Source organism: Pogona vitticeps, chromosome 6 (genome assembly GCF_051106095.1).
Source record: "Pogona vitticeps strain Pit_001003342236 chromosome 6, PviZW2.1, whole genome shotgun sequence".
Taxonomy (NCBI): Eukaryota; Metazoa; Chordata; class Lepidosauria; order Squamata; family Agamidae; genus Pogona; species Pogona vitticeps.
In genome coordinates this window covers 33,122,644-33,266,822 of record NC_135788.1, presented here as the reverse complement: position 1 = coordinate 33,266,822, position 144,179 = coordinate 33,122,644, and the positions used below count along the sequence as shown (strand labels likewise).

Sequence of the window (144,179 nt, the reverse complement as noted above, 5' to 3'; positions counted from 1 at the left end):
ATACAGATGGGTTACAGAGTTCAGATAGGGCAATGGTTACATCATGCCATTATTATTGGCCTAAGGAAAGGTTCTATGCAAGCTCTCTGGCATCTATGAGAAAGAAGAAGAACGGTGGGCAGTCATGCCCCTCAGAAGCAGCTGTGATGTCATCCAGGAGCGTTTGCCCTCTACTGTAGATTAAGCCAACATCTTAGCAATCGTGGGAATGCCACCCCCACATACAAGGAAGCTGAAAGCTCTACTGAAGAATATGTCAAAAATAGGAACAGTGTTAAGCAGATTATTTAGCAGGCAACATTCTTACTTTAAGAACTACTGCCTCATAATACAGTTCCTCTGAAATACTTCCAGTATAATGGTTGTTGTGGGTTTTTCGGGCTCTTTGGCTGTGTTTTGAAAGTTGTTCTTCCTGACGTTTTCCCAGTCTCTGTGGCCAGCATCTTCAGAGGACTGGGGTAGGAACTCTGCCCATGCTCTGTTGCTGTTTGTTGGATAGTTGAGTAATTCTGGTACTGAACATGAAATACTCAACTATTCAACAAACAGCAACAGAGCACGGACAGAGTACCTACTCCAGTCATCTGAAGATGCCGGCCACAGAGACTGGTGAAACGTCAGGAAGAACAACCTTCACAACACGTCCAAAGAGCCCGAAAAACCCACAACAACCATTAGATCCTGGCTGTGAAAGCCTTCACAAATATTTCCAGCATAGTTTGTCTGATGAAATGCCTTTCCTATGATAGCATTACTGCAAAACAAGTCTGTGAATTGCAGCTTTATAAAATGTTCAGCTTTCTTTTTCAACCATTTCAGAAATTAAAGCAGACGCTGATAAATAGTATAACTCCCTGACCTACTGAATTGACAGTGTTTGTGGTTAAAACCACAAAATTAATTGTTTTCTATAGGCCATGCTAAAAATGCATGCCACTGGTGGAGAGACAGTCTGCAAACAGAACTTTATTGGAATGTAATGAAGTTATATTCTTCTCACCCAGTTCCTTTGGGAGTATATAACCTGGAATCATATAACTGAGGAAGGCAGGATGGCAGAAGGCATTTCTTAAGTTCTACAATTTTTCATCTCTATCATATAGGAGGACTGACTAGAAGCAAAATTTAGGCTATCTGGGATAAAAGCGGGGGTATCCTCAGACTCCGACTCTGATCCATCCCAGATAGCTTGGCCAGTGATTAGGTAGTCCAAGAAGATCTGGAAGGGCAAAAGAAATTTGACATTAGACCCAAAGGGATCTACTGTGTCATTAAGTGCAGAAAGACACCTGACCATATTGAACAGGGGTGAGCAGAAGGTGGATGATGATCTACTGAGACAGCTTAGGGTGATTTACAGTAGATCACAAAAAAGGTGATGGCTATTTAATAAGGATCCTCTCTCATTTTACATTATTCTCCTAAAATGAAGAAAATAAAAAGTGGATTTCTCAGTGGAAGATACTGAGCGCCAGTCTGGTCAGTGGAGGTGAGTGATACCAGTTTTGGGATTGTTTGTGAATCCACTTGAGAATAGAACTCATCACCTTGGATAGTGACTGTAAAGTACAGGCAAAAAAACCCAAAACAGATTCACAACACTTCTGAAATTGTAGTTACCAGCCACCACTGATTCTGGTACTGAACATGAAAGGGTTCAGTGGTCCTTCATTCCACGTGTATGATTTTCTTCTGTAACTCACCATACCCTGTTATTTTGCACACAGCTGTGACTAGCAGATCTTAGAGTTCAAGCAGAAGTCTGGCCACCCTGGATTTCAAGGATGTTAAGCTATGAGAGTTTCTACCTTGGCAGTCCTTTCAGCTTTCAGACTAGGCAAGATGGTTCAAAGCAGAACTACTCAGAGTCTTGGGGGGAAAAGAAGGCCAGTGTTTGCCAATAGTTTAATCAATCTGATTTATTGACACAGGCTGGAGATTTACATATATTTGCTGTAGCATTTTCTGCAAGATGCTTCAGCATCCCTGAAATGGGTGCAAAAACAGAATACGATAGATTAAGCTGAAACACTATTGGGATTTTTACAAATGCATATATGCATCTTCAGACGTGACTTCTTGTTTTGTTGCTTGCAAGTGAGTGCTTTTGAATTCTTTTCTTTCCTCCCTTAATCCACATTACCCCATATCTTGGAAAAGTTACTTTTTGAACTACAGCTCTTAGAATTCCTTTGCCAACACAGCCAGTGATTGGCTGGGGATTTGGAGAGCTGTAATCCTAATAATAACTTTTCCCAAGGCCTGTTTTAATCCCCTTTGAAACCATTGGACTAATTGAGCTAAGTAATTGAAATCAATTGAACCAAGTTAAGTGTTAAGCGTCTCCTTGACCACGCCATAAAATAAGAAGTAACAGTGTAAATGTGCAATGAAGCATTTATTCTCCACTCTGCTGAATGGAGCATAGTTGCAGGTATGTGCACATAGGATCACCCCAAGAAAAACAGATCAGATCAAAAGATCATGTTCGCTCCACCAACTTTACAGCTCTAACCTGTGATATTCACAAGGTGATGCTTAACATTGTTGCAGGTTTTGGTGGCAGAAGCTAACAGGAGCTGTACAACCCTCATGCTAATTAATTGCACAAAGCTCATGGGATGATTTTCACTCCAGGGGAGAAGACTCACAAAAAGCTTACATGTTTAATTAACAATGGCAGTGAAGGCTTCCCCTCCCCCCTATCCTGTCCTGTCCTTTTGGGGGTTGGGGTGGATATAAGAAGGATTTCATGCTCCTGCAGTGCAAAGGAGAACAAAATATGAAGTGTGTTCCCCAACAGGATAATGTAGGATGGAAACCAGCTTCCCCCTTTTTAAATCGGTTTGGTGGCAGGTCGTTCTTCTGAAAGAATTTTTTTTTTAAGTTCATCTGAAAAGGAACATTTTCTGCTAAAGAGAAGTAGAATTATGTTTATATAATCTTATTTATTTATTTATTTATTGCATTTGTACCCCGCCCATCTAGTCAACTGACTACTCTGGGCGGCTAGGTAATCCAAGGTAAACACATCAAGAGCTTTTTCTTATTATGCCCAGAATGTTCTAAGCACTGCCAAAAGATTAGGCAGCCCCTGGTTTCAGATTCAGTTTAACATGTTCAATGCAAAAGAGGGGGAAAACATGATCCAAAAGGGGAAAGGAACAGGAGAAACATGGTTGGGTAAAATTCTTCACAGCTTATTCAGTGGGGCCAGATTGCTTTCTCTCTTATCAAACTCTTATCAGAATTGGAAAGCATCCTTTGCTGTGTTCCAGGAGCAAAGTTTCCAGCATTACTTTTTAAAAAGGAATGTATTACTCCTTATGCATTGTTTTTAAATAGTAACTCATTGCTGTTCCTTATTATTATGTTTCAGTTACTTTTAAATTATTGTTTTATAACATTATTATTATTGGTGTATCTGTTTTCACTTATGTCTTGCCTTTCTTCCAATACAAGGAGACAAGGTGAGTTATGAAATGGTGGCTAATACAATTAAAAACATAAAATATGGTGCCCAAACTCCTCAGTGACCCCCAAAAGCAGCATTTTGGAAGAATGAGTAAATGTTACTTACAGCGCTGAAAATGTCAAGCTATTAGCAATCATTTAAAACTGTCATCAATTGTCACAGTCCTGTAATTAGTCCCCACTTGAGTGGACCCATTGGAATCAATGGGATTTGGGAAACATTAGATCTATCAGTCCAGTTGGTTCAGTGGGGCTATTTCAATTGCACAGAGAGTTGTGGAAGAAGCGCACAAACACACACAACACAGAAGTGAAACACTGACCCAGAAATCTTGGAAATTGCCAAGTGTTCCTGCCCGAGCAAAAGGGAAACGGTGCTGTTTACATGCAAAGATGTATGGTGGTTTGTCCAATGTGGAGCAAATCTCCTTGTTGACCTTGTTAGGTGGGGGAGGAAAAGCAATGTTCTCTCAGCTACTTCATCCCAGCAGTGACTGAATGGAATGGACAGCTGTAGTCTCCCAGATATTGGGCCACATGACTGAATGGAATGACAGATGCAGACCCTCCCTTACAAAGCAGGCAGAAACTCCCCTCTGTCACACAAAGAAGACTGACGGCCCCCACGCCTCATTTTATTTCTATGAAAAGCCAGCTGCTTCTTTAAGTGTTGCAAAGAGCTGAGCAGTGTTGGGAAGGAGACTAATGCATCCATTGGGGAATTACCTACTCGCAGGAAACTTCACTGGAAGGACTAGTGCTGCTTTTGGGGGAGCAAGATTTTGTAGTGATCCACTCAACCACCCTTACCTGAAAGGATGTCTTAAAAGGTACACTGCTTCAGTAGGACAAAGCTATCTGACAAGTGGCTACAGGGCTATGCAAGAAGTATATAAAATAATAATGTGCAGTCAAGTCAGTTCTGACTTATAGTGACCTTTTCAGAGTATTCTAAGTAGAGTACTCAGAAGTGGTTTCCCTTTCCCTTCTTTTGCAGATGCTTTAAGATGGGGCAGCTTGCCCACAGCTACACAGGCTGGCTCTTCTCCCAGAGGGCAGAGTGGGGAACTGAACTCCCAACCTCTGGTTCCACAACCTAACTCACTGAGCTATTCCATGTATATAGCACAGAACACATTAGATTTCTGAATGCAGGTGTCTGGTTGATTTATAGAGATGCAAACTGGCTAATTAGCCTCTGTTGCCACTAGGCTACACAACACACCCAGAATCTCTCCTCTGAATCCATGGTAAGTGGCTGGAAGAGAGTTTTCAACTTTTTGCTCAAAAGTGGGCATCCCTAAAGGATTTTATTTAAAATCATTCCTGGGATTTTAAATAAAATTCATTACTGTTCCTTGGATGTTTTAAAATACATTCTTAAAATCCAATCCAAGGACATGCTGAAGCCCTATATCAACCAAATGAACCAACAGGTCTGCCAGCATAACCTCCAAACATTGTACTATAATAACATGGCAATGTCATGGTAGAGACCCAGTGTGACGTAGTGGATTGAGTGTCAGGCTTGGGTTCAAATTCCTGCTTGCTGATGGGAATCCACTGGGGGAATGACTGTGGTAAACCACTCCTTGAACATTTTGCATACTTCAGAAAAACTATTCAGGTTGCTATAAGTCAGAAGAAACATGATGGGACCTAACAACAAAAGTGTCCTTAGGCCAGAATCAAAGGTAAATACAGCCTTGAAAGGTTCATGAATAGGATATGGGGAACCCAGCTTTTAAAAATGCTGAATGGGCACAAGCCTTTTGTTTCTGATCATGGGGCATTCTTGGCAAAGACACTGGAGTGGCATTGCCACTTCCTACTCCAGGTGGATTGCATTTAGTCGGAACTCTCCACTATGTCCTGTCCGTCTTGGGTGTCCCTGCACGGCATAGCCCATAGCTTTTCTGAGTTACTCAAGCCCCTTCACCACGACAAGGCAGCAATCCATGAAGGGGAGGAAAGCGATGACAAATCTTGACAGCATCTTAAAAAGCAGAGACATCACCTTGCCAACAAAAGTCCGAATAGTCAAAGCTATGGGTTTCCCTGTCATGATGTATGGAAGTGAGAGCTGGACCATAAAGAAAGCAGACCGCCGAAGAATTGATGCCTTTGAATTGTGGTGCTGGAGGAGACTCTTGAGAATCCCCTGGACTGCAAGGAGAACGAACCTATCAATTCTAAAGAAAATCAACCCTGAGTGCTCACTGGAAGGACAGATCCTGAAGCTGAGGCTCCAGTACTTTGGCCATCTAATGAGAAGAAAAGACTCCCTGGAAAAGATCCTGATGTTGGGAAAGTGTGATGGCAAGAGGAGAAGGGGACGACCGAGGATGAGATGGCTGGACAGTGTCTGCGAAGCAACCAACACGAATTTGACACAACTCCGGGAGGCAGTAGAAGATAGGAGGGCCTGGCGTGCTCTGGTCCATGGGGTCACGAAGAGTCGGACACGACTAAACGACTGAACGACGACAACAACGACGAATGGGCACAAACTCACTGCAGCACTTGTATGATGGACAGCTCAGAACACTCCTGTCAGTCAAGTCAGAGCTTGGAAGTGGGAGCCTATGACATGACAGGAGGGGTGGAACCAAGAAAATAAAAGGAGAAAGACAAGACCATTAAAGGCAGTTTTAGACAGTTAGGGCTCTGGTTGTGTTAGAGAGAAGAGAAATAGGGAGATAGAGAAAGAGATTGAAAGAGATAGGAATAGGACCAGTCTTGGAAAGTTTACGTGGTTTAGAATTGAAAGACTTAAAAGTGATACAGTATTAATAAAAGAAACTGTTTAAGTATAGTAACATCCTGATTATAGAAAACTTAACTAAGCAAAGATCTTTCAAATCAAAAGAACATATATTGAATGAATAAAATAAGACCATCTTTGTATGATTTATTTATTTATTTATTTATTTATTTATTTATTTATTTATTTATTTATTTATTTATTTATTTATTTATTTATTTATTTATTCTGTTTATACCCCGCCTATCTGGTTATTTCAACCACTCTAGGCGGCTTACAACATGAAGTTTACCACACAAATATAAAAATTTATAACACATTTACACAATTTAGCAAGATGGAAAGCATATAATATAAGTCAAATTAAAAAATTAAAAAAAAAGAAATAAGGGGGAAGAAAATCGGGAATTAACTGGGGGAGAAGGCCTGATCAAACTGTTATCCTATAAATAAACTTTGTTAATGGTGACAGCTGTGATTCCTTATTACAATTTGGTAGAGGAAAATCCTCTGATGGCAGCATAGGGTGAAATCTATCAGTAGCACCCAGAGGCAAATCTGGGAGTTAAGAAAAACAAACGGAGGAGCTGGAGGGTTGTACGACTTGCTACAATATTAAGGTTGTAGGAATAGAGATGCTGGTTTGTTATGTTCTTAACACCATCTTTTGTCTTATTTTCAAACATCAGAGAAGACTTCTGTATTCAGGAGTACAGAACCCTCACACAAGATGGAGGTACTGAAAGACAGAAGGAAAGTCAGAGGTCTGCAGAGGGGAGGAAAGGAAAAAAAAATAAAACCCCTGACGCCCCCTCCATGGAGTGACAAGCTTCCCAAACAGCTTCATAAGGCACAACAACACAGAAGGTTGAGATAGTAGGAGCTTTGAAAAAACAAACATACACCACCAGGGAGGGAGAATGGAACAGAGCACCTGGAAAAGACCAAGATGGCATGTATAGATATAAAAGGGATGTAGACAGGACTGTCACATTGTCTGGAGGTTCCCCATCTCATTATCCTAGTTCAGACTAAACAGCTCTTTTTAAATGCACCCAGTGATAAACCTGAGAGCTGCCCATACCAGAAATCAGTGGCGATATCTAAGCTCCGTATGCATGCCATCCGTCCTTTCATTAACACAAATTATTTTTTCTTAAGGGCCTGCTTGTGCAAATCCCAAAGTAAACGCAGTCAGTTATCTATGTTGCAGGGGTTGTGGCCGGGAGAGAGTGGCTTGTAGCAGCCCTCCAAGCCAAAGCTGTCACTGAAGCTGGTTTGCATTTCCAATCCAAAATCTCCCCATGCTGCTGCTTTTCCAGTAAACATCAGGCTACTACATACGCCAACAACTTGCTCCTAGGCAAGATCATGCAGTTAAAAATATGGTAAAGAAATAGGTAGACAGGACATACTACTTACAAGTCATTGTAAGAAACCCTAATAACCATTATGGAACCACTTAAATTTAGGGGTGGTTGTATTAAAGACAGGACAGGACTGTTGGATGTTAAATAGATATGCAGAAGAGGGAGTTTCACCCCATTTAGCTTTTGCATGAGAAGCTCCATCTACTGAAATCTGCTCCATCTGGACAACTATTGAAGTACAGAAGCCCTGTCTTCATCTTTTTGCAATACCTCTACTTCCATCCTTATTTCACATTATCAAATTTAATTCCGTGCAGGAGGGGACAGGAGTGGTCTTTATTTTCAAGCCACAAGACAGGGGTCAGTGCTCTACCTGGCTGAAAGGCCCCCAATATTTAAGTCATAGGTTCCTCCAATACAATAGTAGGCCGTGGAATGGGGATTATCTTGTGGCAAGGAAATTAAATCAAGTCCAAACACTCCCTAGAAACAACAATGATTAAACTGAGACTATCATCCTTTGAGCACATCATGAGCCGACAAGGCTCATGGCAAAAGACAATAACACAGGAAAGTTGAATGTGACAGGAGAAGAGGAAGACTGGATAGGCAATGGATTGACTCAATAAAGGGAACCACAGTCTTGAGTTTTTAAAAGCTGCTCAGAGTTATTAAGAATAGGACCTTTCTTGAGTCAGTCATGCATCATAACACCATAAGTTGGGTGTGATCTGATGGCACCTAGCAACAAAAGACAAGCATAGTTGGGATGACAGTTGATAAGGAGGCAAGATGAGTTTGACTTAAAGTCATAAGGGCTAGTTCTCACAGACAGCTTATATAGCCTGTGTCTGCAGTTCAGCCTGCAGGAAGGTTCTCTTAATTCAAAGCTCTTGTCTACAACAAACAATAAATTCTACACAGAGAAAAGTAGAGTGGCAGCCAAACTTTCTCCCTAATATGCTAGCAATCTACATATGCAAGTTTTTCTAAAAATCCCATCATGACACCCTTTATCTTCCTTTGGAAGTAATACAATCCAGAAATGTCTACTGACTGCTCCACTGTTTGTTCTGATAGGGGTTTATGAGAGTTATCTCTGTATCAGTTCAAGTCACTGTCAGTGCATTGCAGCTTTATATATTTTTTAGGGAAAAGCATAAGATGCAGTTAGACAATACATCCTAAAGCAAGTTGTGTTGAAATCTCTTAGTTCTTTCAGTTAAATAGCCTATAATGTTGCTGTTTAGTCATTAAGTCATGTCCGATTCTTCACAACCCGATGGACCAGAGCACGCCAGGCCCTCCTGTCTTCCACTGCCTCCCGGAGTTGGGTCAAATTCATGTTGGTAGCTTCAGTGACACTATCCATCCATCTCGGCCTCTATCGTCCCATCCTCCTCTTTTAATTTCGTGGCTGCTGTCACCATCTGCAGTGATCACGGAGCCCAAGAAAGTAAAGTCTGTCACTGCCTCCATATCTATTCCTTCTATTTGTCAGGAGGTGATGGGGCCAGTGGCCATGATCTTAGTTTTTTTGATGTTGAGCTTCAGGCCGTTTTTGCACTCTCCTCTTTCACCCTCATTAAGAGGTTCTTTAATTCCTCCTCACTTTCTGCCATCAGAATGGTATCATCTGCATATCGGAGGTTGTTGATATTTCTTCCGGCAGTCTTAAATCCAGCTTGGTATTCATCCAGTCCAGCCTTTCACATGATGTATTTTGCATATAAGTTAAATAAACAGGGGGACAATATACAGCCTTGTTGTACTCCTTTCCCAATTTTGAACCAATCAGTTGTTCCATATCCAGTTCTAACCGTTGCTTCCTGTCCCACATATAGATTCCTCAGGAGACAGATAAGGTGGTCAGGCACTCCCATTTCTTTAAGAACTTGTCATAGTTTGTTGTGGTCCAGACAGTCAAAGGCTTTTGGCTAATCAATGAAGCAGAAGTAGATGTTTTTCTGGAACTCTCTGGCTTTCTCCATAATCTAGCACATGTTAGCAATTTGGTCTCTAGTTCCTCTGCCCTTTCGAAATCCAGCTTGTACTTCTGGGAGTTCTTGGTCCACATACTGCTGAAGCTTGCCTAGTAGGATTTTGAGCATAACCTTGCTAGCGTGTGAAATGAGTGCAATTGTTTGGTAGTTGGAGCATTCTTTGGCACTGCCCTTCTTTGGGATTGGGATGTAGACTGATCTTTTCCAATCCTCTGGCCACTGCTGAGTTTTCCAAACTTGCTGGCATATTGAGTGTAGCACCTTAACAGCATCATCTTTTAAGGTTTTAAATAGTTCCACTGGAATGCCATCACCTCCACTGGCCTTGTTGTTAGCCATGCTTTCAAAGACCCACTTGACTTCACTCTCCAGGATGTCTGGCTCAAGGTCAGCAATCACACTCTCTGGGTTGTCCAGGACATCCAGATCTTTCTGGTATAATTCCTTTGTGTATTCTTGCCATCTCTTCTTGATGTCTTCTGCTTCTGTTAGGTTCCTACCATTTTTATTTATGTATTTTTATTTATTATTGGGTTTTTATCCCGCCCTTCCAGACAGAGGTCTACTCAGGGCACCTAACAATATATTGTGCATAAACAAATTTAAATCTACAATAATACTATAATCAAGATGGGAATAAACAGCAAAACCAAGAAAATTAAAAGTCAAGTATTGGCAGGAGAGAAGGCTTGCCTAAAGAGCCAAGTTTTTAATTGGCTCTTGAAAACATCCGGCAAGGGTGCCAGGCAAATCTCTGGCAGCAAGCTGTTCCAGAGGGGCCACCACCGAGAAGGCCTGGTTTCTTGTTCTTTCTTTCTGGGCCTCTCTCAGCATCAGGCCCCTCAGACATCTTTCCTGGCTATGGCAACTGACTGGAGTAGATCTAGATGGGAGAAGGTGTTCTGTGCCTTTTCCCACCTGTCCTTTATCATGTCCATCTTTGCACCAGATGTTCCTTTAAGATCTCCAATTTTCTTGAACAGATCTCTGGTTTTTCCCCTTTCTATTCTTTTCCTCTATTTCTTTGCACTGTTCATTTAAGAAGGCCCTCTTGTCTCTCCTTGCTATTCTTTGGAAGTCTGCATTCAATTTTCTGTAACTTTCCCTATCTTCCTTGCATTTGTTTCCCTTCTCTTCTCTGCTATTTGTAAGGCCTCATTGGACAGCCACTTTGCTTTCTTGCATTTCCTTTTCTTTGGGATGGTTTTTCTTGCTGCCTCCTGTACAGTGTTACGAGCCTCCATCCATAGTTCTTCAGACACTCTGTCCACCAAATCTAAAAATGTGTTTTTCACTTTCACTGTGTATTCATAAAGGATTTGGTTTAGATTATATATATTTTAAGGGAAAAGCATAAGATGCAGTTAGACAATACATCCTAAAGCAAATTGTGTTGAAATCTCTTAATTCTTTAAATTAAATAGCCTATAATAGATGGGTTGAATCTTTACAGCCAGCTGCTGAAATTAAATCAGCTGATACCAGCAACATAATTATCATCCATTTATGTTTATGGTAGAGATCTGCTTTCTTTAAAGTATAGAGAGACAGATAGGTATTATAGTCTTTTCCTCTTTTTTATTCTTTCCCACACAGAGTATTTCTGAGTAGCAGGTGATTTTTCCTTTAATATGTTTTCTAGCTGAACTATTTTTTGTTGCTTTATTAAATGTTAAATTCTGCAGACTAACACAGTGGCAAATAGCTGGACCTTTGTATGAGCAAACAGCTTTTTAAATGTCATATCTTATTTTCCATTTGCCCCAGAATCTACTGTACTCCTGATGTGTAGCCACACTGGCGACAGTGCTAAGAATGGTAGTCTACTTTATGTGAAGGGTGCCCGTGTGGCACAGGGGGGTTATATGAAAGACCCAATGTCATATTAGGGTATGTACAGTATTGTGGTATGACTATCAGACATGGCAAAACATATGAATCCCTTAGATACAAGTTTATACAATGGTGATGGTGGAGAACAATTTTGTTCATTCATTACAGGGATAGTTAGATTTTGAAACCTAGGTCAAACTTTGTAAATAGTAATCCATAATTAGACATGATGCAATTAGTGCTGTCTAAGTGAAACCTTCCGATCTTAGCAAAAGAGAGATGGCAGCCCACTTGTAAATAGATCCAATGACCTAAATCCAAATCAGAGTTCCAGTTAGGGTTACACCCACTGACCATTACTGCCAAACATCCTATCTTAAAGTAGACCCACTGACTCAACAGGATTTTATATGTATTTACTTACCATTCCACAACTGTTTTAGTGCAACTACTCTTGCTTATGACAAGCAAGAGGATACTAGCCATTGAGCATTGAATCTACACTTGTGTACATGCCATAGATTCAGTGGTCTACTCTGGCTGAGAGGTGCAATTGGATGTAAAGTCCCTGCTCACTACTCAAAAGGTTTTTCAGCAAGATTCTGCATGACGGAGGAAAGGCTTCCAGATTGCTGCTGCTGCTGCTGCTGCTTCTTCTTCTTCTTCTTCTTCTTCTTCTTCTTCTTCTTCTTCTTCTTCTTCTTCTTCTTCTTCTTCTTCTTTTGGGTTGGGCTTGATAGAAAGGGATTAGCCAAGGGGCCTTTGAAGTCTACAGGAGTCTTTTCTTCGGCTGCGCTGGACCTTGAGTGAAGCTCATAAAGCCAAAGCAATTTCACACCTAAAAGGCGACCAATAGCCGCCCATATTTAAGAATTTGTTTCACTCTAGGCATTTCCTGAAGTCAGGAGGCACTTGGGAACGGTGACCTTAAAGGAGAGGGGAGAGTGACAAAAAGTTAACAGCGACGGCTAAGGAAGCAGCACTAACGCTTCTTCTTTAGAAGGCCCTCCCCTCCACCATCCTTTTAACAGGGATAAGAATGTGCAGCGTTATTCCGGGTGGGTGGAGGGAGAGGCAGCACTCTCCCCACTCTGTAATCGCGGAACTCAGGGGGACTTCCTCTTGAGTAGACACGCTTAGGAATTGCTCCGCAAGGCTACCGTCCTGCATAGGCTTCGGAGTAAATCCAGTTAGACGCTATGAGGTTTACACCCTCACAGTGGCATGATCGGGTTTAGATTATTTTGGAAACATTAATTAGAAAAAGTATTTTATATTGCGTGTTTTTAAAGCACGGAGAGAAAAGGAGGCTTTCTCTCTTGTTTTTTTTCCTTTTCCTTCCTTCCTTCCTTCCTTCCTTCCTTCTTTGGTAATACAAACTAAAGTCCATATTTTGCTCTGATACTGCTCGAGCCATCGGTTGTGTTGCCTCGGGATCATAAAACGAAATTCCTTGGAAATACTGAAGTCCCAGTCCTTTTCATGGCACGTCGGTCTGCTTTCCATGTACGAAACGTTTGGAGAGGAGGCCAAAGTGTAAGAACGATGGTATCTAAACCTAGCGAAATACAAATGCTAAATCCAACCCCCCCTCCCCCCGTGCCTCATTTGAAAGCATTTGTCTCTGTGTGGGGGAAATAGAAGAACTTGGGGGGGGGGGAATCCTTTTGTAGACTACAGAGACCCTAATCCAGTATTAGCATGGTCACAGGCTGGGAGATTCTAGGAACAATAATTCAAAAGTAACTTTCAGAACGCATTTGTGGCACGAATTTTTGAAAGGATTTGGTGTGTAGAGTAGTGTGTATTCTTCATTAAAGCGGCGTTATATAAATTTAATAATAAATAACCAGCCCTTCTTCCAAGGTTCTTCTCTCTATGTATTTTAATTTGCTTCTCCTCTATTCTAGCCCGACACATTTCGCCCAGCTTTACTCAACCCCCTTGACGTGACGGAATGTCATTCCCACGGTCCCTGACAGCAATGGATGCTGGCTGGCTGGGTTGATGGGAGTTGTAGTCTCTGACCACGACCCTGCCCTGGTTCCTCGAGCGCGGCGGCTTACGGGCTGAATGGGCCAGGAGAAAAACTTTTGTGGCCGTCCGCTCGAAAGGAAGTCCTATATACATCAGTCGGGCTTCCTCTCAAAACAGGCTGCCTTGGATCGCAGCCTCATGACATTGGGCCCAAAGGGAGGAACGCACCATCTTAAGCCGTATCCCTCGATGCAACTCTGGTGGGGCTCTGATTAGTTTAGCCTCTTTCCTTGCGTCCCGAAAACGCCTCCTGAATTCCAGATCCAGTACACTAAATAATGCGTTTAGCCACACGCAGTTCCTGCACACAAAGGAACAAGATCAGGGCGAGAGCTCTCTCTCTCTCTCTCTCTCTCTCTCTGTGTGTGTGTGTGTGTGTAAATGAGGCAACCAATTTGCATCACAATAAATCCATCTCTTTGTCACATCCGGATTGCGCTGGGGCCCTTAATCCTGCCCCTGAAGCCATCCAGAGCCGCGCATTTGAAAAATGCAAACAAATCTGTAGTTGCACCGAGCGGTGGTGGATAACTCTTTCCGAGATGCTGCTGCTTTTACACCTGCAAGGCAAGACTCTGGGTCTCCTCGGCTGATGGAAGGCCCTAAAAGGCCCTCAAGCTAGTGCACGACTTCAGTCCTGAGATTCTTCCTGCTTTCCTCCCGGCTAACCTCCACTAATTTCAGGGCCGCTCATTTCCATATGAACAGGCGGGGATGGATCTCCTGGCGACAGTGGCTAATTTCTTTTCTTTCCTTTTTCTGCGGGGCAGCGGCTCAAACCAGCCTAGAAACCAAATCGTCTGGCCCACCAGTTTCCCCTCCCATGTCCGGGGATCCGCGCTGATAAACGAAAAATGTCTCTTCCCCCCCGCCCGCCCTCGCAAGCTCAGTATCTCAGCGCATCCTTCGTTAGTAAAACAGGAGCTTGGAAATGTTACGTTGGTGATTTACATAATCCTCACGGTAGCTCTTGCAAGCGTACGGAAGGATCGGACACTTGGAATTTTAAAACGATTTTAGCCCCCAGGCTTAATGGAGACTAAAAGCCGAGGGGGGGATCCTGCCACTGCCCCCATATGTACAGTGGGGGAGGGTAGCTACATCAGGGACGGAAGAGGTGCTTTGTCAGGACCAAAGGTAGATCGGCTCAGTGCCTCCTGTCCTAGCCCTGTGCTAGGTTACAGGGTCGGGACAATAGCCCTGAATCTGTCCCCGTGTCTGAGCCGGCATGTCCGGCTCCGAGGGCCTGGCGATGAGATTCCGCCAGAAAGCGGCCTTATTTCCTCCTTGGATCGTGCCCCTTCTCCTCCAGAACCGCAGGACATGTAGGACTATGAAAGGCTATCACGGTGAAGCCCACGGTCTTCTTCCCGCTATTGCTTCTCCTACTACTGTACTACTTTCCCCACACCCGTCCTGTACTGCTACTGCTACACCGCCACGATCATCATCTCACATTAGCTACAGCCGGTGGACCGTGTGCAGCAAATCGAAGCTAACGGGTTTGTAAGGCGCCACACGACTCTCGGTTGGCCTCGCGGCAGCACAGGCTTGCGGGCATTAACACCGCTACCCTTCAGACAACCATCATCATCATCATCATCATCATCATCATCATCATCATCATCATCATCATCATCATCATCTTGCCACTGGCACACAGTTTCCGGGCGTCCGCTTGAAGGGCGGGCAGCGGCAGCCGCGGGGGGAGGCGGAGATGAACTTTGGCACGAGGTCCGCCCGGGTCCCCAGCCCCGCGGCGAGCCACGGGTGGCGCCCGCGGCCTGATTGGGAGGGCGGGCTCGTCCCTTCCCCTTGGCCGAGCCGTTCCAGAGGCGCGCGCGCCCGCGTCCTTGCCAGAGGCGACGGCGCTGCCCCGGCCCGGAAAGTTCCCCCGCGCTGAACTGGGCGGGCCGAGCGGGGCCGAGAAGCCGCGGGAGGGGGCGGCCGTTCTCGGGACACACACACACACACACCCCGCTTCGCCCCGCACGCCGCCCGGCTTGCAACACCCCCTCCCCAAACCCCTCTCGGCCTCCGGCACCTACTGAGGGAGCGGGAGAAGCAAGCGGGGAGCTGCCCGACGCCTGCGCGCGCGCCACTTCGCACCACTGAGGCGGGGGAGGGGGTTTGCCGTCAATGGCCTCTCCTCCCCTCGCCTTCCTTCCCGCCGGGGAGCTGACAATTCCCGCCTCCTCCAGGTCTGCTCGGCCAGGCGCGAGGGCGCGGTCCACGCCAAGGGGGCGGAGGGGGGCGGGCAGGGGAGGAGCCGTGGGGAGCCTTCGGGGAGGGCGGAGGGCGCCCAGGGAGGGGCGGGGGCGGAGATCTCCTTTGCCTTTCTTCTTCCTCCCCGCCCCCCCCCCCCCCGTTTAAGTGCGCGTCCTTCGGCAGTGGCCGTGTGCGGGCTCTGTGGGAAAGTGATTGACTGTCTGGGAGGCTCTTCCTGGAGGAAGGCGATGGGGGGGGGGGAAGCCTGTGAAAAGGAGGCGGGGGGGTGCTTCTCCGAACGCTTGGTACCTCTGCCGGAGGGCAGGGGATGTTGAGAGTTTTATATGAAAATGTATTAAATATTAATGTTGTATAGTTAAATGTAAAATGGCTGATTTTTACCTGAGTCACTGATTGTATTCAGGCGTGGGTATCAAGGATTAAGACTTAATGTTGTACAGCTGTGTACATGATGAAACTTTGTGTAACCGAAAATGAAGTAATGTATTTTCTGATTGGTCACAGAACTGTACATAAGTCATGTGTAAAATGAACGTCTTTATCTGCTGTAAGTCAGATCACTTTTTCCTGTGCCGTGTGTGTTGCTTCATGTCATGTTATGCTGCCAGAGGAATGTCTATTCTCTATGTATATATGTAAATAGACTAAGTTGTTGGTGTTACTCTCTCAGTGTCATAAGTATCTCTGCTAACCAATATCTCCTTACTCTGCTGATGTTATGAGAATACACGTTATAATCAAAATTCTCAACAGTCCAGTCGTCGAGGGCGGAGAACTGTAGGCAACAGGCGCAATGAGCAGCCCTGGGTGTGATTCTCGTCCTCCGCCTCCTTTGGCCCCACATTTATTTTCACTTTGGATTCAACGCTTGGAAATGGTTTGCTTAGGGCTGGTGCACTTCAGGTTTGAAGCCAGCCACAGCAAAAGTGCAAGGGTAGGAAATGGATTACTGTCACTCCTATCAATGGCTTGTCTATATCACATACACCACAGTACAACTTCCTCACAGTAGTTCCTCAAGAAGATTTACTATGCATTTGGTTCGGAGTGAAGACCAACTCCCATGCTGAACCAGGCCCACCTTGGCAACCAATCCAGCTCTCTGGACTATGACTATGATACATTTCTTTGGTACTTTCCCAGATTTTGTAGAGTTCTCTTCCACCATTCAGTTACTGTCGGTATGAACTTTTCTTTAGAAAAGTGGGAAGTAGTATGAAAAGGGGAACACCCAATGTGTGGTAGATTGGCTCTGAAGAACCACAGTTTTTGGTTTGCAAGACCGGAGAAGAGCTCAGCAGCAAACCTCATAGTGATTCCCGACAATAACAGCTTGGACATTGTTTTATAGTATTCTTCCAAGTGCTCAAGGCCTGAATCAAAATCTTAGTACCAGCTGGAGTAGATACACTGAATTAATGGAACTTCTATAAGTGTGCCTCTTATGAGTCCTTGATGATGATGATTACATAAGTATTGACATCCTGAGTTCCCACTGATTGAGGGGCATTGCTCCAGCAGGGACAAACCATTGGACATGACTGGAAGGGTTTTACCAATTACAAAGTATAAATATATAGTAAAATAGTCTTTTCTAACTATCCTGTAAAGATACAGCTGTAGATAAGCACTTGGAAGTAAAGCCCCATTGAACTGCATGTAGCTGTTTGGGTCCGCACATACAGGGTGCTTTTTCAGACTTTCATCAACAAAAATGCAGCATAGGAATGCAGTGCCACCTTATTATGCCTTCCCACAAACCTGAATGAGTAGGACAGAGAAATTAAAAGATAACTGGTCCAGGTTAGCAGTTTTACTTACTGTAAATCGTGCTGAAATTCTTCTGCACACCTATTTCTCACTACAGGACTTCTGGGTTTGGCCTATTTAGGTTTTGTGGCCATAAACCTCTTCCATTTGAAGGCATTTTCTGGTCTACTAAAATGTCGTAAAATTATTATTTAATAATTTGATTTATTTATTTAAATAAGAAAGTAAAGGTTTGTAAGCAAGTTCCTAGAAAAGTAAAACTAAGCAAGTGAAGTACCCTGTCGAGCAACCTTGAGCCTCTTAACAGGATTGCCAGGTTATCAGAGGGAATCTTATGAGGGCCGCCTCATCTAAAAGGATCTGTCCCATTGATCTTTAAAAGGCTAGTCCTTTGCACTGATTGGAGATATACATGGCACAGAGTCTGCTGGCTTGCTTCAAGGATCTTTGTCTTTACTCATTCATAGATTAGTCTCCTTTGAAAACATTCCAAGGTTTAGCATTCAATTTTCCTTCTGTCCTCTAAGGGCTGCAGGTATTATTATTATTATTATTATTATTATTATTATTATTATTATTATTATTATTATTATTATTATTATTATTATTATTATTATTATTATTATTATTATTATTATTAGTAGTAGTAGTAGTAGTAGTAGTAGTAGTAGTAGTAGTAGTAGTAGTAGTAGTAGTATTGTTAGTATTAGTATTAGTATTATTATTAGTAGTAGTAGTATTGTTAGTATTGTTAGTTTTATTATTATTAGTAGTAGTAGCAGCAGCAGCAGCAGCAGTAGTAGTGTTGTGTTGTGTTTGTTTGTTTGTTTAACTTATATGCTGCCCACACTACCCAAAGGTCTCTGGGCAGCTTAGAACAATTTAAATGCAATGAAAAGATAAAACAATTAAAATACAATTAAAAATACATTGTTCTAAAAATTGCCACCAGGACCCACAGTTGATATGATTTCAATTAAAATCCTTCTGGAACAGGAAGGTTTTGACCTTACACCAAAACATCATCAATGTCATCAATGTCTGTGCCATATGAATTTTACTCGAAATTCTGGGGCAGCTGCCAAAAAGGCCCTTTTTCTACAAGCCATCCCTCTTACCTCCTTGAGGGAAGGCTCTTTCAGGAGGGCACCCTGGCTAGATCTTAATTGCTGGGTAGGTTCAAATGAAAGGAGGCGGTCCTTCAGGTATCCAGGGCACAAGCCATTCAGGTTTTTATAGGTCAAAACAAGCACTTTGATTTGGGCCTGGGCAGTGACTGGTAACCAATGTAATTTGAACAGAATCAGCTTTATGTGTTCCCTAGTGGCCCCAGCACTCACCAGCCATGCAACTCGATTCTGAACCAGTTGCAATTTGCCAGACCGTCTTCAAAGGCAGCCCCATGTACAGCGCATTGCAGTAATCTATACGGGATGTTACTAGTGCATGTGTAACTGCCATGAGACTCTGCTTGTCCAGCTAGGGCCATAGCTGGTATAATTTCCGCAGCTGAAGGAAGGCGCCTCTGGCCACTGAGCCCACCTGGGCTTCCAGTGTTAGATCGGGGTTCAGGAGCACCCCCAGGCTGTGGACCCTGTCCCTTGGGGGGAGTGCAACCCCATTCAGGGCAGGGAAATGGCCCTCTAACCTGTCCTGCAAAGCACCCACTAACAGCACTTCCATCTTGTCTGGACTGAGTTTCAATTTATTAACCCTCACCCAGTCCATTATCAGGTCCAGACACGAGTTCAGTTTAGAGACTACTTCACCTGGATTGGTGTCAAACAAGAGGTAGAGCTGAGTGTCATCAGCATATTGCTGACTCCTCAGCCCAAACCCCCTGATGACCTCTCCCAGGGTTCCATGTAGACAGAACCACTGGGAGGACAGTATTGAGCCCTGGGGGACAGTATCGAACCCTGAGGAAACCCATGACATAAACGCCATGGGACAGAGCAACTGTCCCCCAGCATCACCTTCTGGACATGGTCAGTCAGGAAGGAGTGGAACCACCATAAAGCAGTGCCCCCAACTCCCAACCCAGCTAGCCTATCCCGAAGGACACCATGGTCGATGGTGTCGAAAACTGCTGAGAGGTCCAGGAGTATCAACAGGGTCATGTATACTTAATTGGGAGAAAGAAAACCCAACTTAACCCAGCGGGCTTTACCATAAGCCTCAGCACGGCAAAGTCTTGGTTGGATTAAGTTGTATTACATGCCAAAGCAAAACATAATTCTGAAACAGCCCATTGAGCTCCATCACAGTTTCCAGTGAAATAATTTAACAGTGGGAATTTTAAGAAAATAGTGCCTTGGAGAATGTGCAGAATGCATTTGTCTCACTATAGTATAGCTGCACATCTGGAATAGAGGAGGATCATTTTCATGTCAGTGGTGTGATGCAGGATTTTATGGCTTTGCTTCTCTCTTCAGCTCTTGAGTAAGAGTAAAAATCAGTTCATTCAACAGCAAGAGCAGCCTAATTGGCATGGGTGGTTTGTTGCCCAGAATCAGACAGCTGCTGTATTTGAATTCCTCAAGGCAAAGGATTAGGTTTTGCTAATGGGCATCCATGATTCCTGCTTTTGGGAGTTGGATTTGCAAGAACCCCCTAAAGAATGTGAGGACTGTAGATGCATTTGGGTATCCCCTGAACTGTGACAGCACCCTGTTGGCCGATCCTTTCACCCCAGAAGCACCAGTGGTTTATTTCCCACAAGCAGGAAGGAAAGAAGGCAAAAAGGAGAAGAAAAAGACTGGAAGATCTGCTGAAAGGAGGTCAATCTTAAACAAACACCTCAATAAATATTAAGCTGTGAATTGTCCCAGTAGTGATCATTTGAGGATGGCAAAATCTGTGACCCCAAAGCACATTTTTTTTAAGTGAGTGGGGCACAGGCTTCGAGTGTGAGAGTCTGTGGTGTAGGGAGGCAGGGGGGCTCATTTTGCCCAGGTCTATCTTTATACATTAGAAAATTTAGCTGTGAACCAGTTAAATCTACAAACTACATAAGCTAGCTGCTGGGGTTTATATCGGTAGAGGGATGTGGTGGCACTGTGGGTTAAGCCTCTGTGCTGCAAGGTCAGAAGACCAGCCGTTGTAAGATCAAATCCATGAGACAGAGTGAGCACTCGTCACTTATCCCAGCTCCTGCCAACCTAGCAGTTCAAAAGCATGCAAATGCAATTAGATAAATAGGTACCACCTTGTCTAATCGCCCTGGCCGCATGACCATGGAAACTGTCTTTGGACAAATGCTGGCTCTATGGCTTGGAAACTGGGATGAGCACCGCGCCCTAGAGTAGGACACAACTAGACTAAATGTCAAGGGGAGCCTTTACCTTTACCTAATAGTAAAACTAATAACCTCACAATTGTAAGGTACAGATTGCAGTGGCTCTCCAGCCAAGAAATACTTGAGGATCTCCAAGATACTGGTTTGCAATGTAGCTCAGCTTCAGTTTTTTTAGATGGTATCACAGAAACAATAAAGCAAGTCTGCAACTAGTTGAAGCTAGAGTGAGCGGCTCCTTTGCCTGGAGCAAGTCTGACACTCTCCATGAAGTTTACTTCCGTTGGCCCATACATGAGGACAGCTCCTTTGGAGGATTGCCCTACTGCACAAATGCTGAGAAAATGAGGAACTACTGGACTCTCTCGTTTTCTGTCTCTGAGAAGCACAGCTGTATAAGCACTTGATGGACTGAACCTAAACTTTGTTTAATTTAGCATCCCCTTTCTAATGGGCACCTCCAGAAGTTAGGAACCCAGCTACTGGCATCTGGCAGTAGACTGCTGTAGGGTATGGAAGTTCTATCCTACCTGGTATCTTTCCTGAATCCTAAGAGGTCAAGTTCTCTTATAACACTATCTTAGTTGGGGCTCATCAAAATGTCAAATTCCTAAATATGACCCTACTGTGTGTAGCAGTGTTCTTTCTTTTCCCCCCTTATGAGTTAAGTGACCCTTCATTGGGTGACCCAGAATTCGAGTGCTATAGATGAGGAATGGGACGTCTCGGCTTCTCTGCATCCTTTGCTACTGCCTTGAATGCCTTCTTGAAAGAATAAACCTCTACTAAATTCTACTCAGTCTCGAAGCTTTCCTTTAAATAGTGATGGTTATCAACTGAATAGTGAAGATTGCAAAATGAGTTCACCAGTGACTAATCCTAAAATTAATCCAAGCAGTTGCATTCTGGGCCAGGTTGTTGTAAATTTTCTGGGTACTAACCAAATGGCTGCAGCTGGCAGGATTGTTTCTTTGGCTGGGCAGGGCAAGAATTGGACAAATGGGCAGGGCAGGCCGGGGTGGTGGTCCCTCTTTTCCTCTGGCTTGCTATGTGTGGGCTGCTGGCTTTTGAGGTGAATGGACACATCCAATGAAAAGAGCCAGTGAACTTTTAAACAAGATAATAGGCTGGATCCTGCTATGTAAATCTGCATTTGATGGAAAAGGCCACTTTCTCTCGTGCAAGCTTAGAGGTACCCATTGAAGGAGGAGGGAGTCAATGGGAGCTTGCCTTGACAGACAAGGGAGAAGGATTAGAGGCCCCATGGCCATTCAGAAGTTACATTTCCTACCCACAATGGGGTGGGCAGAGAGGCCTAGGCAAGGGCCTTGCCTCTCGATGGAATAACTTTTTAACTTTCTTTTCTGGAGGTGTCCTCACCCCCACCTCCCATGCCATATTAGTGCAGTTTAAGAGTGTGCCTTTTCCAGCTGCATTTGTATCTATGTATTTTGAACAAGTTTAATAAATGATTCCTTTTTTTTAATTAAAAAAAATGCAACACTGCCATGTGAGAAGGAAGAAGAAAATAAGATGACCAGATCTTTTGATTGGGATGAGAAATAATTCCAGGAAAGACTTAACTGGATGGTTTTGTTGATGCTGTTTTGTTCCTTTGTGGAAAAAGCAGGACCTTTGGGAAAGACTGACCATTATATTGGGGCGGGGTGAATAAAGAATATTTTTCCTTTATTTTGATCTATATTTGTTCCTCCTTCCAAAGTTTTTCCTCAGTTATAGGATCTCATAACTTAAACCAATACCTGGTCAGTCCAGTTGTGGCCAGATTCAGTTTTACTCTAGAGAGGGGCAATTTAAATCAATGGGGCTTAAATTGAGTCTCACTGATTTCAGTACCTCTACTTCAGGTACAGGAGTCCCAGTATGATTTATACCTGGACCCAGTTCAGAGAAATACAGGTGATGCAAACTGTGGAGTAAAAGTTGGTTCCATGTTAACTGTCAGGCTTCTGTTTGTCTGTGAAGACACCAACTCACTACATTCATGTAAAGGTTTGTCAGAAAACATTCCTGTATAACAGGAACTCTTGTATAGTGATTCCTAAATATTGGGCTGAATCAACAACAGAGCTGATGAAATACTGTAAGTGGTATGGCTGTTACTTATAGCTCTATGCTCTAAATACAGTATATTGTCTAAATTAGTTCAGGAGGATGGCTATATCTGGATACAGCCCACTGCAGTGCTTCCAGTCAATTGACCATTGGATCTTCAAGAGCACTGGGACAGGTCTCACCTGGGTGTGATAAGTGCTGGGCGGCATTGCTCCTGAAGGACAACGAACATTTTCTTTTCATCTGATATAGTTCAAGGAAGAAGCTGAACATGACTAAGGCAAAGGAGCTTTGAGCACCTCTAAGGAGGAAGAGATGCCAGCGTCTGAGAGAGACAGACTTCTTAGGATGTGCTAGGTAGCTGGAAATCTCTAAAGGAGTTCTGTCCTGATGTCAAACTGCCAGGCTGGAATTTGGCATGTCCTGGTTGCTTGGCTGAATGTGAACTGAATTAAAGGCATGCTCTTCTGCAAGGGATTTAATTTTGGAGAGGTTTTCTCGTGGCGCAGGCTCGCTTGTCATTAAGACCAGTCTCAAGTGGATTTAGTGGGAAGTAGATTATTCTTATTTCTGTGGGACTTACTCCCCAAGAATTGCTCCAGGAACTGCTGCCTTTATGGCTTTGCAGGACTGTTCGGGAGATCTTATGCAATTGTGCGTTTGAGTCCGATTCCCAGTTTTAATATGCAATAATGCTTAAGGGCCATTTAGCTGATGTACAAGTCAATGAGCTAAAATAAGACCAGCTGGATAAAATCCCTTTGCCATAACAGGTTGGTTGAATCCAGTTGGTTGCCACCCGGAGATTTCTCTACTGAAAGGATCGTTATTCACAATTCTTAGTTGGATAGGAACGTGAGGTTTTTAAAGTTACCCAGTTCAGACAAAGAGAATTGTGTCTGGCTGCAGAAGTTTCCTACCTCTCCCGCCAGCAGAGACTAGACCCAAAATGAGTAAGTGAGGAAAGGTATACACACCTACAAACGCAAAACTGGCCAGGACCCTTGCTTACACAATGACTACGGACCAATTCCATTAACCTCAACGGAGTTACTCCGGATTACTCAAATGGCACCGAAAAGGTTCACTTTGATTTACTTCTAATCTCATTGGCATATAGACGTTTAATCCCCGAATCTCAGAGGGACACATGCCGTGGTCTTTAATGGAGCAAAACGCCCCTTGTGCTTCAATCCCATTCACTACCAGTTCCGCTCCATTAGGGCCTGCAGAATTTGGCCTAAAATGACCGCGGTAATTTTATTTCCTGGATCTACAAAGCCGTTTCTAATGAACTGATAAGTCAGAATCGTTAAGCATTTGCTCCTTTTGGACAGCGCCTGTGCCAGGAGCAGAAAGCTGGAGCATTACCGAAACTAGAGAACAGCAGCCGTTGGACGCACAGTTGAGCAATTTGTAGCTAAATTCATCCCCCTCCCGTTTTTTTTTTTTTTATTTTTTTGTGGAGGCGGGGAGGGGAAGAGGTGTCAGCCTTTGTTGGCACGAAAAGGTGAAAGCTTCGCAGTTACACAGAAGTCTCTTTTTTTTTGCCCGATAGTCGCATTTGTACAGCATGCAGATTCTACCTAAATCTAAATCGAGGGGGGGGGGACACCTTTTTCGAAAGCTTCAGCATCTCGACACTGCTAGGTTAACTGAGAAGCAATGCCCACTGAGTTGAGGAGGAGTTTTCTAAGGGAAAAAAAGGTTCCTCTGATTTTGTTGGTTTGTTTTTGGTTTTGTTTTTGTTTTGTTAATTGGGGGGGGGGGAGGAAGAGCCGTGATCATTGTGTCTCACGGAAGAAGGGTTTTTTTTTACCATCCAGTGAAAAATCCACTCCGGAGTGATAGTGAACTTGAACTTTAAGCAGCGAAGGGGAAAAACTTTTGCTGGGGCCGTTTGAAAATAAGCGACGGGCTTCCTTCAAGCGTAGCTTTTCGGGACAGAAGGAGGGAGGACAAAAAGGGGTTATTCGTTTTTATGTTTATTAAGCGTGTTCGAATTGCCACCTATTGGAAGACCCTGATGTGTTGAATTCATGCTCGCTTAAAAAGAGCTAGTAATCGCCGAAATCTTAACAATGGCTCGACGAGGGGGTTCCTGGGGTACCGCATTTCAGGGGCGGTCCTTTTGTCCTAGAAGAAGATATCATATTCCGGCTGATCGGCCCTAGCTTTGGCAGACTACAGTATCTCAAAAACCAACCACCCAGAGGCGAGAACCCAGCAAAAGCGGTACACCGTCTGTCCGCTTCCAAGAGACCGATCCACCCAGCCTCGCCGGCAGCGGTCTTGCAAGGTGGCCCGCCTTGTAGCACCGCTTCCAGGACCAGAGACTTTAGCGGGCCCTTGCTATAAAATCGGACATTGGTTCTCGCCTGGGGAATGGAATTAGGGGAACACGCTCCGATGTCAACCCAAAGCGAAGTCCATTCTGCTCTGCCCAAGGACTCTTGGGTTTATGTTTAGCTGATTGGTTGTATTTGGTTAAAACAAACAAATAAACAAAACCAAGACCCCCGCAAGTTGGCGGTGTGTTTTTTTTTTGGGGGGGGGGAATGTAAATATCCTGATTTAATTTGGTTAGGTGTGGTACATCCAGACCGGATGACCAATGGAGCAGCGAAGGAAATGAGACTTTCCTCCCCCTCCTTCCAGAAAGGCAATTTGATCGTTAAAGACGACCTAACAAGGAAAGCAGTTCTATAATGCATCACTAAAGCAGCCGAAAGAAAGGTCCCAGGATAATCCGGGGGGGGGGATGAAATGGGGAGGGGACCCTCGGGGGGGGGAAGGAACAGTGCCGCTCATGTGTCCCTGGCCCCGAAGAGAAACATACTGGCACTATGGAGCAATCGCAGTTCTGAAATTTGAGGTCTGGGCTTTTAAAAAAAAACCTCGGTGCTCAACAGATGAGAGAGAGAGAGAGAGAGAGAAGCGGCCAGGAAACGACTCCAACTCTTTCGAAAAGTGCCAAATGAGACATAAAGCCGCATTGTAAAAATCATCTGGAAAACAGGTTTTCCTATTGAAGTCGCTCGGTGTTAATTACTGTGATCTGGAAGCCTCTGAATCTAAACGCCTGGAAGCCGACTCCCCCCTCCACCGTCACCCCCACCCCCGCCGCGCTCCGCTTCATCGCCCGTTCCCCTTTTCCCGGTGTAAATGGAGAGCGGGAGCGTCCGGATTCTTCGCGGTACATGCCTAGACACCGATACGTGCCCGCGCCTGGAAAGGATGGAGGGTTAGTCCCTTCTAAAGCAACGCTAGGTCTCGCTTTCCATGCGCCTTACAAAATTATTCGCATTATTTATGCTACATTGAGCGATCTAATTTCTTCGTGATAGTCAGCTAATTGCTCTGGCAGGTAATTAGAAGAGATTTTACAGCGCAAAGAGGGCTCCCTCTCTTTTTTATTTATTATTTTTTTTCTTCTTTTTTTGCAGTGCCCCTCAGATTATTAAATTGCTCTGTAAATTATACCATATTTGTAAAGGGAAGAAACTGGGAGTGAGGAGGGGGGGATGAGGATGATGGCGGTGGTCGTTATGTGTTGTGTGTGGGGAGAGATCTTTTGAATAACTTTTTTTTTTCCTGATGCCATTCGAGCTCTCTTTTGCTCTCTCTTTTTGTTTTTTTAATGGAGTTTTTTTTTTCTGGTTTAGCTTTTCCTGGCCTCGAATTATTCTAAAACACGCGATCTGAAGCCCATTTTGTTTGTGCTCAGTGGTCCAGAATAACTTGCCCATAATGGGCCAGGTTTGAAGCAAGCCTCCTAAGCGATGACAATCTCCACTAAGCATGTGGGGAAAGAATGGTTTAAATGGGGACATCTGTTCAGCGTTGCTCATCTCCCTCTTCAAGCCAGGTCAGGCTAAGAGAATAACCCGATGGCCACTTTCTCCCCTCTCAAACACACACACACAAACACACGCACACATACACACGCACGCACGCACCCAGAGAGTTCACCAAAAATGGCTCCGAGGGTGGGCCGGGGTATAAAATAAGAAAGCCGACCCCGAAGGCAAAATAGGGGGCCATTATATCATATGAGAAAGAGGGGGGCATGTTAAAAGAGAGAGAAAGAGAGATCCGCTTCGGAGCTCTAAGAAAGAAAAACAGTAGAACTGCGCTGAGATTCTAGCTTTCAGATCGGGACGTCTTTATTTGAGGATCCTGGGACTTGATCTCCGAGATTTATGTGCAAGTTGTCACTTTTGTGAGAGGGGCGTCCCAGCGGCGTCCCCCCTCCCTCCCCGGAAATGTTTCACACTCCTTCCTTTATGTAATCCTACGAAGCGTGACTCCGACGATTGGCTGGCGATTTGTCTGGAAAGGTGTTTTCTGAGCAAAATGAGATGGCGGCCCTGCCCTGCGTGGGGTGGTCACTCCGACGTGGAAACCCGAGGTCATGCCGCAGGTGTCTCCCTACTTTAACTGTATATTTCCACACCACCACTCCAGATCCCCTCTCTCTTTCACTTGCCGTAAAAGGATTCCTTCTTTCAAGGAAACACATGGGTGTTTAAGAGAACATCCCGCCTCTGCGCGCCATCACCGCCGCTCAGCTTCCCCCGTCTCCCCTTGTAGATTATTTGTAATTAAACACGATTTTCCCAAGTCACATTTATCTTCAAGAAGGTCCGATTGCAACTGTCAACCCTCTGGAGGAGACGGCGGGTAATCTGGAAGCTTGACCTCCTCCACCATCAGGGGAGAGCAAGCGAGAAGGCAAGGAAGCCCGGCGTTGAAAAGGAAATCAATAATGCTGAAGAGATGGATTTAGTAGTTTTTAACGCTCCCGTGAGAAAGTGAGATATAAGAGAAGCGCGCTGGTTTGGGAGGGGGACGGGGCCTCGCCTCGCAAACAGATCCGTTTTGCTACGAGGAGGGGGGGGCTTTTAAAGACTCCCGTGAATTGCGCCAGGAGCCGGAGGTCTGTCTCGCCTTGCACAACTATCTTGCCCACGTGTGCGCGCGAGAGGGTAGGACGGCGCGATCGCTTCTTTTCGATGCCATTTCACGTGGGTTCCCTTCTAGGATCACCTCCTCAGCAAACAGGAATAAACACACAGATAAACACGGAAAGGCGCGGCGTGTGGAAACAGGTGAGAATCCCCGGTGGGTTCAGCTCACCCATTCACCGGCAGTGGGGAAACCCAAACCGTTCACCTCATTTCCAAGGCGTCCCTGCAAAGCGCAGACCCAATTACAAGAGGAGGGGGGGGAAGTACAAGCAGATTTTAAAAGGCCATCGCCTCCTCCGTGAGTGACCCTCTTGTCCCCAGGCCCGCCCCGCCACATTCACCACTTGTCTTCCTTCAAGAGGTCAGACAACCGATCCGTCTGAAATTAAATCCATACCAAGGGTTGGGAGTCCCGCCACAGATCTCGAAATGGAACAGAAGCTTTGAAGGAGGGGGGCCCCAAAATCAACACGATTTGGGCAGGGAAGAGGGTCGATGCCGCGTGTGCAGATAAGTAAAGACATCTATTGAATGCGTGATCTGTGAGATCACTCATTCACATGTTAAATCGGAAGCGAGTGGAGGGCGCATCCATGTGTGTTCATACACTTCATTACACACTTTTCTTTTGCCCTGTGATACTGACTTTTAGACTACATTTGCAATCAGGGCTGCCCCCAATTAAGCAAAAGCTTGCTAAGCCCATTGACAACTGTAGAAAAAGGCCAGAGTCTACAGGAAGTGTTAAATAGGAGAAGATAATTAAGCGAGAGCTATTCGATCCGAGAGCTATTCCCGCCAACCTAGCGGTTCGAAAGCATGCAAATGCAAGTAGATAAATAGGGACCACCTCGGTGGGAAGGTAACAGCGTTCCGTGTCTAAGTCGCACTGGCCATGTGACCACGGAAGATTGTCTTAGGACAAAACGCTGGCTCTATGGCTTGGAAACGGGGAGGAGCACCGCTGGACAAAAATTGTCAAGGGGAACGTTTACCTTTACCTATTCGATCCGGCGTGGGGGGGGGGACAAACCCTCGTTTGGGGTCCCATTGATTCAGTGAGAGAGTTGTTAAACCCAGCGCCTAACAATTTCCGGTGGAAATTCATCGGTTGGGACATCGAGATGCTTTTATTGATAACTGACAAGTCTTAACAACAGGATCTGAAAGTGGAGAACAGACTTCCCCCGCCATCTCTCCTTGTAACCTACCAGCCATTGCTTTTCGGAATGCTTGGGATACTGTAGATACCCTTCATCTGACCAACTCCTTAGACACATTTTCCAGGTGAGAGAAAATGCCTTGTTTACACACAATTAAAATGGGGGGGGGGGCGAGGAAGGGGGAGACCATGGATTTTGTATATATCCGGCCGTGGGTTGTATATATATTTTTAATAACTCCTCATTTGCTCCACAGCTGGGTTGTTATGACGAACATGGACCCTAAACTCCAAAGACTAACCCCCCCCCAACCCACCATGTGTATTTAAAACCAGTCCCTTAGGAAGGACCACTGAGGCATGCTCGTGTGTAGGACAGCATATAACTCAGTAGGACTCCTTAAAGTAATTGGAGGTGGGGGTGTCTCAAGGCACACCCCAGCAGCGATCCGCTTAAAAAACAACCGGTTTCATTTCTCACCATCTTACCCACTCTCCCCCCCCCGCGTGTTGCTCATCCCAGATATGCCCAATGTGTTCACACGCTCAACTCGAGAGGTGAGCTTCCGCAACCACTCGAAAACAGGCTAGCCGGGGGGGGGGGTTGTTTGTCGGATTTATCCGTTTTGCTTCCGTTTTCCTCGAGCCTCTCCAGGGACATCTAAAAGAAGTGGGATGGGTGCCCGAGAGGGTTAGGCCGAAGAAGACTCGCTCGTGGTGCGGGGGGGGGGGGCACAAGCGTTTGGTTGCTTGTTGTTAGGGTTTCCAGGTAAATCCTTATAGGTATGGGGATAAGGCTGCAGCTTCCTGCATTGCTGACAAGGTAAGATCCTGCCTTCCCTGCTCAAGGTATATGCAGAAATAAGTCTTTCTGGGAGTGTGGCTCTCCGGCACACACACACACGCTCGGCCGTTTATGGCTGGGATCCAGGAAAGATCGGAGGCGAATCAGCAACCCAAGTTTGAGCAGCAGCGCATTTGACCATCCTGAGACGCGCCGCCGCCCTCTTTCCCCTTCCGAGATCCCCCACCCTGGAGCACAGCCGACAGGCTGCTTCCGTCCAGCTTGTTTATTTCCTGCTCAGCGAGGGCCCTGCTAGGGAACCATTGTTTTAGAAAGCTTTCTTTCTTTCTTTCTTTCTTTCTTTCTTTCTTTCTTTCTTTCTTTCTTTCTTTCTTTCTTTCTTTCTTTCTTTCTTTCTTTCTTTCTTTCTTTCTCTCTCTCTCTCTCTCTCTCTCTCTCTCTTTCTTTCTTTCTTTCTTTCTTTCTTTCTTTCTTTCTTTCTTTCTTTCTTTCTTTCTTTCGCTCTCCTTCCTCCCTCCCCAACCTCACCCCCCCCCGGGCTTTGCCCCTCGGCTCCCGCTCCCGCGGTGGGATGCCTAATGCTCTCCCCCCCCCCCCACCGCCGTCACCAAGCTCTTTAACTTGGCAGACTTGGGCAAGTTGTTCCCAGGATGTAAATTAGGTCCCCAAAGCTGTTGTCCAAATCGAAGAAACAGAGAAATTAATCTGGGAGACTATCCATCATAGAGTGTAATAAAGGGAGCGACATGGATGAGACAGATGATATGATTAAGGAGCTGTGGTCGTTTTAATTAACTTTTTGCTGTCCTGTAATGATCAAACTGGTCAACAGACCCGGTCAATAAGCATGTTAATATCAAACAAATAAAACCAGGGATGATTAAAAACCTCCTGGTTTATTAAATTTGAAATTCAAATGAAATTTATGCTGCAGATGCATACAGCATGCTAATAGAGCGCCACTTTATCGAGAGTGCTGCTGGATGCTACAGGTTTGCAAGGAATCTAGGGACATCTCTGGAGCCCCGGGCATTTAACTAAATATACTGGGGCGGGAGGCAGCTAGGCTTGCTGGAGGGGGCGAAGTTTTAATTAATTTCACAGAGGAAAACATCCTTCCTTGGTTTTCTTCTGTTCCTGCCTGACACCTGGCTTTCTCCCCCACTGATGGAAGAGCTCTTTCTGAAAAGCAGGGGTTCAGCGGCTACTAGACGATTAAAAAACAAAAACAAAAAAACCCAAACACACACACACGCAGGATCGCGCCCAGGGCGCTGTTTACACGCGAGGAGAAGCTTCTGGGTTAAGGACAGCAAAGGGACTCAAGCACGAGATTCCCTATGTTCGGAATCACCCTTTCCCTTTAGAACTTTTCGACGCTTCCAGAAAAAGAATCGGCACAGAGCGATTTTCATTGTGCTTTCTTTTCTTCCAATACTCCCTCCGGTGGGTGTTTGCAATGGTTTTACAGGAACCTTTCCCCACTTCCAGTAAATAAAAAAAAATGCCAATCTCGATATAGGTCAGTTTGCAGTTCTGGACTGGTTTAAAACTGGGGAAAGAAAGAAAGAATATTGGTGGGGGGTGGGGGGGGAGGAGAGCAGAGATTGTTGGAATAATTTCAAAATCGGTAAAATTTGTTTAATACCGGTCAGTGCACAAATGAAGACAAATCTGATCCAAGGAGGAAAGGGAGCCTTGTGTAATGTAATGAGTACATGTCTACTTAGAAGTAAATCATATTGGGCTCAGTGACGCTTACTCCCAGATAAATGCTAAAAGGCTGACGCTTTTATCTTGCTGGTCTTCCTTAAGGAACTTTATTGCTGTAATTCATGCTGCTGGTGTCTGCAAACCTACACAGAGACGGCACCCTAAGCTACTACTTTATACTAAAACCGCTTGTTAAGGTCTTTTTGTTAGCGGGGAAAGCTATGGGCTCTTTCTTCCTGGATCCGAAAGTCTGCGCGATACGTCTTAATAGTTGAGAGAGTTCTGATGGAAGGACAAAAGCAACAGATAAAGCTAATCACCACGCTTTCATACGTGAGGGGCTGTTCCCTTGAAACAATAATAATAAAAAAGCGCTCCCTTTTACACGAACTCCCACCCCTTCGAGGGGTGGGTGTCAAGGATAGTATTGATTCAGTTTAAATCCGAAATTTAAACAAGTGTGCATTAGGTCTTTAAAATGAATATCATTATGGAAGGAGACCACAAAGCAATGAAGTTAATTCTTTTTTATTTGTTAAACGGAGTCCCCTCCTTCGCCCACCCCTTCCTCCTTCTGGGCTGGCCTGTCACGCCTTCTCAACAGGCTAAAATCATTCAGAGCAGCTCGTGGAGAGAAACACGACATTTATGGTAACCATCAGCCTTCAGAGAAAGAATGCAGTTCATTAATTTACTTCACTCCTTAACTTCAAAGTATGATAATGCACGCTACCCCTTAATCAATAGATATGATGTACAGTCAATAACCGCATGGTATTAAAAGCCCCCCCCCCCACACGCTTCTTCTTTTTTTCAAAGACACGCCCATGCCGAATTTGCTATATAAGACTTAACACCACAGTTTGCAACCTCGGCCACGAAAATTCCGCCTGCCTTTAATTTTCAGCCGGAGTTTTGCAAGTCCCGACCAAACATATTGTGGTCAGTTAAAACAACCCCAACGTCTCTTTACACCTATTTGCGTCGACCTTTTCCATATTAAAAATAACACTGGAGCAGAGTCACTTTCAAGGCACATTTTCTCGCAAATAGCAGAGGTAGTGTGCAACGCCGCTCTCTTTTCCGCTTAAATCAAGAAGCAGTTCTATTTCACGCCGCTCGGTTTTTAAGCGGCACCTTCCGGGCACAACAGAACTGCGCGCCACGCTGGGGACTCCCAACTCCTCGGCTCCTCTGAGTCCAGCTTTGCAGCAAAGAAAGAGACGGGCCCCCAAAGCCAAATGAAGGCACTCACGCGGAAAGAATACAAAAATATATTAAATTGTTTTAAAAAGTCGTAAGAGATCGGGGTGGATTCCCCCCCCCCTTTTTTAAATTTTGTCACGCTCTTTTGGAAAACAGAAGTGCTTGAGGATCCACACTGCGGCTGTTTGCCTATCGCCGTATTCTTTTCACATAACCACATAACCGGGGAGGGTGGGTCCCTCCCGGGTGGGTCCCTCCCGGGTGGGTCCCTCCCTGTCCAAAAACGGGGTTTTCCAAATCACTCCATCGGCTTATCCAGAGAATGAGGAAGGGGATTTTTTTTTAAGGAAAGGGTCTCCAGCAATCCAGCTAGAAACTAAATGCACAACTCCTGGGACACAGGCACACGCGAGCGCCCTGTCAGATTTATGTACATATTTTCCTAAGGCGAAAAGGGGTGGGTGGGTGAGGGTGGCGCAGCTCCTCGGGAGAGAAATATGCTCTCCTAAGTAATGAACGGAGTGGCGTCCAGAAAACAGGGAATGTACATGGAGCGGAGCATTTAAAAGAAAAGCAAAAGAAAGAAGAGGCGAGGCGAGGGTGCGCTTGAGAAAGAGTCTGTGCATTTGCCCACTCTCCCTTGCCTGTGCCATGCCAGCTTGCGGTTTGCAATCTCCCTCTTTCTTTTCCTTCCCCCCCCTCCCCGCCCCGCCCGCCCCCCCCCCCCCGCCGCCGCCTCCGCCGCCGCCTCAGTCTCTCTCCCCGGGTGCGCGGAGTGCGCGACTCTCTTTGCGGAGCCCAGCTTGCGCGGCGGCGGCGGCTGCAGCATCGGCGGCGGCAGGCGCTCGGCGGCGGCAGGCGGCGGCGGCGACGATGACCTCACGCAGCCACGTCTCGGAGCGGCCGACGGAGCCGGAGATTGGCTGGCGCGGGCTCAGCGGCACTTCAAAGCCTGCGAGGGAGCTACAATTGTGCCGGAATGGGCGGAACTGATCATTGTATTGCACACCTCTAAAAAAAAAGCCACTGCCTCTGATTTATCAATATAAAAAAGATCCTCTGAGAGGAGGGCACTTTTGTGGGATGGCAACTTCACTTCTAGGGGTGAGTCTGAGGGTTGTTTTTTTTTAACCTCCCCCCCCTCCTGCTCGGGGCTGTTTTAATTGGGTCCATTTTATTGGCGATTGCAGAAGGGTTCGAGCAGCCCCTCTCTCTTGACCGGGGGGCTATCAGTCTCCTCCATTGAGGGTGGGTGTGTGGGGTTTTTGTTTTGTTTTGTTTTGTTTTGCGTTTTTTAAAGTCCAAGGGAGTGCGAGAGAATAGAAAGGGGAAAAGGGGGAGGGGGAAGAGAGCACTCACTTTTGTGTGTACGTGTGTGTGTGTGTGTGTGTGTCTCAGTGTGGAGGGAAAGGTTTTAAGGGCACTAGCCCTTAACAACCTCCAGAGCTAGGGCTGAGCTATGTTCACGTCTCCGGAGAACTGACCTCTCCGTTATCTGATCAAAGGGAGAGAAAAAACAGCTCGATCTTTTCTTTTCTGGAGTTTTTTTTTTAATTGCCACAGCTTGTTGTGGTTGATCCCCCCTCCCTTTTTAACGTTTCTCCCAGGCCGTCATTTCTTACAGGTATGTTGGATATGGCTCTCTCTCTCTCTCTCTCTGTTTTCTAAATGTGTAAATCAGAAGGGTTTTTCTTGGGGTGAGGGGCTGGGGAGGGAGAAAGACACCACCCCGTTTCTTTAAAAAAGAGAAAAGTTTCCGACCTTTTCATGTCCGCATCGGGATTGTGTTGTCTGTGCTGGCTACGTGCAAAAACTCTGTTCATAAATTGCCGGCGGGGCGGTTGGGAGAGGAAGAGAAGAAAATCTAGTGGGCCGCGGATCGGGGCTCAGTTGAAACCAAAAACATGCTACCCCCACCCTTGCCCGGATCCCCAAGCCTGTAGATCGGGCAGTATTTCTGGACTTGAGAGCGAGTCTCTGGACGCCTCGCCCTTGCGGCTCACGTTGGCCGGAAAGAGAACCGGAGAGCTGGTTGAAGTGGAAGCGAAGCGTCTCTCGGGGGCCGCGGCGGCAGGGCTTTGAGTAGGATAAGCCGGTGGCTAAATGCCTTTCAAGGAGCCGAGAGAGGAGGCGTAAAGGGGCCCGGCAGGGGGTGAGGGATTTAATTCCTGGAAGCCCCCCTTCAGCGGGGCGAGGGCGAGGCACCAGCCGGGGCGAAGTGCGAGGGGCGCCGGTGGGATTTGGCGGGGGAGTTCTTGCCACTTCTGACGTGCGCCTTCCCGGCCTTTTCTCCCCTCTCGCTCGCAGGAAGAACCGCGTTTAGGCTCCACTCCCTTGGCCATGCTCGCCGCCACCTGCAACAAGATCGGCAGCCCCAGCCCGTCGCCCTCGGCCCTGTCGGACAGCGCCTCGTCCTTCGGCAAGGGCTTCCACCCGTGGAAACGCTCCTCCTCGGCGTCGGGCGCTTGCAGCGTGGTGGGCTCCGGCTTGACCGGCGTCGGAGTCTCCGCTTCGGCGCGCAACGGCTCCTCGGCTCACGCGGCGGCGGCGGCGGCAGCGGCGGCGGCGGCGGCCGCCCTGGTCTCGGACTCCTTCAGCTGCGGCGGCTCGCCGGGCTCCAGCGCCTTCTCGCTCACGTCGAGTGGCGCGGCCGCCGCGGCCGCCGCCGCCGGCTCGCCCTTCGCCAACGACTACTCGGTCTTCCAAGCGCCGGGGCCGTCGGCGGCGGGCGGTGGCGGAGGAGGCGGCGGCGGAGGTGGAGGCGGGGGCGGGGGCGGCGGCGGGGCGCAGGAGGCCCACCAGCCGGTCTTCCTCTCCAAGGTGCACACGTCGGTGGACGGCCTGCAGGGCATCTACCCGCGCGTGGGCATGGCGCACCCCTACGAGTCGTGGTTCAAGCCCTCGCACCCGAGCGACGCGGGCGCCTCCAGCTGGTGGGACGTGGGCGCCGGCTGGCTCGACGTGCAGAACCCCAACGGGGTCCACCCGGCCGCCGCTGCCGCCGCCGCCGCCGCCAGCGGGCTGCCGGCGGGCTCTTTGCACTCGCCGCTGGGCGCCTACAACTCGGATTACTCGGGCCTGGCGGGCCACTCGGCCTTCACCAGCGGGGCCGCCTCCTCGCACCTGCTCGGCCCCGCCGGGCAGCACCTCATGGACGGATTTAAGCCCGTGCTGCCGGCCTCCTACCCGGACGCGGCCCCCTCGCCCTTGACGGCCGGCGCCGGCGGCTCCATGCTGGGCGGCGGGCCCCCGGCGCCGCTCGGCGGCTCCCCGCGCTCCTCCTCGGCCCGCCGCTACTCGGGCCGGGCCACCTGCGACTGCCCCAACTGCCAGGAGGCCGAGCGCCTGGGCCCGGCGGGGGCCAGCCTGCGCCGCAAGGGCCTCCACAGCTGCCACATCCCCGGCTGCGGGAAGGTCTACGGGAAGACGTCGCACCTGAAGGCGCACCTGCGCTGGCACACGGGCGAGCGGCCCTTCGTCTGCAACTGGCTCTTCTGCGGCAAGCGCTTCACCCGCTCCGACGAGCTGCAGCGCCACCTGCGCACGCACACCGGCGAGAAGCGCTTCGCCTGCCCCGTCTGCAACAAGCGCTTCATGCGCAGCGACCACCTCAGCAAGCACGTCAAGACTCACAGCGGCGGCGGCGGCGGGCCGGGCGGCGGCGGGGGCGCCGGGGGCGGCGGCTCGGGCGGCTCGGGCGCCGGGGGCGGCAAGAAGGGCAGCGACACCGACAGCGAGCACAGCGCGCCCGGCAGCCCGCCTTGCCATTCCCCGGAGCTGCTCCCGCCCCCCGACGCCGGGCACCGGAATGGCCTGGAGTGAAAGACCCGAGGGACGCTACCGAGCCGGCCAGTCGAGGCGAGGCAGGGAGGGCGGACTCCTCCCTGGTTCCCCTGGTTCCTTTCCCCCTGCCCTTAATTATTATGATGAACATTATTATTATTATTATCATTATCATTATTATTATTTCCCCTTCCCTTTCTTCGCCTCTTCTCGGTCTCCTTAAATTTGAAACCTCCCGGCCGTCTGGACAGCTTGGGCGCATAAAGGGGATCTGGACATGTAAGTAAAAAATAAGCGCCTGGATCCCGCTTCCGGACTGCCTCTGTTGGGCTCCTGCCGCGCTTCTGGCGGCTGCTGTCTTGGGTCGCCCGCGAGCTCGCTTGGTGGCCACGCAGGCGAGGAGGAAGAGGAGGAGGAGGACCTCGGGCCGAGCTCCGCTTCCCCAAGGAGCCGCTCTCCGGAGTGAACCCCACTGACTTCCAGGCTAGAGAGGGATAAGTTTGGGGGCTCTCCAGCCTCTGGGAAGGACGCGGGCTTCTGGGGAGGGAGAGAATCCAGATTTGGACAAATTACAGAGGGAAGCGGCGAAAGAATTAGACCCTCTGATGGGAGGCGGGAGGGGGGGGACAGGGAGCGCCCAAGATGTCTTACTGAAAGCACTTTTATTTGAATAAGATGTTATGGGAAGTTGTTTTGGGTTTCTGAGGAGTACTCCACTTTATTAAATGCCCGTCCACCTGTGCATTGAAACTACAGTTCTTTACCCTCTTGAATGGGGGGCCTCGAAGTTGGTGGGATGATTACCTTGGCGTAACAGGGTGAAGCCTCAAATGTGTGCATGGAAGCGTGTGTCCAAGAGGGATCGCCAGAGGCCCAACGTTGGCTGACCGCTTTGTGCCAGAGTCAATTCCGACATGGCAAAGTCTCTTTTCGAAATATAAAAACGGCATCTCCAAGTCAACTTTGCTTAGGAGAGCGCCCGGAAGCAATTTAGGCTGTGAGCCTACCTATGGAGGTGGGCATGCAAAAGGAATAAATTAATTTACTACCAGGTAAATGAATGCTTAGAATATAAGTTCCCCTTGAAACCTGTAAGAGGTACAGCCAAATAAACATTCCTAAATATAAGCAGAGCAGCACCCAAATTTTCAGTATATACTCTGAAGTAAGTGGATCTTCTATTTTTAGGGTTTCAGGGGTCCCCACCCCCAAAAGTCAATCTCATACCTGTGTAAGGCTGCATTTTTACACGTTTTAAGATGCAAACGTCACTGAGCAGAGTGCAACTTACTTCTGAGTAAATCAGGAATAGCACTGCCTAGTGAGTTTGTTTTTTTTTTTTTAAATAAAAGCTGCAGACCTGTGCTTGCTTACCAGGGAGTAAAGCCACACTGAATCTTCAAGTAAGCATGTATAAAGTTGGGCTGCGCCCAGGCTGGAAATCCTACTAGTTTAAGTGAGTTATGGATGGGGTTATAAATCCAAGTTCTCTGCCTTAATTGATGCACCCTAAATCATGCTAAAACTTTAGTCTTAACCTGCTTCTTGGACACAGTCTTAATTATTTCTAGCAAGCCCTCCCCTCCTCCCCTTCAAGTTTACATTTCTTTTGGAAAACCTCTCAGCAAGATCCAGCCAAACTTCAAATCCCCTTGATTTCAATCAGGATGTTAAATGTAGGCTTAATTGAAATCTCATTGAGCTTTCACGCTTCTCTTTCAGCATATTGGACTCAAGTCTTTCATTCTGGCTGTTACAGTGTCCATAATTCTAAGTGTATTCAACTTCAGATCTGCTCTAGAGATTTTTTGCATTCATTTAGTCAGATAATCGAGCTTTCAGTTCCTTCATATTATTAAAGTTTCTCTTCTCCTCAAAAAGTGTATCCGTGTCGCAGCTCACTTTCAGAATTCCATAGAATATGTAGAATTCTATTCTATTCTACATATTCATGCGGTACTTGGGAGGCCCCTAGTATTAAAAAAAATATTTCTAGCATTACCTTTTTGATTGGAAGAGTTGAAGAAATCCCCTTGTTTTCAGTGAGGCTGTAGTTTTGAATGCCAAAAAGAAAAGTAAAATGGGGGAGGGAACAGAGACAAATATTTGTAAAATACTTTGAAACCTAATGGTTTATACAACGGAAAACGTTGTAAAATAGCTAACAAATATAATTCCACCAGTGTATTGGTGTGAGATGCAGTTGTCCAGGAGACGATTTTGTATAGTATTTTTCTTGTATATTACTTCCAGTAAATATTTGAAAATATATTAAAGTACACTTGAGCTTTTTTTTTCCTTCATTTTTTTTCTTTTTCTTTTGGGTCACAAGGAATATTAAATCGTTATTGCTGCAGTCCTAATTAACTGCATTTAAAAAAACTTGTTCCTAGCAGTGTACATCAAATTGCACATCAGGATATAGGGTTTTTTTTTTTGCTTGAATATTAATTTAGATAGGCATAAGATTGTAATTAAGCAAACAATAATTGATAAATGTTGGGTGACATTTAATTTAATGGAGCATGTACTTATTTGCATTTGCTGGCAGTTCAGGTATAGTTTAAGTGAGAGTTCTCCTATATTTCAAAGGAGTGGGTTGACCTAAACCCATGTATTAAATAAAATGTCCAAGTGAAACTGACTAATGATGGCCTGTGTGTATTTCCTGAAAATTAAAAAATGGTGAATGTTATTAAAACATCATGATTCTACATTGAAGAGTTTGCAAGTTCTGCAAACAAATAGACTCATTGTAATGTTGAAATAAGTTTGGATATTTCACATTGAAATGGAAAAAAGCCTTTTGCTGAAACACTTTAAATTTGCATTTTAAATGCATGACATGTAATTGATTTTTATCTGTAAGATTTTAAATGGAATTAATAAATGCCAGAGAAAACGTTTGTTGTTAGGTTAGTTAATTTCTTTCTAAAGATAAAAAAAGAGAATGGCCTCTTGAAATTATTTTCTGTTCATTGATGGCCCTCCTAATTGTCTATGTTTTTATTGTTAACGCTTCTTTAGTGGTTTTACTACTGTATATGGAATGGTCAGGCAGATATGCTTTCAGGGCCGGCTAATAACTGATTTACTTCGAAGGAAGCCTGCTTAGTAGAGAGGATAGCCAATTCAATGGACAGGATTGTGGCCAGAAGTGTATCTAAGTATTGGCGCTGCATGCCAAAGCGGAAGGAAACTCTTTTGCATTCAAAAGGATGCGTTTCATTTTGTGAAACAAATTGAGGTTGTGTTCAACTTTACTGCTCCTCACCAGCTGTGACTAGAAAACACATTTACACTTCGGAAAATGTTGTGAAGACAGCTAAGTGCTTCGGGGTGTGTGTGTGTGATCTTTTTTTAATGAGGCAGGTCCATCTGTTGTAAAAGGAAATGAATGCGCCAGAAGAGTTTAAAGGTTTCCGTCTCTTGTCACCTAAAAAACAACCATCTAACTGCAACATCTGCGTGTTGTCCAGTTAGATGGAGTAGCATTGCAGGATTCAACCTGCTGGCATACTGTCTCGCCTCCCGCCTGCAAGACGAGGCGACTCCACTTTCCAAAAAGGCGAGCTTCGGATCGGAGGGAAGGGAATGAGGGTTTGCAAGGCAACGATTAACTGCCTGGACGGACAATAGGAGGTTTCTGTCCTTGAAGGGTCCGGAGAAGGGGACTTGCTCTCCTTTTATTTTGGCCATTGTGATCAGATTGCAACCCCGGCACCCCCCCCCTTCTTCTTGGAAGTTAAAAGGCTTTCGCGCGGAGACGGATGTTCAGCACGTTTCCTGGGAAGGAAGGCCATGCATTCCAGGGCCGCTTCCCAAAGAGTTTGCCTTCCAGGTTTTCGGACGCAGAGATTTAGCAATAAGGACTAGCTGCTTGACTGTGAAGAGGAAGAAAAGAAAATCATGTCCCAGCCAGAAACGGCTTAAATTTAGAGGAACCCTGCTGTTTTTGTATTCTCTTTCTCTCTGGGATGTTGTTTGCTTGTTTTCTTTTCTTTTCTCTCCACATCTCCTCTCCCCCCTCCACCTCAACCCAAGAAGCCGGAAATCCTGGCTTTATGATTCTGGCAAGGTAACTTTCCCAGGACTGAAAGGTGAAGATCTGGGGCTGAACTCTCTTGGGGGAAGAAAGCAGGCGAGACAGCTCCGCTCCAGACCTTCGCCCTCGTGTGCTTCGAAAGGACTGTCACTACCCTCTGAAAGGAGGATCCGTTGTTGTGGTTGTTGTGGTTGTTGTTGTTGTTATTATTATTATTATTATTATTCAAAAATACCAGGCACAATCAATCAAAATTATAAAAACACTGACTGGTGTTATGTAACAGATACAAGTTTTGACAAAACCCTAAGTATCTGTTAACGTTCGATATAAGCTGTTCGTTGTGGTTGTGGTGGTTGTTCCCATCTACGTTTCTCCACCGAAGGCTGGAAGGGCAGGGCCATAGAAAAGTGAAAGAAAAAAACATCAGGGATTGGTTTTCAAGGGCTCTCCCTACTTCTAGTTTTCGGTTGTGAGCGAGTAGCCATTAAAGTTGGTCGTTCGACCAGGAGGCAGGCGAAATCTGTCTTGGGTTTTTTTTTTTTGCTTTTGTTTTGTGTGTGTGTGTGTGTGTGTGTGTGTGTGTGTGTGTGTGTGTGTGTGTGTGTGTGTGTGTGTGTGTGTGTGTGTGTGTGTTTCCTAAGGTGGCTGTATGTGTTTGTTTTTCTTTCCTTGGCCGGGACTCTTCCGGGGTGCCGGCGTGTTTTTAGCTGCCTTGTTGGAGGCGTTGACATGAGCACACACCCCCGCCAAAGAAAAACGTGCATTTGTTTTTGGCTGCCGCGGATGTGTCGCCACGACTGCTGCGGAAACGGAGCCGGGGTGGTTAGGTTTGACCTAAAATGGGAAAGGACCTCGTTTCGGATGAATTCGGACCCTCCCCTCCAGCCCAGCAACCTTATTCTCCCCCGATTCCTGGAAGAGAGGGACGCCTTAGGGTCAGTTAGAGGTCCATTCACCCACCTGCTCAATGCCTACAACTGATCCCAGCCCGCCCCCTTCACCAAGCCCCCGTTGCTCATTGAAGCTTCAAATACATTTCGGAAGGTGCGCCCTATTGAAAGCATTCGGGGGAGGGGGAATGACAACAATTCCCACTTATTTTTTTTAATAATTTGTAGAACTCGTTCTGTTCTTTTAAACAGCTGTGAGCCGCCTTGAGTATTTAGACTGGAAGAAAGGCGGTTTAGGAATAAATAAATGCCCAACTCACTGAACTGGGTCTCTGGGACAGAAACTCAACGAATGTTGGCCACCAGCGGATTGCGGCCAAGGCCTTTTCATGTCTATATGTTGCTGCTTTGAGTGTTTGCTCACCCTGGACAAATGTACGTGTGCAATCCTTTTCTGAAGGCCTGCTCCTTCCCCCGCTGCTAAGTTCTCCCGGGCCATCCTCAGCCCCCTTACCTGGAAGTGCTAGGAAATCTGCGGAATTGCTCACATTGACTGTTGAGGGACCCCCACGCAGAGTTGCGATCCTAGTATGCATTTTAACGCAACCTGATCCTAAGTCCTGCCTAGTTCTTTCTGTGCGAATAAGGGTGTTTCCATTTTAATCTTGGAAGAACTCCGGTTTGCCCCTCCCCCCCACACAAAGCAAAATGTATTTAGGATCAGGACCAGCTTGAATCCAGTCGTTGGCTGAGGAGGAGATAATGTCAACAGAGTGGGCGATTCTCGTCCTGGCCTCTTTGCCAGCATATTTTGACCGACGATGCTGAAGGAGGAAGGAAAGGCTGGGGAGGGCGTTTCCAATACATCCCCTCCCCCTTCGTATCCTGTAGGGCCAGACTGAGGACCCTTTGCCCCTCCAGATATTGGGGGTAACAAAACCCCACAGTTTTTTTTTTACCATGTTGGGCGGGGGCTGATGAGAATTGTAGGCCAAAAGTATGGGGGGGGGAAGCAAAGGTTCCTCATAACGCCATCAAGCACTGGTCTTCTGTTTTCTGTCCTGAGGATGGATCCGATCCAGAGAGAGAACCCCCTGAGCCCTTTGGGGCTAAAAATCACAAGGGGCTAGAGAGTAGAACAGCGTCGCATTTCTGGGAAAGGAGACGGACGGGGTACACGCAAGAACCTTGCGAATCCTGACGTTATTCAAGATCCCGTTTCTCCCATCCAGGACCATACCGCTGCCGTGTTCTGCTTTTAAAAGCACTCCCCTCCCTGGACCAACCCGCTTGCTTCCTTAGTTCCTTTTTTTTCATCCCGAGGGAAGGCCGTCCGGTTTGTCGCCAGCCTCTTGGGGCCCAAAACTCTTTGTGAATCCGGTCGTTCCCCACCTCGGAGCTAATGGGGTACGCTAAGCTCCGAGTTCAAATCCTTCCTCAGCCCGGAAAATCACGCGTGCGACAGCGCTTTGAGTTAGTTTCTCTTTTAGAGGCTAGCCTACCTCGAAGGGTGATTCAGATGCTTTTCCTGTGTTAGGGAGAAGATGAATTTTGGACCGAGACAGCAGTCTTTAACAGACAGTGTAAACACTGAAGACAAGAGAAGTGGTTTCCTCACAAAACCCCGCCAATTTGCACTATAAAGTCAATGTATGAATAGATTTGGGGTTTAGAATACGCAGGTTTGCCTAGATACTACCCCCCGCCATTCAAAAGAACGGTTGTGTTTCGGACTTAGCCGTGGGGGAGGGGATGGTAAAGTTTCCGGATTTCTTGGGGAATCTTGGGAATGCGCCGCTGCCAGGAATTCCGTGGCATTTCAGGGAAGTGCGTTTGCGTCAGAAATCAGGCTATCCTAAATAGCCGCGCAAGTCCTTCCACCTGAAATAGGGATTATTCCCTAGTTAAGATGGTTAAGTTTACATCCTCGGACAGCCAGCGAGACATCCTCCAGTGACCAAGGCTTCAAAATCCGGGATATTTTTTTTCCTCTCGAAAAGAAATCTAGTGCCTTATTTTGCGGTAATGCGGCAGTTATTCTACAGCGTATTTTCAATGTTGTGATATCTATATGGTGGATCGCTGAGAAAGTAAAATAGGTATTTTAAAGAGTTTTCAGCAGTACCGAACTAGTGATGGTAGGGGGAGGCAGGGGTGGGGTTGAAGTGCTACTCCGTTGAATCAAATGTGACGCGCTCTTTTAATAAATGTGTATGTGCGTAAGAGCGAGAAAACTAGAGAGGGTTAGATCCTGTTAGAGGTGGGCTATTCGTATTCGTATCCCCAGGGATCCGAATAGCCCAACTCTAGTTTAGATCCTTTTGAAATCAGTAGTACTGCCGCGTTTCAGGTGCGACTTAATTCTTCCCGTGGAGATTTACTTTTCAAACAGGACTGCGATCCTGGTCACAATTAATCAGGAAGGGATTCCCCTATTTTCGAGCTTCTTTCTCAGCACCAACGCGCCGGTGCGAGGTATGCTCCGAATTATCAGGCGAACTGGAATACTTTAGACCGTGTGAACCTAGGTGGAATAGTTTCTCTCGGGAAAAGGAAAGCCCTAACCCTTGCCGTTTGATCGCTTACCCCCCCCCCCGCTTTCTTTTAAGGAATGGCCTCGGCGGTTGCAGGCCAGTCTACGACCCCCTATGGCCCAGCTGGTGGCTATGGGGAGCGGGGATGCTTGCCCAGCTAATCCAACCCACTGCGGATGCTATGGAGTCACGTAGCGGATCCGGCTTGGATACATCTGTGGAAGATGAAAGGCCCCAAAGTCCAGCTTGGAAAAAAATGTGTTTTGCTCTGTTTGTTTTTTAAAATGGCAAGAAGTGTCTGGTGTCATCCTGAAGACTACCAAGGTTTTTTTTTTCCCGTTTGTCTTTTTGTTTTTGCTTCGGCCTCAGCTTTCAGGGATTGTAACCACCTTACCTTTAGAGGAAGTGGGCAGCCGAATAAAATTTGGTAGTCTTCAAGCTGTCGTAGGCCTCCTTGCTGTTTTTTGTTTTTTTTTACTGCCACAGGTTGTTGACCTAGCGATCCGCGTCTCCCGTAGGGACCCGGGCTGTTGACTCACTTAATGGATGTCTTGTACGAAAAAAAGTTATGCGTAGAGAGGTAATTTCTCAGGGTCCCCGCCCTGCGTCATATACTTTTGGTAGATGTCAGAACTCGAACTGAGTGCCACCCTGGCCATCTGAGAGCCCGCAAAGAGCCTTTTCTAGAAAACTGCCTTTTGGGTTTGTTTATGTGCAACGCTGGTAACAGAAAGAGCGAGAGGCGATCGCATCCATCTCTGCCTGAGAAGTAATAGATTTCAGGCAACAAGACGGAGGCGACCGTCATGATGGACGATCTGCTGCCGCCAAAGCTGCAAACCCGCCCCTCGTTTCCCTCCCGTTCTCTTCTCACTGTTTGCGGGACTCCCAAGTTGAGCTTCTGTTGGCCGAGCAAAGCAACAGATCGCATCCGGCTCTGTGCGAAGAGCCGCGCGTTCCCGGGCACAGGGAAACAGCGCCACCTCGCGGCTAAAGTGCAGCTTCTACCCACCGCTGTCTCAACCCGACTGGCGGCCGGGCCCTTAAAGACGAAGGACCTCAGCCGCTGCTGAGCAAGTTTTGGCTTTTCCCGAAACTCTCCTTTCAGTTCTCTCAGGAGCCTGCAAACAAAGGGTTCTGGTATTTTAACCTGTGTAAATATATTGTGGCACCAGCTTTGGGAGACTAGAATCCACTTCACCAAGTCAAATGCAAGGTGGTAGTAGTATTCTGCATTAGCTGATATGGGCCAATGCATGTAACGTTGAAAATCACCCAAAGGTAGAAAGATCAGAAGGAAACTCAGGAAATTCTCAAGAGACAGGTGACAATAATTGGAGCGTAAATACAGTACGTTTTATCCCGTTACAGACTTCGCCTAACATTTCCAGAAGATTTTATCAACGCTACCTCGTGAATGGTCATCATAATTCGTTTACATGCATCCAACCTTTAAGATAATGAGTGCTATCTGTCGGTGTATCCTTAATTCCCCTCTGACCAAACTGCTAACAATTCCTTTCGCTATGCTTACCCATGGAGAATAAACGAGAAGCGAAAACAATGGAGTTTTCCATTGTTAGGTGGGCATGACCATCTTTGAATTCACCGCGATTTACTTCTGAGTGAAGATGCACAAGGCGAGGAAGATGGGTAGATGGAGCAACCAGGTCCAGAACCAGTTCAGATTCAGGTGGGGAGCTTTTGCTCTCAATGGGACTGAAGTAGTAGCTTTCTACGGATTGCCACGCACCCGATTGACTGCAATGGGCAGTTTAAGGGCTTGGGTGATAATAGCCTGGATTCAACCCTCTGGGCCTTCTCAACTTGCGAATTAAATCGTTCCAAACAGATACAGGCAGTTTAAAAAAGGGGGGGGGGGGAGAGGGCCACTGCTTTGATTGCAATGCAAGACAAATTACTTTTCTCTCATCTCCCTCCCGTTACTAAAAATACAGTAGCGATATTTTTCTCTTCACCGCCGTTAGCGTGCTAGTTTTGGGAAAGAAGGGAAACCTGGATCCTCCTGACACGGCCGAGACCAGACGCTCGGGGACCAGCGGATCAGTCGCGGCGGAGTTTGGATACAAACGCGGACCGGCTTTCTTTCCTGAAGGCGGAGAGAGGGAGGAAAGGTCTGGTGCCCGCCGGTCTGCGAACCGCGGCTTCCACCTGGCGCGCTCACTCTCCGACGGCACTCTGCCCACCGGCGTCCTTCCCCGAAGGAGGAGAGCGCGGAGTTGCCGCCTCCGGGAGCAACTGCGCGCGGAGTTTACGCACACGTGGCGCAAAGAGATGCTAAACGTCTGCCTTCCTCCCCCCCCCCGCGTACTTCTGAAAGACCATCGTCTTTTGTGTTAAAAGCAGGGCACGCCAATCTTCCGGAACCGTGGACACCTCTCTTAGTCCTCACAGTTAGCGGTAGAGAGCCTCCCGTTTCAGCAGCAGACTACCTTGGAGGAGGGGTGCACTTTGGCAGTGTTCGACTCTGGTGGGTCTGGGGGAGTAAGTCAGCCAGCCCGAGGGCATTTGAGAGCTTTTTCTTCGCCTGCTGAGGCAGAGGGCCCCGGGCTTCGGCCCCAGACTCGTGCCGGCTGCAGGAGGATTTGAAGGCAGGCAGCCGCAGGGGGAGAACTATGGCGCACAAGTGGGCTGGGTGAAAGTTTTTGGAGAGAGAAAGAAAGAGGGGGGGTAGCGTTTCCAAGGGCGGGGGGGTCACTTCTCCCTGCGCCTTTCTTTCCGGACTTGTCCAGCCGTCACTTCTGCCCTGAACCCTGAGAACAGATTGATCTGCGGAAGGCGTTCGTGGTTATGAACAAACTTTTCCGGCTTTTTTTTTGCTGCAGATCAAATGGGGAAGAACCCCGGTCGGTTTTCCCTCTGGGGTGAGTTGCCCAGCAGAATTAGAGGTGCTTCTCCGCCTCGCCCTTTTCTGAATTGATCGGCTCTCCTGTCCTTAAAACTCTTCAGCCTCTTCGTTCCCTCTACGGGAAGTCGTCGTCGTCGTCATCATCATCACCACCTTGGAACTGCAGCGCTGGAAGGGACCCAATGGAACCTCGAGTCCATCATGTCAAGGAGGCTCAAGGGGGAATCGAACTCCCAACCGAAACTCATTGAGCGAAAGTTCTTTCGCTAGAAAACATAGGCAGCGGCGGCGGCGGCTGGGGCATCTTCGTGGGCAGGAAAGCCTAAAAGCTGGTTAGTGGTGGTTGTTCGTTTAGGGATGGTAGGAAACGTGAGCAAAATGGAAGATGACCCAGGTCTGGAAGAGAAGTCAAAGCGACCAGATTTTCCCCTCCCCGTCTCTCAGAATACAACGAAGGGGCTCCTGAAACTGATTGGCCGGAGGTACAAGACAGGCCAAAGGTAGCAGCATTCACTGAGGGTAAATAGCATACGGAACTCACTGCCACAAGATGCAGTACTGCCAAACGAGGTTGCCCAAACGCACAGAGAAAAAGTCCACCCGTGGCTACTACTAGCCAGAGTGGCCGGTCCGTGGTGCCCGCGACCTGCGCGTGGATCTGAATAACAGCGGGGACGAATCGGGCAAACAAAGGAGGTCACTTTTCTACATTCCCTTGTTATGGGATCTCCGCAAGCGCGCGTCTGGCCCCTCTTGGAAACCTGATGCTTGGCCAAGTGGGCGTTAAGGCTGACCCATTCCGGCCGTCCTTGCGTGGGACCGAGGTTCCGGTTTAATTGTAACGTGGGAAACCGTCATCCCCGCGTTTCACTTTTGCTCCTCTGGGAGTAGGATGCCGGGGAAAGCTGGGATCCTCCTGTCCCAAGGCAACGAGCACCTAGTTAGAGGGAAGAAAAGAACGGGGACCCTGCCCCTTTCACATCTGTGTAGGGAAGAGTGGGGATCCCGGCGCAGCGCCCAGAAAAATCCGCTAAAATGAATCGGGCAACGCTTCTGGGTCGCTGGAGGATCCGAACTGCAGGCGGGAGAATGTGGGCGTGGGGAAGGGGAGGGGGGGAAAGGAGCCCTTTGCAAGTTAGGCTGAGATCCCGGCTTTCATTTCAAGGAAACTGGCAGAAACGGAGCCGCCGATTGAGGAAGGGGGCACGACCCCCTCCCCGCCCCGGGCGGGCCGCTTTAGCTGCTCACTTCTCTTTTTGCCGGTTGACCCATTCACCTCATTGCGTCCAATGAAACAGTCGATAGAAGCATATGGTATAGGATTGCAGCCTGAGTCACAAAAGAAAGTGACCAAAAGCAGCAGCAGAAGGGGAATTAGCTCAAATGGTAGAGCGCTCGCTTAGCATGCGAGAGGTAGCGGGATCGATGCCCGCATTCTCCAGTTCATACTTTTGTATGGCGATTAAAAACAAACAAAGGAACGGCAAAGGATTATGAGTTACAATTGTACAGTATGGGTTTGAAACCCGAAACGAGCTAAACCGGGAATTAATGAATTAATTCAATTAATGTAATTCCAACATTTAAAAGTGAATCAAAAGCATTTATATTTTGCCTTTCCCCCTTAAAGCACTTAGGGAGGCTTGCAATACGAAAAAGCTTTTTAAAAAACAAAACGAAACACTCTTTTTTCAAAAAATGGTTGGCTGTGGTAGTTTAAAAACATGCCATTTGAGGTAGCACGTTTCTGTCCCCTTCTGGGCCAGAAGTGGGTGCCTTCAACCCTCTGTAACATGCAGCACAATCTGGGGTGTGGAAGATTATGGGCTGATTTTTCCGGAACAACCTCCCGGTTATTTTTCCTGGCCTATTCAAGAATCCACGTAGAATGACTGGTTTTTCCTTCACTTGAGGATGGTTTGAGGAAGTAGGGAAACTGATCACTCTTGCTTTTGGTGTGCCAGGAAGAGTGGTTAAACTTTTTCTGAGGACTAACAGTTGTTCATGAAATGATGTACACTTTTTGTACGTAGGTGAAAATTCCGGTGAACAATATAAATAACCTTTGAGCTGCAAGAGACCCTATCAGTCATCAAGTCCAGTCCTTGTCAAGGGGGCACAGTGGGGAATCAAACTCCCCACCTCTAGATCCATAGCGGCAGACCTAAGCCAGCAGTTCTTATATGTTGGTGAATTATGGCAAATACTATGTTAGTGTCATATGATCTCCAGCTATATGATTGGCAGCATCAGAGGTAGCACACCTCGATATGTAGGTTGTGGGGGGAAATGAAACAGAGGATCACTGATGCTGATGTTTTGCTTGGGGACTTCCCATAGGAAACTGGCTGTTGTGGAAATAGACGGGTGGACTAAATAGAGTTTCCGTTGATACTGCACAGGTGTTCTCTATGTTTTTATATGGTGCCCTAATTGTTCCATGATGTTTCGTTTCGTTTCGTTTAGTCGTTTAGTCGTGTCTGACTCTTTGTGACCCCATGGACCAGAGCACGCCAGGCCCTCCTATCTTCCATTGCCTCCCGGAGTTGGGTCAGATTCATGTTGGTTGCTTTGGTGACACTGTCCAACCATCTCATCCTCTGTCGTCCCCTTCTCCTCTTGCCTTCACACTTTCCCAACATTAAGGTCTTTTCCAGGGAGTCTTCTCTTCTATGCTGCTCTAAATTTGCTAACCATGTTGTCTTAAATGCAGTGAAGTTTCAGACGGAGGCTAAAAGTCATGGACTGAACTTGCATCTCTTCCAAAGCAGAATTACTTGGCTTTGGTGGACTGAAAGCTCACTGAACCGCAGTGCATTCTGGCCCAAGAGCTTTTTCGGAGCATGGAATGGAAAAGAATTTTGTTGAGTTAGACATTTTAGGCAAATGTTTCAGACCTCTTGAAACTCAAAGGGAGACAAAGTGTACCTTGGTTCTTCATTGTGTACCCTTGAATGTTTTGAAGAAAAGTATGTACAAAACATTTTTTAAAAGAAATAAAAATATGCATACTTGGAAAAAAATACCCTCAGTGGGAAATACAGTATAAGTATTTAATGCACAATGCATACTAAGTAATGCAACCCACATACACAAAAATTTGTGGTGCAAAAATATTAAATAAAATGTGGTATGATTGGGGGATGAAATGAGAATGTCGGTGGCATCTGAAGAAACAAACAGAATGGAGACTGAGGATTTCACTCTGGTATTTGACCTCTCAACTCTTTGCCCAGTCTCTCTTCTGCTTCCTGAAGGGCAGCATCAATTTCCAGCTTATTGTAGTGGAATCAACTGGATGGAGGAATGAAATAAACAAGCACAACTGTTTGCACTGAGAAAAGAAAACAGGTGGCCTTAAGAAGTAGTGTGTGGATTTATTGATTTTTGCCGTTGGCCATGCTGACAACACTACAAGGTTCCTGGAAGAACTGTTTGGTCGTTGTTGCCATCACTATCAATGACTTAGAAGTCAAACGGCGATACAAGAAGTTTGCAGTTCAAATTTGCCACTCCTGTGAACTCTTTCCATGGTTTTAATCAAATCATGTTTCGTGTCAGTTCCTCCCTGTGTAGCATTGGTAATAATAACACTGAACCACCTTTCACTGCTCTCGCGAGGACTGCAACTAGATATTAACTCTGAAGAGTTTTGAAATGTGCTAGACCAATGTTGCTTGCTAATTTCTAGCCCACCTACCCTCGAAGAAACTCTGTGTAGTAAGAGGTCTAGAACTTATTTCAGTCCAAAGATGGAATTCTGTTTTAGAGTTTCTTGAGGTTCACATTCCATAGGTTTGCTGGGAGGGAGAGGAAAGAAAACGAGACTAAAAGTGCCAGAGTGTTTAGCTAACTGTTCCTTGTTACCTGTAGGTCTTAAGCTTTAGGAGAGAGATTTCAACCTTGTGGAACTAGGCAGAACATTGTTATAAACGCTGGGAAATCCCAAAATAGGGGTGTCATGGGGAAGAGGACACCTCCAGCAGGCCACATCGCGACTCTGGAGTGCACAGATTTGATCCACAGAAATTGAAAATTTCTCACCAGGTGCTGAGCAGGTAGAAATCTCTAGCAAGTTTGGAAGTAGATCCTAACTACATCTTAATATTTTGTTTTGTTTTGTTATGGGAGCCTGACTAACCTTTCCAAAAGTGTATTAAACAGGATGGTGTGCATCCATTTACCTTGAGCATTGCATGCAAATGAAGGAATGAATTCCACCAAAGCAGTGGTAGAGAAAAATACTCTATTTGGATGAATGTGCAATTAAACAGATTCCTTAGGAGATTTCTGGATTTTCCAGCACTGGACATTAGGTTTACATTTGCTCAGAATGCATCTATTAGGAACAGAAAGGGTATTATCATCTTGCAGCTGTGTGTGCCTCACTTCTTTTCTGATTTCTATCATCCAATCTCTGCAGAGGCCTTGACGTGAATATACTGTGGATTAATGGCAACGGCTTGGCTGTCTGCCATATTTTTCTGTCCGTAACATGAGGAGAATGTCTAGTTACCTGTTCCACTTGAGTTGATTGTCTACAGTTTGAATAGAGCTAAGGAAAAATACTTAAATCCACCTGGACGCCCAGCAGTTTTCTGCTGGCTGAAGATCTGGTTGCCTTTTAAAAGACCCTTTATAAAGCCCTGTGAGATGCCAAAACTTTTAACCGAGCTGGTGAGAGGGGAGGGCGGAAAATGCAGATGGTGATACACTTAGGCTGACATAGGTATCTGGTTCCTGACCTTCTGATTTTATTAATTAATTCTGCGATTGAAATGTAATTATTGAGCAAGGTTAATTAGTTTCATTATTTAATTGAATAAATACTTGCTTTATTAACTAATTTTAAGCTAATCAATTTTTCACTTAAGTGGTTAGGATGAATTAAAAGGGCTTTCTTCCACCAAGTGATAATATAGAAAAATATGACAATCTGTTTGCATGTCCTTGACAAGGAAAGGGAAATGACATTGAAGAAACAATAGTGCATAGGATTTCTGACCTGTGTAAATATAAATAATTGCTTTGATTGTCTCTTTCTTTTGTAGGAATTGTGTTCAGTACAGTATTGTCTGGAAAGAGAGAACTGCTTTTCCAGCTAGCGCCTGTCCTTTCTTTCCCATACCTTAAGTATTTATTCACTATGGTGTAGAGCTTATGAACTGGAGTCCTTGTATTTTGCTCCTTCCTGCTGTTGAAAAAGTAGCTGTGTTGGGAAGAAGGGTACGGAGGAAGCCACAGCATACTGCTTTTTTTCAGGGTGGATAAGACCAAGAAAATGCTCAGCGCTTGTATGAACAAACTGATGTTTAAAAGATAGGATGGTAGTCATACTGCAATATGCAACAGGTTTTAGTCTTGTTTGTGAAATACTGGAAACCATAATGATGAAAAGAATAATTACTGGGCAGAAATATTATTGACATGGTGACATCTTTTTGAGGGAGATGGGTGTGTGGGAATCTTTCTCCACCAGACATGTAGAGCGCTATCAAAGCAAAGCGTGCTGCTTATATACCGCCCCATAGCGCTTCAAGCACTCTCTGGGCAGTTTACAAGTTAATTATGCAGGCTACACATTCCCCCCCCCCCCAGCAAGCTGGGTACTCATTTTACCAACCTCGGAAGGACAGAAGGCTGAGTCAACCTTGAGCCGGCTACCCGGGATTTGAACCCCAGGTCGTGAGCACAGTTTTGGCTGCAGTACAGCGGTTTGACCACTGCGCCACAAGGCTCTATCAGATGTGTTATGCTAGCCTTCCCCTTCATGTGGTACATGAATGTGCATTGTACATAGATAGGGCAGAGGAGCCATGCCATTAGTTTGACTCTTAGGGCACACCACCCCTTTCTTCCACCTTGTACCCCCCAAGCTCTGTGGGACTGCAACCCCCCCCTCCATTATTCTGTTCTTCAAGTCAAGAACTGTGAGGCAGATGATGGTGCAGGTTTCAGTCCACCACTTCTTAGAGGGTACCACATTGGAAGAAGGCAGGGCCACACATATGCCATGTTCTGGGTGCCCATACCAAATGCATGGGTAACCGATGGGAGCAAAGAGCTACTCAGGCTGTGTCATGCCCATTCCTGTGTATCATTACCCCTTCACTCATTTCAAGTGCAAAGAGAACAGGTTACTGCCCAAGGCCTGGTGTGTGTTTATATTCCCATATTAATACAGATGGTGCCAGATCAATTTCATGAACACCCTCAAGAGGATACAGACTCCTGCTGCATCATAGGCAGGAAGCTCTGCATGGTGACCGTTACCTTCAGATGACTATGAAGACTGGCCAGTAGATTTCTGCATTTTCAGACATTCACAAAGCTGACCTGGGGTTATTAGTGTTCGGATGGGATGTCAGAATAGGATCTGAGATGTTTAAGTAGAGACTCTTGACTGTGGAAAATTCAGCACCAAAAGTCACCCTGGGTGCCTCCCTCTTCCCCTGCTTTTAACCAATGCCACTTTAAAAACGACTCAAGCTGAGTTTGCGAAATGATCTTGACTTCACCAAAGGTGTTTAAGAAGTTTCAACTGTGAAAACTGTGCACCCAGAACATGGTGCATTAAGAAAGACTGGCCCATGCCCTGTTTGTGCAATGGAGATTTCCTACAATAAGACAGTGGCAACGAATAGAAAGGAGAGCACCACTGGCACAGGTGTGTGTCTCTCTGTGTGTGTTGCACTGCATTAACTTGCAGTACACATACGCCTATTTAACCTGCTATTGGTTTGGAGCACCTGCACCAAAATGGGGTGGGGGACATGGTAGACTTTTGGTGCTGTGTTTCTTTGAAGACCACATCATTCCCTGATGCAGTTTAATGCACTGCAGTAAGGGTGTATGTATGTATTCACAGAGATCCAGTCTTATCCCCTCCCCTTCCTGTACCTGATCCTCACGGTTATTGTACACTAATTGATCCCATCTGTCCTACACTACCCAGTGTTGCCAATGAAGCACCTACTTTCGCTTTCTTCCCCTGCCCTAGTCCATCTTCCCTTCCCTACACCCTCTGATATGTTCTGCTTGTGGCAGAAGGTCAATTCTCACTTTCTAATAGCCCAAGAGTTCTGGTTCTTGCATCCCCATAAGCAGGAGGAGGCAATGAACCTTAAACTGGCCCAGCAAACATTTTGCTTTTTCCTTCCTGCTTTAACTGGAGTCAGCTTGCAAGGCTGGCGATATCCCAGATGTTTGGAAGCATTTAAAGAGAGGCGGATAGTTTAATATAAATTCCCTTCTTTTTTTCTGATCTCCAAACTAGGGCACAGCAATGACAGATTTATATGACTTTTTTTAAAGTCATAAAGCCACTAGAGACTGGATCCTTCATTTCTGGCAACAGCTCCTATGAACAGTTTGTTACATCCCAGATTTGCCTTGAGGGCAGGGTTCATCACTCCTGAAGCTTTGCTAGGAGGTTTAAATTGCCTAAGACGAACCGAAGTATCTTCTCCAGTGACTTTACTGGCTCTGAGCAGTGGTGTGAATCCACTCTGGGAGGCCTCTGCAGCAGGGATGGAGAACCTTCCCCCCCTCAATGCAAGGCCATTGATCCATGGGCAAAACCAATTGGGAATCACAGCGGATAGTGGGAGAAGACAGATCTCCACACCAGTGGAGACAGCAGCACTGCATAGTGTATGTTCTATCTGTGCCACCACGTACAGTACCTTCTTTAGATTTCTGTGCTTGTGTAGGCAGACCCATAAAATGGTAAAAGACTGATTTCTAGATGAGTGTCACGGAGGCTAGAGTGGGCCTACAGCATCTGGAGAAGCCCGTGACACAGATGGCAGCATGAAATTAGACCAAGGATGTGGAAAACCCTCCATGTCAACTTCATTGCATTTTCTCTGAATTCCAGCTGCATTCCCCTGTCATACTTCATTTATATTAGGTTGTGTGATGTTGATTTTTTTTCTTCCAGTAGGTAGATTCATGCACATTTCCAGTACACACCTATTTACAGTATATAATTTTCCTAATGTGAATATTTTTGTGCATATTATTGCCATTGACTACACCATGCTCATATGTGTTTTCCCAACATGCTTTAAAAAGTGTGTGCATGATTTTTATGTGTATGGAGTGTACTGCTAGCCTTGCAATATCAGAAACACACAGCTTGGCGCAAAAGAAGCATAGCTTGGGATGGTCAATAACAGCATGTAGCTCTGATTGTACCACAACAATGACTATTGCTGGGTCACTTACTAGCTAAGTGCTTGTCAAGGTATGGTGTTCAAGATAGTTAACAAGATGCTTTTGTTGCCCCAAAGCAGAGCTGGTCCTGTTATTAGGCAGAGTGAACCAACCACCTCAGGCAGCAGTGGCTAGGGAGTAGCAGTGGCAGCCTCCAGTTGTTCCTCATCAACCATCTGGCTTTTCCCATCTCTCTTGTAGGAAAGAGCTGTGTATGCCACATCGCCTGTGCTGCATCTCCTTAACTCAGTTACTCCCAGCCAGTGATGAAGGGCTCTGCCCTCTTGCCGATGTAGAATGGAAAGAAGGAATGTCAACTTCTCCTTTGGCTCAGGGAAATGAAATATACCAGACCTGCTTGAAATATGGCTCCAATAACCCCTTGCCCCAGAACCAGGGTCAATACTTTATAATGACTTATTACTCCACTCAAATACTAGCTCCTGACTCCTTCAACCCTCCACTTCTGGTGCTGCTTGAAGCATCTTGATTCATTTTGCTATTGACCGGTCTGGTCCCAGTAAGGTGAGTGGAAAGAAAGAGCAGGAGGAATCTCAGGATCTTCAGGCCATTGTGGGTCTGAATCATGATGCAGAGGTCCAGCAGCTGCATTGATTTTGGACCTTGGAAGGCCACACCCATTGAGCAAAGATGACCGAATACCTTCCCATCCCTCATCTGTCTAGCAAGATTGCAAGTGGACTTGTTTCTTATGGGTCATGAAGTGGCCCTGCCACTGCCTCTTTCTGCCTACTGAGAAAACAACAACAACAACAACAACAACAACAACAACAACAACAACAACAACAACAACAACAACAACAACAACAACAACCTTGGCGGCTGCCTGTCTCTGCATTAGTATATGAGAATGGGAACATGTGAGACTGTGTATTTGTGGTAAGTTGCAAAGACACAAAACATTACATTTTCTGGACTACAAATCTCAACATGTCAGATTCTGGGAGTTGGAGCCTACAAAAAAACAGGACTCCCCATCTCTATAGAAGAAGGTCATGTGCCATATATTGCTCCAGGAAATGGCCTCAGTCACTTCTAGCATGCATCCCTCAGTATCCTTGCCTGGGACTAATTTGGGCCCAAATGGTTCCCCATCCTTCATCTCGGTCCCCAGGTTTTAGAGAGGCCAAATCAGGTGGGAGGGTTGATACCAAGGTGTGCTCTGTTCCTTCTCATTCTTGGTTGGCATGTCCTTTATGGCTAAGATTCTTTAATCAGGCAAGCCAACTGAGGGGGAAGACGGAGGCCTGGCATGAACTTGCTTTGCACAACCATGTTGTTCTCATCTTACGCTTCCCAAATTTTTGGTCCATTTGTACAATATTCTCCTTTTCAGTCCAAGGCATGTCCCTGTGGAACATCTAATCACAGCCATCCGACTGCCTTAGAGATTTTTTTCTTAACACAAAGAGAAGAGTTTGACCCATTTGTTACTTCTGTTTTAGTAGCACTGTTTTTACCACCTTGTCAACACTCTCAGGGGGTGAGCATCGGCTTTTGGGAAATGATCCTTGCATGGGCATGCAGACATGGGTAGAAATTTCAAACACCTTGCATTCAGGCCAAAAATGCTGTCATAAATGTCAAAGGAAGAACAGATGTCTTTATGATATCCCTGCCCGGGTTTATAATCCACAAATTAGCAAGCAGTGTGTTGCAAGACCAGCACCTTTGTTTTCCTTTTAAAAAATACTGTGGGTGACATGGGGAAAGGGAGCACAAACATGGACTGAGGTTCTGTTGAGAATGTTCAAATACAAACTGCAACACAATGTTCCAGAGTGGTCTGCTCTTATTCAAAATTCTTGGTAGTGTTCTTATGTGCCACCTCAGACTTACAGTGATCCTGCGAATGAGCAATCTCCAAAATGTCCTGTCCTCAGCAGCCCTGCTCAACTCTTGTAATCCCAAGTCTACAACTTCCTTTAGGGAGTCACTCCACTTTGTACTTGGTCTTTTCCTGCTGCCTTCTACCTTTACCAGCATTATTGTCTTTTCCAGAGAATTCTATCTTCTCATTATGTGTCCAAAGTAGAACAGCCTCAGTTTCATCACATTTTTTTCCTCCAGAGATTGTTCTGTGTTGATTTGACTGAGGATCCCCTTGTTTGTCTTTCCGGCAGCCCAAGGCATTCAAAATATGCCATTCTATCCCCCCCCCGCATCAATTCACGCATTTAAATAAATAAATAGCCTTCACAATGATTTTCATCTCTGATTAGGAAGCCCATGCATTGCTCCCTGACAGAATGTGCTTGCCACACCCTAGTAGAAATTATCTCTTAGTTTCAATTAAGTGGTGTTTTTTTAAATTGAAAATGTCCCCATACTCTCCTTAACAGCTATTTTGAAGGGTGTGAGAGATTCATTCATCATTATGAGGACAAGCACAGAACTGGTATCTTCTGCATGAGTGCTGAACATAAATTAAAAAGTTACTTACCCCCACAAAAAATGTGCTTGTGTAACCTGCCACCTATCTGAGGTCATTAGCTTTTAATACATAATCCTGCTTAAATTTGTCAGTCCCCACTGTTCCTTTAAACACAGATTTCCCTGATCATGTTTTCAACTTCTTGAATATGCTTTTAACTCTTATTGAAAACTAAATTGAATTTAACACTGCATACTCTGCAGGAATTCTCCCCACCCCCCATCCCATGCCAGAATATTTGAGGTACACCCTTTATTTAACAATGGAAAACACTCATTTTTAAACAATTGTGCACAATTATTTCAACAAAATCTGTAGTCTGACAATCAAAATCGCAAATCTTGTTGTGGGATTTTGACAATTCTCTTCTTTAAGTTAGGAACAGGATAGTATAAGATAAAAACAAAGCAACAGAAGCAATGACAGCAGAAAAAAAAATTGTGTGTGACAGAAAAGTAGCCCAAGTTCTCAGCATCCACCCCTTCACACTAACTAGCATTTTGTGCAATACAAACCACCCTAAACACATATTAAGTAGAAAAAAGAGCACAGTTGTGCTCTTCAGTTACAGTCAGAAGTATAAAAGAAAGGAAGAAAGAATAAATTGCTGTCTCAGTCGTGTGGGAGACTTAGTCCACCATGCAGCTGCATGGGGAGAGGTCAGGAACAGAGAATTGCATGTCTTTGGTTGGACTTCACAGAAGAGGAGGGGATAGAAAACAAACAATGGAAGCGAAGCAAACAAACAAACAGGAAGAGAGATGGGGCAAGCCAGAGGTGGGGGTGGGAGGTGGGGAAAGAACTTTGCTAAGAAGACAGTCACCTTAGTTTGTGAAAGCTCTGTCCTCTCACTGAAACCCAGCATTAAGTTACATGCAAGAGTGTTATTTTTCCAACAAATCTTTCCTACTGCTTGAGGTGGAAAGTGAGTGTTGCTCCCTTTGTTGTGCTATATCAATTGCATCCCCTACACTAGAGGATGATGATGCAAGAAGCCCTTGCCCCTGCTTCTCTCTCCTGCAACGCCACATCTTCCTCCAAAGATGGAGGAAAAATGGGTCCTCGAAGCCAGTCTCTATGGGGGAAGCCACTTCTTTCCCTCAGAGCATGAAATTCAGAAAACAGACTGCTCTGTGTTGGGATAGGATCACTGCTTCCACTCTTACCTCTCCTCTTCTGTTACCAAGAGTGGTCAGAGCAATTCCTTCTCTTCTGCCTTTGGGTGATAAGTATTGATATATCCTTCTCCATTGTGTTTGTGGGTGGAAGTGTCACGGTGACTCTTTTCCTCCCCCTGCTGACACTTCTTTCTCTAGAACACTAGGACTGTGGAGAGGGGCATGGGAGAGTTCTGAACTGGGCACTCCCAATTTAAAATACATGAAAATCAAGCATCAAACTATAAAATATTCAATGAACACAGAAGTGTTAACTTTCAAAATATACAAATATCATAAATATAAATCAAAATAGGAGTAGGCAAATTCTAGGCGTCTAGGGGTCAAGTTTGACACCTCGAGACCTGTTATGGCCACTGCCTTCAAAACATTAATTTTATTCACTTTTTCCAAAAATTGCACATCACCAAAATAATTTGGTGACAAATTGTAAGTCAACAGTTTGTAAGCCTTTCAAGAAACAGTTCTCTCTTTGGGGCTGATTTGTGGGGGGGGGGGGGCGTTACATATTGTGGGCCATGTGAACCCCACCCATTTTTTAAAAAAATTCAAATCAGAGGCCCAGCAGCCAATTCTTATACTGGGTTGAATTCTAGTTTACATGGTTGGAAGAAGTTTGGATAAAGAAGTGGATCTTTAACACATGCTTAAATCATGTCAAGAATTCCCCTGAATACCAGGGGAAAGGCCATTATAAGAGGTCAGGGCTATCATGGCAAAGATCCACTTTCAGGTTGCCACCAGATGGCAAATCTGCAAGTTATGAGATCACTACTAGATCATTACAAGTGTGATACTGGCTAGGCTCGACATGTGAGAGCAACTGAATGCTGCAACAGACACATCATTCATTTTCATAGGCTCTGGGAATACGGATTTATAATCTGTAAAATATGTTGAAAATGGCCTGTGCTGATGTTATCAATAAAACATTCATATTAAAATGGTTTTAAAAAGGTATTCATTAAGGATTTGTAAAGGATCTTGCATATATTATTAGAGTGAAGTAAATGGTTCACATTGTTACATTTTTGGCAGCTATGGTTATTTTATCAGCAAAAGCCCCATCTTCCACAACAACTGTCTATTGTGTGCTCTGTATAAAGCTACAGATGTTATTTGGTTTTTGCTGGCCCAAAATAAAATAGAAAATTACAATACATTCTCCTCCTGCTGTCTGGGGATTCAGTATCATTCACTCTCATCAATTTGCTGCACTTACACTCTAGTTATGTCCCATTGATTTCATTTGCTCATCAGCCCAACAATACATAGATAGATAGAGAAACAGACAGGCAGGCAGGCAGACAGACAAGCAAATGCCCTGATGGATTGGTTTTCTTTTTTTCCTTTCTAACCTACATTACACAGAACTGTATTTTTATCTGTTCACACTTTTCTTCCTGCTTCCTATAAGATGTTTCACACCAAAAAGAAAATATACTTGTATATATAACGTAATGATTGAAACCCTGTTGATTTTGTTAAGCAGGTAGAAGGCAAACTGTATAATACTCACTCACTTCCAGTGAGCGATTAGTAAGTCCCCACCAGGATTTGTGAGTGAACATCAAGCCAACATTAATTCCTGAGAAATGAAGCAGCAACTCTTTAAGTGTTGGTTGGAAGTAAATCATCATTGTGCCATTTGCGTGCAGAACAACGCAACAGAATTTCAGCCATCATAGCACAAGGTCCTAAGCCAAACAGGATCTGGCTCATAAACCAAGACATTTAAAATTGTGCCGTGACTCTTTGGATATCATACGTTGTTGTACTGCAAACCCATCGATGCTTTATGAGAGACATGATGGCGGTTGTGGTCCAACAATATCTAGAAGCCAAAAGTTGCCCACTACCAATATGTAAACATGTATCAGGTCCAGATTTAGCACTTATTGAAGTTAATGAGTTGGATTAACCATCACTCACCTAAATTCCATTGATTTTAATGGGACAAAATGATGTCTGGATCCAATTTCAAGTGTACAAATAACTTGCACAAATAATCCAACTTAGCGTGATACCCATTCGCCTCCTCATTATGTGAATAAATGTGTGCATGTTAGCTCCATGAATTATTGCCATCAGCATGTGTTATACAACAGACCCCACTATTCACAGGATCAGTATCTACTGGTTCACTTATCTGCTGCCTGAAAATACTAAATAAAGCCCCCCCCCCCGTTAAGTATGTACAGTATTTATATGTATTTCCAGGTGGATTTACCAGAACTGGCCACTAGAGACTACACAACATATAGCATTCAGTACGTCCATGTTTTTCAGCATCCATGGGGAACTTGGAACCAATCTCTTGCAAATACTGCGGTCCAACTGTATCAACCAAATACAAGATGTAGACTTACAGGGTAGTCTGCGCCCATTCTAGGACGCAGTCACTTGCATTAAGATAAACAACATCTCCAGATTTCAGTCATTTACCGCAGTGGTCCTCAACCTTGGGCCTCCAGATGTGCTTGGACTACAACTCCCAGAAGCCTTCATCACCACCTCTGCTGGCCAGGATTTCTGGCCAGCAGAACAAGGTTGGGGACCACTGATTTACCACTTCCACTTTCCTTTTGTGGGGGAATAGACCTGGGCTGCATGAAAAATTATCCCAACAGATCTCTTGATTAGTGTCATTGGTATACTTGGCCTTTCATGCAGGGCATTTCCTTCCCTTGAAATAGTTTTGTTATTCGGTTAAAAATGTTCTATGCAAGTAGCTTAATTATGGGAAGTGTTTTTTATGAAGCCAGGTGATGGACGAAAGAATGTCAGTGCTGCAGCAACATGAATGATTCCCACTAACATTTGTATTATGCCTTAGGCAAGTAATTAAATCTTGTCACTCTTTAGTACCGTTGTCTAATTTTGAATAATTTTATTGGGCAGGATCCAGACTTTATTGTATCCAACTTGGGTCTCATTGATTTCATCAGACCAATTCCAACTGCTTGTTCTTCTTATTGATGCAAAAAAATTTACACAGATTTCATTGAAGTTATATACTTTAATGACCCAGGCACCTAGTACAGCAAGAGAGCAATGCAATATATAGATATATATGCAAATTATAAATATATTATAAATAAAGCATATTGCATTGCATAGTGTAATAGTAAACGAGTTAACAAACACACATTCATTCCATATTTAATTTTTATTTATTTTATTTATATCCCGCCTATCTAGTCAATTAAGACCACAAAGCAGTGACCTCCATGATGTTACTTGCAATAAAATGAGCTACTCTAAGCGATGACTCATTTGTCTCAACAAAAGTAGTTCTTGGACAGATGCTGCTTCCTAGATAAGCAGATGTCCAAAAGCATCAGAACACTCCACATTTTATTCACAAATTAATGAATAAGAAATAAAACCATTTGTAAATTTCATTTCATACTTTTTAGGAAAAAAGAATCAAGTCAATTCCAGTGGTTTTCACCTTAATGTGCTATAATGAATGTCCTTTAATAAAAATGGTTTAGTGAAAATGGTTTTTATTACAATCTCATCAAGGACACATAATAGTAGAAGCAACTGAATCAAGACTAGTTCTGGATTTCTTTGCTTCTAATGAATGAAGTTCAAAAGACACTTGCATATTTGACAGCATTTCAGAATGGTATGAATGCAGGATTAGGCTGCTACAGATGTGGAATGAGAAGCAGAATTTCTGCATCAGCTGAAATAATTGTTACGTAATATATTTCAGGAGAACCTGCTTGCACTCTGAAATGCTAGTTACAAGGAAGTAACAGGTGATAGGCAATCAAGGCAAAGCAAAAAACTCAATTAAGCAGTGGGGTGGGTTAGATTTGGGTAGCCATAGTCCCAACAATGTAACTTTCTCAAGCTCTGGTCAAAGATTCTTTCTCAACTGGAATAAATCTTTGAAAAGAAATTGAATTTTTTTTAATCATTCAACATGCATGATATCATTCAACTTTCAATATCATTCAACTTCCTGTGCAAAAGCCGCACACATTGATTTTAAGTGTCTTCTCAATACCTATATATATATATATATATATATATATATATATATATATATATATATATATATATATATATATATATATATATATATATATATATATATATATATATATATATATATATATATATATGTATATATATATATATGTATATATATATATATGTATATATATATATATGTATATGTATATATATATATGTATATGTATATGTATATGTATATGTATATGTATATGTATATATATAAAGCAAGAAAGAGTTTTGTGTCAGTTTAACATTTTACATATTATACATTTTATGTTGCAACTCACTTAATCAGCTGCTTACTTAATCATGGATCTGATGAAGTGGGATGCAGTTCATGACAACTTATGCTAGATCTGTTTTACTGCTACAAGGCTCTTTAGTGGAGTAATGTGTGTGTGTGTGTGTGTGTGTGTACATGCTTGTCTTTATTTTTTCTGAAACAGACTAATACAGCTACCACATGGAAATCAAAATACTGATGTGATGTTTTGAAGGACCACACATTTTCTATTTTTTAGCCACAAGGTGGCTGCAAGAAACCACATTTCATTCTTCCTTGTGTTCTGTTACTTTTTAAGGAGCAAAATGATTTTTCTTCCCACCAGTAATGGCGAGGAAAGCCTGAGTCTATTTTTTCCAGTGCTATGGACAGGACAGGCTACTCCAAGGTACCTGTGGAGCAGCAGACTAGCTTACAGCTGTGCCACAGATTGCATGGGATGCGGTGTGCCTCTACTGAAACCTTGACATGGCCTCTCAACATTGCTGCCTCACTTTGCCTTAAGAGCAAGTTCTGCCTCTACCAGTTTTATGAATTCCTAAATATCCCTTGGTTAAGGAGACAATGATGAAGGATCAGAAGAAGACAGTCACCCAAAGGTTGCATCACTATTTGATGGCCAGCACAACCATCACATGCAGTGGGGTAGGGGCAGCACTACCGGATGATAATGCATCAGCACTGGAGGGATGCCACTATGAGGTAAAGTAAGTGGTAGGGTGGTGCCTTGCAAGACGATGTTAATTTGTTCCGCGAAAAACGCTGTCTTCCGAAAACAATGTCTTTTAAAACACGGTTCCCCATTGGAATGCATTGAAATCTATTTAATGTGTTCCAATGGGGAAAAATCGTTGTCTTGTGAAAATCATCCATAGAAAACATCATCTTGCGAAATGCAAAAGCGATCGCAAAAAACAGTAGTCTTGCGGATTAATCGTCCCGTGATGCAATCGTCTTGCGAGGCACCACTGTACTCTCAGGGCAGATCCTGGGGAGAAGAGTCCAAGGGCTGTCCTCAGAACAATGAGAAGTGGGACCATCAAACACGTCAGGGCTGGTGTAACACACTGTGAAGGAAATGACAGGTTCGGATCATGATATTTTTTCCACTGAACTCATTGCTTCAAACAATTAGCCACATTTCTGGACTTCCATGGTTCTTTCTCACCTGCCGCTCTCCATTTTTTACCATCTAGCCCCATTAAGAGTTCTTGAGAAATCAAAAATCTTGCACATTTCGGTGGGACTGCAGTTGAACCTATTCAAGGATTTTGTTTTGTTACAATATAGCTAGGCTTCTGCAATTTGCTTTTATGATGTTTATCACCCAGAAGGCTTACACAGTTTGAATTTACCATTTGCAACTTTTCTACAGTATTCCAAAAGCCTTATAGAAACGTGGTTTTTAAAAAACAAAATGTTATTCTACTACTTCTTAAGCAGATATGAACTTCTCCTCACTTTTAAAAAGCAGCGCTCACTGCTCCCTCTAGAGGCTTGTAAAAGCCTGCTGTAGCTTGATTGACATATTCTTACCACATCCATTCCTACCACTCAGAAGCCACAATTTGTTCACAATTAATGCTGAGACTAAGAGCTTTAAAAATACAGTAATTTTGTGCCTAAAACAGAAATACCACATGGATTGTCATCCAATTGTACCACTAAACAATCCAGTGACTCTGCTCCTGTTTTATATTTAGCCCGAAGAAGGAGTATTGCCAGCTTATATTGCACAAATATTCTGTTTCACATTGTTTTGGGGCTTTGGTCTTGAATAGATTCTACTTCTCATTTTTTCCCCACAGTAATTGGAGTTTTTGTTCCCCTGTACCCTAAAATGGGCTAGGAATGGAATACCAAAAGTCAAAGGAAAATAGCATATAAATCAGTATTTCTCAAATATGAGGGCCCCCCCCAGCAGAGGAAATCCTACAGTAGAAGGGAAAACATGTCAATTGTGAGGAACACATATTCATCTTTATGTGTAGTTTGATCCTAAAGCCTAATTCGCCTTCTTCAGTTGAGCGTAGGCTGTACCAATTTAAAATACAGGAGTGGCCTATCTTGCACAATTAGATGAAAACAGAGACATGCTGAAGCTATCTGTAACTAGACTGAAATGATGATTCCTGGGTCTATGTTAAATTTAGATGATGTGCAGCCACAATGTCTCAAAGAGGGAAAAATAATTTAAAACAAAACAAAACAATCATGGGATACAGTACATTGTTTATTTATTTAACTTATTTATTTATTTATTTAACTTATATGCCACCCACACTACCCAAAGGTCTCATGAATCTGTGAAGATTCTCAGTCATCTAGGTGAGGTTATCTGGAAGTTGGGTCATGACAACTTGACTTCTTTCCTATTAGGTTGAAACTAGACATGGGGATGAATATAAAAACAAATCAGGATATTCATTAAATATCCCTGATTCATCAGATATTCATTGCTTCATATTCTTGGGGTCCAGAGACCCTAATGAATATGAAGCAATGAATATACGTAACCCCTTGTTCCCTATCTGCTTATGTCCCTGTGGATCAGCTGTTCCTCGGTGCATAAACAGAGAGGGGTTTTCCCTTTGGGCAGCTTGCTAAAGTCTGCCCGAAGGAAATCCCACCGTCGGGGCTGGGGGATGGCTTGGTTCCCCTTTCCTCCTCTTCCTATGCCTGTGCAGCATAAGAAGAGGAGGGAAGAGATCAAAGAAGGATCAAAGGGATCTCCCAGCCCACAGCTGTGGGATGGCTTTGATCCCTGCTTTCCCTCCTTTTCCTATGCCAAAGCAGTGTGGCTGCGGGATTTCTTTGATCCCTTCCTCCTTCCTCCTGCTTAATCCCTTTTCCCCTCCTATGCCAAAATGGTGCTTTATACCCATCTCTAGTTGAAACATTTCACTACTCATCCAAGTAGCTTCTTCAGTCTCAGGAGAGTTGGTAGGAGACCAATATATCCTCCAAATTGGTTTCACTTCCACTTGGTCTGAATAGGCTCGTTAGATGGACAAAAAGGACAGAGGGCAGTGAGTGGAAATCCCACTTCTGCAGTCCTTCTCCACCCATTCTCATGGGTCATTAACAGTAGTCTTTTTGGTGGCTGTAGTTCTGATCTTTTGGGGGATGGATGAAAGGGCAGTATTTTAGTTGGAGAAGATCAGTAGTTTGAAAGAGGGGCCAGGGAAGCCATACATGTGCATATAGAAAATCCCTTACTCAACAGGGATAAAGGCCTTAGATACAATCTGTCTCCTGTTTAACATGTTTTCTAACATTGCGAGGGGTCTTATAGCTTGCATTTCTGGTCTTGACATGGCAGGACATCAAACCTGTTAAAGCCAGGAATACTACAGGGAAGTCAGTCATCTGAAACCAAGAGTGTAATATTGAAAGGTTTTGATTTCTGGAATGCTTTAGCAAGGGAAGAACAGAACAGCGAGGCCAACGGATTAACAATAAGCCTACAGGGATTGTGCATGTTTGATGCCGAGGTGATTTATGTCCTTCAGAATGGTGGATAATATATTAAACACAATCATATGCCTGAAAAGAGACATCCTGCTAATAGAAAAACAATATGTGGGAGCACAGTATTAGGCAAGCTTTATAAAGAAAGCAGCCAAGACCTGCATGCTTGCTGTGAAAAGGAGCCACATTTCTAATTCCAAGTGTGATGAACATGGTATGCACAGAATCATGATGGCTTAATCGCATGGGGGCATTTTGTGCGAGTGGTAGGCACCATGTCCATGACTTCTGTCAATTTCCTTTTCTAGCAACATCCACTTGCACCACAATCCAAGGTAATCCAAAAGGTATCATAATCCAAGTGGAGGCTGGTGACTCAAAATTTGGGAGATGGGGGGGCACTAAATGTGCTTCGGGTTTTAGTCTGAACTTTTCAGCAGCTATCCAAGCTGCAGAACTTGTTGTGAGGGAATGGGAGAGGACTGAACACTCTATTTTTTTTTGTAAAGTTCAGACTAAAATCCACAGCGCACACACCCCTCAAATCTGAGTTGTTAGCTTAGTAGGACACCATGAGTTGCAACAAGGAGGGCTATTACATTCATGATTAAGATCCAACTCATCTATAATCTAGATTACTGCTTTTCCAGAAGCTTGTCAACTCTAAACAGTCATTATAAGTTAAGAACCTTATAAACTGTTTACTTATAATCACTAATCATTTGTTCATGTTATCTAAACCTTGTTTATTTTAAAAAGTGAGGAGGAGAAATATATATTTGAAACGTAGGTAAGAATTTTTCATGACCTTAACTTTTTTTTTTAATTTTTAAATTTTGTTTTTTATTAAACAAACATCCAATCTACACAACATAAACCTAAAATACAATTACATACACATAAAACACCAGTGCCACCTTCACCCTCAGGGCTGGTGTTAACAATATATATATTCAGTCCATTTTCTCTCAAAAAATTCATTGTTTCTTCCCTTGGCATATGCTTCTTCCTTCTGCGAAATACATATTCCAAGAATACACTTCATATTTTCTTTAAATCATTATTTTTAATAGACCTCTTCTTATTTTCATATCACATGTCAATTTATCATTAATTGGCATATCCCATAATTCTCTATACCATTCCTCTAAATTAAATTGGTTATCACGTTTCCAGTTCCTTGCAAAGATTAACCTTGCTGCCGTAACCATTACTGCAATTAAATGCTTATTTTCTTTCAACATTTCATCTTTTTTAACCATGTTCAATAAAGCCATTGACGGGGACATTTGAATATTTAATCCAGTTATTTCCCTTATTTCTTTAAAAATTTGCATCCATTCTTTCTTTCTTACTTCACATAGCCACCACATATGTAAACCTTCTCTTTTTAGCACCTCCAACATAGTGATGATACATTTTTATTTATTATATTCAGTTTACCGCCATCTCCATTTAGCTGGCCACAAGCTTTGTTTCTTGCAAAGCCTATAGAAATTTTCTGTGTTCAGTATTATTGAGCAGACTATTCAAAACTGTGCATTGAGATACAGGTATGTGAGGGTTCAAATGGGGTCTCCTCTGGTTTCGATATGGACACTGGAGGCTCTTGAGTTGCAAAATCAAAACTGGGTTTTCTTGGAACATTAAACATCAAGTCATTAGTCTCTAACTCAACTCTAACATTGTTTCTGATGACCAACAGGTCCCACGAGGGCATCCAAACATCTTTGGTGAACAGGTTATAGTCCAAATCATTCCAGGGTCCTTTGGTAAAAGGATTACTGCCATTCAAGTCCAAAGTGTCCGTCCCCGGTTCTAAAAACAGTATGGTCTCCTCGTCTCTCCCCTCTGGATCGAAGGGGTCCTCATCTCCTCGTAAGGGAGCCCACGGTCCGACAGGAGCCCTCTCTGCCGGGCTTCCTCCAGTCTCCATGCTTGTCTCTCTCTTTCCTCTCTTTCCACAGCTTCCTTCTCTTCTCTTAACCTCCGATGCCACTCACGTGCCTCTGATTCCCCCCAATATGAGGGTCGTGGAGGCAGACCTCTCCTTCTCCTATAGTCTGCCTCCTCCCTGGGAACTGGGACCTTTTCACACTTTCCGGTCCAGAGATCTTCCACCCATATTAACTCCCAACTGCTGGGTATCTCAACCCTCACTCCTTTTATATCCCCTATTCCCACCTCCACAGTGGTTCTGCCCCTTTCCTCCTTTCCCGCCATTTCCCTCTCGGTTTGAGTGGCTACTGTCATTTTAGAAAACTCCCGTTCTAGTTCATGGGTGTCCCCGTTGTACTGTCTCGACGGGTGATGCAAGCGGGTCTGTTTGCACCTCCTGTTCTTTCCTGAGGGAGGACGACACCCCAGCGAGGGCTTCTACCTGCTCGCCTCGCGTCTCACAAGGCATTGCAAATGTCAACTCTGAAACAATTCTAGTTTGGACGGGTTTGGGACTGTGCACAAGGTTATGCTGTTTCATCATATCAGAATTCACCATCTGAGGGAGATGCTACAGTAAAATACAGGCTGCTAAACACTGACAACCAACAGGTTTGGTTGGTAGGGCGCTGATCACAACCCTCTGCTTCAGTGGTGGGATTCAAATAAATTAACAACAGGTTCTATGTCCTAATGATAAATAAATAAATAAATAAATAAATAAATAAATAAATAAATAAATAAATAAATAAATAAATAAATGCCAGGACATTTAAAAAAGGTACCACATAAGCAACAGTCTTATGTGGTACCTTTAACTTAAAAAAATCATAGTAAAATGAGGACGGTTGGGTGTTTGACTGAAGCGGTCTCACCCCAAAACTTTTTCCCTCTGTGTCCTGCCCTCATGCCTTGTCAATCACCCCCCTCTCTGCCTCGAGGCCATGAGCTTTCCTCCAGTGATGCCAAGGACTCATCCTACCCCCCCTTTCCCCCATTGACGGCTCTCCTCTTTCCAGGGCTTTATCTCTCTCACCCACACCCCACCTCAGATGGCTCAGTGTGGCGCAGGAAGGGAGGCAGCTAATTGCGCCCCCTCCCCCCGCTCGTCGCTGGTCACCTGGCCCCTCCTCCTTCATTCATCTCAGGCCAGCAAACGGTTCTAAGAACCAATAGTACATTTAGGAATCGGTTCTATAGAATAGGTGCGAACCTGCTGAATCCCACCTCTGCTCTGCTTCACCCTGTTTTCCAGAATAAAGCAATCAATGAAAAATTTACTTTGGAATGTTAAGTATATGGCCTAAGACTGTAAGTGCAGTTGTGATGTTGGCCACAGTACATTAAGGTACACTACTCAGGAAATCTCTCCTTTCTTTATTGATTTATTGATTTCCTGGCAACTATAATTGGAAAATATGATGTTGGGGGAAGCTATGAATGGCAAGTTATGATGGCTGGACTGTCTGGCCCAGATGAAATCCCGTGAATGAGGCAGTGTAATTGGGCAGAAAAAAACCTTATCTGGAAGCAATTGGAGACAGACTTAACTGGGGTCCACACCGTGGCCAGAGCAGTGGTCCAGCCTCCTCTGCAGCTCCAAAATGGTGGCAGCCTAGGAGCTGAGCACCAGGCCAGGATCGCACTGGGAGCCTCTGATAGGCTGGCACGACTGGCAGTAGATCTGAGGGGTGGGGTGTCCACTAAGGCCTGCCTGCCCTGCATGTAAGCAGGATGCTTCCTGCCAAGGCCTCTGTGTGCCTCAGACCGCATTCTCCCTTCCCACCCACCCGATAGTTTAGGCTTAGCTGATGTTCTTGTTAATGTTAAGGAGGATCTGCTTCAAGCAGGGTTGTGAAATACTAGAACTGTTTTCTCTTCTGTCACAGCTTTATTGGCTGTGTGGGAATATTTGGGGTGGATCTGGCGGATGATAGATGGCGGGGACTTGCCCGTTGCAATTGGCCTGGAACCCTTGGGGTGGGGGCTGGAGCTGGGGCCAGGGAATGACTTTCTTTTGAAATCACAAACTCAAGTAGAACATGGTCACTCTCCCCCCCCCCCCCAGAGATCCTCTTGCCGCCACTCTTTCTACCAAGTTATCTCTATTGATTAGGATTAGGTCCAGGATAAGCAAAAAGCAAAAAAGCAAAGCATGCTGCTTATATACCGCCCCATAGTGCTCCAAGCACTCTCTGGGCGGTTTACAAGTTAGTTATGCTGGCTCCACATTGCCTCCCAGCAAGCTGGGTAATGATTTTACCAACCTTGGAAGGATAGAAGGCTGAGTCAACCTTGAGCCGGCTACCTGGGATTGAACCCCAGGTCGTGAGCACAGTTTTGGCTGCAGTGCAGCAATTTATGGTAACCACTGCGCCACGAGGCTCTGGTTTCTTCCTCCACTTTTTACATAAGAAAATTATCACCGATGCAAGCCAGGAATTTCTTGCAAAGTTCATATCTGGCAGAATTAATTTCCCAACAGATATCAGGATAATCAAAGTACTCCGTGTTTCTTTGAAATTACTGCAATTTGTTTTTCAAAGGTTTCATCTGTCATCATATCTTAAATAATAAAATATATCAAAAATTGCACACACCTTTGTAAATAAGCTAAATAAATAAAAATAAATTAATGTAGCAAAAATTATACACACCTTTGTAAACGTTTGCACCAATTTTTCTCATTGCATGATTCTTCAGACGTGTTGGTCTGCAATTTTCCTCATGGCCCTGCTGTCTGGGAATGATGGGAGGTGTAGTCTGCCACTACCACAGGGGCTTTGGGGTTTCCATGGCAGTGTCAAAGTCACAGCTTTATGAAATGTGGAAGCTGAACAACAGACACAACTCATTTCAACAAAAATGTCAGTTCAGCTTGAAACAATTTCCTGTCCTTTGCTGTGGACTGCTTTAACTTACAATCTTATTTTTCCCTCTGCTTATTATTTCCTGTAAATGGCATAAATCTCCCAAGAATATTGAACCCAGTTAGTCTTTTTATAGTCTTTTCTTCTTCCAGATTGGTTAACATGCCAATCATTGTTGCACCTGGGCTAGAAATAGATTTTATGGGTAATAAAACAAAAGCAGCATCCTATTCTATAAAGTACTTTGTGTTATTTATTTCAAAATATTTTAACTCTGCCTTTCTGGTTCACAAATATATATGGGCAGCTAGCTGAAATAGGAATCAGGTGTACATAAAACCTGGCACCAGAACACATGTCAGCAAATTCATATCCTCCAGGGGCTACAAGAAATCAAATGCAAAACTAGCAGAAAGAGGAAAAGATAATTGGGGATGGTGGTGGAGGAATTATATTAGCATTAAGAACCCAACATTCCTTGTGGAATGAAAAGCTTGTTACAGAACAAGAAACAAAGGAAACAAATGAGAATCAAACGAAACATGACATCACTCATCCAGTTAGCAAGTGTCTGCTTTCTTGAAAGTAAATTGCAGGTGTGTGTGTGTGTGTGTGTGTGTGTGTGTGTCCTTCATTTAGTTCAAAGCAGTATATGTGGTTCTCTCACTCCCCACTTTATCTTCATATTGACCCTTTGAGGTAGGCCAGGGTGAAAGGATGGGATTGTCCCAAGACGACCTAATAAATTTTATGGCTGAGTAGGGATTTGAACTCAGGTTTCCTGAGTCCTATTCCAACACTCTAATCTTGACACCACATCTCCCCTTCCCCACAACTGTTATTTGCATATATTTTAGTGCAAATATTTGCCCCAAGGTGAATGATGGATACAATGAGACTGTATTTGGGTGGGATAGGAGACATGTTTACACCACCATGCCCATGGTTCTACCTGCAATTTGCATTTAAAAACAAATTAACAAGTTAGTAGTTATGTCAGTGGTGTCATACGTAGGTCAGTCCTGAGCTTCAAAGTTTGTACTATTTATTTATTTATTTATTTATTTATTTATTTATTTATTTATTTATTTATTTATTTATTTATTTAATTTATATCCTGCCTATCTGGTCGGGTGAGGACCACTGTAGTACAAAATTTGTACTATGAAATTTAAAAGCAACCAAAAGCAAACAAAGTTAAAATAAAATCAAAATGAAGACAAATAAAGCAGCTACTGGTCACAAACATTTATACAAAAGGAGTATAATAATCTATCCTTTTGTTTCTGTTCATGGGGTTTTCTTGGCAAAGATACTGGAGTGGCTTGCCAGTTCCTCCTCCAGGGGGATCGCGTTTAGTCAGAACTCTCCGCTATGACCTGTCCATCTTGGGTGTCCCTGCACGGCATAGCCCATAGCTTCTCTGAATTACTCAAGCCCCTTCGCCACGACAAGGCAGCAATCCATGAAGGTTTGTCGTGCTGGAGGAGACTCTTGAGAGTCCTCTGGACTGCAAGGAGAACAAACCTATCCATTTTGTAGGAAATCAACCCTGAGTGCTCACTGGAAGGATAGAGCCTGAAGCGGAGGCTCCAATACTTTGGCCATCTTGTGAGAAAAGAAGACGTCCTGGAAAAGACCCTGATATTGGGAAAGTGTGACAGCAAGAGGAGAAGGAGACAACAGAGGACGAGATGGTTGGACAGTGTCATCAAAGCTACCAACATGAATTTGACCCATCTCTGGGAGGCAGTGGAAGACAGGAGGACCTGGCGTGCTGTGGTCCATGTGGTCATGAAGAGTTGGACACAACTAAATGACTAAACAACAACATAATCATCTATACATGCCTAGAGAAATAATAAAGTCTTTGCTTGGTGATCAAAAGGCCATAATGTGGGCACCACCCCTGCCATATTGGGAGGGATGTTCTGGAAGTGATGCCTTACAGACACCTGCTGCCCCTCATTAGGCAGGGACACCCAGATGAATTTGTGGTAGACTACAGTTCCCATAATTCCAGACAGGAGGCCCATGATAAAAATTTCAGTCCAATGCATCTGAAGGGTACCAGATGGGGAAGACTTGTATAAACCTTTTGAAAGCCATGTCTAGGGTTTGTGCCACATAGGGTCAAAACTAGCCTCAGGTTTTCTAGCTGTCAGGTAAGGCTTTGCCTTCCCTTAAATGAATAAATAGGACAGGCTGTGTCAACCTAGAGTTGCTGGAATTACCTTACAGGTTTTCTCCTAAAGGAAGCCCCTGGAGGATATGATTTTCCTGACAGGCTTGAGTTTGCAAGAGTTGAGCAAGGGCAGGACATTTTGGAGATTGCTTCTTCATCAGGTTGCCATAAGTGAGTACATGACAACGACAACAACATCTTCTTCTTAGAAGAAGAAATGAGGGAAGCCAGACAATTGCTGGTTGTCACAAATATGAGGTAATGTGGGATACTGGTTAGAGTGACAACCTGAGGACTGTAGGGTCCCACATTCAAATCAGTACAGTTTTATGAGGCTTAATGACTGATTTGTCATTAAGTCAGTTTCACAGGCCTGTTGCAAGAATGAAACAAGCATTGAGAGACTCTTGTGTGCTAGCCAGGAAGGGAAAGACTCAAGTCTAGTAAATGTACAAGGAAACCATTAGTCACTAATTTACTCAGCAATAATTTAATCCATTCCATTTCCCAAATGTTATGTCAACTCTAAATTACCCAATTAAAATGGCAAGGAAAAAAAAACAATCTTGGATAACAACAAATAGTGAAATCTGTACAGAAAATCTAAGCCACTGTAATTAGATCCTTTTTAGTTAATTATTCAATTAAATCATGTTTTTTTAAAACAAAGTTGAGAATATTCAATCTATCATAATTGAAGAAAATATATTGGAAGGTGGGTGAAAACAGCAAACAAGTTGACCAGAGCAGCTAAGTAAACTACACCAAGCTAATAATGTACAAACGTGACATATGTGGATATTTTACAAATAATTCTAATTTTCTGAATTTGTAGTACCCAGATGACATGGCTTTTATAGTTGAACATCACTTCCACCAATCGTATTGAGAGGAGATGGTAACTAAAACAAACTGAAGCATCCATAAAATGTGAGTTGCAAAAACAGATAAATTTAAATACATTGGATACGACACACCTTTGTAATGCAATCATTCTCTTTTTATTGTTGCCAATTTCTGTGTATAATGTGAATACCACAGGAATTCTCTACACTGACAAATTGATCAACACAAGTTGCTTTTAGTTAATATGTTGTACTCTAAAAACAGCTACGATAGCAGGACTCATCTACCATGAATGATTAGTGTCCAGGCTAGCTAGTGGATTTTGCGACCTGTACTCCAGAGCAACTTTCCTGAGTTTGGCAAAACAGGTACATTGACTTCAGGTTAAAATGGATTTCCAGTTTGCTTCAGACCTCTCCTTATATCGGATCTTCTTGTGCATTCACTCAGAACACTACAATTAGCACAATCCAGTTCTTACACATGCTGAAGGAACTGAGTAATTGTTTTTACAGATGATGGGAATAGGAGGCTCAATAGTCAGCAGTTGTGAACTGGGCCACATCGACTTATTTATTGCACTTTTATATCTCCTGGTAATTCGAATTCCCCTGGGCAATGTGCAATACAGTAAAAATATAAAACGCAAACAGTAAAATGATGACTGAAGATGAAGTAGACTAAAGCCAAGGTCAAACCAGCAGCAAAGAATAAGAGCACCACAGCATAAAAACCAAAAATAAATCAGAAGTTTTATATAAAGTTGCTACAATCATCAAAATACGGTTCTTAAAAATTTTGGTAAAACACAATCATTTTCGCTTTGTGCTGAAAATACAATACAATGGACAACTGGGATGTTTCTCTTTGGAGAGGGAATGACACTGGTAAAACCACTATATTTAAGAAACCCTACTAAAATCACTGTACTTTAGAACTGATGATGAAACTCATCTGTGTGACCCATGGGAGTAGTCAGCTTTGTGCTGTAGTAGAGCCCTGGGACTTTGGATGCCATCCAAGATTGCCAGACCAGGGCTTCTGTTTTGGGGTCTAGTCCATCCAGCACCTTGGAGAGCTCCTGTAAAGTTCAAAGTAAAAGTCTGAACAGGTTCATTGCCTCTACAAAATCAGTCACCAACCTCCCCTGAGCAGGATTTGGCCCCAAACTAATCTGCCATGCAACACAATTCACAAAGAGATCTTCATATCAAACCAGAGTTTTGTCTAGTCTTGCTTTCCATAGGTATCAAACCTGCTACTTTTTTATCAGATCCCAGAATCTGCCATCCAATATGGTCAGGAGATTCCAGAAATTTTACTCCACTCTGCACTCTGGGATGATTGAGAATAGATCCTGCCCCTTCTCTGAAGGACAGCCTTTCAAGTATTTTAAAAGTGATCTCATATCTCCCCTCAGTTGTCTTCTCTCAAGGCTAAACATGCTCAGTTCTTTCTGTCTTTCCACATAAGGCTTGGTTTCTAGCCCCCTGATCATCCTTATTTATTTATTTATTTATTTATTTATTTATTTATTTATTTATTTATTTATTTATTTATTTATTTATTTATTTATTTATTTATTTATTTATTTATATCCCGCCTATCTGGTCAAACGACCACTCTAGGCAGCTACTAACATAAATAACAAAGTTTAAACATCAATAAAGAAGTTAATCAAGATGAAAGAAGGAAAAAATATAAAAAAGAAAAAAAATCAAGCATTAGTTGGAAGGAAGGCCTGCACAAACGTCCAAGTTTTCAGTTGGTTTTTAAAGATGCCCACCGAAGGGGCCGCACGAATCTCCGGAGGAAGGTTGAACTTGTTCCAATTTGTTGGCATCCTTCTTGAAGTGTGGTGTCCAGAACTGGACACAGTACTCTAGGTGAGGCCTAACCAGTGCTGAATAGAGAGGACCTTTGTGTTGAGCAAAGTTACTTACAGTGAAAATTACTACCCATAACATCTCTATAGAGTAAGCCCTCTGAAATTCAGGGATACTTGTAACCAAGTGAGTGAGTCTAGCATTGCACCTTTAATGCATGTAACCAAAAAAGCAAAGCATGCTGCTTATATACCACTGCATAGCTCTTAAAGCACTCTCTAGGCAGTTTACAATTTTATTATACAGGCTACACATTACCTCCCCCCCCCACAGCAAGCTGGGTATTCAATTTACTAACCTTGGAAAGATGGAAGGTTGAGTAAACTTCTCGTCTACCTGGGATTGAACCCAGGTTGTGAGCAGAATTTTGGCTGCCCTACTGCAGTTTCACTACTGTGCCATGAGGCTCCTTTTTTAAAAAAGCAATGGTGGGGAACTTGGGTCTTCCAGCTGCCGCTCCCACCAGCCTACCAGTATGGCCCATCAGGAAGGATTATGGAAGCTGCATAGTCCACAAACATCCAGAAGGCCAGATGCAAAGTTTTAAATCATTTGGGGGAAAAATTGCATTTGTTTGAATAAAATAATACATGACATGTTATGTAAATTGCAACTTTCATCTCTCTTCTATGTTTTGGTGTTGTATACCACTGGTTCTTAACCTTGGGTTACTCAGGAGTTTTGGACTGCAACTCCCAGAAGCCTTCACCACCAGCTGTCCTGACTGGGGTTTCTGGGAGTTGCAGTTCAAGAGCATCCGAGTAACAAAGGTTAAGAACCACTGTTGTATACCATTTACTTGAAGATGTGGGCATCTTCATCAGTCTGGGCATGATGGGGCATGATGGCTATGGCATCCTGACTTACTGTGGTTCCTTCCTTTACCCAAGTGTGTGTGTAAATGTATGGCGGTAAGATTTCCAAGGTCTGGACATGTGTCTCCACCTTTTTCCTAAAGCCTTATTTTCTTAGCCTTAACATCTACACGTTCAGCATTTACAGTGGGGTCTCTACTTAAGAACGTCCCTACTTAAGAACAATCCAACTTAAGAACAGCTCCATTTGCTAAATTTTGCTTCTACTTGAGAACAGAAATCCAAGATAAGAACAGGAAAAATAACCTTTCCTGCTCTTTTTTTAACCTTAGGTCATCTTAGGTTAAAAAAAAAAAATTCTCCCCCTAGTGGTAGAGTACATATTAACCAGCTTTGCATTAGTTCCTATGGGAACTAATGCTTCAATGTACGGACACACCTCTACATAACAAAAAAACAGCCAGAACGGATTAATTGGTTTTCAGTCCATTCCTATGGGAAATTTTGCTTCAACTTAAGAACATTTCAACTTAAGAACCATTCCAAAATGGATTAAGTTTTTAAGTAGAGGTTCCACTGTAGTTTCTATGGACGGAAAAGAGCAGATACGGATTAAATGGTTTTCAATGCATTCCTATGGGAAATGCAGATTCAACATAAGAACGTTTCAACTTGAGAACCACCTTCCAATACGGATTAAGTTCTTAAGTAGAGACCCCACTGTATGTGATTGCTTACAAGACATTAGGTGGTGTCGGTATGCCCCAACGATTTTGCTACAAGCATGTAATTGGTAGGTGCCTTAAAGGCCATCTAGTTAAACCTGCTGCTCAAGATAGGATACAGTTTCATCTTGCCTGAGGGATGTCTGTCTGGAATCTGCTGAAATACCTCCAGAGAAGGAGAGGACACGACCTCCCAAGGTGATGTTTAGCAAATAGCTGTTTAACCTTCATTTTTTGTTTCTCTGGTCTTGCTCCCCTCTGGAGCAACAGGGGACAAACTGGTCCCATCTTGTGTCTGACAAGTGGCTAGATTTAGGCAAGGCAGCAAAATTTATATATATATAAATCTAACCACTTGTCAGACAGAAGATGGGACAAGATATAAAGATGGATGCACCGCCAGGCATCTTCTTGAAACCAAGTTAAACTATAGATGTGTATCCTTTAGAACCATTAGATGTCACTATTGCATGCAAAATGCTTCATGTCAAGAAACATGCCTGTATGCTGGCATTGCTTCTGGAGGCAGAAGAGTCTTGAGACTGGGACTCTGGAACGACTTCTCCATTCCATGACCTGCCATTCCATGACATGCTCTGTAGAGTCTAATCAAACATCTCTATATTAGTGAATAAAAGATAAGCATGAGACACCATTTTATAGTTAAGACAAAGTACTGTACCCACATGAACAAAGCTAGGGTGCATCTTTCAAAGAGCTATTTTTTTTCACTTCTGTTTAGTTTAAAAGGTCTTCATGTTTTTGTTTTAAAATAAGGAGTTATATCCAGGAACATTTGAATTACTTGTAGCAGCAAAGAAACCGCCATGTTAATTTGTGCAAGCCTATCCAGGCAAAAGCTAATTACGCACACACGTATTGACACCTTAAGGACTGACTGTTGTGTTTCAATGAGAGCTTTTATGGATACATCTGCTCCTTCGGTCATGAAAGTCTTTTGTAGATCCCTGATTCCACCTGAAGTGGGCTGAAGGCAACAGAAGATTATTTTTTAAAGCATGTTAGCCTTACAAGACATCTTAAAGGCTAACATGTTGGTGCAGCAGACCAACATACAGTGGTGCCTCGCTTGACGAGGATAATCCGTTCCAGCAAAATCACTGTAGAACGAAATCGTAGTCAAACGAAAGTAAAAATCCCATTGAAATGCATTGAAAACCAGTTCAATGCGTTCCAATGGGCAAAATACCTCAGCGTCCAGCGAAGATCCTCCATAGGGCGGCCATTTTCCGGTGCCTGTAAAGCGAGGAATCTGTCTAAAACACAGCAGGAAGGCATTTTACACAGTGGGTGGCCATTTTGAAAGCCCGACGATCAGCTGTTTTGATCCTCATTAAGCAAAAAATCGGTTCCCCGAAGCAGGGAACCGATCATCATGAACTGATCTTTCCCTATTAAAACACCACTTTGCGATCACAAAAACATCATCGTTAAGCGATTTCCTCATCTAACGAGGTAATCATCAAGCGGGGCACCACTGTAGGTGCCCCCACTCTATGCTAGAAATCATTTGTAGATTACACATATGTTAGTCTAGTAATAATAAAAATGAAGAATTTGACTTAGCTGTCTGAATACAAGCTGTGAGGAGCTTGGTCTACAGGATGGCAATGTTGTGGGAATATCTCTCCCACATCTCACTGTACTTCCAAAATTCACATGATGAGGCATCTGGCGGCAGTAGGGGGATGAATTAGGCATCTGTGTGAACCGCATACCAGAACTACAAGGGATGTATGCAGGCTGCAAAATACTCTTATGCATGCCATTTGAAGAGGAAATGTCCTTCACTGGTGCAAAGAAAAACATGGCACAAAGAACAGGGAGGACTACATCCATGATATCATTCAAGGGCCACATGTAGCCACAGGTTCCATTTGCATGTTGCTAACAGGAAAGGCAAAACTGCCGGCTACTAGAAAAGGAGCTTTCTTGGTTGTGAGGACATTCATTTTCTGAAACTGGGTCCCAGAGAAGCTGACCAAGTTTAGTTTATTACAGTGTGAAGGAAAACTTTTAAAATCACAGAGATCCATTTACTTTTCATAACATAGATGGGACTGGTGATTCTCTTGTTTTATGACAGTTTGAAGTGACTAAATCATATTCTATTTTGTAAATCATCTGCAGTTCTTTAATGGAATGAAAGGTGAGACCTATTGAGAAGATCAATACATTTTCACAATGGCAAGTTCTGTCTCCCAAGGAAGACTCTGTGGAAATATACGAAGTTTCTCAATCACATTGGTGTTGAAATTCACAAAAACTGCAAGTCATCATGACAAAGATGAACTGATTTGATAGATATGAAGATTCAAAATGTAAGCATTGTAATGTAATAACTGTTTCAAGAGGAAAGGGCTGGAAACAGGGTGTCAATTAAACAGACAGTCATAACTATACATCAAGTAGATACACAAATTAATGAATACAATGGAACAGAATCTGTATGTGAAAATCTTGCCAGGTCAGTCAGCTGCCTGAAGATGTCATGAAACCTAAAGGCCTGGAGTGCCTTTGGCTCAGATGCAAGCGCCCAATGCTGCCAATCTGGAAGCGGCAGGTCCGACAGGATGGAGTAGATCTTTCCTGAAGGTGTCTATGTCTGTGGAGTCCCTGGCTTTCCCCCTGGTGCTCTAGCCTTCTTCTTCCATCATTCTAGGGCTCTCCTTTCCTCTCCTCACTACCTCTACAAGCTGTGATAATGCAAGTGCCTTTAAATGATCCCAAATATAATGGCTGGGGAAGGAGAAAGCATATTATAGAATGTACGGTGGTAGCAACTGCAAAGAGAGGAGAAAAATCTCTAGATATGGCACAAAATATGCTTCAACAGGTCAAAAACGTTCCTTTTTACTGTCTCCAAGGCAATTAGTAATCAGCTAGGGCTGCTGAAAAAGCTACCTACCAGCCAGAAAGGGGGTGATGAAGAGTTTGGCAAGGCCAATGAACTGCCTGGCAATATGTTGCAAGACCAGTATGCTGCAAAATTTTCCCTTAAGTTCCAAAGGCCCCATCAGACTTCAGGTACAACATCTCACACAAGGTCTTAGAATGGGTGAATTTTCTGAACTTAAGTACACCGCAAGACCCTACACAGATCTTCCTATGCTGCACCAAAGGCTCAGCTCCCCACTGAAGCAGCCATCCGTCTTTGAGAAAAGTTGGCATGGCAGTTCCTAAGGAGGTGGAGAGGCAAGGTGCTTGAGGATTCTGCAAGGCTTCAAAGCAGTTGTCTTTTCAGGTGTGTTGTGTATATCATGCCATCAAATTGCATCTGACTTGCAATGACCTTGATAGGGTGGGTTTTCAAGCCATGTGAGAGATTTAAGATTTTACCAGTGAGATTCCATGGCTGACCATGGGTTTGAATCTACTGCATGTATCTTGAGTCACAGTGACTCACTCTATCTGCTAAATATATGGATTTCCTATCTTTCTATGACTAGGAAGGAGAATTGCATCATTTGGATGTTATTTTAGGGTATTTGGCTCCTATCTTTCCATGACCCAGAACTAAATATCACATTTCATTTTTCCTAACATGAAAAGTCAAAAAGCATGCATATGAGCCAACCCAACATACACAAAACAGATTATTGCGTAATCTATGTGGTGTTAGGCTTTCCTGGGAAAGTCATCTATTCAGTAGAAGAGCAAAGGCAGAACTACTAAGATAACCTATATTTCAGAATTTCAGTTGCAACAACCATTAGGGTCTTTGAATAAAGGACCATCAAAATTCAGTAACATCAAAAGCCATCTGTGTTGTCTTCAGTCCCCAGAAGAAGACAATTCTGCATGTATATGTTAAATTTCTTAGAAGAGTGTATGCAGAGGGTAATTCAGTGGGGCAGAACTTTGGGGCTGATGGCTTTCAGGTCTGCTCCAGTCTTATCAATAAAGTGTTCAAATTGATCATTCATTTTTCAAATATTTTTATTACTATTACAAAATCAACATTGCAGTGAAAAAAAAACTTTAACAAAGAAAGATATAAATAAGTGTCTTTCAGTCCTTTTGGAAAGGTCCAACATACATTCATTTTGCTCTAGCAGGATCTGAACATCATTGATGATGGCTACAGAAAGAGGATATGGCCAATTTTTAATAATGACGTTAGTCTCAAGAACCTACGTTGGATGTGCTTAAAAGCCTAGTGAAGAGTTTGAACTTTTTTGTCCTTTGAGCAGGAGAGTCCCGGTTTCCTTCTGGTGCATCATAGTCCTCTAAGTTTCAAAAGCAATTAGCCAGGTGGGATAGGACACAAACCCAATCTCAAAGCTGCTATGGGCATCCAGAACAATGGTATGGTTCTTGGTATCTTACGTACATTGCTGTACCACTTTTCCATTGGTTCTGCTTCTCGTTGTATAAATATGGCAGATCTTAAAAGTCTAATGGGATACTTGTGCATTGACAAGGGCGTAATAGAATCCTTCCATTGCCAGCAGCTGACTATGAGTTCCCTGTTCAATTACTTTGCCATTCTGGATAACTGCTATGATGTCAGAATTCTGGATAGTGGACAATCGGTGAGCAATAACAATGCAGGTTCGACCTTTTCTAGCATCGTCCAGGGCCTTCTGGACAATCTGTAATGAAAGACAAAAGAGAAGCAATTAGAGTACAAACAGAGCATTTCCACTCCAACCCATAGACGTATTTAAAACCAGATGGCAATTATACATATTGCAGGAAGTAAAGGGAAGGTTTACATACCTTTTCACTTTCTGTGTCAAGAGCTGATGTGGCTTCATCCAGAAGCAGAACTGCAGGCTTTCGGACAAGGGCGCGGGCGATGGCTATTCTTTGTTTCTGCCCTCCTGAAAGTTGTGCTCCTTTATCACCCACACGAGTATTGTATTTCTGTAGTTTTTATTTTAAAAAAGAGCAAAGAACACAGACTCAGTAAGTGTTGTGAGAAAAGTCACAGAACCATTAGGCAGTATTCACAGCTCTAACACAATGTGCTGCACAAAGATCTTACAAATTAAAGAAGAAAATAACCAATATAATGCCAGGATCCTGTTTGTTTTGTCTGCACCTGAAAAAGTCCACTATGCATGTGGCTCTTTTTTCCTGCTGTTTGTGCAAGGGGTGTTCCCTACTCTGTTGCTCAAGAAGAAGCTTCGTTGCCATGACCTTGGTAATCTCCAACTCATGCTACTGTGAGTTGCAGATCTAATGAAACACTGATAGATAGATTGATTTAAAATATTTTTACCCTGCCTTTCTCTTTAAAAAGGACCCAAGGTGGCTTACATCATTAAAAGACAATATTTAAAGGTAAAAACAATGAGTATACAAAAACTAAAAAAAAAGGTCAAACAATTGGAGCAGGTATCCTGCATAACAGTTACGCTTTGCATTTTGCAAGAGCATATTGCTGAAAATTATTACAGGTTTAAAAGTTCTCTAACAGTCCATAATCATTTCAAACTCAAGAGACTTCTGCCATTTACTTCAATGGAAAGTGGGTTGGATGCTTTGCTAGATTTAAACAACAAAGCTTCCAGCTCACTTTTCAGTGAAGTAAATGGCAGTATGTATATGTTGCTTAACTTGGCATTTAAACAACCCCTTGCCTAGATCTTGAATACAAAGAATCACAGAGGGGATTACCAGCGTGCACTTTTTTTGGAAGATCCACATGACTGGTAGAACTACTTCCTTTCCAAAGGTCAAATTATAGCTATCCCTAGCATTAAAGCTAAAATTCCACTGGTGTGGACTGAACGAGGCAGTTTTTCCCATTTGAGAAATCAGGTTCCTGCTGTGACACAATCACACAAAATGGCTGAAATCCTATTGCAGTTATGCAAACAGAATAACTTTTGGAAGTGAACTGACATAAACTCTAAAGAAAATCTCAGTAGACATTATATGTTGTATACTGACAGAACTCTGCATGCAACAGTTAATATATAGGGAGATTTCTTAGCTTAAAGCAGTTTACCTCTAAAAGTTATTTGCATAACTGCATAACAAGATTTCAGCCAATCAGTTCTTTGGGAATCCCCTTTCCAGTGAATGGTTATGTTTAATGTGTATTTGTGCCTTTAGTTTAATGAGAAATTAAGCAAAGCTGGGACAGGGTAAAACGAGTTTGTTGGAAGCCATGTTTGAAATACCAATTTTCCATCATATGATGGCCATTTTATTAAAGATTTTTCCCTCAGCCCAGTCTTTTCATGGATAATTTTAAACTAAGAGCAAGTACACAAGAAACATTTTTTTGCACAGACAAGGTACACGTGAAATCCCTTAATCCTTCAAGTCAGTATTATAAAAGAGAAAATCAGTCATCAAACAGAAGCAGTAAATTCTCAATGAGAAATGATTCATAAAATTATATGCTCTATTTTACCATGTGTACATTACCTTAACATGAATGAGAAAGCAGGGGTAAGCAAGTGAAAATAAGTTAGGTATGCCTCTATCTTACCAATGAGAAGCCAAACCCTGTGCGAGGTAATTGAGAGATCAGTCCCAAAATTCAACCAAGCTTACTTGCGGTTAAGTTTCCACAACTCCAAGTAACTCCTACCCAATGGTTCCCAATCTTGGGTGACCCAGGTGTTTTTGGACTGCAGCTCCCAGAAATCCTGGTCAGCACAGCCGGTGGCAAAGGCTTCTGGGAACTGAAGTCCAAGAACATATGCCTTACCCAAGGTTGGGAAGCATCATATGCCCATGCTGCCAATGGAGTTCCAAACTCTTCCCTTTTGCTATATTGTGATCCAAAGGAGAAAGAGATTAGTAGGATTCTAATATGCAATGTTGCTTGTCTTGTGCTGTTCATTGGAGGCAATCTCTGCAGGATGAGACAGCCATTCTCATGGACAAAGAGGGCAAGTAATAATGTAAGTAGGACAGCTTCATTTACCTCCGGGAGATTCTGTATAAAGTTGTGAATATTCGCTGCTTTAGCTGCTTCTTCAACTTCTTCTTGGCTAACAACTCGACTGTTGTCTCCATACTGGATATTCTCAGCTATACTGCAGTCGAACAGAATAGGTTCTTGCTGCACAAGGCCCAGTCTCGATCTCAGCCATTGAATATGCAGAGATTTGGAATCCATACCATCTACAAGCTGTAAATAGAAAAAGAACTTTAGGAATTATCTTACTGGAAAGTTTGAATGGAGTTCCTCCTGACGTGATTCTGAAATACCTGATAATAGGCAGATAATGGACATTTCAAGATGTGGTCGGTTCATAGTCATTGTTTTAATTTGAATGGAATGCATATTATTACCCATATGACACATTTACTTTGTGTTTTTGTTTAACGACTTGCACATAATTATTAGTAGCCTGATCAAACCTGTGCAGATTTAGAAAAGCTGAGGAATGAAGAATGACTTTCACACAGCTTCAGATTTCTTCATTTAACAAGAAACAATTTTTCATACATGCTGAATTCAGATAGGTAGACCTGCCCAGAATGTGTTTTATAGGAATACTGTAAATGTGACCTACATGCAGAGTAATTGAAATATTCTGTTTTAAATGTAAGAATATGCCTTCAGATGCATTTAAGCCTTAATTGTCTTACTAAACTGTAATTACCATTTTTAATGTCTATGCAGCTAAAGACAGATGTTGGGTTGAAGTAAATTTTGCAGTTATAGCTGTTACTGTCTTTTATTGGTAACTTTTATTTTTTATCTCTACCCCATGTGCAACTGACTAGTTAGGGGTGGGACTTTTTGGATGTTTGGACTACAAATCTCCATTGTGGGAGTCCAGTCTAACAGACAAACACCTTATAAATACACCTTATAAACAAACACCTTATAAATGTGGCTCACATGGAGAAAAGCATAAAGTGGAAGGCTTCCAAGCCTAGCTTGGCCTATATTCCTGTTTAGAAGGAAGTTGCCAGCTAGTATCAGGGCAGGGACAGGGAGCATGGGGAGACCTAGGCCTAGCTAGGCCTGAAAGCTTTCCAGATCAGGCCTTTCGCCCAGGTGAGTGACATTCAGATGTCTGTAAGATAGTTATCAGTCAGATAGAATGGAGAAACCAGTCAAAAAATCCCATCCGATATGAAAATAAGCAGGGGCCAAATGAAAAATAATGACTTTAAAAAAATATGGAACGTATTTTTAGAACATGTATTTCGGAGAGGGAGGGGGTATACACCGAGTGAAGAAACATTGAAATTTTGGAATGAAAATGGATGGAAAGAAGTGTAATGCTAGTCCTGAGGGTGATGGGTTCACTGTTATGTTTTGTAATTTATAGTCTCGTAATTTACAGTTTGTTTTTTTGTAGTAGTAGGTATTTTGTATTTTTCGGTTTTTTTATTATTATTTTTTGTACTTTTTAATTATAAATAAAAAATATATTTAAAAAAAATCCCATCCGTACAGTTGGTGCACCTGTTCATCATATCTGCCAACTATTTATATTTTAAGCAATATGTTTGCACTTTAAACATTTCAAAATAGTTTAAAAGATAAGCAACACATAGCTCTCAGACCATGCAAACTCTAACTACTCTTTTTGGTGGCAGTTACAATAAAAAGACTGCATTTTAGCTTCAAAACAAGGCACATGATGTGTGTTCTTTGTTTTAAAGAACAGAGGTCCCATGTGGCTCCATAAATCTCCATTCTCCTCGAGAACAAGGTGTACATTCTCGGTATGCTTGATCTTAAGCCAAAAATGCTGAACTTCAGGAGAATGTCTTTTTCTAGTTCTGTCATCAAATTTTGGTGGTGTTCCAGGAGGGCAGGGAGGGGAGGCCCACAGCAAGTTTGGGAGTGTTGGAAATTGGTCCTAGAGCCCCTCACCTCAACTGTCTAGCCCTTTAAATAAATAAATAAACATTGCTATGGCTATATGTGTCAGCAAAGCAATTCGTATGTACTTCCTCCTCAGACCTTTCCAATACAGAAACTTGTTGCATGTTTGTGTAACCCAGAAACTTGACCAAGGCAAACTTTGAGTAAAAAGCCTGGTGTCACTAACTTCTTCGACCCAAGACTTCTTAGAGCTCCTGATAAATTACCACTTCTATCATCTTATCATTGCTGATTCAGCTAGGACTGATGGAACTTTGAATCCAGCAACATATGGATAATCATAGGCTCCATAGCCTAGCACTACAGGGCTGCCACTGAAAAATTGCCTCTTACATTCTTCTCACCTGAAAGCTACCTTAAGCTGTTTGCTTGCATGGATTATGGTGTACATAATCATACTGGGCATTTCTTCATCTCTGCTCCACTCTGGATAGCATGTGAAGATTTACAGTGAACCAAACACACATAAAAGTAGTTCTAGATACAGTGGTGCCTCACATTGCGACGTTAATTTGTTCTGCAAAAATCACTGCAGAACGAAAACATCGCTATGCGATATTAAAAAGCCCATAGAATTGCACTGAAACCCCTTCAATGCGTTCCTATGGGCTTAAAACTAACCTTAAAGTGAAGATCCTCCATACAGCAGCCGTTTTCGCTGCCTCTAAAGCGAGGAATCCATCCCTGAACACAGCGGGTGGCCATGTTTTTTTCCGGCGGCCATTTTGAAACCACCAATCAGCTGTACGAAAATGGGGGCTTTGTGATGATCGCTTCCCCATGATCATCGCAAAGCGAATTTTCCCCATAGAGAACATCGCAAAGCGATTGCTTTTGCGATCGCAAAAACAGCGTTGCAAAGCGATTTCTTCATTAAACGGAGCGATCGCTATGCGATGCACCACTGTATTAGAATTGGCATGGAGAATGACTTACTGCAGAAACATCTTTGCTGTGCTGTTATTTTCAAAGTGTAGAAAGAGCCACTGACTCACCACTTGTCCTGATCCCGGGTCATAGAATCTTTCCAGAAGCTGAATGGAGGTGCTTTTGCCGCAGCCACTGCTTCCCACTAATGCCAAAGTCTGCCCTTTATTAACTTTTAGATTGAGCCCTTGTAAAACCTGCACTTCTGTTCTGGTCGGATATACAAAATGGATGTCCTTGAATTCAATATTGCCTTCAAATTTTTGCTGGGAGAAAGGGGAATGAACACAGAAATGTAATCCTGTAGGACTGTATGGATTGTTTTATTAAACCTTAAAAATATGTAAAAATTAATTCAGGGAAAGAAGACATTAATCTCTGATACACAAAGAAAGGATACTGAATTGTACCATCTCCAGTCCTATAATCAGCATAGCTTATCTGAATGGTAAGAGGCCCTCTTGAACAGTGGGAGTTGTGAGGAACTGCAGTGGAAAAGGCAAATCATCCCAAATGAGGTGGAAACACCTTAAGCAAAGCAGAATTTCACTCAGCACCAGACTATTCCTCAGTCAACTACATTGCCCTGCTATATATCCTACATTTGGCATAGGCAAGCCAAGTGGGTCACACACCGCATTAGAAGCTGCTGCCTGTATCTCCTCCATTCCTCACTCCAGAGATTACACCAGTGCCTCTTAAGGTAAACATGTCCTTATTTTTATTTTTTAAGTACAACTTCTGTTAAAATAGATTTTTGCTCTTGAAACACCCTTTTACTTAGTCATGTCCTGCCAGTGATTTGTTTCTGCAAATGGATAATTTTAAAAGTTGTCTACAACGATTGTATAAGAATAAAAATAAGCAATGCTAATTTATGCTACTTTTATGAAAGAAACATCAAAGTTGATTTAATGCACTGAAGGGGACAGACACTTCAACAAAATCTTACCAATTTTTCACCTTCTTCATTATAGCTGTCAATTGGTGGCTTCCGATCCAAAAGGTGAAAAATCCTTTGGGCAGAAACTTTTGATTTGTTGTAATCGGGTGCAAGAGAATTGGACTGACCAACATTTATAGCAGCAAAAATCACTGAAGCAAAGACTCTGCAAATATAAAACGTTACGACTGAGGAGCTATAGCGGAACACAGAATACAGACTTTTCATATTAATATACATCATGCAAGTCACTCTCAAACAACTTTTGGTATTGTATATTATAGCCAATAAGGCCCTTATTGAAATGACCATGTGCTGTTAAACAGCAGTGGTGACTAAGTCCCCTTGAAATATTCCTCTTTAGATGCTAACTTCACCAATTGCTTCACCATAGGCCATTAAGACAGTTTTCCAGTTTTCCATGTTTTTCATGAGGAACTTCTGAATATTTTTGTTAATCCCACAAATGTTTAAGCTGGTGTTAATCCAGCTGTGTGGAAATGAGTCAAATGCCTTTTTATAGTCTATCAAGGCCACATTAAGATTCCCCTCTCCCCCGTCTTTTTCTATTCTTCAGTATCATTTCATCAATAAGCAGCTGATTTTTGGGGGCTCTTGAATTTTTTAAAGTTCCCTTTCTGATTAGTTGGGTATAGGGAGTCTTCAGTTTAGTAATTATATATAAAGGATTCATTGTCCTTTTGCTGATCTTTTATTATCAGAAATGTGTGGCCTATTGTTGTCCAATCTTCAGTTGTAGAATTTTGAATCAATATTGATTAAATTGCACTGCTATACATTGAAGGAGACTTGTTAAATGCTTTAAACAAAATCTGTGCCGCTCATCTGGATCAGGTGCACTTCAGTTTTTCACAGTTTGCCTCAATCATTTCAGTTGTTATTACAATATCATCCATAGTCTGGCTTTTACTTTTCATTTTAAAGTTCTGGATGTTTCAAGTGTTTTATGTTGTTAGTGTCTGCACGTAATTTTCCATTTTGGAGTGCGAGGAACAACAACTACAACAACAACAATTGGGAGCAATATCAAAAAAATTCACACAGTACTATAAGCAGTTACAGATGGCAGAAATCACACCATCAGAGCTACAAAAATTGGCAGTATTAAGAACAGCATACATACTGCCCCAATATTGAACAGATACAGTGGTGCCTCGCTTAGCGAGTGCTCCGTTTAGCGACAAAATTGCTTTGCGACAAACTTTTTGCGATAGCAAAAGCGATCGCTTTGCGATGTTCCCTATGGGGGAATTTAACTTTGCGATGATCGGTTCCCTGCTTCGGGAACTGATCATCGCAAAGTGACCATTTTCGCACAGCTGATTGGCAGTTTCAAAATGGCCATCGGGTAAACAAAATGGCCGCCTGCTGTTTTCTGGGACAGATTCCTCGCTTAAAAGGCACCGAAAATGTCCATGCTATGGAGGATCTTCGCTGAACGGTGAGTTTTAAGCCCCTAGGAATGCATTAATCAGGTTTTAATGCATTTCTATGGGCTTTTTAATATCGCATAGCAACGTTTTCATTCAACAGCGATTTTTGCGGAATGAATTAACGTCACAATGCGAGGCACCACTGTACTTAGGTTTTTGGTTAAAACTTGTATCTGTTATATAACGCCAGTCAATGTTTTTATAATTTTGTCTGTGTGTGGTGTTTCTGAATGATGATGATGATGATGATCATAATCATCATCATCCTTACATAGAATTAATTATGTTAATTATGTGCCATTAAGTTGGAAATGACTAGTGACACTAATGGGCTTTCAAGGTAAGTGATATTTAAGGAATGGTTTTACCAGTTCCACTCCCTCAGTGAGTTTTCATGTCCAAGTGGGGATTCAAGTGAGAGAATGGAGTCCTAGTCCCTCACTCTATTCATTACACCACATTGGGTATCAACTAAAGATCTCTGTCTTCATCTTTTTAAAAATTCTGTTTATGTTTTAATCCAATACTAAAAATCCCACACACCAATCTTTAGAAAATCAACTCACATAAAAAGTTGTTCAAAGTTCATGTAACAGTGGGCGATCAGCCATGCTCCAAATCTGAAGACAGCAGCATTTATAAAAAAGTTGGCACTCTGGGAGATGCCATATGAAAGTCCATGAATGGGAGCTTTCTTCAGAGCATCTCTAATAAGAGAAAAGCCAATGGGAAAGAATTACAATTTGTTGTGAAACTAACAAAAATAAACAGGAGAAAAACAACAAAACAATGGATTCATCAATATAAACTTCTTGTTGTCTAGTAAGCGCTAGACAAAATCTATCCACACCTCACTTCGCACATGAATCCTCAAACCTTAGTGGGATACCTAATTCATACCTGTTGGCCCATCTTTTCTTCATCCATCCTTTCTTGGATTATCTTTACATGTTGGACAAAACATGGGACATATGTAAAATCCAACCTATGTAAGTCCAATAACTTAGGATTCTATCAAACTAAACCTACATAACTTTTCCAGTCCTATTCATTCATTACTTTCCTGGTTACAGCCAACATGCTCAAGAAGGAGGATCTAGACTCTCCCCTCTCCATGTTTTCTCCATGGGAAGAGTGACATATGTGAAAAGTAGAGGTTCCGGTATAGGCTTTCTGATTTTCCAAGGTTCTTGCCTCCACAAGAAGCTTACATGCAAGCACAAAACTCTGTTTTGAAACATATTACTTCCAATGTGTGGGAAGCAACAACGGAGAGGGAAGACGGCTAGGACCTTCTTTGTAAGCATGCTGCTAACGTGGTAGGCTATGACTGAAGAGGTCTTGAATCACATACACATTGTGCCTGATATAAATATTTGAGCTGGGAATGGAGATAGAGTAAGAGGTGTCAAGGGATTGAGAGCAGATATTAAGTTGTGACCTCACAGGCCTCAGTGCACTCAATATATGGCACTCAACTATTGTTCAACTGGCACAGCCCTGCCGGTGGTTATGGACTGCAGTTCACAACGTTCCATTGGTTATCTTTGCTAGAGCTGATGAGAGTTTCGCTGCTACATCTGGAAAGCTGCATTTTGCCCAGATTGCACCATTCTGTCTACATATCAGCAATAAATAAAACAGCACTTCCTCCTTTTCCTTGATAGCATGCAAAGAGAATCATAGAAACCTTAGCACAACAGTATTCGGAACTAGATGCTGGAAGTTTTCAAAACTGGCACAATGAATTAAGCTAGTTGAATGGTGGACTCTGTATGTGCTGAGTTTTAGCCTGCGGTTATATTCACTTGGATATAAATTATGTTAAAACTCAGTGCAGCCAGAGTTTTGCACAAGCTGCTGGTTATCAAACACCACCAAACATCTTGCATGGAAGCAGCAACAACAGCTCTTATGAACATCAGCAATGGGGCCCGTAATGGACTACATGACTATTTTAAAATCTGTTCAAAGGTTGATCCAATTACATTTTCAGAATTTTAGCTAGTAAAGGAGCAAGAGAGGATCATGGCCTCACAGCATTAGCTCCACTATTAGCCACAGGGGAGTAGCTTTCTCAGGTAGCAGATGCAAGGGCCTGCAGTGGCAATTCCCCAACTATTGTTCTTGAGCTTGTGCCTGCTGGTAGGCAGAGCTGTTCCTGCCACATGGTCTGTTCTGATCTCTTAAATCAGTCTCATGCCCTCTGGCGTGGTAGACAATGCTAGCCCATCATCAGAAGTAAAGCTTCGACTGGTGTGAAATGAGGGAAGAACCATGATCCTGTCCTTTACCTCAGACAACAGATGTTTTGGAATGACTCTGTTATACTCCTGCCTCACTATGTATAAACGTCAACAAAGGCAATTAAGAATTAAGAAATTAATCCCAAAAATAACACATCTATTAGTATGAAAAATTTAACCTATATGGGCCTTCTAAGCTTTCATTGTATCTTTCAAAAAATTTATCTTCTCTTGTCAATGCAGCCACCGTTCTTATGTTTTCCACAGTCTCTGTTGAAATCTAAAGTTAAGGAAAAAAAAGAAAAGAGAATATGAATCTTAAATACACACACAGTGAAAAGCCAGGTGCTCTCCAAGAGAAACTTTATAATGGTCAACAAATACTAAACTAACCACATGTGTCTGGTATGAGAGTAGATGCATTGCATCCATTGATATGTCAAGTCAGAGTTGCAAGCGGCATATCGGTGCATGTTCATCACTTGTTCTCATTATCAGTGGCAGTGGTTAAATAAACCAGACCAAAAGAAACGATGGTGGGTTCCATGTGTCAACTGGTAGTGGGCAGCTTCCTATCTGTTTTGGTTCCTCCCAATGCATTAGAGAAATAATCCAGACTTTGTTCTTGATTTCCTTTTCTGTTTTTTTTGGGGGGGTCGTGGAATTGCATTTTAATCATGTGCTTTTAAAATGAGCTCTTCTATGATCGACTTACATACATTTTTAAATACATTGTAAAAATGATAAGCAAACTAACAAACCAAGCTGTTGATATACAAGTACTGCTGGATAGATTGTCCACTGCTGCACATATAATTTTTGGGTGGCAGTGAGTGACTCCCTAGATGTCAATGGGCTACAAATTCTATCATCCCTGGCCACTGTTGATGCTGGCTAGAACTGATGGGAATTGGTGTACATCTGGAAGGCTACCAGTCAAACCCAACTCATGACTGAGTCATAGCCATATGTTTCAGAGATAACAGAGAACTTACTCTTCCTGCTTCTTCAAGGGCTTTTTGATCTCTTGCTGCATGACCAGACATTGACTTGACTCTGATAGCTTGTGTAGCAGCAATGAAAGGAATACAGGCCAAGATGAGCAGCGTTAATTGCCAGCCATGCACAAAAGCAATAACAAGAGATGTCACAAGTGTGAAGACAGTCATGGTTAATACGGACAGCCGGCTTCCAGTAGCCTAAACAAAACAAAATAATTTTTTTTTTGAAGTTTGAAAGCTACAGATCTTTACATGACAATATAAGAAGTCAGCATTACGATGTCTTAGTAAAGCAAAGTTAGGCATAGCTGTACAGGATCTGCATGTTCAGCTAAGAAGGCAGGGTGAGTAATTCTTTCATTCGACCTTGACAAAAAAAAAGCTGTTGAGTTCTTGCCAACTCATGCAGCTGAATGATTAGAAAAAGCAATTCATCATTCATTCACAATAGAAGTTTCTTGACACTGTTTCCCTTTATAAGTTAAAACAAGTGATCTGAAATTTCACAAATGCACCATGGGATAAATGCAAGAGTATAGCTCCATTCCAACACAAAGTCAAACAGGCAATGCTGTAAACCGAAAAAAATTCCAGCCGCAGACCTTTGTCTTGGTACTGCAAAACAAAACAAAACAAAACACATTTTAAAAAACCCCAAATCTGCAGAGAATTTAAGTAGTGGAAATCATCTTTCAGTCAGACCCTCTTGGCCCTTTCTTACTGAATATCCTGTGGTAGGAGTTACACTGAACAAGTGAGGGTTAGAAAATTCAGCCTGCAGCGAGTTGAATCAATGCCCCAAAAAGTTAAAAAGTAGAACATTGTCAGCCTGGTATTTAGAATGCCAGGCACTTTCTCAAATATATTTATTGTGTGGCCTTTTTTGGGATTGTTTCGTTGTAAGCACCTCCACAAACAATTAGAGCTAAGCAATAAAATTTCAACAAGAAGCAATCAGGTAATGGAAGACCTACTCCTTTGACTTGGGACGCATCTGTTGCAAGTCTGGTTAACAGAACCCCAATGCTGTTCTTATGATCATCAAACCATCCAATCTCCTGAAAACAGAAAAGGTATTTCAAGTAATGCACACATTTACAAACCACCCTTATCACAAAACAAAATCTATGGTTAGTTATTCGTTATTAACTCAAATTGCTAGCCCCATTGAGAGCAGACTGCCTGAATCAATGAGTTACCCAAGAGTTGATGTAACACATCCCTTTTGTGGGGTGGGGGATTTGTCTAGTGAGGAGCAAGAATTAGATTTCATATTTTTTAAAAAAATAATTTATCATGTATTATAGAGGGGTCAAATTGATCTCCTAAAAATAACACCTGGAGTTTACAGGAGAAACTGGAAGTAAGTGAGTGGAAGACACCCTTGTCTAAAACTTTGAAAAGCTGCGCCAGTTAGTGGAGTCTAGGGTTAGGGTGGGCAACTGTGGTGCGCCAGATAGTTTTGGCCTACATCTCATATCAGCCTTGGGCAGTGTAGCCACTGGAAAAGGATAAGGAAGCTGATAAAAAACAATGATCTCCATTTGTAGGGTAGCTTTCATAGAGTCATAGAATAATTGATTTGGAAGGGACCTAAATGTCATTGAGTCCAACCCCCTGCGTAGTGCAGGCCTCCAAATCTGACAGATGGTTGTCCAAGTTTCTCTTACTGTAAATGCCTCCATCGTTGAAACACTCACTACCTCCTGAGGTAACTGGTTCCATTGTTGTGCTGCTCTAATAGTTAAGACGTTTCCCCTGATATTCAGCCTAAATCTGGCTTCCTATAGCTTGAGCCCATCATTATGTGTTGTGTACTCTGGGATGACTGAGAACAGATCCTGCCCCTCCTCTGTATGACAGCCTTTCATGTATTTGAAATGTGTTATTATATCTCCCCTCAACCTTCTATTCTCAAGGCGAAACATGCCCAGTTCTTTCCGTCTTTCCTGATAAGGCTTGGTTTTCAGTCCCTTGCTCATCCTTGTTGCCATCTTCTGAACTTGCTCCAGTTTGTTGGTGTCCTTCTTAAAGAATGATGTCCAGAACTGGACATAGTACTTTAGATGAGGCCCAATCAGGGCTGAATAGGAGGGAACTAGTACCTCACAGGATTTGGAAACTATACTTCTGTTTTGTTGTTCTTTAGTCATTAAGTCATTAAGGCATGCCAGGCCCTCCTGTCTTCTACTGCCTCCAGATGTTGGGTCAAATTCATGTTGGTAGGTTCGATGACACTGTCCAACCATCTTGTCCTCTGTTGTCCCCTTCTCCTCTTGCCTTCACACTTTCCCAACATCAGGATCTTTTCCAGGGAGTCTTCTCTTCTCATGAGATGGCCAAAGTATTGGAGTCTCAGCCTCAGGATCTGTCCTTCCAGTGAGCACTCAGGGTTATTTCCTTTAGAATTGATAGGTTTGTTCTTCTTGCAGTCCAGGGAACTCTCAAGAGCCTCCTCCAGCACCACAATTCAAAAGCATCAATTCGATGGTCAGCTTTCTTTATGGTCCCGCTCTCACTTCCATACATCGCTACTGAAAAAACCATAGCTTTGACTATGTGGACCTTTGTCAGCAAGGTGATGTCTCTGCTTTTTAAGATGCTGTCTAGGGTTGTCATTGCTTTCCTCCCAAGAAACAGGCATCTTTTAATTTCGTGACTGCTGGCATCAACTACAGTGATCATGGATCCCAAGAAAGGAAAATCTGTCACTGCCTCCATCTCTTTCCCTTCTATTTGCCAGGAGGTGATGGGACCAGTGGCCATGATCATAATTTTTTTTGATGTTGAGCTTCAGACCATTTTTTCCAATCTCCTCTTTCACCCTCATTAGGAGGTTCTTTAATTCCTCTTCACTTTCTGCCATCGGAGTGGTATCATCTGCATATCGGAGGTTGTTGATATTTCTTCCAGCAAACTTGATTCTGGCTTGGGATTCCTCCAGTACGGCCTTTTGCATGATGTATTCTGCATATGTTAAATAAGCTGGGAGACAATATACAGCCTTGTGGTACTCCTTTCCCAATTTTGAACCAATCAGCTGTTCCATATCCAGTTCTAACTGTTGCTTCCTGTCCCACATATAGGTTTCTCAGGAGATAGATAAGGTGGTCAGGCACTCCCATTTCTTTAAGGACTTGCCATAGTTTGCTGTGGTCCACACAGTCAAAGGCTTTTGCGTAGTCAATGAAGCAGAAGTAGATATTTTTCTGGAACTCTCTGGCTTTCTCCATAATCCAGCGCATGTTAGCAATTTGGTCTCTAGTTCCTCTGCCCCTTTGAAATCCAGCTTGTACTTCTGGGAGTTCTCGGTCCACATACTGCTGAAGCCTACCTTGTAGGATTTTGAGCATAACCTTGCTAGCGTGTGAAATGACTGCAATTGTACGGTAGTTGGAGCATTCTTTGGCACTGCCCTTCTTTGGGATTGGGATGTAGACTGATCTTTTCCAGTCCCCTGGCCACAGTTGAGTTTCCCAAACTTGCTGGCATATTGAGTGTAGCACCTTAACCATCTTTTAAGATTTTAAATAGTTCAACTGGAATGCCATCACCACCACTGGCCTTGTTGTTAGCCATGCTTTCTAAGGCCCACTCAACTTCACTCTCCAGGATGTCTGGCTCAAGGTCAGCAACTACACTATCAGGGTTGTCCGGGACATCCAGATCTTTCTGGTATAATTCCTCTGTGTATTCTTGCCACCTCTTCTTGATGTCTTCTGCTTCTGTGAGGTCCCTACCATTTTTGTCCTTTATCATGTCCATCTTTGCACAAAATGTTCCTTTGATATCTCCAATTTTCTTGACGAGATCTCTGGTTTTTCCCTTTCTATAGTTTTCCTCTATATCTTTGCACTGTTCATTTAAGAAGGCCCTCTTGTCTCTCCTTGCTATTCTTTGGAAGTCTGCATTCCAATTTCTATACCTTTCCCTGTCTCCTTTGCATTTTGTTTCCCTTCTCTTCTCTGCTATTTGTAAGGCCTTGTTGGACAGCCACTTTGCTTTCTTGCATTTCCTTTTCTTTGGGATGGTTTTTCTTGTTGCCTCCTGTACAATGTTACGAGCCTCCATCCATAGTTCTTCAGGCACTCTGTCCACCAAATCTAGTTCCTTAAATCTGTTCTTCACTTCCACTGTGCATTCATAGGTGATTTGGTTTAGATTAGGATAAGGGGACGACAGAGGATGAGTTGGTTGGACAGTGTCATCAAAGCGAGCAACATGAATTTGAGCCAACTACTGGAGGCAGTGGAAGACAGGAGGGTCTGGCGTGCTCTGATCCATGGGGTCACAAAGACTTAACGACCAAACAACAACAAAATACCTGACTAGCCCATGGTTTTTTTCTTCAGTTTAAGCTTGAATTTTGCTATAAGAAGCTGATGATCAGAGCCACAATCAGCTCCAGGTCTTGTAATTGTGCATTGTTTCCCCCCAGGTGGAGAACTTTGCACTTATTTCTGTTAAATTTCATTTTGTTGTTTTCAGCCCAGTTTACTCAAGCTTATCAAGATATTTTTGAATTTTGTTTTTGTCTTCCAAGACATTAGCTATTCCACCCAATTTTGTGTCATGTGCAAATTTGATAAGTATTCCCTGCACCTCCTCATCTAAGTTCATTAGAGAAAACAGGCCTTGGAGTACCCCACTTGTTATCTTCTCCCAGTTTGAGAAGGAGTCACTGGTTAAAAACAGTTAAAAAAAACTTGGCTATTTAAGCAGGCCTTCCCTCCAGTCAGCTAAGTCTTTTATTTTTTTATTTTTTCTCATCTTATCCCATTTTGCTAACTTAATCTAATTGTATTAATTAATATACTAATTGTATTTTAAGATTATTTATATTAAATATTGTCTTATTTTATGCTGTAAGCCGCCCCGAGTAGACATGGTCTAGAGGGGTGGGGAATGAATAAATAAATAAATAAATAAATAAATAAATAAATAAATAAATAAATAAATAAATAAATAAATAAATAAATAAATAAATAACCATTCTCTGAATACAATTCTGTTACCAATTTTTCACCCACTTGACACGTGTTTTATCCAGCCCACACAAGTTAGCTTGCTAATCAGAATACCATGAAATATTTTGTCAAAGGCTTTGCTGAAGTCAAGATATATTACATGTACCACATTCCCAACGTCTACCAGGGAGGTTACCCGATGAAAAAATGAGTTAAAATTAGTCTGACAGGGTTTATTCTTGACAATCCATGTTGGCTTCTAGTTATTAATGCATTTTTCCCCAAGGTGCATGTAGAATGACTTCTTTATAATCTTTTCCAGAATTTTTCCCTGGGATTGATGTCAGGCTGACCAGTCAGTAGTTCCCTGATTTCTCCCTTTTGCCCCTTCTGTGTTCCCAGTTTCTTGTGTTATTTTTTTAAAAGCTATTTTTAAAAGAAGCCTTTGCATGCTATTATGAATAATTACAGTTTACCCTGTGCTGTTCAGTGTTGCATACATTTTATAGTTTGATATATTTTAATTTGAGATAAACACTGATGTTGATAGATTAAAAGTGCCATCCACCCTCAAATTAGTTTTTGTTCGCCCTTAGTAATATTAATAATAATTGCATGCCATCAAGTTGATTCCAATTCATGGTGATCCTTTCCAAGTAGAGAATAGTCTGAAGTGGTTTATCCTTCCCTTCCTCTGGGGTCATCTTGGGACTGTGCAACTTGAACATGGTTACAGTCTGGCTCTTCTTGCAGGAGGCACAGTGGGGAATCCAACTCCCAACCTCTGACTCTGCAGCCAGGCATTTAAACCTCTGAGCTATCCAGCCAGCCCTTGTTCCCCTGTAGGCACCACATGTTGAGCTTACCTGTTGAAGCAATGCTTTGAATGAAAGGGATCGCAATCGCAGGGTCAGGGCTTCCCCAGACTTCCCAAACATGAAGCCCTGAAAAGCATCAACACAACATATGGTGTATCATGGTGAGTCGTTTCTCTAGTTCTCCAATTCGGTTCTGCACATAGTTTGACAAATGTGGTTAATACACTTGGGGCTCCCTCTTTATGAGATGCCATTCTTGCAAAGTTAATGTTTGCTTGGTGTGTAGCCACATAGGCAAATATCATCCATTTTTTCTTTTAATTTTGTTTTTTAGAATAAACTATTGTTAAGGTTTTCACAACATACTAGTACCTAAGGTTTCAGTGTCATACTTTTCAGATTCCACATTCCAAACCAAGCTTTCAGGTTTTTGTGACAATCATTTTTTGTGGGTCAATCCACTATAGTAGTCAATCCACTATAGTTCAGGGGCACTTTTTAAAATGCAACCTGACAGGCCCCACTAATAGCATGTTTTCAAATTTTCTCTGGCCTCATCCTCTGCTGGAATGTGCTCCCCTTAAAACTTTCAAAAACAGGAATTCAGAATCCAGGCATAGAAATCTTCTCCACACCAAATGTACTGGGGGGTGGGGTGGGGGTCTCAAATGACAGATAATGCATAATTAGAAGCTGAACTCCCATTAGCTTTGCAGGAATCTGAGTCTGAAATATTATCAGTCCACTGTCATCTTTGGGTGTTCCTTCACAGCATTTTTTTAAAATTAAAATGGCCTTAAATAGTGCTTACCTGTATTACATATGTTACAAAGCTAACCACTCCCAAGAGAAGGAACAAAAGAGAAAACATCACTGTATAGTAGTTTCTCCTTGTAGTATCTTTTATTTGGAAAGCCTGGATTGGAAAGAATAATAGAGAAAACAATTTGGTTCAATTTTTTTTCTGTTTAATTAAAATTACAAGAAACAGCTGTAACAATCTCCATCAAGTCAACTGTGATGTTTCTCTTTGCATCCCCTTTCAAATCCCTCTCAATAATTTATGATTAACTACATTGGTTAATTACCACACAGTTAGTGTCAGTTTGGGCATGGATGAAATGTGCTGCTTATATATCACACCATGGCACTTAAAGCAGTCTCTGGGCAGTTTACAATTTAATTATGCATTTTACCAACCTTGGAAGGATGGAAAGCTGAGCCCACCTTGAGCTAACTACCTGAACCTGTTGGGATTGAACTCAAGTCACGCATGACCAGAGTCTTGACTGCAGTACTGCATTTGACCACTGCACCACAAGATTCCTGAATTAAAAACCAGTGATTACACAATGTGAAGCTCAGTGCAGGCAAACCCAATGGAGAATTGTCTCTTTTTGTTCAGCTGGCAAGGGTAGATTCATTTTACTCCAATTCATTGTCATTGCTTTTCTCCACTTTCACCTGACCTGATTGTTGCAAAGGGATGCTCGTGGGGGTATCAGTTTCTCTCAACTAAGCACTGTTGCCTCCCAAAAGTTGTGTTTTTTGGAAGGCTTTTCAAAATCAGCACTACGACAGATTATTGCTAAGTAATTTTGGGGTGGGGGGGAATGAACTAAAAAAGAGGCAAAGGGAAGGCTGTGATCCTGGGGAAGTTGCCAATTGCCATGCCATCAGAGCAGACGCAGCTTCTCCTATTGGAACTCTGTGAAAACACATTCACAGTTTTTGCCCTTGGAACACAGTTATTATAGGCTGCCTTGGGCTCTCTTATTAAGAGAAAGAGAAAGGTGGCCTATAAAAGAAGCAAGCAAACCAACAAGCAAGCGAACAAGCGAACAAACGAACTGCATTCAACTGGACAGCTACAGCAATTGCAAACAAGCAAAGGGCCGATTTGAAAAACTTCAGATTCTTCACTGTGTAGTCACACCCTCAGTTTTTTCTAAAAAAGACAAAGCCTCATTATATTGACATTAATTTTTCACTCACACATTGCCAGGCTTCTGTACTATATATTACTATGTATTGCAGCAGTTATCCCCAGAGCTAATGATGTTAACATTTCCACACAAATTTTGTATAGCTCAGGAAAAAAAAAGTGAACTTAGGGTCAAGCTGGATGTCAAGGTTAATATGTATTCCCTTCACATCTGTTTTCCTTCCAATAATGGGATTCTTCAGATATGCATGCCTGAACACACTTACAAATTAACCTCTGATTTACCCGCCAATGACAAATTAAAAAACCAAAGCACATGAAACACATGACAGGGAGGTGGGGGGGAAAAACATACGTTATGACCATCTGGGAAATTGTTGAGGCCTGGGAGAGTTCAAAAATTTTGCACTGCACCTGATAAAGTTGCTTGCCCCAGTTTAGTTTGACCCTTATTCACGTAGTCCCAGTAATTCTTTGTTTGGTTCTGAACTCTTTGTTCTGAACTTCAGAATGTAAAAGGTGAATATTCACCTCAGGGTACAGGTAGAAGCTTACATAGGGCAACTCAATTAAGTCTACAGGAAATCTACACAGAAGTCAATTTGTTTGTTTAAAATAGTTACAAAACAAACTCATGGTCCTATAAAGTGACTAAAACATACACACAACATAAATGTATCAACTCCAAGATTCTTTTTAATATAATGAATCTGGAATAGCCGAAGGAGTCAGGTATGGTAAAAATAGCTAATACTGTTTAATTAAACATTGAAAATTCTCCTAATGGACATAGTACATGTTAAATTCTATGATTTGCTTCCACAAGGTCTAATGATGGTTCTCAACTCTGACAATACAAGGTGGGAAAGGGTTTTCCCCTCCATTTCTTTTGTTTTCACTGGTGAGATTGGGGGTAAAGGTAGAAGATTGCACACATCCCTTCTCTGCATGTCCCACTCTTTTCTCTCTGCCTCCCCCTCCCTCCCTCCCTCCCTTCTTCAAACTCTGTGCAGCCAAACACTAGTGTAAAGAGCGAGGGATGTGGTGGCGCTGCAGGTTAAACCGCAGAAGCCTTTGTGCTGTAAGGGCTGTAGATCTTCAGCTGCAAGATTGAATCCATGTGATGGAGTGAGTGCCCGTCACTTGTCACAGCTCCCGCCAACCTAGCAGTTCGAAAGCATGCAAATGCGAGTAGATAAATAGAGACCACCTCGGTGGGAAGGTAACAGCGTTCCCTGTCTAAGTCGCACTGGCCATGTGACCACGGAATATTGTCTTCGGACAAACGCTGGCTCTGTGGCTTGGAAATGGGGATGAGCACCGCCCCCTAGAGTCAGACAAGACTGGACAAAAATTGTCAAGGGGAACCTTTACCTTTACCTTTAGTGTAAAGAGCAGATGGGTGTTTTCCTGCGCTTGATTGGCTGCATATTTTCCCCTTGCAGCACCACATATACTTTGACTTTCTCTCTTTACAAGGATCTCTCCAAATGACACATTGCTCCTCCTTCTGACCTCAGCCAACGATATTTGCATTGCACCAACCTATACCAAAAGGGCCACTCTGGACATGCCTAGTATAAGAGGAAATATGCCTCTCAGTACCACTCATTGTGGAACGTATGAGGGAGGCTTCATTTACATTCTGCTTGTAGACTTCCTGCTAGCACTTGATTGGCCACTGTAGGAACAGAAGGCTGAACTGAGAAGCCTGGCCTAGGAGAGCTCAAGTCCCCACCCATTTTATGGGTTAATGTCTGTCTTTGCATTGTCTTGAAAGCAATGGAAAAACCAAGGCACATATTTTAAAATAGGATCACTCCGGCAAGCTCCCATCAATAATTTACAACACAGTCATTCAGGAAGGTGCCTCGGCCACAGCAATTAAGTCCAGTCATTTAAAAAAATATATTTGGGATATTTTTATGGAAAGCAGGTAACAGGTGGAGGCAGCAATAAATTGTTACTGCCTGCAAAATGATGTAGGGAAGACTATGCTTCTGTTTTAATACAACTAAAGCAGGATAAAATATGACAACAGCAGCAAAGTGGGAGAAAAAATTGGCAGGTGCTGAAGCAGAGGTTACTGAAAGTTGTTAACTCACCCCAATAATTTTACCAAACAGAACTGCAAATGCAGGAGTGACGGCTCCTCCAATGGCAGAAGCAATGACCCCAAATGCTATGTAGCAGAATTCAGGTTTATTTAGCGCCAGAATCCTGGAATAAGGCACTTCAGGAAGCTTCTCTTCCTGTAAGAGACAAAGTTCCAGTTATTGCCAGAGGGTGAGGTAAGAGGCAAGAAGTAATGTAATTGCTGGTCAATGAACCACACAAGCAAAACACTCCAAAGATTTTCACATGATTCAAAATGAACTAAGTTAGGAAACTTACTCAGCCTTTTACATCCAGCTGGTTTTTTATGACTGCAAGCTTTAATTGCTCAATGAATAATGTTGAAAGTAAAAGAGAAATGGAAAAGATCTCAAAATCTGTCTGAACGGGGCACTGAAAAGTCAAGCTGGATCAGCTGTCACAGCAACTTGAATGCACAAATCTTTCTATTGAACTAAATGCTGCTGCATATAAATGTTTATTTTATTCTCATCTCTCAACTTTTAAATAATTTTGTTTTGTTTCTTGAAAAAACCTGTAAAGTTGTTGATACTTAGTAAGCAAACTCTTGAAGCTAGCTGTCTGAAACTGTGAAGGTTCATTACCATAATTCATACCATCAAAACAAAACCAAAAAAGAGAGGTTACTTACCTGTAACCATGATTCTTCTAGTGGTCCCCTGTGAATTCACACAATTGGATTGTTCTACACCTGCACAGGACCTCTCGGACGTTTCAAGAGCTTAAAGACATGTGATTAGTGGGATGTTCCCCCATGGAGCGCACGCTCTGCCTGCCAGAAATCCCCCCAGTTCCCAAAAGAGTCCACCGCTGTCAAAGAGCTATATAAGAAGACAATGTGACGGACAGAGGGGAGGCAGGGCGGGATGTGTGGATTCACAGAGGACCACTAGAAGAACCATAGTTACTGGTAAGTAACCTCTTTTTCTTCTTCGTGGCCTCTGTGAATGCACACAATTGGGTGATTGGCAAGTTCACTTACCGGATGGTGGGACTTCACAGTAGAAAGGAAGTCAAGACAGCTCTGCCGACAGCAGTATATTTCTTTGCCCGGATATTCAGACACTAATGTGTGACAAACATTGATGGATTGGACCATGTAGCTGCATGGTAGATGTGAGAGATTTCTATTCCTTGTTGGAAGGCAGTGGAGGTAGACAGTGCCCTAGTTGAGTGAGCCTTCAAGGGTTGAGGTGGCGTTTTGTCTGCGAGTTCATATGCAAGTGAAATTGTTTGAACAATCCACCTAGCCAACGTTTGAGGAAAAGCTGGTGAACATTTATTAGGACCATGAAGACATAGGAAGAGCCTTGATGCTTTCCTGAACAATTTGGTTCTGTCAATGTAAAAGGCCAAGGAATGTCTAACATCAAACATGTGGAGCATGTTCTCAGGAGGTGTAGAGGGAGATGAAAATAGTGTAGGTAGTATTATAGGTTGATTAAGATGAAAATGAGATACGACTTTAGGTAAGAATGAAACATCTGGGTATAGAGTGACCTTGTCCAGATGGAACTGCAGAAAAGGTGGATCTGATCTAAGAGCTGACAGTTCGCTAGCATGTTTAGCTGACATTATGACTACTAAGAATGATGTTTTCAAGGAAAGCAGTTTGAGGTTAGTAGTAGCCATTGGTTCAAAGGGAAGTCAGGTGAATGTGTTAAGGGCAAGCTGTAATGACCATTGGGGAAGAGGAGGTTGATGTGGAGGACGGATATTGAGAAGTCCCTTAAGGAAGTTTTTCAAAGTCAGATGGGAGAAAAGTTTAGCTGCTTCCGAATGAGATGGTTGGTGCATGACCACCGCAGCAATATAAACTTTCAAAGGAGAATGGGCCAATCCAAGATGAAAAGGATGGAGTATAAAGGTAAATAGAGTCTTCAATGAAACTGGTACCGCAGGTAAGTTTTTAGAATTGACAAAGGAGAGGAATGCATTTATGTTGAAAGGCCCGGGGGGGGGGCATGAAAGACAAGGGGACATTGGAGCGAAGATGGGGGGATGGGAAGAATCAGCAAAAATGGGGGAAAGAGAAAAAAACTGAATCAAATCAAAGGAAGAACAAATCAATTTAGAGAGGAAATGTCCAACAAAAAAGTAATTGAAATAACAGAAGAAACAACTACCAATCATAGTAAATGCTCAATCGCTCTAGCAATCTCTGAAATAGGTCTAACCTAAGTGGTGGCTAAAAGGAACTGAGGAGATTTCTGGTGGGTGGAGCATGTGCTCCACAGGGGAACATCCCACTAATCACATGTCTTTAAGCTCTAGGAACTTCTGAGAGGTCCTGTGCAGGTGCAGAACAACCCAACTGTGTGAATTCACAGAGGCCACAAAGAAGAACAAGCCATTTTGTCTTTCCAAAGTAAGTGAATGGGAGGCTGTGATCCAGATTTACAAATCAATTGGGATCTAGGGCATTAATTAAGTTGGAAAGGGCCAGGGTTTCTCCAGCACACAATTGCCTCTCCTGACTGAAGAAAGCCTAAGCACAACCCTATGTAGCATATTACAGCCGAAAAACTTTTGACACTTCGAATGTTAGCTACAGCCAAAAAATAAATCTGCCAATTCAGAACACTGTAACTTGAGAATTCATCAAATCTAAACTTAAACAATATGATCTGGTATTGCATGATTCACAGAAGAAAAAAATAATATACAATACCTAGATGTCATTAAAAAAAGAAGCAATTATTTATTCTGATATTTATGCTATTTTTGTAAGGTGTGTTGGAATGAGTGTTAACACCAACCACTTTATTCTTCTTTGTTTTCTTCTTCCTTTTCTTCCTTTTCTTGCGCTCAGAGTATCTTTTAGTAGAAGCCCTACTCAAGCTGGGTCTGATGGATGTTCCATGAAAGTTTCCCTCTATAGCCTTTTCTGTGCCACCAACAGGATTTTCTACATCATCTGTGAACGGATCATTTAGATCTTCTTCTCCAAAGCTACGTTCATCGCCATTCTCCTCTTCATCCTCTTCGTCCTCTTCCTCAGTCTCAACATTTGAATCTTCTTCTGTTTCACTCTCCTGATCATCTCCACCATAACACTAATAGAGATTAAAAACACACTTTTTAAAGCATATATTATACATTAAATGTATATATTTTTTTTCCATCAGCAGAAGAGAGCACAAATTATGCTAGCTAAGCTTTGTTTTTAAAACAAAGCAGAAAAACCCTTGGCAATTCAGTGTATAGCACTGCTGGGTGCAAGGCAATTATTTATTTTAAAGAAAAAGCAAAGTGTGCTGCTTATATACCACCCCATAGTGCTTCAAGCACTCTCTGGGCGGTTTACAAGTTAATTATGCAGGCTACACATTGCCCCCCCCCCAGCAAGCTGGGTACTCATTTTACCGACCTCGGAAGGATAGAGTCAACCTTGAGCCAGCTACCTTATTTTATTTATTGCATTTATACCCCACCCATCTGGTCAATCGACTACTCTGGGCAGCTTCCAACATATATAATAATAACAATTAAAAAACCAAGATTTTAAACATCAATAAGCAAGTTGTTCAAGATGGAAAAATTAGGAAAAAAGAGGAAAAAAATCAAGTGTTAACTGGAGGGAAGGCCTGCCTAAACATCCAAGTTTTCAGTTGGTTTTTAAAGATGCCCAGAGAAGGGGCTGCACGGATCTCCGGAGGAAGGTTATTCCAGAGGTGGGGAGCTACTGCAGAGAAGGACCGGTTTCATGTTTTTTTCTTTCCAGGCCTCCCTCGGCATCAGGCTCCTCAACCTCACCTGATTGGGTGATACAGGTAGATTTTGGTGGGAGTAGGCATTCCACCAAGTACAAACCAGTTTCAACATCTCCCTTGTTTTCTCTAAACTTAATTAAGATTAACCACAGTTTGCATCTAAATGTAACACTGCATCATAGTTAAGAGGTTACTGTCTCCACCCATTGACCCCATAATTTGCATTAGATTTGGCACAGATTAATTCAAATTAAAACCCAGCTATTACAAAATGTAAAGCTCAATGGGAGGAAAGCTCTTGTCTCTTGAGTGGGGAACTATCTTTTTTTGTTCAGTTGGCGGGAGTGATTTAAATTTGCTCTGATCGGGCTGGCATCACTTTTCTCCACTTTCTGCCAGTGTGGTACCTGGATCTAATGCAAAAGGGCACATGCGGGATTGTCCATCCTCCTCAACTGAGTGCCCCTTGTCTCCAAACAGTGCTTCTTTTCTTTTTAAAAAAAGATTCTCGAGTTATTACTAGGTCACTTATGAAAAATAAATTAGCACTTTAAGGCAGCTTCTGCTATTGGAGCTCTGGGCAAACACACCTCTCTGCTGCTGCCCCTGCTGACTCCTGCAAATTGCTTGTCATCTGGATGGCTAAAGCAATTTCACCCATGGAAACGCAATTTGAAAACTTGTGGACCACAGTGGGATTAAACCCTATTTTCCCCATGTAGTTGCCCACTTAATCTAAAATGAAAAAATATGCTTCTTTGATCTTCTCACAGCTGCAACTGGAGAGGGGAAAGCTTGAGGCTCATTGCACATCTGCAATAGTAAACCATCATGAAAACTGCATTGTGATGTTTCATTACCTGCTGCATTACAAGGGCATAATAGACTCCTTTTTGTGCCATGAGTTCCTCATGTGTTCCCTGTTCGACCAGAACACCTTTCTCAAAGCCAGCAATAACGTCCGCTGTCCTGATTGTAGAAAGTCTGTGAGCAATCACAATGGTAGTGCGCCCAGTTCTGGCCTTCAAAGAAGAAAAGCAGTCATCATTTCAAGAGAGGAACTTATACCTAGAAAAAGATGGTTCACTTCACCTCTCCACAGAACCTGCTTGGAGTGATTAGACCCATTCGGTTTTTGCCTATAACACATATTTAAAATGTTTCCCGATACATACCAGATAGTCTTATAGCTGATTGTAAAGTGATAACTTTTATTTACCTCTCACATTTGCTGTACATCGAACCCATACTTACTTTTATACACTTACATACATCACAATTGATCTCATATACTGATCTTATATACTCACTTCACATTTAATATCACCTGTGTAAGTTTAGTTATTATATTAGCTGAAGGCACAAATGGTCAGGCCTAAAATTACTTCAGTTCTTTTGCTAAAGTTCTATATGTTTCTGCCAAATGAAGTGTTATGGGATCTACGTACAGTGGTGCCTCGCATAGCGAGGTTAATCCATTCCGGATTAACCTTCGCTATGGCGAAACATCGCTGAGCGGGACGGGAAAGCCCATTGGAACGCGTTAAACATCGTTTAATGCGTTCCAAATCGGCAAAAACTCACCGTTCAGCGATGCATCCCGGTCCGGCAGCCATTTTCGCGCCCTCGCTAAGCAAGGGCAGGGCGCGAAAACGCTGCGCGTGGCCATTTTGGGGCTTCCAGTGGCCATTTTGAAACTGCCGAACAGCTGATCCACGGCTTCGTTTTGCGAAGATCAGTAAGCGAAACACTTACCGATCTTCGCAAAGCGATTTTCGGCCATAGGGGCCATCGGTAAGCGATCGCATTAGCGATCCAAAAAAATGGATTGCTATGCGATTTCGTCGTTATACCGTGCGCTCGTTAAGCGAGGCACCACTGTATATGCTTTGTACAACTGAGAAAAGCCCTTTAAATATGATTCCCCACACCTGGGATTTGCTATCAGCTCTTCTATCCTGGGAGGGAAGCCATGTTAATAATTGGGAAGACATACAGATTTCCTTAAAGTCTTGTTTGACTCTGAGACTTGGAGTTCTTGAGATCTCATGGTACCCAGGAAGGAATAAATCTCTTTGTCCAAAGTTTGTGGCCCATGTTCCTGTTTTCTCTCTCCCTCCTGCCCATCCCAGAAGAAATCCTGGTGGTCCAATTGTGGTCATCTAGGTCCAATTGTGGCCATCTAGGTAATGCTGAACTGGAACTCCTCCACCACTGATTATACTGGCTTGGGCTGATGAGAGCTACAGTCCATCAACTTTTGGAGGGCCTCATTCTGCCTGTGTCTTAGAATTTAGCCTGTTCTTGTTTAGCACTGTTTCTGCTTGTCTCCAGAAAATCTCACAGGATCTTTTCACCCTATATGGGTGCCAACAAACATAAATGTGCATAAACATAATCAAACATGACCTGCCATTTGGTATCAGCTTTTTCCTGGTTTGCAGTCTAATTGGGTTATTCAGTAAATGCCATGCTTGGATGGACCATCTCAATGGGACATATTCATTTGATAGCCCTTTTCAAATACCTGAAAGGTACAGAGGAGGGGCAGGATCTGTTCTTGATCATCCCAAAGTGCAGAACATGTAATAATGGACTCATGTTACAGGAAGCTAGATTTAGGCTGAGTATCAGGAAAAAGGACTTAACTGTTGGAGCAGCATGACAATGGAACCAGTTACCTTTGGAAGTGGTGAGCACTCCAATGCTGGAGACATTCAAGAGGAAATTGGGCAATCATCTGTCAGATGTGCTTTAACCTGGATTCCTGCATTGAGCAGGGGGTTGGACTCGATGGTCTTAAAGGCCCTTAGCAACTCAATTATTCTGTCATTCACTCTGCAATGTTGGTTACTATCCTTGAAACCAAACATGAATTTTGCCTCTTAATCTAATCTCTTGCCCGCTGAATAGCACATCGCACATCAGTTTAACCCTGTATGGTCCAGGAAGACCACCTTTGTTCTTTCAACTGTGGATATAAATAATATATTTATTCACACATTAGTTTCCAATCCTTTATGCTGCTTTCTTTTGCTTCACCTGTAATGAGGTAAAATCAATTTCTTAGTCCCAACTAGAATGGACCCACTGAATGAGCAGGACTTGTTAAACCCTCATTTATGTAAGTCCCAATCATTCAACAGGTCTACATTAGCTTGGAACAACAAATGGATTTGGTCCTATGTCATCATAGTAGCAGGCTTACCTTATCAAGTGCTGCTTGCACAATGGCTTCACTCTGAGTATCTAAAGCAGAAGTAGCTTCATCCAGTAGCAGGATCTTGGGGTTTCTGGCTAAGGCACGAGCAATAGCAATGCGCTGTTTCTGTCCTCCACTCAGCTGTGCCCCCCGTTCCCCAACCATGGTGTTAAATTTCTGGGATAATGAGAATACAGAAATCAGAAGAGATCCCATTATACTTTGAATGTCAGTTTTAAAAACAAGAAAAAGTGATCACCAGTTGAATAAATGCATCTGAAACAATCCAGAATCAATCCCACACAACAAATTTCTGTACTAAGGAAGCAGTGAATATATTTGTCCTCAGGACACTACAGTATAACATTGAGAATAACATTGGATGGCGCTAATAATAGTTGCATCCTTGAAACAACTATAGCAGGAAATACTTCCTGGGTGAAAAAGAGTATCACGGTGACATGTAGTAACCCACATTGATTCATTTGTTCCAAGAATTGAACAAAACATTCCATTGATTTAACTAGCTATTCACATTGGTCTCAATGTTTCCCGTAAGATTAAAGATTACATTCAGTACAAAGAATCTGTTTTTTTCCAAACGAAGTAAATGAAGAAAGATGGGCTGAGTGAACCCATCTAAATGATTAACGACAGTCAAACAATGATGAGTGCAGCCACATCCATAAGACAGGACGTTTCAAGCTCCAGTTACAAGAAGTCTTTGTCCAGATGACTGGATATTGAAGAGATACATGAGCAATTATTTGCCTTTGAACCTTTCTGAAGGATCTATACTAATTTGCATATTAAAACAACTTTTACTGCAGTTTGCTTCCAAAAATATTCATGAAGGAAAAGGAAATCCAACAAAGAAAGCGATGCTCATACTGGTAATGATGATGATAGTGCTGTCAATTCAATTTTGACTAATGATTAAATATTTCTACATTTTCTAGGTATAAAGTACTCCAAGGTGGTCTACCATTCCCTCCTTTTGTGGTACTCTGGCACCATCCAACTTTCACAAGATCACACAAGTGGCAGGGCCCATAAACCCACCAGCTGCTCACATTAATAAGAGCAGTAAAGCCAAGAGAACAATATACAGTATATGTTCATATATTATCATAAGTATGAAGCCATATATTGGCCATGTCCCATGGAAACAAATAATAACATATATCAAAACAGGTGCATCCAATAACTCCTGTTAGGTCTCTCTGTTCACTCATTCTGATTGCTTGCTCCCTATCTCAGTTTTACTCCTCTGCTGTGTTTCTGTTAGGAGTAAGCAAACAGAAAGTCAAGTAGTAGGATGGACAGATCATAATGAGAAATGGGAAATTAAGATACTCACATCAGGAAGTTTTGATATGAAGTCAAAAGCATTGGCTTCTTTAGCTGCTTGCTCAATTTCAGCATCTGTAATATCCTCTTTACCGTAGCGAATATTGTTTGCTATTGTAGTAGCAAACAAAACTGGTTCTTGGCTTACAATGCCAATGTTTTCTCTCATCCACTTGAGATTAAGTGTACGGATATCATGGTTATCTATGGTAACCTGAGAGAAAGATTGAAGGAATATATATGAGACATAAAAGCAGATTTTAAATGGTGTTAGTTAATAATTAGATTCAAATAACATTCTTGAAAAGCTAATAACTCAGCATATGATTTGGGTGAAATATGTAATGTGCTTGAATCTGGATTTTATTTACAAATAACAACACAATAAAATTTGTTATAGCATTTGAACACTATTGTTTTTTATTTGAAATGTTGTTATGCACCATCAAATCACGTCCAACTGATGGCAACTTTATGAATGAGCTATCTCCAAAATACCAATTACAAAATTAAAACTTCAAGTTGAATGAAAGCCAAGGCTTTGTTAGTTGCAACTAGACCCATTTGAAGTATGTGGGACAAGTTAGCCATAATTTACGCATCACTGATTTCAGCTTAAACTCTGCTCAGTTATGACAGCTGTAGACACATCATTTCATCCAGAGAAAATAAGACAGACTTTTGATCCAACTTACCTAGTATATTCTATGCTCATGTACTTGAACTTCTATCATATGAATACAATTCTATCTGCAATCATGTAGGCAATTATTGTCAGTAAGAGTTGTATGACAGTCAATGTGGTATAGTAGAAAGAATATTAGACTGTAACTCAGGAGACTTGAATTCAAATCCCAACTTGGTCATGGAAGTTCAGTAGGGGCAGGTAAGGGCAAACTACTCCTTAAACATTTCACAGTCTTTAAAAATTCTTTTAGGGTCTCTACAAGTTAGAAGTGACTCAACAGCAATAACAAGAGTTGTATGCAGAACTACAGCCCTAGGGTGATCCAGAGAATGTTTTACAAGACACTTTGGTCTCGTATTATTCACACCTACCCTGAGAGTAAACTTTTGCATCTTCACATGTTTCAAAGAAGCAGCAAGAATAAAATAATCGCTTCTAATTCTGGAACCATCCCCCTATGCTTCCAGGTTACTTTTAAGGTCAAGAAATAAGTTTACCATGTGGAGAAATACATTCTCCTAATGAGAAAGAGAGAGAGCACAAGTATCTCTTTGGGAGATATACACACCTTCCTGCTTTGAGAGGAGGCACAGGGACAGGTAAGAAGTTTGCTCTCTCCCCCACACCCATTTTTTCAGAATGTCAAAAGAAGTCCCAAAGCAGAAGCTGTATTTTACACCTCTCATAGTTCTGAGTATTGGAAACCTCACTGGATGCAGGGAGCTTGTCATGTTGTCCTCTGCCTGATGAATAATACACTACACAGCAATGCTGGGCTCACTGAAACTGCGTAATCTGAAGTGCATTGTTGTGTTATTCCTATAGTGTTTCTCCAGGGTTCATAATGGTACCCTTTGATTTTGAGCACCAAAGCTTTTCATTCCAGGACATGTTGATGCCTGTGTCTACAGACAGGATGAAAACAACAACTTTGTCTCATAACCCATCCCTTTCCTGTCTTCCTCTTCTAGTGCACCTCATGGGGCAGTGGTTAAACTGCTGTACTGCAGCCAAACCTCTGCTCACAACCTGGGGTTCAATCCCAGGTAAATGGATCAAGGTTCACCCATCCTTCCAAGGTTCGTAAAATTAGTACCCAGATTGCACAAGAGGAGGGCAATGTGTAGCCTGCATAATTAACTTGTAAACCGCCCAGAGAGTACTTTCAGCATTATGGGGCGGTATACAAGCAGCACACTTTGCTTCGCCAGCTCCTCCACTCTATTCTCTACCTCTTTCAGTTCCCCATCATGCCATGTTTACTGCCCCTTGCTGACCACCCCCTTCCTACCCTGGCGTGAAAAGCATTCCAAACCACAATTCTGACAACAACCAGTACTTCCCCCCCCTCCCCCGTATATTTATTTGGCAAGTCTTTTACAAAAACGCACAATGAGTCTATTGTTAAAATGATTCATTCCTTGCAGTCTAGAGGGTAGCACTAAATTTACTAGCAGTAGAGCTCAAGGGCACATCTACACGTGGCATTAGAAGTGGGCTAAACAGAGTCACTAAGAGGTCCAATATGCCATTTGGAGTGACCCTTGCATCCAATATTGCTGTCAATTGGCCAATATTGTGAAGTGGCTTAAGAAGAGAGCCAGTTCACAATACCGGCAAATTAATCACCTCCTTGGCTCTGTGGAGCAGCTCCAGAAGTGGAGGGGGGAAGTATATGTGTATAACAGCACCCAATATGCACTGAACCACATAAAAGGTCTAAAAGGTGAATGGAAAGAAAATGGATATTAAAGAAGGCAATGATTTCATTGCATTAAAAAAGAAAGAAAATCAAAATGTATGTTGCTATTTGTGTTAAAGGTCAGGAGACCATCCCGGTGGGAGGCATTTGTGGTTTCAACATACAACTTTTCTCACTGGGAATGTCTTAAGGAACATTGGTAGCATTGGTACAACACCATCACCACACCAGAAAAAACCAGAAAATTGTTTTTTTTTTTTAAAAAAAAAAGGTAGCTCAAATCTGTGTAAGAAAAAAGTTGTCTGGATATCAAAGAAAATAGCAATACAATGTATGCAGGAGTCTGAGTTTAAAGCAGGACAATCATTGCTCTGGATGGGCCCATTGTTAGCAAAAGTGGTACTTCTATCTTAGAACATTTTAGTCTACTGTAATAGATCACATACTGCAATTGTGGGCAACTATGGCCTGAATGATGTGTTCGCATTCCAACTCTCATAATGTTCCTCATTGCCTATGCTGGGCAGACCTGATGAAAGGCGAGGTCAAAGATCTCTAGACACTACAAGTGTTGAATTAGATGATTGACAGGAGGGAGTGAAGATTTCAAACTTTTAAAATATTGAAACAGTTCAAAAAATTCAAATTGGGCCAGCTAACAAAAGGAGCTCTGATCACTATCATATCCTAAAGTTTTTGTGACAAACATTTTAGCAAGCTGCCTTTTTATATGGAAAAGTCCTAGTAGCTGTTCTGTACCAGGTACACCTGTGGCTCAGTTAAAACTTACCTGGCCTTCATTTGGATCATAAAATCTCTGCAACAGTTGAATTGTAGTGCTTTTGCCACAGCCACTGGAACCAACAAGGGCAGTTGTTTTCCCAGGCTGGACTTTTAGATTCAGACCCTTGAGAATCTAGAATAATTCAAATAAATAAAATGTTTGGAAGTTTTCAATATCTGCCACTGGGATAAATCCAGTGTTAGTCTAGACTGGAGTAGACCCACTATGTCAATTTGACTTTTGTAAATGCTAATTTACCAAGTTCCCATTCATTCAGTGGGTTGACTCTAGCCAGAACTAACACATAGATTCAGCTACTATGTATTCCAGACACAATTGCTTATTTTGATTACAAATATGCTTATTCTCCACAACCAACCACCTAAAATAAATTAGCCTGAATCCCATGTTAGTCTAGACTAGAGTAGATCCACCAATTCCATGTAGCTTTTATAAATGTTGACTTCCTTTTTTCCAGTGATTCATGGCAGAAATCTAGTTGTAAGTCATAAGTAGAGTAGGCCCTCTGAATCAATTTACTCCTCTGTAAGTTCCGTTGACTTAATTGGCCTACTCTAGTTGTGATTTACTACTGGATTTCAGCCAATGTCAGCACTTATAAACTGGTTTGAGGCCAATTTTTTAAATAGACTACCACAATTCTTTATAGCTCATACAGAAAGAACTATTGTATAAACAGTTTATTTGTGTAAGGCGTTGTAGCTATCGAAAGGGGAAAAAATCTTACCTGGGTATCGGGTCTCGAAGGATAGCTAAAATGAATGTTTTTGAATTCTACCTCTCCTCGGAGTTTGTCTGGCTTGAACCCCTCACTAGAACTACTGTCGATGAGACGTGGCTGAAAAGATAATTCAGAAGTAAAATTTACTTCGGTGATTTGACGTAGGCATGATTTTCACTTCTGCAATGATAAATAAATGGAGACTTGTATTCTGCAAGATATTTTATTAATCTTATTCAGGACAATTGTATTGTTCACAGTAATCACGTGTCATTTCAGTTGAAGGGCAGCACAACTCTCAGCAATGTTAAATGGTTGAGTGTGGATATCCAAGAATAAATAGCAGTCAGTGCAGTGTACATTAAGGACCCCGCAGGTCAGCAGCCAGCGTGTCAAACATGAATCCCCCAGCACCACCTTCTGAGTTTTTTTTCCAGGAAGGACTGGAGTCTACCATAAAACACTGTCCCAAGTCCCATTGCAAAGAGATGGGTCAGGATATTGTGCTCCTGTTTAGTTGAAAGGCAGATCAGGAATAGGAATGCAGCTGGTACTGGATGGGATTGCACTCCCATTGAAAAAACAGGTGTGCATCTCTGAACCTGGATGCCAAGTCTCAGCGATTACCAGGAGTATCTTTGCAGAATTAAATCTAGTGTGCCAGCTATGTCTGTTTCTTGAGAGATCTGATATGGTCACTGTCATACACACTTTAGTTACTTCCTGGCTAGATTACTGTAATGTGCTCTATGGGGGTTACTGATGAAAAGTGTCAGGAACCTTCAACGGGTCCAAAATGCAGCAGCCAGATTGCTGACTGGGACTGGTTACAGTACAAGGATCACATAATCCCCACCCACCCCACCCCCATTTACAGAAGCTCCACTGGTTGCCAATCAGTTTCCGGGCACAATTCAAAGTGCTGTCTTTAACCTGTAAAGTCCTAAATGGCCTGGGTGCAAGCAATCTTAAAAAGCATGCCTTCTGTTATGAATTGGCTTGAGTGTTAAGATCACCAGGAGAGGCCTTTCTTCTGGTCACGCCACCTTCACAGGTGTGTCTGATGGGAGCCTTCTCTGTTGCTGCTTCCAGACTTTGGAACTCCCTTCCACAGGAGACCAGATTGGCCCCATCTTTGTTATCCTCTGCAAGCAGGGAAAGATCTTCCTTTTCAGGCAAGCCTTTCCTCGGTAACTAGCTACCTGTGTGTGATTTTTTAAAAATAGTTTACTATGCATTACGGCTTTGATTTGATCTTTAGTACTACTGTACTTGTGTTTTCCATTTTTATGTTTCCCATTTCTCAGAAGTATTTTTTTAAAATTGCATACTTGTTAATATTTGCCTTAATATTGCCTGTTTATGATGTAAGATGCCTCTTTACTCATTGTTTGTAGTTCTAAATATTGTCTTTTAAGGATGTTAACCACCATTGTATCTTCATTGTTTTCATCTTTAAATATTGTCTTTCATTCTTGTAAGCCACCTTGGGTCCTTTTCAAGGAGAAAGGTGGGGTAAAAATATTTTAAAATAAATTAATAAATAATAGTACAGGGGTGCCTCACAAGACAAATGCCTGTCAGGACAAAAAACTCGCAAGACATTTTGGCAATGGGGTTGATGACTCGCAAGACAAATGTTCCTATGGCCATGCTTTGCAAGAAGAATGTTTTCCGTTTTTTGTTCCTGCCTCATGTTTGCTGATTTTTAAATGTTTTTCTATGATGTTTAAAAAGTTAAAGTTTTTTGATTGGAATTTTTGAAATCATCTGCACAATATGCATGGCTTTAAAGAGCACTTAATAAACCCTTTGTAAACTAAATCTGGCTTTGTTCTGACTTTTTTTGCCCATAGGAATGCATTAATTAGATTTAAATGCATTGCTATGAGAAAACGTGTTTCACAAGACAAATTTTTCGCAAGACAACATTAACCGCGGAACAAATTAAATTTGTCTTGCGAGGCACCACTGTACAGTTTAACTATTGTAGCACAAGGAAGTCATTCCACATATCCCAGCCAATATATACCTTTTTGATTATTTTATAGACCTCATAGGCTGCTCCACGAGCACTAGCCAGACTCTCCAAATTGGGGGAAGCTTGTCCAATGGAAAATGCACCAATAAGCACAGCAAAAAACACCTATGGAACAACAGTAGGTAAATGGTCATTTTTGGTTTTTAGGTTCTCCTGTGAGTTAATACAATACCAAAGCAACTGAGACTGCTGCTCTGTGCACATCTTAGTCCCATTCAACACAGAGAACTTACTCCCAAGTAAAACACACATTCACTCATACAGAATGACTATGTATGAAAGGAGCAATGTTGAAAAAAAACACTAACCTCTCCAGAACTGTTTATATTTTATAGTCACTTTCTTTAATGCATCCCATGAAAAAAAGAGTGTGATAAGTATTATAGTTAAAATTCTGGACATACCGTGGTTTTATTCAGAGTGAACAGTTCTTAATTGTAGAGATGGAAGAAATTATCTCTTTCTACTACATCTGGTAGCATATGTTATCCACTGTGGTCAGTAGCCACAGCTGTGGGTCTAGGATGTACAATTTTTGAAAATGTATAGAACCAGACTTACAATTAACACTGTCCCAATATCATAGTTATCCTTCTCATCCACCGTGAGTTTTGTTCCATACCAAAAGGCAAGAGCATAGCATCCAAATATTAAAAACTGGGAGATTCCCAAAGAAAAATTAGTGGTTATGGTTTTTTTCAATCCAACGCTTCTAGCTGCCTCAAGGTTGGCATCATACCTGGAAAAAAAAAAGACCCCCCAAAACATATTGTTTCATATACCTTCTGCTTCCATACAGACAAGCACTACTGATTTTTTTCAAAAGCAATATTTAAATATTCTGAGGCTGGTGGACTCTCACTGCATTTTCCTATCTGAAGATGTATACTGCTATTACAAAAAATATGTTGGGAAAAAACAGACACACCTTATTTTGTAAATGCAGGAACAGGTGATGCTTTTATTAGGCCATTAAGAAAATAAAGCAAAAAGCAAAAAATAAAAAATAAAGTGAGTTTTTGCTGATCATTCATCTTCCTCATCAATGTCTTGTGGGTAGTTCCAAAATTATATGCTTTTACTAAACCAGAGTCTCATGGCTGATGTAGAGACCATATTAACTTCTTAGATGGAAATAATTGCAGTATGCAAAGGCCCTGGAGTGTGTTTCTGGCTTCAAACTTCTTTTCTGCCAGTATTTTGGAATTTATCACCCCCTCTTAAACAACAGGAAGCTAAGTACTTTATCTTCCTCATTTTTTCTTAATGAATTCTGAAAGCTCTTTGAAAGCTGAAGGAGTCCAATTCCTTCAGCTTTCAAAGACAAAGAGTAAAACTGATCTTTCGTTACATTACAGTCATCACATTTAGAAAAACCTCTGACCTCCAAAGTGTAGTTGAACACAAAGAACCACATGACTTGGGAGAGAGGAAACCCAGAAAATTGTGGAAGGGTTGTAATTACAGTGGTGCCTCTCTAGACGATGATAATCCGTTCCATTGAAATAGCTGTTTAGCAAAATCATTGTCTAGCAAAAAGCATTTCCACATTGGAATGCATTGAAACCTGTTTAATGCGGTCCGATGGGGAAGAATCGTCGTTGTCTAGCGAAGATCGGCCATAGGAAAGCCGCTTTGCGAACTGCCGATCAGCTGTTTAAATAGCTGTCTTGCGAAGCCTAGGTCCCAAAAAGACCCGTTTTGCGAGCACGGAGGGAGCTGTCAAAATAGTCGTCTAGCGAAAATCTGTTTGCGAAGCAGGGACCAAACATTGTCCAGCGAAATTCCCCCATAGGAATCACTGTTTTGCGAATCGCTATAGCGATCACAAAAAGTCAATGTCTAGCGAAAAAGCTGTCATGCGGGGGTAACTGTCTAGCGAGGCACCACTGTGGGTAGTAAAGCTGTTACTTTACATACTGAAGATTCCACATTCAACAACTGACATAACCAGCTAAAGTCTACAGAGGCTCCTGCATGAAATCCTGATGACTGATTGCTAGTTAATGCAGGTATTATTCAAGGTAGAACCCTCACCATCTCCAGGTAGGACTGGGAAACTCCTCTTTCCAAAATCTTGGATACCTGCTGCCACCCAGAGTTGACAATATTGGGCTAGATGGACAAATAGTCTTGAGTCAATATAAGGCTGCTTCCCACAGCCCTACTGAAACAACTTGGTAAATGTTGTATATTGTTATTATGTGCCATCAAGTTGCTTCCAATTTATGGCAACCTAATGGATCAGCAAGCTCCACAGGATCCTATTGCCAACAGCTCTATGGAGCTCTTGCAAACTAAAGGCGGTGGCTTCCTTTATTGAGTCAATTCATCTCTTATTTGGCTGTCCTCTTTTTCTGCTGCCTTCAACTTTCCCCAGCATGATTGACCCTTGGAGTGAGTCCCGCCTTCGCATGATGTACCCCAAATACAATGGCCACAATTTAATCCCTTTTCCTTCTTGGGAGAGTCCAGGCTTGCTTTGATCAGTTCCTACTTTCATATGAATGCCATTTTACCTTGCTATTGCTTTCTTTTGTCCGTTGAAAGCAACAACTGTCCTAATGGCTGACAAGATTTCTTCTGCCACAGCACCCGCCTTTGCGTAAGCCGTCAGCTCTTTAGATGTCAACACTGACAGGAGCTGATAAAGCAACACAATTAGAGTCAGTTTATAGAACTACCAATAAAGGGGGATAATTATTTTACATGGTAAGACATCAAAAGTTTACTTTCTTGACATATTCTAATTCTAGTCTTGATAGCTAATTACTTTTATCCATTCTTATAATTACCTACAATACAAGATCCTAAATGAAACATCCATGCTAAATTCTTTAACATACAAACTACAAACAAACCCATGCTATCGGTAAAGCTATAGGACCTCTTAAACATGTTGTAGCTCAGGATCGCAGTGTGTCTTAAACTTGTCCCAGTTTTAACAAAATTAGAAATTAAATGACAACAAGTGCTGAGAACACCATAGCAAATTAATGGAGAGCTGTAGGAAAATGAAATATTATCAGACCAGTTCTAAACCTTCCCATACCTAGTGGGTAGTATCTTATTGGTGTTGGTGTAACTTGCCTAATGGCAAATTAATGAGGTGCCAGGGTGTGTCTCAATCATGTGCCTGGTGATGTGCACAGGTGCACAACCAAGATGCACCTCATTATCTCATCAGTTAGCTGCAATTTGATTTCATGGTTTGCGTAAACCTTATGCAAACAGCAATAGGATTGTGGACTATAGCTTTCAGAACTCCAAAAATATAAGACATACCAATTCACATTAGATATATCAGACTCAAATTAGAAGATTATTACATATTTATCCATCCTCCCCACTGAATTCCAATTTTAAAAACAGCACAGAGAATCTCCCGATAGTGTGAGGTGTTCAAGAGTGGAGGGATTTGCTTTGCTACAGAAAGGGAAAGACTTTTCTTTGTTAAAGGTTTTTAAGTAGAGACTGGATTACTGCCTCTTCTGGATTCAGCAGCAGTGAATTCCCTAAAGTGGCAAGGGAGTAATTACATTTTCTCTCAAGTTTGACTCAATGATTCAGTAATTTCTAATTCTACCAACTTACATAGGACCAGACACCACCGGATATAACCAGAAGAGGGCTCACAGACAGTATCACCAGGGTCAGTTTCCATCCATACACAAATCCTATGATAATGCCCGTCACAAATGTGGAAAAATGCTGAATGGTTATACTGATTTTGTCTCCAATGCCTCCATGAATGGTATTAATATCACTGCAATCAGAAAGAATGGAAAAACTGTGAATTGTCGCCCCTCCTGTTTTTGAATTGCATACTTTTCTGGTGTAATATATTAAGAGAACGCTCAGAGTGCTGAAGAATTGGAATTTAAGGAACTACCAGATAGATCAGTGATTTATGCATCTGGCTGTGGAGCCAAAGGTTGGGAGTTTGATTCCCCACTGTGCCTCCTTGACAGGGGCTGGACTCTTAACCACAGGGCTGCTTCCAGCTCTGCAGTTCTAAGGTGATGATGACGACGACAATCTGAGGAGAAACCAGAGGGACCAATACCTAAAACTTAAACAGCTGGGATCAAGAACACTTCCCTTCTATGAATGGTCCTATTTCTCCTGGCTGGCACAAACTACTATATGTCCTCTAGGACTGCCAAATTTCGGAAATGAGCCATGGAAAAGGCAGAACTTATTCTGTGCTTCATAAGTTCTTCAAGTTAATCTCACATCTTGATTTTTTTTTTTGAGAATTGCATTATATTTTATTGCTTTTGTTTTACTGTTTTATGCCTTTTATGCTTGCTTATATGTACTTGCATGGGATGCCAAATGCTATTTTATGATTGGTTTAATCTATGTTCTTGCATATAGCCTGGCCAACTACAAAACAATAATGTATTTGTATTATTATTACTGTTCGACTGATTAATTGATTGACTGTGAAGCTAAAAATCCTCATAAACCTCTTAGATGTTGGAGATTTTTATGTATGTATGTATGTATGTATGTATGTATGTATGTATGTATGTATTTTATTTATTTATTTATTTATTTATTTATTTATTTATTTATTTATTTATTTAACTTATAGGCTGCCCACTCTACCCAAAGGTCTCTGGGCGGCTTACAACAATTAAAATACAATAAAAGATAAAATGATTAAAATACAATTAAAATTGCCATCTTAGTCTGTTTTCTTAAAGGTCCAGACCTTCAAGGATAATAAAAAGAGGAAGAAATAGTCCTACTTCTTTACTTTGTGTCCACTGTTTGAGGGACACAAGAACTCTGCACTGCCATGACTGTACATGGATCAGTTGTCACACAATTCCACAATGGAAGGACCACTCCTTCCCATTGAAACACAGGGAGGAGGAATGGGCTAAAGCCAGCAGCATACATGGTCTCTTTCATCACGGCTGGGAGCCATTTTTCAGATTTGCTGGTAGTCAAAGGGCATTATTCCCAAGGGAGTGGGGCTAAAGAGGAAGGGATATAGCCAAAGAAAGTATTTAACATGCATATTTAAAACTGTGTTACTGAAAAAGGCCCCTTGTGACCTCCAACAGCCAATTTAAAAAAACAACTCAGAACTAGTATCAGGATTTTGCAGCAGGGGTGCCCCTAGGGGTGCTGGTTGTTGTTGTTGTTTAGTCGTTTAGTCATGTCCTATTCTTTTTTTTTTTAATTTTATTTTCAAAACTATTGGGTAATGGGGGAGGAATACAAAAGGCAAAGGGCAGTGGGGGGGATGGAAAGAGGGTTTTGAGAATAAGAAAACATCAAATGCATAATCATTCAATCTTTCATATCAAGTATATAAACATCTAATCTATTCATGTTTCAATAAAGGTTCATCTTTCTTCTTCTTCTTTTTCTTCTTCTTCTTTTGACTGTTTTGTCTATGTATTAACCTCTTTAGCTTTCAACTTATACAGTACGTGTAATACAGCTTAAATCTATGTTATTCCCACAGCATCAGAACACCAAGGCCAATTGTGAAATATATCCCCTCTTTCACCCTCCTTTTTTCTTGAGAATACATTCGACAGACTCAAAATAATATAAATTCTGCTCTCCCCTCCCCTTTCCTCCCTGTGCTTGTTTTGTTTCTGCGACTCTTTTTTCTTCCATATTTTAAAAGGGGGAACAATATCATTCAAAGTTTGCTTTTCAACCTCAATTTTCCTATCTGCTATCGCTACATCGTTTACTGGGTGGCCCTCCATTCCTTGTATATTATCTGATATCTTCATCAATACAGCCGGTTCTGAGATCTCTTTTTGGTGTAATTTAACCTCCGCTACCTTCCCTCCCCTAACGCCTCCAATCACGTCTTCCATCTGGTCAATATAATAATTTACCTGCATGAATTTTTGCAACAGTGACATCTGAAAAGAGGTTTTCCAGTCTAGCCACCGATCTGTAATTTTCTCAGGGGAAGGTTCCATTTTCTGTTTCCACTATTTTCACTTAAAATTCCCTCTCCCCTTTACCCAAATACACATCCAATATTTCTAATATTTCACCTTGCAACTATACAATATTAGCAATAAGATAGCAGGTACATTCAAGTAAGAGATGGAATCTAAAACATGAATCTCTCAAGTGTCTTTGTAGTCCAGTCCTTTTCCACGTCGCTGATAACTTTCAGACCGGTTGCTTCTTCTTTTCCCTTCTTTTCTCTTCTCCAAGTTTGTTTTAACATTCACCCGGCAAGACTCTATTATTAGAAAGTCATTTGTCAAGATCCCAGTTCAGTTCAAACCACATGGCCCCCAGTTCACAGCTCACAGTCCGTTCTTCTCCCTTTTACTTCCAGAGGCTTCCTTCTCCTCCCCCAAAAAGGGAGGTCCAGCAATCAGGGTCCCAGCAAATATATTATCCACGGAAAGCAGAGTCCCACACAGTCTAAAAATATATATCCAAAGAGGAAAAGGGTCCAAAGTGAACAGCTTGCAACAGAATTAATTTTTTCAAAGCCTGTCAGTTGATTCTTCAAGAGTTATTTTTCCTCCTTTAATGGAGACATGAGCTATTTCTGCCTGGCTGTTCCTTTAGAAATGACTCGACCTTCAGCTTGAGTAAAAGCTGGTATGCTAGGAATGCCGCTCCTTATCTCATTTGGTCATAAATTTGCACACAATCACTTGTTCTTCATTTAATGAGGTTTTTCATAGAACAAGGGCTTCCACTTACTTTGATGTATACTTTCGCCGTGCTTCTGTTTTCTTATTCTCGGCGAGCGGAGCTGTCTTTGGCTAGCTGCCAAAAATGGCGGCCCGTCTCCGGCCTGTGCTGATGTGAATTTCCAGAAGAAAGAAAAATCGAGTTGCTGCCCAATCTTCTAACTTCTGTGGCTCACCAACTGCTGCAGAAGGGTCTCTCCTGACTCTTCCTTGGCTTCCCCCGTTTCTGGGAGGGTCCCAGACCGAAGTGGTTCTAGCTTTTCCTGGGAGCTATTCCCAAGAGCTGCTAGCTTCACCAAGACGAAGCTCCTCCTCCAGTCATGTCCTATTCTTCATGACCCCATGGACCACAGCATGCCAGGCCTCCTGTCTTCCACTGCCTCCCGGAGTTGGGTCAAATTCATGTTGGTAGCTTTGATGACACTGTCCAACCATCTCATCCTCTGTCGTCCCCTCCCCTTCCCTTCACATTTTCCTAACATTAGGGTCTTTTCCAGGGAGTCTTCTCTTCTCATGAGATGGCCAAAATATTGGAGCCTCAGCTTCAGGATCTGCCCTTCCAGTGAGCACTCGGGGTTGATTTCCTTTAGAATGGATAGGTTCATTCTCCTTGCAGACCAGGGGACTCTCAAGAGCCTCCTCCACAATTCAAAGGCATCAATTCTTCGGCGGTCAGCTTTCTTTATAGTCCAGCTCTCACTTCCATATATCACTACAGGAAAAACCATAGCTTTGACTAGGCATCCTTTCGTTGGCAAGGTGATATCTCTGCTTTTTAAGATGCTGTCAAGGTTTGTCATTGCTTTCCTCCCAAGAAGCAGGCGTCTTTTAATTTCGTGGCTGCTGTCACCATCTGCAGTGATGGAGCCCAAGAAAGTAAAATCTGTCAATACCTCCATATCTTCCCCTTCTATTTGCCAGGAGGTGATGGGACCAGTGGTCATGATCTTAGTTTTTTTGATGTTGAGTTTCAGACAGTTTTTTTGCACTTTCCTCTTTCACCCTCATTAAGAGGTTCTTTAATTCCTCCTCACTTTTTGCCATCAAAGTGGTATCATCTGCATATCGGAGGTTGTTGATATTTCTTCCGGCAATCTTAATTTTGGTTTGGGATTCCTCCAGTCCAGCCTTTCGCATGATGTATTCTGCATATAAATTGAATAAGCCGGGGGGCAATATACAGCATTGTTGTACTGCTTCCCCAATTTTGAACCAATCAGTTGTTCCATATCCAGTTCTAACTGTTGCTTCCTGTCCCACGTCTAAGCATTTCCAGTTCTTTAAGGACTTGCCATAGTTTGCTGTGGTTCATACAGTCAAAGGCTTTTGCACAGTCAATGAAGCAGAAGTAGATATTTTTCTGGAACTCTCTGGCTTTCTCCATAACCCAGTGCATGTTAGCAATTTGGTCTCTGGTTCCTCTTCCCCTTCGAAATCCAGCTTGTACTTCTGGGAGTTCTCGTTCTACATACTGCTGAAGCCTACCTTGCACGATTTTGAGCATAACCTTGCTAGCATGTGAACATTATCCCACCCCACCCCCAGAAAGCATAAGGGTCTTATCAAACAATATATTTTGTAAAAGAAATAAATTGGGGGGGGGCAGGGGGCAGATATCTCAGAGGGCACAAAAATGGTTCTGGAGGCTGCATACTGTCACCCTAGCCTGGAGTGTTACAACCAAACTGGAGTAAATAATAATCCAATATTAATCTTAGAACAGCAGAGGTGCAAGGGACCATTGAATCCAGCCCTGCCAAGGAGGCACTGTGGGGAATTGAACACCCAACCTCTCCTAAACCACTGAGCTATCCAGCATGCAACGTACATAAAAGTCAAACACAACTCAAAACGTTGCAATACTATATTAGAGTGGATAACAGCATATGCTGCCAGCTATAAGAAGTTTTATATGTACAGTGGTGCCTCGCTTACCGATCGCTCCATTGAGCAATGAAATCGCTTTGCGATGCTGTTTTTGCGATCACAAAAGCAATCGCTTTGCGATGTTTCCTATGGGGAAAAATCGTTTTGTGATGATCGCGCGGAAGGGATCACCGCAAAGCGCCCATTTTTAACAGCTGATCAGTGGTTCCAAAATGGCTGCCGCAAAAACAAAATGGCCGCTGCTATTTTGCCTCGCTCTAGAGGCACCCAAACTGGCTGCCGCTATGGAGGAATTTCGCTTAAGGTTAGTTTCTAAGCCCATAGGAACGTATTAAACACATTTTAATACGTTCCTATGGGCTTTTTTACATCGCTTAGCAATTAAATTACTTGGCAACGTTTTTCCTGGAACGGATTAACGTTTCTAAGTGAGGCACCACTGTATATGTATACAGTTTAAATCTCTGGAAGTTACTACTGAATGGAACACAAACAAAATATGGCTCACTAACGGTCAAAATAGATATTAAAACTAATGCTCATTCCCTCCAGCAACAAATAAATCACAAGATATGGATTGGAGGAAAATTGTGTACTATGACAAACAAATGCCTTTCATTGTCAAAGGGAACACTGCTTCTAAATACATACAGCCATTTGGTAGGATGTCAGATAGCTCCATGGACACAAGACACTGCTGTTTAATAAGGAACGAGGAATGTACATTGCCCAATTTGCTGGATCAGGTCAATAAACACTTAAGCATGGTGATCTGGTCACCTTCCAAGTGATCCTCCCCTACTTCCCCAAATTATAACTTTAACCAATAATGCCTTACTCAGTCAATCTAGTGTTGAGTGTTCCAATCTGGGTGGTATCAAACCAGGCCATCTCTTGGTGGAGCACAGCAAAAAAGAACTTGTTACGTATTCTTGCAGTTTGTCTTGTAGAAGCGACCACAAAGGCCCAGATGTGAATAAAGCCAAACACCAGTACGCCAAAGCCAATCCCAACAAAGTAGTAAGCATGTCTGTCAAAGACATTAAAAGGCAACCAGATATTATCATGTCAGATCTGACCAAAAGAGACAGTGCACAAGTGAAGACAAGTGAAGAGACTGCCCCCTTCAGGCAGAATTTTACACTGCAAAAGGAAGTACATTTGCAGTTTTTTAAATACAGTACAGTATTTACTAATGTTTGCATATACAACTCTAATCAGACTCAAACTTTATTTTCAGTTCCTTCCCATTACTGAGTAAATGCAAAATCTCAGAGGGTCAAGGATTACTCATGAGTAAGTCCCATTTAGTTCCTCAAAAGAAGGGTTATTATTTATTTACATGAGATGCAAAATATTTCACAGCATCTCAAAAGAAGTCTGAATATCCTAGCATATATGCCCACCTTTTGGGACAGAGAAGTGCACTTACTCAGCACTCAGATTGCTCAATTTTATATATATAAAAAGCAAACACAATCAAACATATTATATGAAAACACTATAAAAGCATTATATGAAAAATACCATCATTATTATGCCAAAGTCATTCAATAAAAGAAGTCTAATTTAAATTAGTGAAAAGTCATTTATAAAAAGCGAAAATCATCATTTTGATTGAGATACATAAAACCTCAGTTACACTTGCAAAAATATGTTGTCGTTGTTGTTTTTTTGCTATAGCCAAGTGATATAATTCATTCATCAGAACCGTCTCTTACCATTAATCTGCCTTGCCAGCATAAGATTTCTTAGTTATGGGTGTCCATTTTCATGTTCTCTAAGCCTCTTCTACTGCTCCTGATTTTCCATCTGCATTTGTTCCCTTTTTATATGTGTTATATTTTAAAAAGTGGCTATAGCAGTCTAAGATAATCTCTTTAGATCATCTAAGTAGTGAAGTTACTTGAAAGGAATATAACAGCATTCAAGAGGGTTTTTTACCATTTGCTATAAGTAATGAGTTACCAATTAATTTTTATTTATGTTCTCTAGGTTGCCTATTTGCTGTGTATAGAAAGCATTTTTCTAGTGGCCAGAAGCTACCTTATCTTTTCCAATGTTATCACAGTCATCTTCTTTATCACAAATTCTTGACCATACAAACTTTAGATCCATCTCAAGCCATAATTACTGCAGTGGCTCTTGTGAAGAATAAGCTTATCAGTTTGGGCTCATATTCTTACAGAGCTACGGTATCTGAAGTAGATGAAAGAGACAACCTCCATTTAAGTATAAGCTGAATCAGGTTTCTATTTTTCCCCTTGACTAATAAAGCAAATACTAGGCATTGCTATAAACAATATATCTACCAAGGTGTTTTCATGTTGTAGCTAGTGTAACAGCAGCAAGCCTGGAAGAGGATTCATTTGAGCTCCTTTTGAGCAGTATACTCTCATTTATTCACACACTAACTCTTTAAAACAGTAATGAGATAGGCTCTTACATGCTCATTTGTCCTTCTATATCTGAAGCTGCTTCTGGACATGCTGAGCTGTTTGCTTCTGCACCACCTGTAAACAGATTGCATCAATAAATAATATCAGAAGATGTGTCACAGGACATTTCGGTAGTGCCACTGTAGCTTTTTTATATGGTCCTCCAACAAAGCATTCTGTTTAACCTTGTTTAAGTGGCTACTCCCTTTCTACCTTTCAGACCCGATCTCTTCTAGGCCTAGCCTACTCTCTCCTGCACCTTGAACTAAATCCAAATGTTTGTTCCAACTAGAACAGACTCACTGAATCAATACAACTTGTGTAGGCGTCGACTGAACAAGGTTCATTCATTCAGTGGATCTACCCAAGTTACAAAGGGACGTGGTGGTGCTGCGGGCTAAACCGCAGAAGCCTGTGCTGCAGGGTCAGAAGACCAAGCAGTTGTAAGATCGAATCTACATGATGGAGTGAGCGCCCGTCGCTTGTCCCAGCTCCCACCAACCTAGCGGTTCGAAAGCATGCAAATGCAAGTAGATCAATAGGGACCACCTCGGTGAGAAGGTAACAGCGTTCCGTGTTTAAGTCGCACTGGCCATGTGACCACGGAAGATTGTCTTCGGACAAAACGCTGGCTCTATGGCTTGGAAATGGGGATGAGCACCACTCCCTAGAGTCGAACACGACTGGACAAAAATTGTCAAGGGGAACCTTTACCTTTACCCAAGTTACAACTAACAATTGCACTTAGTCTTCAGAGTAAGCAAAGAATATCCTTCCAGATATTGTTGGGTTATTAGAACTCCCATAGGTCCTCACAGCATAGCCAAGCGTGGTGAATGGTGGATGTTACAATCCAACAATATACTTTGTGTACTACTGATATAGCCAGTTCAGTGTATCAGTAAAACCATACTGAGTTCAACACTAAGCACTGTACATTAGTTTAATGTAATGATACTCGCATTTTAGAGAGAACTCTACTAGAGTAGAGTTAGTAGGCCAGAACTCTACTAGTGTTCATATAATAAGCTTGTATAACTTGTTGCAGCTAACTGATGATGCCAAGCACTTCTTGTATTATTTTAAAGAAACCCTTAAAGAAATCACTCCTAAGTTTACAATTCTGTATTCACTACAGGGATCTTCTTAATTGGGCAAAGCAATAACAGCTGATCACTCACCTAGATTTCAGGAAAGCATGTGGTGATATTTACCTGTAGTTTCATTTTGGGAGGTTCCCACAAAGCTGTTTGTCATTTGTCCAAAAACAATGATCAGAAGTGGCTGTCCAGTTCCAGTTATAGCAGCTGAGATAGCCCCTATGATCATTAAAATGACATCTAGTCCATCTGCAAAACTAAACTAGATTAACAATGGAAGGAAAAGAGGGGAAATAGAATGAAATTATGGCAGAATAAGAACACAGAGCAAAACACATTCCCTTTGATTTAAAATATCTAATTCTCAAAACGTTTGGTTGCACAAGAGGGTCAGTATGAGAATTGAGTTCTATTTATAAAGAGTAAAGAACTATTCATAAAGAGTAAAGAGTCTTCTTTTAGACCAGATGGGCGGGGTATAAATCAAATAAATAAATAAAACTAATTAGAACAGCTTTTGCCAACATTATTCCCTGAAATGTAGTATAAGGGAAGTCTCACAATGGGACTTATGGGTTAGACAACTTCATATTTTATTCCAGGGAGTCTTCCAAAGAAACTCTGGAACTTTAATACATGAGCTTTATTTCAACCTCCCTAAATCTGTTGCTGTCTATATATAGTGGATTATCACAACCACCATTTCTAGTGCTTGTAGTCTGACATAAATGGAGAAGTTGCATGATGAAAATTCCAATACATGTTGCCAAGTCTCTGGATAACTCAGTGGTTTAGATATCTGGCCTTGGAGCCAGAGGTTCTGAGTTCAATTCGCCACTGTGCCTCCTTGACAGGAGCTGGACACAATGATCTATAGAGTACCATCCAGCTCTGAAGTTCTAAGATGATGCTGATGCTATGCATCTTGATGTGACAACCTTAGTCTGAGACATTGCCAATAGGAAGTTCTTTGCCATGGTCATACACATATGATTTCTGCATGTATTACATGTATCAGGATGATATAAAGAGCCATCTGGAATTTTATATGCTACATCTAAAGCTTTGGAATGAGGAATGAAGGCAATATGGTATCTGTGACTGCCCAATGGAAGACAATTCCATGGCTTCCAAAATTGGCTGATGTGACCAATTTTCCATTTGGTAACCATGGCCAGCTAGATTCTGGGCTTAAGTTAGTCTGTTTCTCAGAACTGTTTCTTAATTAATGTGCATGAAAGCATTTACATATCATTTTTTTTTTAATATGACAGGCTGTTTCCATGCCACCTATTATAATTACTTCTTGTTTTCCTTTTCCAAACGTAATACATGCCACAAAAGTCTGGGGCTCTTTGGAAGCGTTAATCCAATTTATGTATTGTTGGATCAACCTCAGGACAACAGGCTCACACTCACATAATTTCTTCCCTGCTCCCAAAGGAGTTTGTAATAAGTGGCCACAGAGAAAAGCAGGTTATCTGGTCTCTGTTGGCTTGAATTTTGAGAATGTTAGGCTCTTTTATTTTCTATTTAAAGGGTTCAGGAGAAATTCTGCAGTCAACAAACCACAGTGTCTCCAACTAGACGCATTAGAACTGTAGAAGGGTAATGCTAAATTGGACAAATTGCATCCTACCATTATAAACTGAAATGGGGACAGGGTAGGGAGAGGCGGTTCATATTTAGGCACTACACTTCATATTTAGAAAATAGCTTAACAGACTGATTTGAAACTTGGTTCACGCCTACATTGGGATAGAAACACAAGAACTGGCTTATTTATAGGAATTAAAACTTTCATCAGTGACCATCAACAATTTGATAGTCACTGTCTGTTTCTCACATACTTTTCTATGTTTAAACTATAACAGCCAGTTTCTCTGTACAGCAACTTTCAAGAAGCAGTACATTGTTTAAGTTCAGGAGGAAGGTCTCCCATATTCCCTAGTAGCTGTGTAATAACTTTGTAGTTTTATCAAAAGTGAATTTTGACTTGGTTTAAGCTACAGAGTGCACAAGGTCCTTCCCTGGGCATGTTCAGTAGCAAACCGTTGACTGTCAAGTGAATCAAGTGAGGGAGTAGAATGGGAGAATGTGTGGCTGGCTGCCGAGAAGAGGGGAGAAAATGCAAGGCGGAAGAAAGTTATGTCCATTAAAATCTCTCCTTTTGTCTCTCTCACACAGTTACCTGATTCGTGTGGGGCTAAATTAGATTACTTTCAAGATCCCTTCCAACTCTCATTCTGTGTGGATTTTATTGGCTTCCAGTTGACTTCCCTGTAACATGGAATGGTAGCTTCATTTGCATAGTTTCCATGTGTTTATTCCTAAAATTCACCACTCTGCCACTGATAGCCACCTAGTTCCCAGGAAGTGGTGAAGCTAGGAGAAGCATGGCACTGCATACTCTATGTTAAGGATACTGCCCAAGCACCAGATCTGTGGCCCTTGGCAGCTGCAATTCCTGACATTTGTGAGCTTGAACGAACAGGAACTAAAAGATTTTTATTAACTGAATTTTCTCTATGCTGTGAGGGAGAACATGGATGAACTGCATAAACCTGAAGGCTGCTTCTGATCTCATAGGCCTAATTTCAGCTACTTGTCTCAACTAAGGTAGATCTGCTGAGCAGAAAGTCAACATTTATGAGAATCCCTTTTAATCAATGGGTCTATTGTAGTAGGAAGCAATTGGATTTAGGCCACAATAGTGGTATATGGAGTTCCATTAAGGAAACCATGGCCTTCAGTTTGCAAGTTCTTAACAAGACTGCTAATTATAGGATTTGTTGGATGTCACTAATTCATAGGGTTGCCATAAGTCAGAAGTGACCTGATGACACACAACAGAAACAAATTAATCAGTGAGGGGGAAATAAGATTTGAACAAACTCTCCCCTAGATGCCAAAGTAAAAGCAAACCAAGTTACACACTCACCAGTTCAAAAAACCCAACCATTGCTTTATTTTTTTCCTCTGGTTTTTCATTTTTCTTTCTAAAAAAGAATACAGAAAAGCAAATCAGCTGAGGTCATATGAAGCAAATTAGAAATACTGAAGTGCTTGAGAAAATCCTACTTTTTCTTGTTTTTCTTTAAATGACCATTTGGTACAGCTGTTTCATCAGGTTGGAAAGCAGCATTGTCATAGCCATTGCTCAAGAACTCTGCTGATAGAAAACAAGGCATGAATTAATACATCATGCTTTTGAGAAACCACTGGACTATCCATCCTCGTATACCAAAGTATCTGCTTATGTTGAAGTCATTCAAATAGACCTAGCCTCTTCACACTGCATACAACTCTACAATGCAAGAACAGGATGCCGAATAGCGAATCAAGTGCCTGCCTTTTAAACTATCTTAGATGAGAAAGTGTGCAAAAGCAATATAGAGATTATTCCCCATTTAATAGTGTTCCTATTAAAAACATGCACGATCACAATAATGACCTTAATCCTAAACATGTCGTATATCTATCTGAAAAAAGAAAAGAGAAGAAAAAGAGTAAAGCATATTTTATTTATTTAACTTATATGCCGCCCACACTACCCAAAGGTCTCTGGGCAGCTTGAGTGTGAATTTTCCAACATGTATTGTGTGCTGCTAAGACGCTAGAATGTTCATAGTCAGTACAGAGTCTTATAATGAGCAAGTACTCATCATGACCATTTCTATGACTATACTCTCGAAAAAGGTCCAAAAATCACCGGTCATCAGTGTTGACTCCCAAAGAGCTCTCTTTTTGTAAGTTACATGTTCTTCTATAAGTCTTCCATAAAACTGCGGCTGTTTCTTCTTCCTCTTCTCCCTCTCTTTTCTACTAGAGGTTAAATGTCGTAACTATTGACTTTAGGTGTGGCAGCTCCTATCTATGAAGTTGTGATAAATCCAAACTAGTCTGTAAGGGTTTTTTTAACCAACAGGTTCTTCTTCTTCCAGTACTCTCGCCCTCCAACACACACACACACACACCAATTATTTTGTGTGTGAGCAGCTGCAGCAAACTCTACTTTTTGTTGCTCCTTACATGGCCAAAGTAATGGATTGTCATTGCCCTTTCAAGACAAAATTCTTAGTATTGTACTAAGGAAAGTTCACCAATGTATTTGTTGGGACCATCTATTTCCTATCCAGCTACTATCAGGGCTGCAGTGAAGCTGAGAGGGAACAGGGGAGCGTGAGAGGATGAGGAATAGATGATGGTGTCATCCTGGGGTGCTTCAGGTCTGCCAGCCCTTGACCCACTGCTTAGAGCTCTTCATCATTTGTCCACCTAATCTGTTAATGAAATGATAGTAGAACGAAACCACTCTTCCTGTGGGGCTCTGACTTTCATCATTTGGAACATGGATGGTTTCCCATAACTCCCCACCCAAATAAGCAACATTACAAAGCCATTACAAAGCATGATAGATGAAAAAGAGCAGAGTAGATTGAAAAATATTGTCTGTGACACATTAGGTAACCTCAATATTCATGCTTTCAAATCTCAAATGCCTTTTTATCCATAGTTGTGTGAAAATCTGACATAATGGATAAGAAGCAATCCAAGACCGTTCTAATGATTGTTTGTAAAATTACTGTTAGCCACTTCAGTGAATTGTAGAAGAATCTGCATACACAAATGTACCATGATAGATACAGTGGCTATATGCAATTTCTCAGCTGTCAACCAAAAGCAGAACAGCTTTCAGTGTTTGGAGGGGGTTATCACAATAAATATTATTACACAAAGGTATGCAAAGGAAAAGAGAAATACCCTTAAATTTTAGATATAATTTTTTAAAATATTAAAATGTCATAATCTACCTGGTCCGGAGTGTTCATTCACTGTGTAACTTTTGAAATGACCCTTCATCGTTCTGTTCTACAGTACAGTTAGAATGGATGTGTAAATAATATTTATCAAAAATCTGCATTAAAAGAGAAAAGAGCAAAGCCATCTTACTCAGAAAATATTCTCATTTTAATATTTTTTATTAAACATGTTCATTTGATCACATTTATCTTCCTTATTCATCTCTTGGATGTAATGTCCTCATGTTAGGATAAACATTGCTGACTAAAAGTAATGAAACAGTTTACGAGTTAAAACAGATGTTCAAAGTGGGGCCCTCCAAATGCCATTGGATGCAGCTTTCACTAGCCAGCCTCTATAACCTTGGACAAGCTGCATAGGCCTAGGGGGCCAAAAAAGAAGGGATGGATAAGTCACTTCTGAATGTTTAGCTGCCGTTGGCTGCATTAGCAAGTCCCAAATGCAATACATTGCAGATATCAAGTCTGGACATCAACAAGTTCCTTTCCTAGGAGAGAAGGAACTTTTCTCTTTATACTTGTGAAACCATGGAAAGGATCACCACAAACCAGAATGTTAAAATGGCATATGGTGGTTGTTGTAATCATTATCATTACCCTTACCCTTGTTATCGTTAACAGCTATGAAACCAAGAAACTCTTATGACACCATAGCCCACGATTGCCTTTGGGCAGAACTAATGTTTGTCAGCACTACCTCCTTGAACTGCATAGACACACAGAAAAAGAAGCAGTAGGGTGGATTTGATCTCAGTTCCTGGTTGGTGGTATCAAAATATTTTCAAAAGAATTAGAAGGTTCACACTGCCCTTGCAGTCCCCCAATACAAGGACAATATTAAGAGCTAAATAGACAGTTTGAGTGCTCAAACCCAGGCCTGAAACAAGACCGATACGGATCCAAATAACCAGCATCATGTAACAACCTTTAAAGTTGACCAGCTACCACTCACGTGAACACTTGGTTTAAAAAGGAGATCTGAAATTGACCAAAAGGTGGAGCATCCAAGGAAGGTTTTGTTAAAGACTATCTTATCAAACTTTTCCCTTCCATCAGCTGGAGAGGCCTCTGCACAGAATAATATAACCTTTAACCCCCATAAATTAAGGATTAAAAAGCAGGTGTCAAGGCACATTCATTCAAGCTGCTTGCACAACATCTTCAGGATGCAACAGCATCCATCAAAAACACTACACAGCACCAGTTGATGATGGCCTCATCATTAAACTTCAGTAACCTTAAACTGGTATCTAAGCAAAGTCAGAAGTGAACAATTTTATTCTTTTATCGGAAAATAGACAATACAGTTCTAATCAACTACAGCTATTTCTCTTTCCCAGTCAGTACCGATGCTGCATTGCCGAGAACCGAGGAGGACACAACTATCAGAAGCTCACATGTTTAGGACTTGGAAACGCAAGCCATATCAGCCATATCTTTCACCACTGGATAGCCACTGCCTTCTTGTGTGTATATACCTGGTGGAGGTTGGTGCCTATCACGATTAGTAATGCCGGATGATCAATGAAAGGGAAGCAAAAAAGAACAGTAGACAGGACTAACTAATTCTCATTTTGTTCCCTTTCTCCTCCCTTTCAACAGTACTACAGCATTCACCATCTAAGCAAACTGATCTGAGGAATATACATTAGTTCAATAGGCTTCATATTTTGTACTCCTTTTTTTTGTTATGGGAAAATTATGACCTCTAAAGTCCTTCGAGCCACGAGGCAGGAGGACACTGCTCCACTTCCCTGGTACACTCATTTCCATCGTTTGGAACTGAGTGCTAGGACCTCCGAACTTGGTATTTTGTTGGCTATGAGGGCGACTTTCGTTGAGAAACTGACCAAATGTGGGGACAGCTTCCACCAGGATGACTCCTTTCCCACTTGGGTAGGCCTCCTACTCTCATATCACCTCCGGTTTGATTAAGCAAGATACTTGCAATTCCCTCAACATTCTGGTCTTCATTCTTTCCAGATAAAATCAATAATAATGCAATAAAACAGAAGCATTAAGATCATATAGCTGGTGTAACTCAGTGGGTTGGAGCACCAGGAAACAGAAGTTCAAATTCCCACTATTTCTCTGGGAGAGGGGCCAGCAGAGATCACCCACAATGTGTATGGCTAGTGGAGCTAAGCACCCTGCTACCTATACTGCCTCACTATTTCAATTCATTAACATTATAATTTATCTACTGGTAATAACACCTTTTGTCCCAATCTGTTTTACAAATTCATTCTCCTCTGCCATGTTTCCCATTTATGGTGGGGTTTTAAAGGCTTGTCTCAGGTTGTGACTACACAAGGGTGGGGGCAGGGATATGCTTTGATCTTCTGTGATCTACTTTTTCAAAGAGGTTCCTTGCTTGTTTCCGTGGGTGAAATCAGTGTAGATATCCAAGTTTCTCACAAAAGACAGAGGGTGCAACTACACTGCCCTGTCTAAAAAACTCAAAAGTTGTCTCAGAGGATGTAATTGTACACATCATTTCCTGCCATATGTTCTTTGTGTCATTGTTCCCATCCTCATGGAACAGCACTGGTTTGATTTAGGGCAGGGGACCACTCTTTAACTCACTTTAAATAGACCTAGGCTGGCACTTTGATCCACCCATAGGTCTGTCCTGACTCCACCTGCATTTTGTCCTTCTCCATAACTATCTTGTCTGGAGTTTATGCTTTTCTGAATGTTTGCAGTGGGATTTTTGTTGTTGTTGTTCCTTTAAATTTGGAAGTATTTGTGTCCTCTTTTTTATTCTAAGTAGCATAGCGCTGCATCACTGTTGCAGATTGTGTATTTTTCAGTAACTTGTCTCTCATTTCCTTTGACAATCTGCTATTGACTATAGACCTTCCTCTGCATTAGGCTGGCATAGCTTGCAAATCCAACAATAAAGAAAGACAATACACACGTTCATGGACACACATGCACAGACACAAGACCAAAAAGAATGCAGAAAAAAAGAAAAGAACTAAGGTGGCAGAGTGCTTTTACAGAAAAGCTGAAGATGGAAGGCAAACCACATGTCAGTAACAAAATAGCAAAACTCCAATACCAATGTGATGCAGCACTAAAATTCAATGATATATATTTTTTAAAAAAATAAGGGAAGCAGTTCAGAAAGCATGCATAATGGCTAATTTACCCATAAGGCAGCATCCCGCATGGCACCAAGACATCAGCAGAAGGAACACCCCTGCACACAAAATACAGCGCAACCGTCCACATAACCAAAAACAGGTAAAAAAACCGGCATGATGTAGAGCTATTTAAAATAAACAACCTCCTGATGGATTTTTTTTTTTAAATCCTTGAGGAAAAGTGTAAGTTTCCCCCACACTTAACAATAACATCATGTAGTTGGGAAATTCTGAATCAGTTTGCATCATGCTAATCCCAGAGTGGTGTGGTGGCGCTGCGGGTTAAACCAAAGTTGTAAGATCAAATCCATGTGACGAAGTGAGCTCCCGTTGCTTGTCCCAGCTCCTACCAACCTAGCAGTTTGAAAGCTAGATAAATAGGCAGCACCACAGTGGGAAAATAACATCATTCCATGTCTAGTCGCACTGGCCATGTGACCACGGAAACTGTCTTCAGACAAACGCAGGCTCTATGGCTTGGAGACGGGGATGAGCACCGCGCCCTAGAGTCGGACACAACTGGACTAAATGTCAAGGGGAACCTTTACCTTTACTAATCCTAGAGTATTCACAGTCCATAATTTTCAGTCCGGTTGTCAACTAACCACTGGCACTTTTTAGTTTAGGAATGAAACAACAGATCTGGCAACTTGCTTACTAGCACTTTCCACTTCTTTTTTAAAAAAACATATTTTTCCAAAGTGGCTTAGTCACTGATAATGTTTCAGCACTAACTTTGGAATGCCTCTTTTTAAAAAAAGTTGCAGACAACAGTGTGCAATTAAGAACTGATACCTTACAAGTGCCTCTTTGTATCAGATCAGGTAATCACAGCAAATCAATTAATTTAATTTAATTAATACATTAATGGCTGTTCTAAATCCAGTGAAAACTGTGGAGTAAATGACTGGTGTAGATGTTCACTCACTCTTCCAATCTAGCTGAAAGTAAATGAGTGAGTGGCATGTACAGACATTAAAATGAAGGGAACCATCCTCTGAATTGGTGATGAGGGGACTCCTCATCCCAAGGGCAGAAATTTGTCAGATCAGAAAGTCTAATGCCTGAAACACACACACTCCAAAAGAGCAAAAAAATAGAGCTCTGTGTTTCACCAGCTGTCATTTATCTCTGAAAAGGGGTTAATTCCAAGACAATCCTATTTAGCCATATCAAAATTCACTTGGCTATCAAGGTATACTATTTTCACCAATGGAATAATTCCAGACAACATCAGCTATATTTCTCTACAGTACATTGCTTCTATGTTCTGTAAGCATAAAATGAAATCCAAAATATTGAATGCATGTAACCTTTTGAGAATCCAGTTCAATTACAATTCACCAGAGAAATTGTTCACCTGTGGAACTTTCAACAACCACACTTCCACCAAGTTTGTGACTGGGCACATCAATATGAACCTGGCCCTCAGCAGGAACATCAATAACCTGAATCCTCGGATGGACGGAATAGAAGAGACGAAACGGGACCCTACACTCTTCTTTATCTTAAATTTACAGACCCCTCTGCTTGGGCAGGAGTAGCCATGGGGCAACTCCACACGGATCTTGACGTTACTGAGAAATGCCGTCCGCTCACTCTTTAAAATGCAATGTTCAAACCTATGCTACGATCCTGTCTCTCGCAAACCCCACTGACTTCGGCAGCGCTTAACTTCCGAGGAAATACAAAAAGATTGCACGGCAGGCAAAATACAAACAGCTTGTACTGCAGGCAAACTCAATAAGGCTTTTAAGCAAGCCCCGCTAAACTCAATAAGACTTACATCCGAGTAGATACACCTGCATTGCAACCAGAGATGATAAGGCTTCCGTAGTCCTGTATATACTTTTGTCAAAAAAAAAACAAAAAAAAAACCCACAGAACTGATCAGAGATGCTTACTTCTGTGTAAGCATGCGAAGCATCGCGCTGTTGAATAAACCGCTATGTTGCGGTTTGTTTTCTCCCTACAAGCGTTTAAAGGTGGTGGCCACCGTCCTTTTTTTGCATCCGGCTACTCTTTTAGCAGTCGTGATCCTTATTCATTCCAGTTCACTTCCAGGAGTCCTTACCTGTAACCTTCTGGGGAGCTTATTCGCCACTTTAGCCTGGCACCCCCAAACTCGACTGTGGTTCTTCAGCAGCCACAGGGGGAAAAAAAGCGCAAATGCCTTCGCTCAGAAGATGGAGCGGAGCTTTTCAAGCGTCACCTCGTTTGCCTCCTCTGGAGGGAGGGCTCCGCGGAGCTGTTTAAAAAAAAAGACACGCCCTCGGAGAGGTCGGATCCTTCCCCGCGGGGTCAGGTTTCAGCCGGGCACGAAACGAAGGTAACTCTAGCCGGCGAAGGTAACTCAGCTGTAGCCGTCCCTAAACAGGAGGGAAGAAAGGAGACCTCCATAGCCCTTTGCCATGCCTGCTCGGAGGGGAGCCTCAAGTAGCTTTTCTTTCAAAATACTGTACATAACTGTCAAGAAAGGCATCTGAATGATTGAGATATTCAGGAACAATTGGGCCCTACAGCAACCAGGAATGCTGAAAATGTCGTTTGGTTTGGGTAGTAAACTCAGCCATAATTAAGTCTGCGCTGCAGGAGTCAAGGTGGCGGTTTGTCACCTTTTGGTATGTCTCTATCAGTTGCTGAGGAGATTCAGGATAGAGGGTGTCCTGGCAGGCGCACCCTGATAGCTCACTGAAGGCTGGATGGAAGAGGCTTTTAATCCTACCCAACACAACCTCTTTTTTTACATTCTTATTCCTGTTTGGGATCAGGCGTAACAGTTAATGAGTCCAACAGTTATCTAGGAAGAAAAGAACAATGGTGGCGTATGGGCAGCATCATTCTGAAGGAAGAAATAGGGTTATCTGCATCCAGGAGAAGAGCAGCAGGAAAAGAGGAAGATGAATGTGAGGTGGATTAACTCCCTAAAGGAGTGGTTCCAACCTTGGGTAAACAGTGTTCTTGGACTGCTACTCCCAGAAACCCCCAGCCAGCACAGCTAGTGGTAAAGGCTTTTGGGAGTTGTAGTCCCGGGTTACCCAACGTTGGGACCCTCTGCCTCAAGCAGTGGTCCCCAACCTTGGGCCTCCAGATGTTCTTGGACTTCAGCTCCCAGAAATCCTGGCCAGCAGAGGTGGTGGTGAAGGCTTCTGGGAGTTGTAGTCCAAGAACATCTGGAGGCCCAAGGTTGGGGACCATTGCCTTAAAGGAAGCCATAGGCTTGAGTTTGTAAGCGCTGAGCTGAGCTGGGCTGTTCAGGACAGGACATTTTGATGGCTGCTCATTCATAGGGTCACCATAATTCGAATATGACTTGATGGCACATAACAACAATAACAACAACATCTGCATCCAATACAGCAAGGGTGCTACATGATGGACTGCTCTGAATATAACCAATCAGAGGAGCTTTTCCATCGTATCCTCCCTATGGGGGTCTTGGGGTGAGAGGAAGAACAAGCTGGGAAGCATGGAAAAGGTAGAAGTGGAAGATGCTTCCTAAGAGGTAGCCATGTTAGCCTGTTTCAAGGAGAAGATGTCATTTGGACACCTCACTGTGAAACTGTGTAAACGAAACAGGCAGAATAAAAGTGGCACCATAAAAGCCTGGTCTGGAACTACCCCAATAATTATTCCTACATTGGAACAAGTTCTATATTCAGCCAATTAGCGACAGCTACAGTGGAGGTAGATTTCTGCATCACGTTGTCATTTTTGCCAGCCTCCTTGAAATAATTTACATCTGAAGGTCTGAGCCTGCCGTTTGTGGTGAACTATTAGAAATGGATCTGAGTTATTTTCTTTTAAAATCAGCATTAGAAACTCCAGGAAGAGACCCTCATTATTCATAATGATGCTTTGGTAGGAGCACTGAAAAAAACAACAGCTCAGTTCCCAAACTAATTTGGAGCCTGATAAATGGCACATAGTAGAGCTGAAATGAAATGTCACATATTAATTAATTTCTGGCTGCAATTATTTACCCTCATATGTGCAAATATGTCTCAGGCAGTTCTGTTGGTCTGGCTTTTGAGTAGAACTGTGAAGGTTGCACTGCCAGAAACCTCTGTTCTTTCTAAATTTAGCATGAAATTTCTATCCTTATATTCATAGTTTGTTAAATGTACTTTGAAATGCACCTTACAGCACAAACTTTTGCATGTTTACCAAGAAGCAGGGCTGGCCCTAGTATTTGGTGCAGTGAGGCAATCACCTAAAGTGACAGGATATTGGCAGTGGGGAAAAACATTGCATTTCTCACTCCACCTCTGCTACCCGGTCTGGGCTGCCAGAGACCATAGAGGAAGCAGAGATTACAGTACTACGAACAAGCCAGTGGCACCAGAAACTTTTTTCCCCACTTGAATCTCTGGCTCCGAGAGGGTCTTTGAAGCCAGTACATTACAGGTGAGATGGTCTGCAAGATCTTCCATGTTCCAGCATAGACAACCTTGCAAATCACCCCTCCCAAAGTACATTGGTTGCAAGGACTGCTTCAATGTCAGATATTCATGAAAAAGCCAACCTCGGGTGCTGCTGCCTCAGGTTTCTGTCACCACCACTACTACGACCTTCTTCTCCTACTGTGGCATTCACAAGATCCACCAGCAGCATTTTCTCACTGGATGCATTATGAGAGTTGAGGGATCATGCTGTGTGTGTGCATGGAGGTAGACGGTGGTGGTAACCCCGCATGATGAAGGCAGTGCTCCACTTATCACCCCTCCCCAGAAGTACATCCAACTCTTTTGTGTCTGGCTTATTTACCAGAAATTGAAGAGTCACTTATGTGGACAATGAGTAGGAGTGGTCGTATATGTTGTGTACCTTATGTCTATACGAAGAAGTATCATCAGTCCAAAATGCTTCAGCACATCAAATACCAAAATAACAGTCAGTCCTGGACTTTTTGTCCCCCTTTTTTTTGCTGGGGGTTGGACATGCCAGTTGTTCCAAAAAAAAAATTGCTACTATCTCCCAATGGGATGTAGTTTTAAAAGCATTACTCTATTTGCCTAGGAGCCCTATAGGGCTCAGGGAATGTGCAGTTTTTCATATGTTGTTGGAATACAGATCTCATCATTCTTCACCAATGATTACACTAATAGCTAGTGCTGATGGGAGCTGCAGTCCAACAATAGATAGCAGGCAATTGTTTCCCACTTCTAGTTTAAAGGCCCCCTGTAAGTCACCCCACAAAACACAATTGAAAGTATTTCAAGAACCAAATTCCTCATAGACCTGGCCCCTACATAGCTGGTGATTCATGTTGCATAGGGGATGAAAAAATAATTGAAACTGGAGGCATTCAAAAATAGAATGTACATGTACCACAAAGATAAGATCCATTTATTTATTTATTTCATACATTCCTATAAGGCCTGACTTAGCAATATGTACTACTCTGGGTGGTTTCCACACCTTGAACAACAAACCTAACATTAAATTAAATATTGAAAACCTAAAAACTACCCCCAAAACACTAAAGATAAGGGTTAGAATGAATGTAAAGGATGGCAGTAAGGACAGGTCCCACATACTTCCATATAAAGCTCTGTCTTGTGTATCTTTTTACATGAAGCAAATGAAAGGGCTGGACAGACCTCAGGAGGAAGCCTGTTTTACAATGATGGTGCCACAACCGAGGAGGCTTGATTTCTGCTAACAGTCTTCCAAACCTCCATAGGTGTGGTCACCTGCAATAACAAGGCTTGGGGAAACTGGCTAGGATGAGCATAAGTTCTTAGGGGAAAAATGAAAGGCTTGGTTTGTGATTACCAGAACCTTGAATCTGACTCGGTGAAGAAGCCAATGTAGGCCAGCTAGAACTGCAAAGTATGGTCAACCTTCTTTACACCTGCAATCAATCTAGCCACCACCTTCTGCACTTGCTGCAGTCTCTGAGTTAGCCTCAACAGCAGCCCCACATTGCAGTAGTCAATTGTTAAGATCACGAGCACATGAACCAATGTCCTTAGGGACTCCTCAGCCAAGTAAGGATGCATTTGGCCAATCAGCCTAAGAAGGCCATCCTGGACACAACAGATACCTGCTGTGAAAGGGCTGAGTCCAGGATCACCCACGAGCTCAATCCCAAATGGGGAGAGTAATTCAATCCAGCTCAGGTAGATGCCCCCAACCAGTCTAGAGCCTCTCCCAATAACAGGATCTCTGTCTTGTCTGGGTTCAATTTAAACTTATTGGCCTCAGTCCACTCTAGAACCAAGGCCAGACAATGCTCCAGCAGCTGGACAGCATCCACTGCAGAGGATGTAAAGGAGAGATAGAGGTCAAAATTCCCTCTAAGCTGTGTGTATCTGTGCTCACCCGGAACTCCATCGGAGTTGCACATGGGCAGCTGGCAGCCGGTTTATTTACTTCCCATTTTGAATGAAGCCCCATCCACCCCAATGCACATGGAACGAGGCTCCCACACAGTGGGACAGAAACTTGGAGAATGTTGATAGAGCTGCATGTCATCAGCATACCAGTGACAACGCACTCCAAATCTCTGTATGACATCTCCTGGCAGACTCACAGAGATGTTAAAGAGCATTTTTAAAGATCAGTTCCTAGTCTGTACGAAAGAAGTTTAGAATATCATACTCCAGGGTGCTTGGAAAGGGAAATTACACACCTAAGGCTACCATTCCAAGAAGCCTTGATTGCAACATAAGCAAAGTTTGATCTGACCTCTTCCTGGACAAACACATCTTCTTAGATTGTCATCTATGATCTCACAGGGAGTCTTTTTTTTTTTTTTTTTGGTAGAGGTTGCAGCATCCATTCCCTTCTCTGGTATCATATGCAGTAAGATTGGCACCATTTCTGAATTTTCAAAACCCATGTTATGACAC

General features: G+C 42.7%; 2 protein-coding genes and 1 non-coding gene across 6 annotated transcripts; 2 read left to right on the top strand and 1 right to left on the bottom strand.

The window, feature by feature from the left end:
• The first annotated feature begins 33,695 nt into the window (after window positions 1-33,695).
• SP8 (Sp8 transcription factor) lies at window positions 33,696-39,392 on the top strand. Its single transcript, XM_073002587.2, has 2 exons — window positions 33,696-33,811; window positions 35,015-39,392. The coding sequence occupies exons 1-2, from the start codon at window positions 33,791-33,793 to the stop codon at window positions 36,527-36,529; spliced, it is 1,536 nt and encodes a 511-aa protein (XP_072858688.1). The 5' UTR covers window positions 33,696-33,790; the 3' UTR covers window positions 36,530-39,392.
• An 8,807-nt stretch (window positions 39,393-48,199) lies between these two features.
• Window positions 48,200-48,272, top strand: TRNAA-AGC (transfer RNA alanine (anticodon AGC)). Its single transcript has one exon. It is a non-coding gene; the product is annotated as a tRNA-Ala (tRNA).
• A 33,402-nt stretch (window positions 48,273-81,674) lies between these two features.
• Window positions 81,675-139,532, bottom strand: ABCB5 (ATP binding cassette subfamily B member 5). Of its 4 annotated transcripts, none has more exons than XM_073003281.2 (29): window positions 139,397-139,532; window positions 134,165-134,268; window positions 132,432-132,522; window positions 132,292-132,349; window positions 129,465-129,612; window positions 128,259-128,325; window positions 126,651-126,842; window positions 120,822-120,993; window positions 119,747-119,871; window positions 117,789-117,966; window positions 117,219-117,332; window positions 115,193-115,303; window positions 114,451-114,576; window positions 111,281-111,484; window positions 109,927-110,097; window positions 107,579-107,740; window positions 105,765-106,061; window positions 102,975-103,121; window positions 99,736-99,840; window positions 98,973-99,050; window positions 94,114-94,197; window positions 93,134-93,337; window positions 92,318-92,418; window positions 90,459-90,599; window positions 88,448-88,604; window positions 87,564-87,761; window positions 84,643-84,849; window positions 82,476-82,622; window positions 81,675-82,348 (listed from the first exon to the last, which is right to left on the bottom strand). In XM_073003281.2, the coding sequence occupies exons 2-29, from the start codon at window positions 134,211-134,213 to the stop codon at window positions 82,151-82,153; spliced, it is 4,032 nt and encodes a 1,343-aa protein (XP_072859382.2). In that variant the 5' UTR covers window positions 134,214-134,268; window positions 139,397-139,532; the 3' UTR covers window positions 81,675-82,150. The 4 variants fall into 4 exon arrangements, with proteins under 4 accessions (XP_072859382.2, XP_072859386.2, XP_072859384.2 ...); XM_073003285.2 differs by having other exon boundaries at window positions 132,432-132,519; XM_073003283.2 differs by lacking the exon at window positions 139,397-139,532 and adding an exon at window positions 139,109-139,157.
• Between the last annotated feature and the right edge of the window lie 4,647 nt (window positions 139,533-144,179).

Excerpts from the sequence above, each read along its gene's own strand:
- SP8 (XM_073002587.2), top strand. The coding sequence starts at position 33,791 with ATGGCAACTTCACTTCTAGGG. Across the intron at positions 33,812-35,014 it reads TGGCAACTTCACTTCTAGGG|GAAGAACCGCGTTTAGGCTC; the intron begins GTGAGTCTGAGG and ends TCTCGCTCGCAG.
- ABCB5 (XM_073003281.2), bottom strand. The coding sequence starts at position 134,213 with ATGAAGGGTCATTTCAAAAGTTACACAGTGAATGAACACTCCGGACCA. Across the intron at positions 114,577-115,192 it reads CTTCGAGACCCGATACCCAG|ATTCTCAAGGGTCTGAATCT; the intron begins GTAAGATTTTTT and ends GAATTATTCTAG. Across the intron at positions 88,605-90,458 it reads AACTTTGAACAACTTTTTAT|AGTCTTTGCTTCAGTGATTT; the intron begins GTGAGTTGATTT and ends TTATATTTGCAG.